Consider the following 120,402-nt stretch of genomic DNA (forward strand, 5'->3'; position numbering starts at 1 on the left):
TTGTTTGTTTTCCTTTTCTGTGTTTTGGTTTTGTTTTTGTTTTTTTTTTTTTTTTTGGTTGTTCTGTGGTTCGTCGCTCGTGTTTGGTGTTCGCACCGTTGGTTGATCTGATTTTGGTTACAGGTTTCTTATTTTGGCAGCCGCTCGTTGTCTTCTGGGTCTCGGGTTGGATTTGTATCTTTATCTCAAATTATGTATCTGTAACTATCAACAGCGCTATCTTATGACCACAGGTATTTACATACATAAACTGCTGCTTAGGTAGTCAGCCCAGGGGCTTTGACAAACGGTTTATTTTAGCCATAAGCTCGGCCAGATCTGTTTAGATTCATATCGCGGCAATATGAACTTATGAAATGCCTCTCGCCCAGCGATCACAAAAAAATATATTCAAAAATATTCATGTGGAATTAAGTCGGCCTGGGAAACTTTCAAGTTACCAGCTGTCTTTCTCGAACACTTTGTAAGCACTTCCCCGCTGGAAACCCACGAATCAGCATCCTTTTTGCCAGTTCACAGGTGCAGCCCCACTTTTAACCCTTTGCGCCAAAAACGATTTATTTTAATGCGAAATTCAATGCGGGGGCAGTAAACAGTATTAAGTCCTTAACTGAAATCTTTTTGACCACAAAAAGACGAAGCAGTTAAAGTCAGTATGTCAGTCAACATGGATCGATATTGATATTTATGATCTCATTAATAATATTTTAAAACATTGTATTCCTTATTTATTGATATTTTAAACCAAAAAGATATGCTAATTTTATATATTTATTTATGTAAGGTAAATATCCAAAGCTTGTAGGGAGAACCACATTAAAAAATCTAAAATGATTCAAGTTGCAAAAATTCGACACTTAAAAGTACGAGTTATGGAAGTTGAACTGTTGCAAAAACGGGCTCACGTATTTGAGACTTCCTTCTTGTTCGCTAGTTTGTGTGAGTTGTGTGCATTTGTGCGAGCTGTTTATGCGCAGCAGATGTACAATACAAGGGCGGCCCCAAAGGAGCCAACTTGCCGCGAAAATATATGAGCTCCATATTAATAATTTGCATCTAGATACGAGCAAACTATCTTTCGCAGTTCGCATAGTTCGTGTACTTCTCTTAATTTCCAGCTGCTAATTTATGCAAATTTGGCTCTAGTCCTAGTGCCATCCCACTCGCACACGCACAAGACGGCTGGCAGCAGGCGTATATAACTCAAAAATCGCCAGACAAATCTGCACACATGTTAAGGCCCATAAATAAAGCACATAATCGCAAACGGAACGATCGATGATTGTTGTCACTGCTTGACAGCGGGCGTGGGAAAGGGACGGGGATAGGGAGTACGAGTGGCAGCCAGAGTGAGAGGGGGATGGGTATGGGAGGGAGCTGAGAGCGCAGCGAACAGACAAGCAAAACGCTGGATTGTCTGGCTATGTGTGTGCGTCAAGTGCAGAGAGGCGTGCCGCTGAGAGATTATTGAACGATGCACTCGAGCGGAGCAAACAAAAACAGGAACAACAAAAATATCGGACTGCAGTCCGCCACAACAACAACAACCGGTTACCTGCCCTGCACACACAAAAAAACACGCCCCTCTCGCGTTCGGTGAGAGAAAGTGTGACAGGCATATTGCTAGGCCAAGCAACGCTGTATAGCTGCCTCCCTCTCACCCGCAGCGAGCACTGCTTGACAGCGCGACCATCTTGTATGTGCCAGCACACTAGCGCACGCAACTCACACACACACGCACACACGTAGGCTGGGCCTCACGCAAACGGGTTTCTGCGGTGCGCTGCGCATGTATTGGTAGTGCGAGAGCAAGCAGCGCCAGTCTTTCCTGTTTTACGCTCGTGTACGTTCAGTTCGATTTCAACTGTTGACGTGTTTGCAAGCGTGTTATCGGCGTGCGTCCGCTCGTTTCGTTCGTATTTTGCTATCGATTCTCGTCTCGCCGCGACAACAACAAAGAAAGCTCGAAAAACGCGTCGGCAAAAATACACAGAAAGCGATCAAAGTGTACCAAATATTAACAACAAATCAAATTATTGTAAAAAAAAAAACCCAGTAAAAACAAGCAGAGTGATTGAAACAGTGTGCTTAAAATGTAAGATCAAAAATTTGTGATATCAGTGATCATTCAAAAACAAATTGAGATCTATGATAATCAAAAGTTTTTAACGCTAGCCGCGCGCAAAATTCATTATCCTTATCGAGCGATCAGCCTTTGCAACCAATCGTATAAATATAATAAAAAATTGCTGACACACGCATACCAAAAATCTGGCACTTGCGCTTATCAATTTATTGCTATCAACTAAAGCGCGCGGTAGAGGAAAACAAAAATACAAGAAGACATTTAATGAAAAGTGTCTGCTTCTCATTTTTTTCATTTTTTTGTCGTATTTTTTCACTTCATTATCGCTGCTTCTGCTGCCGATAGATAGATAAATTGATTGAGTTTTCAGGTTATTTGCTTTTCTTCCACCTTCGGGAGGTAACAAATTATGTTGCCTTATCGCCGTTCTTTTCGTAGCGCAATTGTCAATTGAACGATAGGCATCTGGGCACCTTAAAGATACAGTCCACCGAAAAAACTCGGGTCCAACTTGGCTTGTATTATTAATAATTTCTCGAAGCCAAAAGCAAACAATGAAGGCAAATAGAAAACAAAAAATACAGAACTCCCGTTGATAATAATCGTTTGGAAAAGAAATCAACGAGTGCAATGCACACAGCTCGCTATACAAACATATATGCTATCTATTGCTGATAAGCCCAAAATTCCCCAAAAATTCGGCTACCTGTCTAAATCAATATAGAAGTGTTGTCGTTGTCTCTGCGATATGACTCTTTCGCCTGTCTGCAAGAAACCCCCGACAGATGCCAGTAAGCAATTGAAGCTCTTCGATAAACCTCTAAATCGCGTCTAATTGGGCCCACACACAGAAGTCTGGAAAAGATCTGGGAATACAAAGACACCTGCTTTTCGGGCGCCCTCTTTTGACAGCCCGCAGATCCGAAATCCCCAGGATCTATTGTTCTTCGGTGTGTAAACATTGTGACAATGCAATTGTTGGGACTACATGTTTATTAGGTCCCCTGGGCGGGATCTTGGTCATCAATCAATCCGATGAATGCGAAAATACTATACTATTCTATACGGTTGGCTTTTCGTAGTTTTAGCCACCTTATTTCCCACACTGCACTACACAGAACGTGGAATTCAAAAGTCCAATCGTAAATCAACTCGTGGTTATCCTGTATAACTGTACCGCAACCATAAAGCCATAAAAACAATTGAACAAAAAATGTAAAGCTCGCGATAAGGGAGAGTGAGTGATAACGCCGGCTACCGTTAAAATCTTATCAACAGCAGACACCCAACTTCAGTTGCTAAAGTTGTTCAACATTTTCTTGACTTTCACAGATAGAGAAAGAGAGTTGTTGAGTTGAGTGTTCTTTGTATATGAAAAATGCATAGCTATCACTAAACGAAGAGCTAAATAAAAAGCGAAGACCACCCGACCGCAGAGGGATACAGAACCGCCCGATTCCTGCCCCCCGGTAGAACAGAAAAACATTCAAGATTATACTCGAAATGGATATGACCTCAACAGCGGAGGCTGCCGCTCGCAGCTGGTACGATAGTCCGCGTTTAGGCGGCGGCGGCTCCTCGGGCGGCGGCAATGGGGGCGGCGTCTCGCCCCAAACGAACGGCCTTGGCAGCGCCGGTAGCAGCCTGGCCCACAGCCACCACAGCCTCTCCAGCGGCGCTAGCTCGGCGGGCAGCAGCGTGGGCGTGGGCGCTGCCCTCGGCGGCGGCGGCGGATCCGGACTGGACACCAGCGACATGAGCGCCTTCTACGCGCTGGAGAGCAACGGACACCACCGGCGCTACTATCCCAGCTATCATCAGCACAGTAAGTGTAAAACTTCAAAAACTTAGTTGACAGGCTTTGGGTTGGAAAATTCATTGGGGCAGCTGGACGGTTCAGTTGGGATCTGTTGACAAATGGAATTCCATTGAAACGACACTCTTAAAAGTAATGGTGATCTCATACGAAGGAAATGGAGCATTTCGAATATCGAAGCTGGAATGCCAATTTAAATGAGCTGATTACACAGTAAAATTTATACTACACATCCGCTACCACTCCAAACTACGAAAATGAGACGTTATTGGTGTCATGAATTAAGTTCAAGCTGTAAATACTCTCTATAAGAAAATGCAATATTCAGATATTGGCTATTATTTTCCTTTAACCAATCCGGTTCTTATAATACTTCGCAATTAATATCAATGTCATATGAAAAATCTATTTATTTCTTCCTGACTCACACATAAAAATGATTGTTTAAGCAGAAACCAACTGAACTGTTAAGAAATCAATGAAAGTTTTCCAAATATATATTTTAACAATAGTTGGGGGAAATGCCGCGGACCTTAACCACCATTTCGATTTATGCTGTGTTTAAGTAATTTCTTCCATTTTTTTTGGTTTCGTTACCCCTTGGACATTTGTTCTAATGTCATTTCTAATGCGTTTTTAATGAATGTATTTTGGCGGGGGTGTGTCCCTCTGATAGTTCCCGCTCTGGTTGGTATTTTACGGAGTGCGTGGGCGTGCATTACCACCCACCACGAGTGGCCCACCGCCCACAAATCGATTGCTTCGCGCCTTTTTTGTGTTGTCGAGTGAGCGTTTCCTGTGGGCCGCCATCGAAATGGCTCGATGGAAATCGCCGTTGTCCTGCAGCTAGATTGTATCCCTGGAACATGAAATTAGGCGTCCAGATAAGGACTCAAAAAATTGGTGGGAGGCAAAAAACAATGGAACTAGAAAAATGCCACATAGATCACAGACTGATATTAAAAAGTATTTACCATTTATGTACCTGCCCGCAATTCTTAAAATTTAACATAACAAAACGAAAGTTTTAAAAATTGGTCATCTTTTCCTCCGCATTCTTTATAACTCTATTAGGGTGTACCATTTAAAGTTTCTGCCCGGCAACTGAGAATATAAACTCTAACTTTTCTCCTAATTGCCTGAAATTTGTTCCTCGGCCCAAAAGAAGAAATGATCTGCGCTCATTAGGCCCCCGAAAAACTAAGAAGACGACATTATTATTATTATTTTTCTTTTTTTTACCAAAGCTCAGGTGTTTGTCTGTGTGTGTGTGAAGTTCACACGCCTCCAAAAAAAAATTCCAGTTCCGCTAAGTTAATTTTCAATTTGAGCCACCGTTGGCTCTGCTTTCTGTTTTCAGTGTTCGGCGCTCAGTTTTCAGTTTTCTGGGCTGCGGCGACGACTGTGACTGTGCTGTCACTTTTGACAGTTGATGCCCCAAACCATTTTCACTTGGCACTTAGCCTGGCCCAAGCCCATTGTTGTTGCAGCTTTCGGGCTTTGGTTTTATATATATTTTGGATTTTTTTGTGGTTTTTTTTTATTTCGGTTTTATTGCGCTTTGCATTTTGACAGTTCCACGTAAACGCAGCGAACACCCAAACGTGACATGCATCAATGCGGCATGGTCGCTGAATTTATTTCCTGCTCTTGGAGTGTGCAAAATTTTAATTTAAAATCCCGTGTGCAGTCGGTAGTAGTGCCCCTGGAATGTCTGGCTAAGTGAGGCTGTGCAACTGCAAAGTGATCAATCAGATCGGTTGAAGGAGCTGAACGATGATTCGATCCAAGCCGAACCGACCCGATCCGATCCGATGCGATGCGATGCGATCCTTTTGCATTTATGTTTAATTCATGTTATTCATATGCCGACTTTATTGATGCTTGATTTGATCCATCCAGCGATCCCCCAGTTGCCGCTGTAATTCATTCATGCACTCCGCGTCTGTGGGATTGTGGGATTCTGGGATTGCGGATTGCGGATTGGGGATTCAAATCGCTTGACAGACAGTTTGTCTGGGGAGTGGAGTGGCATGCTCGCCTCCATAACGAACGGGCACCTGTGGCGAGCGTTGATTTTAAAATTCATTAGTCTGCATATGTCACATCTCAGGGGCGGCTGAAGATGGGGGGCCAAGGGGCCGAAGCCGCACCAAAAGCCCCCTTGTCAGTCGGCCAATTTAGTTGTCAATTATGAGGGGCTGGAACTTTACTGGCTGTCATTAGTGGCAAATTAAGCAACTAGGGCGGCGCATTAGTTTTTTGGCTTAAACGCTGAGGCCAATGCAGTTTTAATGGCCCAAAACAACACACACACTTAAGAGCTCACATGCTCGTGAGTCGGAAATTTTTATGATAGCCCAGGCCATAAAAACCAACGACAACAAATGTGAAATTTAAATTTCAAAAGCAAACATGCCGAAAATTTTGGCAATAACTTTTGTCTTGTGACTCCAGTGTGTGTATGTGGTTTTGTGTTTATCTGAGCTTTTGTTTTATTTTTCTACATTTTTTCATCTTGACTCGCTTTTTTCACAAACATTTGCGATGATAAATATACACACACACACACAAACTCTTGTTTTGGTAGCTCTTTTTCGTTTTGGTATTTCACTATTTGTCTAAGCCATGATTATACACTGGGGATAAAGCGGTATTTGGATGATGCAAATAAAGAAGGAATTTGCTATATAATTTAAATATTAAATACTCTGAGCAGCCATTAAGATAATCAGCTTTCGATTAGAACTTAAACACCAGCTGTGAAATACATTGTTATTTTGGTAAATTATGAGCTATTTTCCTAATTCTAAACGTGAAGACTTTAATTTTGAAGACATTTCACCGAATTTATGAGGTTTCAATTAAGCCATTAAAATAACTAACCGAAATTAGAGCATCCACAGTTCGTTGCGTCATTTTTGCTATCTCTTATATGTTTCGTAAATCCGACGGCTGTTAAAGCTCGAGCATAAAATTTATTTTTAATTACCCCAGTCGAGCGTTTGAATATTTTTGCCTGCAATTCGAACTGCCCGAATATATAGCCATTGCACTCGCACCGAGTGAGTGAGGGATATAGGTATATAGATGCCCCGATAGAGATAGCGATATCTGCGGTCCAAGTTTTTGACAATATTTGTGTGTGTCGTGCATTTTCATTTGTTGTTGGCAACTTTTTTGGCTTATCGGCCGGGCAAAATCGGGCAAATGAAAAGTTTTTGCTGGCCGCCCGTTTGTCGGGGCTTCTGTTCATAATTTTTAGCTTTAGCTTTGGCTTCGGATTCAGATTCAGATTCAGTATTCAGGTCCAACGTCAGCTCGAAAGTTCCCACAGCCACTTAACGCAAATGTCACGCACAGTGGGCTGCCGTTACAAAGGATATCAAATGCGATGCGGGCCCATTGAGTCCGACTTTTGTTCCGTTCCTTTCCTTTCCTTGCCTGCAGTTCAGCTGAAAAGCCCCACTCGACGCAGCTCAGCTCGAAACTAGCCTGGCTAGGCTGGCTACCAGGTGTTGCACTTGAAGCGCTGTCCACTCATAAATTTTCATGTGGCCAGGCCCGAAAGCGCACACAACAGAGTTTTCCAAGAAATTGCCATGGCTTTGGCCTGGGCTTTTGGTGGGGCTGGGCCGTAATAGTTGTTGTAATTTACCGACTGCAAGCACACGGCTTATGGGTTATATAGCGAATATAGCTAGGCATATAGCGATATGGCGATATAGCGTGCCTGGACAGAATCTCGGCGGCAAATCTTAATCCCGGTGCGCAGGTTTTCAGCGAATTGTGTGCGAGTGGATGGCCTATAAAAGTGAGTTATGGTATTGCAATTGAACAGCTGGGCCACCGCTGCGTATGATTGATGTGCACTTTTTGGGTGGCTCACTGGGGCAGCCCTTCTTCTCGACATTTAATTCGCCTTGATTAAAGTGTCTTGCCAAATCATGCCACATTAATTATGACCCAAATTCCTGGAAGCATTCCTCCTTGTCCAGTGCAGCCAGTACAAGTGGTACATCGTACGATCCATTGAGCGGCAAAGTTGAATTGCTGTTTTGTGTTATACATATTGCTCGTTGCATTGACAGTGGCCGGTCATTCATTCCACCGCACATGTTGCTGCTGCTGCTGATGCTGATTCTGCTGCTACTACTGCTGCTGGCGCGATGTTTTAATTAGTCGTGGCACAGCGAACTGTCTTTGCTTAATTAAATGACATAATTATAAGAATGTGCCGGGGGGGAGAACGGCGGAGCCCAGCCTACGCCAAAATGCCACATGCAACACGTGATGTTGCTGTCGTTGACATTGCCTTGCGATGCTTCAATTAATTTGCACTGCAGCAACAGTTCTTGCTGTTGCTGTGGATGTTGCTCTTGGCTGCTTTGCATGCCGCAGAGCCAAAGGTGCCGCCACAATGTGCATTGTCCGCTGCAGCAGCAGCAGCATTCCCATTGGCAACACGTTTCGCATTCTAATTTGACGTTCGCCGGACTGCGGCTAGTTTGCCTAGTGTGAACAGCTGTCCTTCAATCACTATCAATGTCGCCTGATGTTGCAATGTTGCCGTTGCCGTGTTGCTGCTGCATCAATCTGGCCAAGATGGCGACTGCCAGTTGTGCTCCTTTAAAGCTCGCCGCCTGCTTCTGGCGAACTGGGCCGGAAGTCTTGGCTGCCGAGAATCCAGGGCCTGTCATTTGTCAGCCGCGATTTCCAGGAACGCGACACATATACATATATAGACACATATAAATATAACGATGAATGCGAATATGGTTTTGTATGCCTTCTGATGTGGCATCATCAATAAGACGGCTACCGGGCCTCGTTATTAATTTGTTAAATCAAAAAACAGCTCCACTGCGATTTATATCAGGAGGCGAGACAAAAGCTTACGCACGGCAGCAACATGTTGCTGTTGCTGCTGTTGTTGTGATTTGTCTAACACAGCGAGCGGTCAGTTGGCCATACAAAGAGTCCCGGACAGCGGCATTCATTAATTTTGCAGCACCAGCAGCAACAGGAGTCGCAGATGCAACAGCATCAGCAACGGCAGCAACATGTTGCCTGTTTGGGGCTTTTCGAGCACCCTCGGCACGATTTGTGAATGCAATTACAATATTGAATATTAGCGCATTGTTGCTGCCCCCGCTGTCAATGCAGCAGCAGCAGTAGGAGCAACTGCTGCAACGACGGCGGCAACATTTGTGTGCTGCTGCTGATAAATTGTGGCTAATACATTTGTGCAGCCGTGTTTGGCTTGTGGTCCCATTGCAGTGTCAAGTTTACAAATGACTTTGCGACATTTGCCTGTGCCGATCTTTAGCGCTGATCTCGCCGGGATAAGCAAATCAAACTCGAACTGGCATTCTGGTCGTATTAATCAGACAGAGTCATTGTACTCCCCGGCAAATTGCTTCCTAGAAAGGCAAGGTTTACCTATCGAAATAGAACAATCTTACCGAGAACTCCAATATCGGACCACCTGTAATGGGCTCTAACAAATGACGTCGCTCTAATTAACATTTGTCAATGTTTGCCCTGTTCGCAGAGCAGTCGAAATTTGTGCGGCAAACCAGTTTCAGAGAATCGAAAAATAAACCATAAGAGCAATAATGTGAAAAAAAAGAAAACAACTGATTCCCTTGGCCGGATCACAGAAATATGTGTCGCAAGAGACGCCGCCAAAAATTTGTTGGCAATGCGCGTGCAGCATTCAAGATCCGAAGGAGCAACATCACGATTCTCGATTCGTTTGCAGCCTTTTTTAGGGGGCCCAAAAACTGTTTAGCATAATTTTTAGCCGGGGCATCCTCTCATCGCCATCGCCATCATCTTTTGTTGGCGGCGCGTGTGTTTAATAAAATATTTTATTAATATGCGAATATGCCAGCAGTAGTGGACACAACAGCAGCAGCAGCAACTTGGATACAAGAGTCCCAGACTCGAGGTCGCATCAATTGAATTTCTCGAGCTTGCGAGACTTATGAATTTATGCAACGTTTTGCCCGCTTCAGTTGCGCTTTTTTCACTTTTCTGACCCATTGTCTTTGTGTGGCTCGCTGGCTTTGGCTCACTGGCCCTTTGTTGTGATAAATGTCAACGCGTTCTTATTTATGACATGTGAAGCAGCGCCCGCCGGTGGTCCAATCCCAGCAGCAGCAGCAGAAGCAGCAAAACTCACCGGAAAAAAAGTTGGAGCCAACGGCAAACAGCAAAAGCAACTTGTCAGCGAAGAACTGCAAAACACTTCGCGCAATCACTTCAAACGCTGCCTTTGAGTGACCAAATTTGGTTTTGTCATATAAAAACTTGTCAATTTTAATGATTTCGCTGACGCTTCGAACTGTCATAAGTGCGCCCGCAGGCATTTCTGGACAGGATTCGCGCATCCTTTTTGGCTGGCTATGTGTAAATGGGGTGTTCGCTCATTAGCCCAAAGTCGGCGAAAAAGCGAAACTGTCAAGCGGTTTGACTGACTGGCTGACAGGCTGCCGTTGCATTTGCATAAGTTGCAGTTGCAGTTGAAGTTGAAATTAAAGTTAAAGTTGGCATTGCGTGGCCAGGATTCCAGTTCAATGCACGCGCCTTTTTGTGCCGCTGCAGCCGCATTATTAGCATTTTTGTATATTTTTTTTATTATTTTTGTCGCTCACCCACCACCTGCAACTGCAAATGGCCACAAAAATGGCGCACTTCAGACCCAGCCCAAGTTGCAACTCCCATTGCCGCGCTTGTTGTTGTCAACGTGTTTTCCCATTTCCCTGCCTTTACTTTGTTGTACTTTTTTTGTGGCAACCACATTGTGGCACGTATGCAAAAGCTGGGCCAGGCCACGTAATTCACACGTTGGCCCAAACAAGCTGGTTAACTGGTTAGCTCTCATTGTTTTTCCTCTTTGGTACTCCTTTTTTTTTATTTTGGAGAGAAATTCCCGTCCCATCGCAGCAGCTCGGGCCTGGTAATACGTCAATTATAAAGCAATTAATAAGGCAGAGAATTCCTCAAAAACAAAAAAGATGTGTAATAAAAAAACATATATTTTCCAGGGCGGTGCGTTGTGCAACGGCATAACTTACAAGTCGCTGCTGCTGCTCCAGCTACTTGAGTTATTAAACGCATTATCATAAATACAATTGACAACTTATGACTAATGATAAGCTGGCATGCAACGCTGATCCGGGGGCTGCAAATAAAGTGTTAATAATATAGATGGCAGCGGCGGTGCAGTTTGCGCTTAATAATGCAGCCTGCCTCTGTCAGTCACTCACTCACTCACTGGGCCATTCCATCAGTCAGTCCGTCAGTCCGTCAGTCTATCAGGCAGTCAGCCAGTCCTGCGGGCAATCTCGCAGTCAGTCAGTCGGAGTCACGCAACTGCAGAAAGCAAAGAAATAATTAAAACAAACAAGCGCGCAAAATGCTAAGCAGTCGAGAGACCCAAGTTTCAGCTTCAATTTCGAGCTTCAACTTCGGCTACTGTTGGAGGTGCACTGGAAAAACAGAATGGTTACCTTACTGGCAAGAAAAGTTCAAACAGCTTTGTTGGTCCTAAACTCGCTCATAAAACGTATTTTCACACTTTAAATAATGAATACTTGGTGAGATCAATTTTCTTTAAGTAGCATGGTCCGCAGATACCATTTCTTTTTCCTGTGCACATCTATAACTATCAAGGTGTCTTCGAGCAGCCAAAACTGACCTACCTGCCGAGCTCCCGATCTCGCTGGCGGTGGTGGCTGAAACTGGAATCCGTTATAGTTTATGGCCCGTTGTTGGTTGTTGGTTGCTGCTTAGTTGTTGCTGCCACCGCTGCATGCTTAAACAATTTCCAATTTTGGAGCAGGTGTAACAGCGCCGCCGAGAGACACTTGACCGCATTTTGGAGCCACGCGCCTACAACAACATCAAATCGCCCGTTGAGCAGGTGAAAAGAAAAGTCCTTGTTTCTCGAGGGTAGCTCTGGCTATAAATTAAGCCACCGCCTGCAGACATTGTGCCATCGAGGGGTCACGCAGGAGGGCTCCTTCTGAGCGGCAGGATTGCCTCGTCCTGGCCGTTCGCATGATTGATTGTTCCTGGTCCTTGCTGGCAGGAAGCAGCTGAATCAGCTGAATCGTCAGAATCGTCAAAATCGTAAGAATAATCGAGTGAAATCCACTGACAAGTCACACAAGTTGCTCGGCAAACGGTTAAAGAGTCTCGTTTCACTCATTTGCGGATTTGATTTCCATCGATTGATAAGAACGCCCAGCATCTCTCACCCCTAATCCAATCCCATCCCAACCAATCCTTTTCTGCCGGCATTGGTGTGAATTTAATTTACCAAAGAGACAGAGAACGGAAAATCCTTTTTCGGCCTTATCTAGATGGGCCGCCAGCACCACCCTGCTCTGCTTTGTTGTCCTTTCACATTGAAATTTAAATGATGCGATGGCCGAAATGATAACTTGGCCGGCAGCTGATGCATTTTACTAATTGAAGCCATTTCATCTCTCTGGTTTTCTCTTCGGGTTTCTGGTCTTCAGGCTTCACCTGTTTGGCTGTCATCTTCAAATGTCCAACACGTCCGGCTAAGTGCACACGAACCAGCCTACGTATTATATATATATCCGTATATATGTATCTGTACACTCAGATACATTAATTATGTCATTCACGTCGTCGTCAAGCGTCAGCTTCGATTGCAATTAAAAGGCGCTTTAAGCCGGGGATTTCGGTTTCGGAATACGGTTTTCGGATCTGGCTTAGATGGACAGGCGCTGAGAGCGTTGAGCGCTGTCAAACGCTTTTAAAACGCCATAGAAATGTCCAAGAGAGAGGGAGTGCGAGAGGAGAACGGGCCAAAAGAGAGCGGCGGCTTTTAAGGCTTTGATCTGTCAGTTTGAAGAAATCAAGCGCAGGCCAAAAGCTTCAAAATGTTGTTTTTTAACCGCTTTTGTGGCTCTTGCTGTTTTTGTTGCTGTGTAGAACGTGTCAGCCTGTTTTTTGTTTTTTTTTTTTTGTTTTTTTTTTTTGCCTGGAGACGACCAAGGGCAGCGTTTTCCACCAGCACGAGCTTTGCATACCGCCAGGGCAACAACAACAATAACATTGGCAGCAAAAAAATGTCGTTCTTTTTGTTTCAAGTTTGCAACTTTAATTGCTGTGTACTCAGCTTGATTTATTAGCGAATTGTTTTATACGACCAACAGCAACAGTAAACACAAAAAAGAAGAGTAAGAAACGAGTAATCTGTGAGTCATATATACTCGCATATATAACTTGGGATTAACATTAACAGCCCGCTGATATCGCCAACACCATCGGCTGGCAAATTGAAAGTTTCGCCATGCCAATTAAAGTGCGCATCGGACATTGATTTGGCAACGGGCTGAAAGATGCAACCATCCTCCGACTATATAATTTGGCATGACCAATGGTATTATTTCCCTCGATCTTGGCAAATTACATACAAGCGATTCGAACCGAATCGATCCGATGACGACTTCATATATGGGGGATCTTTGTGTCGTTGGTGCAAAAGTGTGAACTGGGCACAGCAGATCGGGAAAAGCAATAACCACATTTGATTGAGGCATTGCACTGGGAAAAGTCTGGCCAAGATGCCAAACATGTTGCGGTCGTTCCGCTGGTGATGCGTCTGCTTCTGATGCTGCTGCTTCTGCTAATTTCTATAATCAGACACACGTACATATAATATCGCCACTAAAGCACTGTTATTAGGATAATCAAATGGATATTATCGCAGCCAGCGATCCGGCCAAAGCAGCGATCCATCGATCGGGTTTGGTTATGTTTGCCATCCACCGATCACTAAATACCCTGCCTTGAGGTGGCAGCTACCACTTTGCGGGATAATTCCAGACATAGAGTTGCATAATAACTGGGTCTAAGCAACTAATTATGCTGATCTTGATCTTTGATTGCAATACGGAAAATGCAATGATCAAATCACTTAGTTATGATTTTTTTGATGTTAGAGCATTGCCTATTCTTCCAACCCATCGTTATTTAGAGTTTCCCTCACGCTGTTCCTTTCGACTCTCGTCTTGATTTGGCCTAATCCATCTTGGCGTGCAATGAACTGACCTACTGTTGGCCAACCAGCCTGGACCGCTGATGTTGCTGCCGTAGATGTTGTTGCCGCTGCTGCGGCTGCTGCATAATCAAAAATAATTTCACATACAAACAAGCCCCGAGGGCCAGCGACTTGCGACTCTTTGGGGAGCTGCAGCCAATATTAATGATAATAATAAGAATAAGTGCGCCCCAAACAATTGCAACGTGCCTGCCCCCTTTGGGTAGTGCCCCATGCCTCCCCCCTTCACCACTGCAAACTACAAAAAACACCCGCTGCGAGGATATGGGGATCTGTCGGATCCGTCGATCCCAAGCGATCGGTTGGACGACTGGGATAGGATCGGATCGGATCGATGGAGTAACCGGCAGCATTGGCGCACATAAATCTCACTTGGTGTCTGCTAAATTATACACTGCCAGACATTTAGGCTACACTTTTAGCCCGGCCAAAAGCCGAGGTGAGCCGGCCCGAGCCGTTGATCGATCTTTTTAGCTCTGGGACAAAAGTTTAACGCGATTGTTTATGATACAAATTAAACAATTTATGACAATGCAGAAGTCCGAATCGCAGTTGCAGTCGCAGCCCCGCAGCACCCTTTGCCCCACCATTTTGGCCAGCTCTTTGGTCTTGGCCATATGCAAAGTTGGCCCGAAGGCCGCGAGCAATGAATGGTGCTTCCTTGGCTGAGTGTTGCAGTGGTGGTCAGAGGTTCTGAGGCGGCTCCTTGGCTCTCTTCGCTGGCTGGTGTTTCATAAATTATAACGCAGCTTTTCCGCAAATTTGCGCGGCAGCCACAGAGGATGAAAAAAGGAGAAAATAAAAAAGAAAAACACCTCAAAAACAACGTCATTTATTACGAATTTTGATCGCTTCTGGTCGCGGCTTAGTCGGTTAATCTTCGTTATAAATTTGGGCCATAATTGATTTAATGCAGCATTTAACTTGATGCGACTCACAGCAGAGTTTATTAAATTCTTAACCCCTTTTCCTTTCTTTTTTTCAGCATCCCGCATGCCCTCCACCCATGCCTCGCCCCAAGTGTGCCGGCCGCACTTCCACACCCCGCTGAGTCCCTGGCTGACCAGCGAGCACAAGTCCTTCGCCCCCGCCAGCGCCTGGAGCATGGGTCAGTTTGCCTGCCCGCAGGAGCCGCAGGTGGAGCACAAGCTTGGGCAGATGGGCCAGAGCCACCAGACGACGGCCGCCGGCCAGCACTCGTTCCCCTTCCCGCCGACGCCGCCAAAGGACTCCACGCCCGACTCCGTGCAAACCGGTCCATCCGAGTACCAGGTGAGTGGAACCGACGCTTTATCGATACGCCTAGCGGCACAATCGAGCGATCGGCGGTTATTTCGATTACAAAAGCTCCTTAATGGGAATACAGCAGATATGCACGAATTATATTGATGAACTTAACGTTTAAATATTGCAATATTAATATCTTTTATCGTCATCATTAAATTTGAATATATATTAACATTAAATTATTTTTGAACATCAACAGAGGCATGAAATATTTTGCTGTTGATAAGAGTGCATTAAGGATTTGAGCTTAACGAGCACTTAGGTTTAATGAAACCTCAACTTTGTATACTCAAAAGCAATTCCGATCTCTTGCAGGCCGTGATGAACGCGTTTATGCACCAGCAGGCCACGGGCTCTACCTCACTAACGGACGCCAGCTGTGCGTTGGATATCAAGCCGTCGATCCAGAACGGCAGTGCGAGCGGATCCTCCGGCAGCGGCACCACCCACACGTCGACGCCCAAGCAGCGCGAAGGTACAGCCAGCACCACTAATTCCAGCTCCAACTCTAGCAGCAGTCAGCAGCAGCAGCAGCAACAACAGCAGCAACAGCAGCAGCAGCAGCAACAGCAGCAGCAAAGTAGCAGCAACACCACCGCCAGCAGCAACACATCCGCCTCGTCCTCCGCCGCAGCAGCTTCCCTGTCCGCCGCCGTAGCCGCCTCCGCAGCCACATCCTCGAACGGACTGTTCGACGGAACGGCGCAGGCGTACAGCAGCGGGGGAAGTGGCAGCGGAGGCGGCGGTGGCAGCGGCAGCGGTGGCAGCGGCAGCGGTGGCTACGACACCAGCAGCTATGCCTCCTATCACCATGCGGCGGCGCATCATCAAGCGGCCGCGGTGGCGGCGGCGAATATGTTCCAAAGTTCCTCGGTGGCCGCGGCTGCAGTGCGTCACAGTATGGCCGCGGCGCAGGCGCACCACCACCATCATCACCACCACAGTGGACACCATCACAGTGGCAGCTCGTCCGGATTGCACGGACTGGGTGGCTCGGTGGGCGGTACCGCCGGCATGGGCAGCATGAGCGGCAACAGCGGCGGAGCGGGATCGCTGAGCGGGCACAGTGGCGCCGGGAGCAATGCGGGCAGCAATTGCCTGGACGTCAAGCCCGTGCGGACCAAGCCGCGGACCAGTGCTGGTAAGCAAGACAAAAGCTTATAGACATTATGCGATCTCGGTGTGGGTGAATAATCATTGTTACTCGCCATCGATTGTTTAACCATTCAATTATTATTACGTCAGTGTTGTGTGCACTGAGGCTGCCTACAAATATGCATCATATTTATTAAAATTACAATCTATTCAGTTTGTGAAACAAAATGCATTGATTAAGCATAAGATAAGCCCTTTGTATGCAGTCTCAAAGTGAACCACTTATTGTTTAGTTTTCACTTTAGTTTTAGTTATCATTTTGAATAACCCCTCCATTCCTGCCACCACCACCACCTCCGCTTACTTTGATTGCCATTGCTCTTTCGCACGCTCACGTGGGAAGCCCGAATGTGAATCCGCGTCCGAACTCTTCACCACTTAACTCCTGCTCTAAAAACAGAGGGGGAAGCCCCCAACCCATTCCCCGTACCCCCATTTGCCAACCCATTCCCCACTTGACATGTGCTCGGGAGCAGCATGCTGGCCACATTCCCGCCACTTGAGCATGTTTCCTGCCTTCGCTGGCCGCGTAAAAATATGCAGAAAGATCCCAGGGCAAGGGCCCTTCCTCCTCAGCCGTTGCGTATACGCGGTGTATTCGCTTGCCATGAAATCAGCACATTACAATGACAACAACGGCAACAACAATAGCTGCAACTGCGGCAGCAACTTCAATGCTATTGTCAACGCTTTGCTCGGCTCCACTGGCTCATGATGTTGCTGCTGCTGTTGTGGTTGTTAATTACTTCATGTTGCTGCTGCCTCTGCTGCCTCTGCTGCTGCTGCTGTTTGAAAAGACCCACCACACAAACAAGCACACACATTCATTCGCATTCGCTGCGGAAGTTGCAGGCTGCTGCACCTGCTTTAGCGTTGCGTTTTTGCATGGCCCGACAGCGGCAACAACAACGACATCTTTATAGCTGGCACTTGGGCCGTGCGTGAGGGTCGGTCCGCTGCTGCCACAGCCAACCCCCAAAAACAAGCAGCAAAACCAGCTGGCAAAGGCACACACAACAGCAACATTAGTCACAGCAGCGATATTAGCCATACTAGCAATATAAGCCGCAGCAACAACTCTGTTACCAACTTCTGTTTAGTAAGAAGTATGCGAGTAGCCACTTTTGGACTGGAAATTAACGTTGATATGGAGAAAGCATGTTAATTGGCTTGCAGCAGCAAATGACAATTATCTGATGATGCAGTAGGCAAAGAATTATGAAACCAGCTAAATAGCAAACGACAGCCTTTGCCACAAGTGCAACATAGCAATCGTGCAGCAGCAACACCAACTGTTGACGCCGTCTAACCTCTGTTAAGGGCAAATTGTTAGGCACTTGCCGCACACTTTTCGCACCACTATCGCAATTGTTCGTTTGTTACAACACAAAGAGCACACCTTGCTTTCCAGCTGCACCCACCAAATGCAAATAGATCCGTAGCCATATGAGCCATATAATCATGACTGTATAACAGCCGCAAATGAGGAAGCCGAAGGTATAAAAACAAAAAACAGAAATACCTGAACAGGCAGAAGACGCCTGACAAAACGCTTGCAGATTTTATTTTATTTCATTCTCTTGGCTCGGCGACAGTATGTTTTTTTTTTGTATTTTCCCTTTAGCCTGGCCTTAACTAACCAAGAGAGATGAAACGGGCTAAAAAAAAAAATGAGAAAAAACATTGTCTGCCTTCGTTAGTCCCGGCAGCATCTTGTTGCCTGTATTTATTTATCGTTTATCGCATCGCTGGCGATAAGTTTTTCGGGCGCAAGAACATGTGTTGTGGCTTTTGTGGCTCGTTGCCACTGCAACTTGGCCAGGGAATTGATTGGATGCCATTTGGGCTTTTGTCAGGTGAAAATAAAAAATGTTGTGAATGAGCTTTAAGTAATTGATATGGGTACGGACACTGGACACTCGCAGCTCGCTGCTCGCTGCTCACTGCTCGCAACCTGGGACCTTCATCTTTCGATTGTGGGTTATGGGATATGGAATCCCCCGATCCGCAGATCCCCAGATCCTCTTGCATACCTCACTTCACTCAATCAGGGGGCTTTAAGCCCCGAACAGCGAGCATTGTTCCTTTGTCCGCGCTTTGACAGCTGTGGCCTCAAAATGAGGCGCTTGCCATTTATTTGCGGCATGCACCCCCAATCCCCTGCAAACCCTATAAGCCCCTAACCCCCTAAACCCCCTAACCACTAAAGCAACGCAATTTATAACCCCTTTTCGATTCGGGCAGCGTGCCAATTATTCATACTAGGCGCATACTTTTCATTTTGCCCTGCCACTTTTGTTCAATTTAATTAATTTCATTAATTCGTTCTTCTTTTCGAGTATTTTATGCATTTTCATTTTGAAATTTTCAAAAATTTTCAAAATAAACAACAGCAGCAACAACAACTATTTACTCACACATCCATGTGTCTTTTGTCTTGCTCACCAGTAATTGTCTCTATCTTAACTATCCTAACCAGCCCATAAATCTGTATATTAATCCAAACAACTAATTAAAAGGGAGATTCTCAGGATCTCTCTCTATCTGTGCTCTGTTCTGCTGCCCACATGCATGAAAAGTCCAACAAATTAACGAGAAAAAGGTACAACACATAAATTCTAGACAATTATGGCCCACTGACGCCAAATGTCAAATCAAGCAGCAACAGTTAGTTGGACCTTTAGACCTCGGACGACGACGGCCCAGAGAAGAAGGCTGCCAAATCAGGCCCTAAAAACAGGTTCAGTTTCGGTTTCAGTTTCAGTTTGGGTTCGGATTCGGGACTGGGATTGGGTTCGAGTCACTTTTTTTCCTCTTATTTTTGGGACCCAGACAATGTCACACCGTAAAAAACAAACGCAGACGAAGAAATACCAAAGTGTGCACAAATTTCCAGGAAATTACAGCCAGATGACTGGGCCCATGGACCACAGAAGATGATGTAAGTGGTGGGGGTAGTTACGAGCATAGGTGGAAAACAGTTATAAGCAGGCTACTAAATCATAGGCCAACCTGCTACGTGTCTCACTGGAAAATGAAAATGAATAAAAAAAGTATATAAATAAAAAAAAAACAGAGGAGGGACAAGCCACAAGAGTGGAGGCAAATTGAAACCAAAACAAAGGCGAGGGAAAATCTAAAACAAATGCCCGTTGGCCATAAAACACAGTCACACACAGCACAGTTGAGGACCCAGAATCGCTATAAATAGGAATCGAATCAAAATGTAGTTAAAACGAAGAATTCCCAGTGCGCGTGCGCAGCAGCCAACTTCGTTTCGGGACATTATTCCCTTTCAATTTCGGCCAACTTGGCTACTTCTGCTGCTGCTGCCTTTTTGTGTTGTCAAAAGTGGGCACATAGGGTAAAAACATCATTAACACGTTTGATTTATTAACTGCCGAGTGGTTATTCCGATTGGCTGCGGAGCCCCGCAACTTTCCGGGAAGCTGGAAGCCCCATAGAAAACCTCCAACAATGGCTAGCCAGCCACACTTTATGGCTTAATATGCAACTTGCATGGGGGAGTTCTCCTTTTATGCTAAATGCGCTAACCTTCCGTTGTTCTGCTTTATGACAAACTAATAAATGCATAAAGTTTTCAATTTTCAACTGCTTCTGTTCGAGGCGCAAACCGAAGACAGATGTTGGCATAAATATGCATGACTGGGGCAGGTGAAAATTTATGGCTAGTGAATGATAAAAAAATGCATAGGAAACGCACAGAAATTCGCAATTTCTCGCTTCTCGAGAGACAAACGCCAGAACTTTTCTTCTCCCTGCCATAATTTATGCAATTTTAATTCAGTGGGTGTTGCTCCACTGATTGGCGGCACTTTTGTGCCGTTAAAGAAAAAAAAACGAAAAAGGAAAACACGCCCTGCGGCAATTAAAAAGTGCCATAAAAGCCAAACAAAAATCCACGAAAAATAAAGCAAGGCAGCACAAACTTGCGATTAAATGAAAACAAATGAACTGTTTATTTAACGCGCCGGGAGCAGTTCACGAAAAAAACACAGACCAAAGAGATTACTTTACCACATGCTGTCGTGGAGTTGGGGGAAAACACGCAGAGCGCTTTATTTAATTTCTTTGAAAGCTCGGAAACAAAATGCCTGGCATGCCAAAGAGACAGAACGCCACAGGACTCCGCAGGACACGTGTGACAATAGCTGCGTGAACTAAATCACGTGAGGCAAACCGCCCGAAAAATGAAATTAAAGCCCGGCTCTGTCATCAAAACGCAACTGGAATTCCCCTAATGGCATTTCAGCAGGCGACCGGTTGACAAACGCACTTAATGAGATCCTAACCTTTTGAGTTTTCTGGTTTTTTTTTTTTTGGTTTTGGGCGCGCCTTTGGCCAGTGGCTAATATTCAATAAAAAGTTATGCTCATGTGGCCATGTAAAAAGGTTGGCTTAATTAATTACGCCAGAGCTACCAAAAAGTAGCGTTAAATCTTTCAGTTTTCTTTTTGGCATTGCTAATGGGGGGTTTTCGGGGGAGTGACTTTATGACTAAATTTCAATTTCAAAACAAGCGCACAAACAACAAAGACACGAAGCATTAAACGCAAAAACAAACCGAAATAATGAAGCCCATTTAGTGGCGTCATTAAATGAGTGAATAGGAGAAAAGTTGGGGGTGTTCCAAAGAGAAAACTCTGGCCCCAAAGAAGACAACTGTAATATGGAACGTTAATAACGCGTTACATTTGCAACTTCATCTCGCTCCCTCGGGTCAAATCAACTCTGCTTACAAATTATGACTAAACTTATTCAAATGAGGCTGACTTACAGTTAGCCCTAGGGCGCAAACGAGAGGGCTAGCTCCGGTTAGAAAAAGAGGGAGTCGCACCGAACTGCAGTCACTAGAACGGAGCCGCTGTCGCTGCTTAATTAAAATGTGTAAAGTCAGCAGAGGCAATGCGGGAAAGAGACGGAAGCAGGCCCCGCGAAAGAGACGGGGCTACACAGCCGACCCCAGCGAATCCATCATTTCCGCTTCCATGCGTTTGCCCAGCAACCCAAAAAAAAAGAAGGAATGGGTAAAACCAAGAAAAAACTAAGGAAAAATACAGCACAACCAAGCAACATACACACAAAAAGCAAAAGACATCAAAATGACTGAGAAACAGCTGAAAAATGTTGCCCTCTACTACTACTACTAATACTGTTGTTGTTGTTGCTGCCGCTGCTGTGCATCATGTCGTTGTCGCGCGCTTTGGGTTAACATTAACCCATACAAATGTGTGGAGGACAGTCCCCCAAGAAAGTTCGCCAACACAATCGCCCAAGAATGCGACACGGAGAAAAATAATATCCCATTAAAGCCATTTTTTCAGGTCACATTGTACACACCATTAATGTACGCAACTAATATTTGCTGCAAAGTAATTTGTGTAATTCTCCAAATTCTTCTCTCCAGACTGTATTTATTGTAACAAATCATTAATAATATAAGAGCAAATTTAGTCTTGCGAACGCCATTAACTAATTGGATATTCTGTGTAATTTTTGCAGAGGGACGCGAGTGTGTGAATTGTGGCGCCACATCGACGCCACTGTGGCGACGCGATGGAACGGGACACTATCTGTGCAACGCCTGTGGCCTGTACTACAAAATGAACGGCCAGAACCGACCCCTGATCAAGCCAAAGCGAAGACTGGTAAGCTAAATAGTTAAATAGTAGATAAACGGATATATGCGACCCGCTGGGCCAAGCATCCACACATTCGATCAAATTAACTAATAAATTCAGCAACTGTATTGGGGAATGGGGCGCAGTTCCTGGGAAATCGCTGCACATGAGCATCAATCTCTGGCCACGTTTCTGTCGCCAAAGGCCATAAAAAGCAGCGTGAAAGTTCTCAAATGTCATAATACGATTCCGGGAACCAGAAACTCTTTACGTTTCCCTGATTGGAGCGGTTGCAGGGGCATGGGTATGGGAAAAATGCTTTCGATTTGGATGCTGGCTGATAACGATCGAGGTGCATCATCATTATCACTTAGCGCACTAAAAACATAATCAGACAGCAGCCGGAGTTTGTGTGTGGGTTAGGGGCTACGGTTTTTTATCGAGCTGGATCATCAAGAAACTATGAAAATATATGTAACCTTGTCGCGCGGTCAGGTTCGTTCTTCGTTTTCTTGTCGTTTTATTTCGTTGGCGCCAGTACGCAACGAAACGAAAGACTTAGGCAACGAACGCGAACAGGCTAACCACACGAAAAATTGGTCTATTAAAGATGCGTAAAAAGGCAGGCAACAACCATAACAACACGGCCACAAACAAACAAACTGTTAAACACTGCCTTCGCGTGGCTCGGCGTTGATTTTTTATTGGCATTTAAATCGTATGCGTTTTGATTGCATAACATTAACATAAATAAACCATTATTATCCCCGCTGATCCCCGCTGACGTAGGGAATTCCCAAGAAATTCACAGCTGGATCCCATCTGAATCGCAGCCATCCGACCAGCTCCACTCGCAGATCGACGAGTGTTTGGCCATTGGACTTTTTCGTTGACAAAATATGCAACAAATTAAAATTTATGTGGCACTCAGCTGACTTATGGACCGAATGTCGCTCCACTCACTCCTTTCACTCCGGTCGCACAGGATGCGGCCCATCAACTTCAAATGTCCTTAGCTGCTTGAAATGCAATTCAATTGTGTTTGCCGGCCTTCGCCGAGGGCTGACCATTGAAATCACAGTGAATTGGGCCCGAAACTCTTTGGGTGGCAATTGTATTGATCTTCGGACGAGAGGCGAGGGTCAAGTTGTGCTTGGATTTCGCTTGGCTTTTGCTTTTGCTGGCGATTTTTGCATACGATGCGCTGATGCGCTGCTGCACCTGCAGCTAAAAGGGGGCGGGGAACCGGTCCTCATTGTCTGCTTTGGGGCCGCCTTTAATTAAATTTCCGAATTGTATGAAAACAGTCAACAAGTCGTTACTCTTCGAGCGCAAAACACTGCAAAATTCTCTTTTTCTGTGCTGTGTTGAATTGTGTTTGGTTTTATATATGTAGCTCTTCGAACCCCGAGCGCTTGGAAACAGAACAATGCAAATTTTTAATTTATGTATTTTAGCCCGCAACTCAGTTTCAGTTTCGGTTTCAGTTTTCTGCTTTCAGTTGCCGGCCCCGTTCGCTTACATATGTTTTTCCAGTTGTTCCGCCGTTGTTCTGCTGCTCCTTTGTTGTTGCTGAACTCTGGCTAAGCAGCCCGCTGGCGTCGCAATAATTGCATTTAATTATAAGGCCCGAAAACTTTTATAAGCGTTAAAGTTTCGTTTTGTTTTCGCTTTTAGCCGCCAGGCTGCCCCTGCCCTTACTCTGCTGCCATTCAAAAGTAGCCAAGCCTCTACATTTGCAGCCTTGAGTGGCATTTGTCACATTTGTCAGATATTGCAGATTGAAATGGTAGAAAAAAAATATATTTTTTTACAAATATCAACAGATATCGGTCGAACATAAATATGATCACCTACCTTAGTTTCCTACCATCGTTTCCGATTACTACACCTCAAAAACACTCAGTGTCTATAGCTAATTGCCAATCCATGTTTAAAAGCCGCAAATCCGCAAAGAACACTAAACTTTAGCTGGGGTCAATCGCAGTCAACAGGCAGCTGCTCATCTCGCCGATCGTGACTTATATAATCAGGGGGGCTCCGAGGGGGGGCCGAAAAGGGGCGAGACTCGGCGCTTGCATTTTGCATAATATTTATGCCTCAGTTGCTGCCAGCTTAATTTATGCGAATTTTCACACAGTAAATTGAACAAAACGACGGCCACGTCATGGCAAAAAAAATGGAAACAAAAACAAAGTAACAACAAAGTTAAAAATTATTTATTCTTACGCTTATTACATTGGCTTATGTCACATTTGCATGTCGCTGCTTTGAGCGTTACCAAGAAAAGCGCTGTCGATTGCCATTTGGAAATAGTTAGCAACAATAAACCCATCAACACTTGACACAATCGTTTATGAATGCATTTGGAGAATAGAGCTTAATTAATTATTAATCCGCGGGCGTATATCAACGCTAACAGCTCAACAGCCAGCGGTTAAAGCCATAAACCAGGCTTAAACGATCGCAGCGGGCCAACGGATTTGGTGGCCAACCCACTGAGAAACTGAGAAAGAGAGAGCCACAGTGAAAACGAAAGAGACGTATAGAGAGAGGGGGAAAACTAATTAACACATTTTGGGGCCAGCTGTGGCATCTCGGGTTCCCCGTGGGAAAATCGAATCGATTGTAGGCTGTGACGCTCAAAAATTAAATGCACAAGGGCAGACGATCGATAATCGAACGACAGACAAATCAAAACTAAAGCAGATCGAAGGGAACAAAATAAAATCACGAAAAAGGAGGCAAGCTGGCTAAAAAAAGTTCAATGTACGTTACTCCTTTTGGCCTCTTCATCATGATGATCATCGAACGCAGCCAACGGGGCGTATACGCAATCGCGGGCATTAAGCTTGTTTTGCTCGGCGATTTTTCTTCTTTTTTTTTTTTTGGTTATTCTTATTTGGGGCGCTAGGAGATCTTGTTAAGTGGGGGACTAATGTTATTAAAATGCACTTGGGGCCACAAAAGCGAGCTGACGAACCTGATCGGCGAAAAAAAGGGAATGCAGCCGCGCAGATCAATTAAAAATTAACGATACGAAGCGCAACGCAACGCAAAAACGGGGCGTGCCAATAATAATAATGAAAGAGGCTCAAACCAGGGCTCAAATGTTGCTGCAGCCCAGCCAAAGGGTTGCCCTCCGATGATTAAGGCCAAGCCAGTCTTTTGTCTTTTCTTTTTACCTCTCATTTTGTATCAGCTCTTTTTATATATTATGCTTTTTTTTATATTTTAGTAAGCTTGTTAAGCGGGAATTCAGCAGCTTTTGAACTGCTTTCGCTTTTGCTCGCCCTCTCCATCGACAAAATTTATGGTGACTGTTTAATATGCAAATGCATAATTCTGCACAGGTTACAGCACAACCCAACAGCACCCCCAACCAGAAAAGGGTTGCTTGTGCATTTCCTAACCCTTTTCTCTTTTATTTACAGACAATGAACACGCAGTTAGGTGGGTTGAGCGGTAAGGGGGCAACAGGGCGAGAGGGTCGTGCGCGTGTCTAGCGCACATTCATTTTGGTCAGCCACTGACCACGAGGCTCCACCTTGCCTCTTGGCCGGCTCCATAATTTATTTTAGTTCGCGCTGCCCCCATTCAATGGCCAGTGACAAATATTAATGACGATTTTCATGCCTTCCAATGGGAGTTAAGGTTACTGAAGGCGAGATGGGGGGTTGTCTATTGCAACTTTAGTTCGCTATGAATGCAAGTCACTGCACTCAAGAAAATTCAGTATTGGTTACAAACAAAACAAGGACTTTTTTAAGTTTTTTCTAAGAATTTAAGTATCATATATTCTGTGTAACATATTTTAGTTACCAGTTAGTTTAAAGCCTCCTACTTTTTACTAGAAATACCCGCCAATTTCTCCGTGTTTAGGGTCAAACTCTGGTAGCCACTGTTGCTGCTTAAAATTCACAACAAAGGCCCGTTGACATTTTAGCATTTTCATTGGACAAAAACCGAATGTTCGTCCGTTTGTTTGTAAACCTCCCCAGTAAAAGCCTCAGTCTGGATCGTAAAATTCATTGAGCAGCATTAATGAGCGACATTAATGGCCTGTTCTGTTTGCTGGCCATATAACATTTTATTGATTTTTTATAACCAACTCCTCGCTGCAGGGGCAGGTGTGATTTTTAGCAACAGTTTCGTGCCAGGTCGCAGCTTGAGCATGGAAATGAGTTAAGCTGATGTTTTAATTAGTCAAATTAGCTGCAGGGAAAGCCACAAACCGAACTAAGTCACGCCCACTTGCCGCCCCTCACACAGGAACCATATAGTCGTAGTATAAATACGTAGAGACGTAGCTGAAAAGGAAAAAGGAGACCATAAAATTTGAATTTTTAAATTAAATTTCACAGTCAGAGATATGCGCTCACCGTTCTGAATGTAACTGCCATGTGCCAGACGCAAACTCAACAAACCCCATTTTGTCCTCCCCAGTTTTTTCTGCCGCCCCACCCGATGTACAGCATCAGATATAGAAATTTTCTGCCCCGCTATCTTTAGTTATCTTCCCTTGATATATACTATACATACGTATATATGTGTAAGTGTGAGTGGGTGGCTCCAAAACAACCCCCAGATTGAGGGGGCAGCCATGCGCTGTGAGCCAAGTTAAGGGTAGACTGAAAAGCGACTGGGAAAAATTTAATGAATGTTTTGTTAGATAACACAGATACAGATACATCCAAGTGGTGGGGCAGAAGATACTGAAAAGCGAGCTGCAGAGATGCCCCAAGTGAAAGATGTTACACTGAGATACGGATATAACATCCACTGGGCAGAAGCTCGTCCTTCCTCCGCCTTAACACCCCAAAGCCCCCACGTTTCCCCACTTTTTCACCAGCATCTTGACTGTGTCCCGTTTCGTATCTCAGATGGCAAAGGGCATTGCCACTGAACGGCGACTCAAAAAGAGAGCGCACAAAAGCTGCGCAATAAATAGCAGTGTAGAGGGGAAGAATCTATTTACTCGGTACATATTTACTTAGCCTTAGCCACCCGTTTCCCCCCTGAAATCCTCTGAAATCTTTAGCCCTGTGTTTCACTTACAATTAAATATTTAAATGCCTGTGCTTGTGTGGGTCTTTTTTTGTGTGAAACGAAAACGAAATTTGCATAACATCACAAAAGCAAAGAAAAATCTCAGCGATAAGAAGACGAGTCGACCATTTTGTGAGCTTTATTTTCAAAAAATATAAATCACACAAAGCGCAGCAAAAGGTGTCAAATGTGCGGACGCCAGAAGAGCGACAGGGAGCGATATTAAAGCTAAGAAAGAGACAGCGAATGCCGGGGAGTATAACAATGCAAACGCATTTTGTCATGCATTGATAAATCACAATTTATGGCCACAACACTGAAAACCACAATGCCAACGGAAAAACAACAGAGGTCACAATTGTAGCATTTTAAAGTTTTTTAATACAATTGTAATTTATTAAATTGAAAATGCGTTTTATACATTAAAACATGTTTTTATGAGCTCTTTTAATTATTCTGAAATAAGGATAATTTCAAGCTAGAAAACGCAGGGTATTCATATACTTTTTCGATATATCCATTTCTTGTTTATAAGGATCATTTTTCTGGTGTATTATTTCAATATTTTTTATGTTGCGGCACATGAAACATTCCTTGTGTGCCTCTTGCTTTTGTTTATTAATCGGAAGCGCCATCTTGTTTTGGGTGTTTGCTGTCGCTGTTGTTGCTGTTGTTGTTTTGGCGCTTGCGCTTTTTGCATTTCAATTAAACCCCAAACGCCTGTCAATGTCTGACAGTTTGTCAATTTTCCCATCAAAGCCCCCGCCCCCGAGAAGTCAATTATGCCCGTCTCGCTCGCACTTTGCATGCAGGCGAAGTGACATTGATTTATGCGATTTGCCGGTCGATTGTTGGGTCCGTGATTGTTGTACTTACTGTACCTTATGTTGTGTTACGTTGCATTGCATTACGTCAGGGCACAGAATCAAAGTGACACTGTTGGCCAACAGAAGTTGGTAAAGTTTAAACGCACACCCACCGAATGGGAATGGAATGCGAAGGTGTGATCCTGTTTTTGCTGCTCCTCGAACTGTTTTGTTGCATTGTCATGTTAACAACTTAATTTATATACGCTTAAGCATTTCGGCCGAGTTGTCGTCCCGGCTGCGAGAGAGACTGCCGCATAATTATCACAAAACTTCCAGATTATCTTTGCCCATCGCTCCCCTCGTAGGCGTTGAAATTAATTTTGAATCTCTCACTTTTCGCATTTTGGCCCGGCATTTCGGACCGCGTGCGCTGTCTGCAGAAATTGTTACAAGCTCGTTAACACAAGACAGTGCCACCAAAAAAAATGCAGACACCGCCAGTTCAGCACAGCACAGCCCAGCTCAAGTCGGCTCAGCTCGGCTCCCTTGCCATATGACCTCTGATTTATGTTAATCGCCAAATCGGGAACAGGTGAGACACACAGATCAGAGCGGAGCAGAGCAGAGCACAGCCAAACAAAACTGATCGAAATCGAGATCAAGCTGCAGATCGAAGTCGAATTCAAACTCTGCGGAGACGAAGGCGATTCCCTTGTGGCAGAGGCAACAATTAAAAATCAAAGTCAAACATGATCAACGCCAGTTTAAGGCCTCGTAGCCATGTGTTGTACCAGCAGCATGAACAAGCCAAACTGGAAGGCTGCACCGAGCGAAATAGCCAGGGTTCTTCATAAAATCTATAAAATATATGTAGAATTTCAATCAAATTTTTACCAAAACGATAAATATATTAAACTTTATTTTAAAAATAGTACATATAACTTTTTAAATAACTCTTTATACTTAAGAAACTTTCCAGTGCATTTATAGAGGGGGCCATGCCATAACGAAGACCAAAACGCAGACAAAGTCTGTACTACAGAAATGGGGGGAGGGATCAGGCACAGAGGCTGGGGTTTGGGGGCTCTCGATTCTTGGCTCTTGGTGCTCGATTCTCGATTCTTGATTCTCTGGGCTCGTTGCTCGATTCTCGGTTCTTGTAGCCAATTCGTGGAAATTTAAGCGTGGCACAGACATGATCCCAGCTTGTTGTTGCTGTTGTTGCTGCTGTTGTTTTTGGGCAGTTTTGTAAAAATTGTCATTTTAATGAATTGATGCTGCTGTTAACCCAAGTCGAACGCAAGGCAGCCACAATTCTGTGTCTCCGTCTCCGGAGTTTCAGACATCTTTGGGCTCAAGACTCTTTCCTTTTTTTTTTATTTATTTTTTGTTGTTGTTTTGTTTTTGGTATGCCATCTAAAAAATGTTGTTGGCCAGTGTGTTAAGCAACTTTGTTTTGGAAGGAGGCAGAATCGTGGGGAGGGGCCACAGATTCTTGTTCGTGTGGCTGACTTTTGTGCGTTAGTTTTGGCGCTGTTCAATTAGCCGTCGTTGCTGCTGCAGCATTAGCATAATACTTCTTAAGCATATGAAAAATACATAAAAATAACCACTATCTAACCCTTCCTTGTGTAATTCTTCCTCTATTTACAGACCCTGCAATCGCTGCAGAGTGCGGCCAAAAGGGCGGGCACATCCTGCGCCAACTGCAAGACCACAACCACAACCCTTTGGCGACGCAATGCCAGCGGCGAACCCGTGTGCAACGCCTGCGGATTGTACTATAAGCTTCACAATGTAAGTATGAAAAAAGATACATACATGTATATAACATACAAAGCATGGTTAGGGAAAAGAAATTAGAGATTTCCGTTAGTGTCCAGATAAAATCAAAGCAATAAATTCACTATTTTGTTTCTAACATAAAGATTTGATTTGATATATAGCAGATTTATCAGTGTATATCAGTTATATTAGCCTGCGAAAGCATCTCAACTCGCACCCCACTATATATTGATTTTCGATCTGTGCGATTTAACGCCACATTTAACATCGAAGTCGGACAATATCTCTCCGCGAGTGTTTGGTGGACAGGAAGCGCACGCACCCGGGGATTAAATGTGACTAAAATGAAGTGTCTGGAAAAAGGGCCGCCCCCTTTTCCGTTTTCCGGCCACCCCGGGGGGCTGACTGCCGTTTAGCTTCCACATTTGTTGCCGCAGCAGGTTGCTGTATTGTTACCCTCATGATGATGAATGCCCGCTGATTATTTAAAGATGCCAGTTAGCCACCACCCACACACCGCCCAGCAACTTGGTATCGCGCGATAAGCGTCTGGTGTTTGGCTGTGAAAATGCGATAAGCTTTCACCCGATTTCCCAGTTATGGGCAACGCGTGGCAGGATGCTAGAAGATCTCCCCTTAGCAGAGTTAATTTATGTAATCGACTACCCGGCTAACTGCATTCAATTGAATCATGTTTGGACCAGCCATCCCCCCTCAGAATCTCTTATTAAATATTCATTAGCCACGCTTTTCAGGGGATAAGCTCAAGTTTTTCCCCCACCTCAAGGTTTTCCTTCCTTTTTTCGGTTGGTGTCGTTTTTTGGGGTTTGTTTTTCATTTTCCTTTTTTTTTTGTTTCGTGGCCTGCAGTCAAGTTTTAATGAGTTTTGCGGTTGAACTTTTGGCACATTTACATGTCAGTGGCCCTTAAGTGATGGGCCACCTGTCTGGCCCACTGTATGTCGCACAGTGGCTGAGTGGCAAATTAATTAAGTTGCGGCCGCAACTTGTGGCCACTTGCAAGCAAAGCGGCTGCATTTCGATGGCAATCGGCAAAGGCGAAATATTTTTAATTGAGCCCGTCCATAAAAGGCAAATATCAAAGAGCGAGCATGGCACACACTCGCACATTTGCTCTATTTTCCGTAATCTGATTTACACAAAGTAAAAACTTTTCCGACATACGAGAAAATGCACTTTGGGTGGCTGAAAAAGCGAAATTTATTTTTGCAAAAATTTTCCTTCAATTGGACAGTGGCCCATCTCGATAAGATGCCAATCAGCTCGCATTTTTGCCATTGCCATTCTGCCATCTCTGTCTGCCCCAGCGTATAGCTCTCTCTCTCTTTCCCCACCTCATTCGCTGTCTCTTTCACTGGTTTTTTATGCTAGTGGCTTTGGTTGCTTTTCTGGCTTTCAGTTCATTTCAATTCAATTCGTTTGTCATTTCGAGCTGTGCCGCCTGTGTGGGCCTCTAACCAAAGTGATTGGCACATTTTATGGAAATGTTGCAGGCACTTGGCATAGCACTAGTACAGTGGGGCTTGACTAAGGGGATTAGAGAATAACCAGAGAAAATTTAACACTCTACTCATGTAATCATCCATTGGATTAAAAGTGCATTAACCTTTTATTTGATCTCCTAAGCAAGCACTAGTTTCCACTAGTTATAAATATAAATTATAGACGGTAAATGCTGCTCTTTAAAATCCACAACCACTGTAATCTAGAAAACACTCGTTTCTGTATCAGCATTTTCCTCATTTCTGGATATGCACTTGCCACACGGATCTTGATTTGTTATCTTCCATCTGCGCGTGTCTGCTTGGGATTTCCTTGAAATCGAAGTGGTATATCTTTGGGAATCAGCATGTTAATTAACGGCAAATGAGACAATTGTTGGGCAGGTCAAATAGTCCAAGTCCTTTGTGACCTGCTGGGCAATGTCCTGCGGCGAAGTGACAATGAAGAAAATATGTTTGAAATCATAAAGGTGACCTAACGGTGACTGGCGCCGCTCTGGTGTCGCCTGTCTCCGGATTTCTAGCTCTCTCTTGTTATCCTCCGGATCGGATCTCTGGTGTATCTCCCCCACATGGGTGTGGTCTGTGGGTGGGCTGATGCACTGGCTCCTTCCTCCCGGCGGCTGTCAAGTTGCCAGTCAGCTGCAGCGGCGCGTGTTCGTTCCACGCTCGATTTAGATTTTATGCATAAAAAAGTTAATCTGCTGAGCTGATGCTGATGATGCTGCTGCTGCGATGTGATGTGCTCCCCTTTGGGGGGCTTTCCTCTGAATTCCTTAATGAGCTAGGCCTGGGCATTAACAACTTTATGCTTTGTTGCTGCATATCAATTAAAGCTCAAGAGATTCGCAGCTGCCGTCGAGTTGCTAATTGCCGCAATTTGCGCTAAACGCTAGAGAGACTATCAATTACGTGGGCTGCCCTGAGATCCTCCCATCTCCTCTAAATACCACGGGGTTTCTTTAGTTTTGTATATATGGTACATATTGTACTGTAAGTGATATGTTTTTGTCGTCGAATCAACCCTCCGCCGAATCTCGGCTCTTCAAAGTGCTCGCTCGGCAATTTAACAATTTCAGTATTTGCTTTTTCGAGGGCACAATCAAAAAAGAGGCACCAACAATGTCGTAATTCACGCCCAGGTAGCCCTTGGTCCTTTGTAATGTTACTGTATTTTTTTTTCTTTTTATGGATGGTGGCTTCCCTTCGGCTTTTGTTGCTAATGTTGCTGCTGCCACTGCTGGGAATGGGTAACCCAATATTGTAATTGTAGCGCAATGAAGCGCATGCTGCCGCTTAGATGTTCGCAAGTGATAAGAAGTTGCATATGAAGAGAGCCCAACAATGGCCAAGGGAATCGCTGTGCTGCAGCAGCACAGCAGCAGCAACAAACGCTTCAAGTAAAAATATACTAAGCAGAGAAAAAAAAAAGGGAAAAAACATTACCCGGGTGCCGTTGGGAGCGCTATCAGCGCCAACTAATCGCATTCGCAAATGTCGCTTATCTGATCGTGTAGAAATGCTTGTAATACTTCATTTTCACTTCCCGGTTGCACTCACTCACACAAAAGCGTAGGGGAGACACACACACACACACATACAACCACCCCTGTCTCACACAGACAGCGTGTGCAGCTAGCGGCATTTCCGGTCCATGAATTTGCATAAATTTGACCCATTTTAGTGGTCAGCGGCTGACTATTTTCGCCCTCTTTTCGGCTCGCTTTTACTTTATTGATTTTCCACCAGCACGCAGAAAAATTAAAACGTTAAGAAAACTAAATCATAATGATTGTAATTTGAAAATCAAAACCATTAAAGTGCTGAGGAGTCTTTTTCTTTATATGCAGTACTTCTCCATTAGGGTGATATATTTTACCATTGCAACCCAATCTAAATTAAAAATGTTCCCTAATTTTTCCAGGTCAATCGTCCACTCACCATGAAAAAGGAGGGCATTCAGACGCGTAATCGCAAGCTGAGCTCCAAGTCCAAAAAGAAGAAGGGTCTCGGTGGTGGCTGCCTGCCAATCGGTGGCCACCTGGGCATGGGCGACTTCAAGCCGCTGGATCCCTCGAAGGGATTCGGCGGTGGCTTCTCGGCCTCCATGGGTAAGCATCTTTAAAGAGCCGCACTCAGTGCCCTTGGAGTTGGAGTAACTAACTTTGGTTTTTCCCCCATTTTCTTCGCTCATTTTAGCACAACATGGACACCTCTCGAGCGGACTGCATCCGGCACATGCGCACATGCACGGCAGCTGGTACACCGGCGGCATGGGCGCTTTGGGAGCCTCGAGCGGACTGCAGGGCGGCTTCTCCACCGCCGGCTCTCTCAGCGGAGCGGTGGTGCCCCACTCGCAGCCCTACCACTTGGGTCTCAGTTCGATGGTGAGTAGAAGAGAATTCTTATAAGAGTGGCAGCTTTGTGGGGAAAGCTTTTCGCACAGAGAAAAATGAAGGAACTAATAAAGGGCTAAGCAACAAGTAAACTATTCAAAATGCTTATATTAAGTATATTGTGACATTTAAATTCAAACTAGTTAATATTCAGATTCAAACTAGTTAATATTCTATCATGAATACTTAGACACTTGATGCCATTCAGACTAGCTTTTTCATAATTAAAAAGACTTTTTCTCTGTGCAAACTTTTGTGTGAATTCTAACTGCTGAGTTTTACTAACCTTCCACCTGGACCTTTTTCCTCCTTTCTCCCTCAGGGCACCTGGCGCACTGACTACACGTGATGGAGCGGGAACAACCTGAACAACAATCTGTTCAGTTAGAGCCGCAAACTTGCCCCACGCCTGAATCGACTTTTTCGAGTGGCAAATAGATCGGGACAAAACTAAGCAAGACAACAAGAAGTAAACTGACAAAACACAATGCCAAACTGAGGACTCCTTGGCCAGCAATTGACAGTGGCACCGAGCCCTTGACATCCCAGCGAAAATAAATAATAATCCGATGGAGTGTGGGTGGTGTGCCAACTGGACGAACGCTGGCTATTCCTAATTGTAAACATTGCGTGCAATTTTTAATTATTTAAGCTTTGTCGCTGTTGTAGCTGGCGAGGCAAGAGCCAAAAGGCGAGAGCCGGCAGCAATAACAAAAGCCCCATTAAAATTAATTAAAGGGCTGCACATTACTTTTATTTTATTTTTCCTTTATGGCTTTTCTGTGAGTGTTTGTATAGTGTTTCCTTATGTTTCATATTTCGCTTAATTAATTTAATTTCTCGCCGCAAATTCAGCGTATTTAATTGTGCTTTATGAACTGCCATAAAAACAGAATGAGGGAATATGAGGGGAATTTTCATAAATATTTATTGTGTACATATAACAGAAAACGAGAATCAAGCACACAGAGAACTAAAATTATTATATACAATAAACAAAAACAGTTACAATGCACGTCCAAAAGTAAACATTTTTGTATAAATTAAAAGAAAAAAGAAAAGATCGTAGAAGTAAGTGAAGTTGCTTGTCCTAATTCGCAAAATGCAATTGAAAATTGCACAAATACTTTAGAGCGTATGCCTACTGTAAACTAGTTAAATTCTTAGACTCTAAACAAAACAGACGTGATAAACAAAAAGTAAAATCTATATATAAACATTAACATAACAAATTTCACTAGAGCGCGCCATAAGCAATTGTAAAATAAATATAACAAAAAAAAACAGTTAAGGAGAAGAAAGATCTTTTTAATTGAAAGCAAAGGCCGCCGTCAACTTTTTAAACTAAAAACACACACTTAAATGTTCAATGTTAATGCCTAAGTCTTAAAACTATACACACATAAACATTTGAAAGCCGTACATAGACTTAAGCGTAATGTAATAAATTTAATTAAATTAAATGTTAAAGGCAATTTGTAAAATACAGTTGTTAGCAATTTTTGTATAATTATAGTAAAAAGCAGAGAAGAAAAAAAGCACAAAAAAAGAAGATACAACTAAATATAAACGTAATCCACTAAGTTGTGTGTATAAAGCCAGATTAGTCCTAACCTAATTTATGTATGTTTATAAACAGAATACGATATGTAAAACTATATATATAAATATGATGTATTATGTGCTAAGTGTAAACGATAAATGTATTGTAATTTGGCCATATTGATAGTTGAATATATATAAATCAAAGCAAAACTAATGTTTATTTAAAATCGAAACAAAAAATGGAAAATTGTATTAAATTTAATGGCAATCACCAGAAAAATCCACAAAAAAAATCACAAAAATAAATAAAAATAATTTATGAAGAAAAAATATATATAAAAATACAGAAAAAAAACACAAAAACGATTCTAATTGAGGAACGGTAACTGAAGGCTCCGCCGATGATTAATTGCTTTCAGATGAGTGGACAGAAAATCGAAATTGGTTTGGTAATAAATCCAATAAGCAGCCATCGAGACCCGGCCCGCAATGATGTCTCTATAATGGCCATTTATGCTTATGAATTGCTCTTTAAATTTCGATGCGTCTTTGCTACACAAGAAACGTGCCTTGGATTCCTCAATTTTTGATACTCTTGGCCTATGTTGGTCATTTGTTATGCAGCATTTGTTGCTGGCCATTGAACGCATGAATTATGAGTTGTTTGGAGGCGTGAAATGGCATGTTCGTAGCGCAGTTGTTGCTGTTTTGGTTATGAGCCATAAGAACCCAGTTCGTTGCCTAAGTCTTTTGTTTTACACCGATGACCAGGCCAGAATGATGGGCCAGGAAAACTCACAAGCCGACGCGTGTTAGCCAGCCATTAATCCGGCATCCAGGCGAGCAAAATGCAATGATGACCCCATTTGGGCCTTTGTCGCTCGGCATCCGCTTCCGCTGCACCTTGCCAAGGTTTTTGTTTCGACTTATTTCGTTATCAGTTTTCCCAATTGCAAACAATAAAATAAATGCGAACCTATCGACTGAGTATATCTCTGGGCATTACAATAATTGGGACAGCAATTAGGTGCACGGCACGGCCACGCAGTCAAGCAGGTCCAATCCGTTCAGTTATTGAAATATATATCCATGGCGGGACAGTCCGTGCACGGAGTGTAAGTAATGGTAGAGCGTGTTTAGCACGCCTTACATTTGTAAATAAAACATATATGGAGATTTCCATTTCAACTACCATGTCAGATAGTGTAATATCCGTTTTTTCGATTGTGTTTTAATCTAGCTGATCAATGAAGTAATCCAACAAAAATAAAATAATCCCATAACGCCTTGCTGCCTTACAAGACCGAAACGCAATGTACTTATATGGACCTGATTCGTCAGCATCACATGAGCTTAACGTGCTAGGCCCTGTCCTCTGTCATTATAACAAAGTTAACCGAAAACAAAGTAAAATAAAAAAGGTAAACCTAATTGCTATATAATTACAAAATAATTGAAACAAAATAAGTCATTCGAGCCGGTGCCTTGGAAATTACCCCAACCCAAATGGCCAACAGACACATGCAAAAGTGTCGCACATGTCACGGGTCAATTGTAATGGTAACCGAAACTGTTAGTCTAATTCCAATACCAATTTCGAGCGAGTCCATCAGACGAAAAAATACGGTGATCAATGCATAAGCAATGACCAGCCATATAAATCAGTTAATCAGCATCGCAGATAAGCGTGGCAGTGGGCATATGTTCAGCCAATGGGAAACCAATTCACACACCGATACACACTCGCCACGGGATGATAATGGGGCACGCCACCTGAAACCAGTTGTGGAACATGCAACAAACGACATAAATAAACCGCACTAAATATGAACGTAAATCAATGGGTCTGTCTATGGGATTGGGCTGCGGACTGATATAGGAATTGGGTTGTTGGGTTTGCTGTTGGGGCATTGAATGTGGATGGGGTAGGTCTATTAGGGTAAGCTCTTCACTCTGCTGGTCCCATTAAATATTTCTGGGGACCCCTGCATTAACTAATTAGTAAAAGTCAAACAACAGCAACATAAATTTATGATTAAATGCTGGGATAGCTTACTTCAGTTTTGAAGAGGAGAGTATGTTTAAAAAACTGGGAAGATGATCCATTCGTATTGTAAATTTCATTCATGCATAATCAAAAAGCTTATATATTTTAGCTTAACCTCTCTACTTGTTTAGTCTCCTCTGAACTATCAATTAGAGTGCATTAATTCCAGCAAATCAGTGATTAAACAGTTGAATGAAAATCGAATTTGCCTGAGTGCTGCTGGCTGCCAGCGGACTCCTCGCACTCAAGACAGCAGCAAATATTTGGTCATGCATTAACTAATTAGTGACAACGAGGCCGAGGAGCCAGGGAACAATGCTCCTCCGACCACGTCCTCGACCACTTCCTCATTGTCCTGGCAGTCGGTGGTCCTCCTCCTCCCTTCTGTGGATTTCGTAATTCCGTTTGTGTTTCAGTTTCAGTTCGTGCGTTTCGGCTGCGTGTTTATCTGATTGGAAATGTGCACCCAACAATGGCGACACACAAAACACAAACACACACAAAACACTTCTTTAGATGATTAGCTGCGATAGCCAGGTTATGGCTTCAACCATTCGATTCGATTTAAATGAATTTTAATACCGATCCAAGAGGAGCGAGCCTCGATTGCAATTCAATTTAGATGGTAACAAACATTATAATCTGTGAGGGCGACTTCCATTAGCCGTATTTATCATTGGACACCAGCGCATCAATGGGGATTCGGTTTTGGTTTGGGTTGGGCTTTGGGTTTTGGGAATTGGGTGCTCGGTCAAGTCGGCTGTTAAATGTAATTGGTTCTCGCGCTGGTTGGCTGCTCCTGGCATTCTGGTCTTCTGGCCTTCTGGCTTTCTGGCCATTCCAATAATTTTACAAAAGCTGCCACAGTTTCAATTAAATTTCCGTTATCACACGCTCACAAACAGTTGCATCCCATTGGCAGAGCTGGCGCTTAGTCAAACGATTGTTCGGCTGTGATAGCACCTACAACTCATTGCCCTAATTAGAATTATTCTAATGAAATTAAATTGCACAAATTGCATTTGCTCGAGCGCGGAGCGGTGCGGTGCGGGGTGGGAATTAATTATAGAAATTGCCATATGCCCGGCCATATGCAGCTCTGTCATAATTTGTTTTACATTCGCACAATCAACTGATTAACGTAATGAGTTTCTGCCTCTCGCTGGCCGAACGAACAATTTCATTCCACTGCATTTCTCAGCTAATTTGATTAAATTAGGCACGGATGCCACTGGAACAGAAACTGCAACTGCAACCGTAACTGCATCTCGTTTTGGCCCATGCAATGTCATCACATGTCCAGCACCCAACTCCAAACATGGCCAATGGTCCAATGGTGCTGTGGCTCTGAGCCTGGTCATATCAAATGCTTAATGGCAACGGCCCATGTCAATTCGTGGCATATTAAATAGGAAAATTGGCATTGGCAATTGCAACAGATATTAGTTACCTCGTTGCCTTCAATGGGAGGATCAGGGCAGGCAGGATATTGCTAGACTGTGTAGGTAGGCCTATGAGTGCCACGGAATCGCAATACAGGCAACAAACTTCGCGGTTGCCACAGTGGATGCAAGTCGAGATGGACATTTAATATTTACATTTTTATTTGTAAACCTGTAAGCCTTGTAAATCCTTATGAATTTAATTCTATAACAAAATGGAATATTATAAATATTAGAAAAGCAAGAAACAGGATCAAAGAATGGTAGAACGGAAAGTAGGTGCCGTTGATGATAAAGAGCTGAATTCACGGTTAAATTGGCTTAATCCGAACTCATTAGGAAGGAATAGGTTGTTCAGATCCTTTGGGTTAAGAACCTTTTGCACCACTGTCCAGAACCGGCGCTATCTGGGAGTGCGATCAATTTGTCGCTTGATTGTGTGCGTTTTGCATGGCACATGCAATGAGCCTTGCCTTTTTAGCCCGGCTAAAATCCAAAGTCTTGGCCAGTGCTTGCAGTTGGTCCGCCAGATGGAGTAGGAGATGACGATGGAGGCTGTGGAGAGGTTAACTGGCCTTTGGGTTAGTTGTTGACAACCAGCCAGTGGCCATATTTGTGTATTATTGTTAAGCAAACGCACAAAACACAAAAGCCCACGAAACGCACAAAAAGCCAAACGAGGCAATGCGATGCGATGCTAAGAAGAGCCTGGCAAATATGACAAAGGCACATAAATTCGGAAGCTCTGCGAGTGGCAGGGATTCTATAAATAAGATGAACACGAAAACCGAGGGAAAAACATGCAACATGTTGCCCGTCTGTCTGGCCAAGATGCGGTGAAAATTTGTGTCGTCATCCCGGCCAAAAGTGTCAAATTTCACGCAACATGATGCGCTAAATGTGGCCTGAAACTGGCTCCTCTGTTAGCAACTCCTTGGCAATCCCTTTGCCCCTTCTGGCTGCAGCTCCACACAGTTGCATGTTTATTGTAAATATTATGAAATGTTGATACCTGCGATTGCTGGTCTTCTGGTCTTCTGTTCTTCTGGCCAGGCTTCTGCCTCGGGAGAATTTATTGATGCTGCACGATAAATGCGCTTTGAGCATGGCCAAGAAGCTGTCCAGCGAACACGGAGGCATAAATTTCCATTTCCCGAGAATTATGCCACAACGAATTATTGTTCCCGACATAATATCTTGTGTAATTACTCCAGGCAAGGTGATAACCTGGCAACACTTCATAGCCAATTGCGGGTAAAGTTGGCTGACTTCGATTTTTTTGGCTTAACTTTCGTCATCATTAGGGGCCAAACAACATCATCGTGTGGCTCTGACAGGCGATAAGTGGTTCGATCTGGTCACGGTCTCCAATACCGATCGCAACTCCAACCCTGGAGGACCGGCCAAAACAATGCATAGTTCTCTCCTTGCTTCATTTTTTTTTTTTTTTTTTACTTTTTTTTGGTTTATTCGGACCGTGGACAACATTAACCTGTTAACCCAAACTGACGGCAAACGGCGACGGGCCAAGTCCCCAAGCGAAGTCCCGGGATCCTGAGCTCGGCCTGGTGTCGCCTACTTTTGGGACCAGGTCCCGGATCGCCGGCCGTTTGGACGATGGCCCGACTTAGCTGAATGCAGTGCATGAATAATGCGCGCCCACAGCTCAATAAATTTTCACTCTTTTCGCCACAGCCCCAACTTCAGTTTATTCGCAGTCCGAGTTCCAGTCTTAGTACCAAAACCGAAAGCCGAAAAAATTCACACATCTTGTGCAGGTCCACCTCCCCCGTTCCCCGTCTATCTGGATGCCCCTCTCTGCACTTAACAAAAATGTTTAACTTTAATAAACTTTAATTTGCAAAGTCTAGCATTAAAGTATAGAGTCAAAGCTTATAGCATTCTAGAAACTCAGAACATTTGAGACTCCTGAAATCATACGATTGTTCATATACACTCCATAAGTAATGAAAAATATATTGAAACAGGGGTTTTTATATTTCTCGCAGTTTATCAAAGGACTGTTCACAGTGCCCGGCACTCGACGCCACAGCAGGGAGGAGCTCCTCCATGCTCCAGCTGGGATGATTCATTTGCTGGCCACAGAAAAATTCTCAACAAAAAAGAAAAACGAAGAGAAATAATAAGAAGCCAGTGCAGGGAAACACAGATCCAAAGGAGGATGGCAGGGAAAAATTGTTACGAGAACCATTTAAAGGAATTCTCTCGAGTTAGAAGTACGAGACACGATCAGGGGCAGGGATCAGGAATCAAGAATCGGGAATCGGGGACCACGGTCATGTCCAAAAACAAAAAGATACAACCGAGCATTAACAGACCTTAGCAGACTGCTTGGGGTCTGCCACCACCTAACCCGACGCCTCCTCCTCCACCTTAGACGAGTATTCCTCCTCCTCCGATGCAGTTGCATTTCGCGATTCCATTTCCTTTTCGCATGATTTCTCGGTGTGCGCGCCCACAATTGTCGAGAGATTAGAGATGCTGTAATTCCATGGCCTGCGATGCCGATTGGCCTGGCTTACTCGTTTCTGGGATGGGGGCAACTGCAGCTCCAGCATCTACGATGGCAACAGCTCCAACAACGCCAACACCAGCCACCACGACGACGGCGAAGATGATGATGATGCGGCTGATTTGGGCTTATCACGTTCACGGGAGACTGGAAGACGCTCCACAGGTTTACACGAACCTGGAAGTTGGGATATCCACGAAAAACTGCAAAGTATAGATTGCAAAAAAATTAAGAGGGGATTTGAAAAATTTGACTTCTTGAGTAGCTTTTCTTTTTTCGTCAAATAAAATTATGTTTTTATTATGAGAAGATTTATTGGCAACAAAACAACCATTTAACACTGAAAAGTTATAATTTACTTTTTTGTAATCCGATATCAAACACTAAAACGATTTCATTCAATAACCAGATCATCTTATATCTCCGTCTCAAAACGGAAACACCTTATTAAAAAGTTTGACGTTCACCCGATGAATCCGCAAGCTCATTTCAATAATAGTTTTTTACGATTACCGAAATTCAATCTTTGAGCCGTCCATCAAGAAATTAAGTATGGTAATTTACATAATGAGATTCAGAGTGCCCAAAACAGACGATAGCAAGATCAATGAATATTTTGGATCTTTTTTTATAGAAACTAGTTTTCCGGCTACATGATGTATGAAAGCTTTTGTAATTTCATCGGTCCTGTGGCGCAATGGATAACGCGTCTGACTACGGATCAGAAGATTCCAGGTTCGACTCCTGGCAGGATCGGAATTGAATTTTTTACAATTTTGGATAATTGCGTTTTTCTAGAACCTAAGTAATTGAATTTAATTAAGTGATAGTAAATATAACTTAGGATTTATGTCGCTTTTTAATTTAACTTTTTGTTTTTATTTAAATAAATAAAAATATTGTGTTCAAAAAGATAACATCGGTCCTGTGGCGCAATGGATAACGCGTCTGACTACGGATCAGAAGATTCCAGGTTCGACTCCTGGCAGGATCGGGATAAGTTATCTTTTTGTGAATAAGATAGATATTAAGGAATTTAATTTTTATAAACTTTGGCTCGTAATATATTTCCTCCTATTTTAATCCATAGATAATCTTCTGTTAATTAATGCAAAAAAGTAATTTCCGTTAGATTTCAGCGGTCCTGTGGCGCAATGGATAACGCGTCTGACTACGGATCAGAAGATTCCAGGTTCGACTCCTGGCAGGATCGAGTTAATTTTTACTTTTTGTTTTATAATTTTGAATTTTTGAAATTCATATTTAGGAATTTATTGCTTATATGCCTTGATTTTTTATATATCGTTTCCTTTAGCTGCAGCTAATCGTTAGTTATCCATTTTATTTTTTCCAGATTTGATTTCGTTTTTCTTTCATATAGATCTTTTGTTATCTACTTTAATTAATAAAAAGTATTTTTTTCCGTTATAATTCAACGGTCCTGTGGCGCAATGGATAACGCGTCTGACTACGGATCAGAAGATTCCAGGTTCGACTCCTGGCAGGATCGAGTAATAGTTCTTTTTTGCGGTTTTAAGTCACACAACACGTTATCGTATAACTTATAACTCATAACTTATAACTTATCACTTGTATTTTATATAGATATTTGCATATATTTTAATAGCATTAGACTAATTTTATTTTTATGATACCCCGCATAATACCTAATTAAGAACAGGTGTTTGGCACGCAAGTTTCTATCGGTCCTGTGGCGCAATGGATAACGCGTCTGACTACGGATCAGAAGATTCCAGGTTCGACTCCTGGCAGGATCGGAGATAGATTTTTTTTTCTCTTAATAAAATCAACAGACTATTTAGAAAAATACAAAAACTGAATATTTATTTTGGAAAAATGAAATATAATAAATGATATATAATTAATGAAATGATATATAATTCCTCGCTTTTACATTATTGTACCCACTTTTCAAGCTAACAAAAACAATTGCACATTTACATTTATCTTTTTAGTTTGTCTTAAACAAACATAATACCAAATATGTTAAATACGTTAAAATTCCATAATCTCAACGACACTGCTCTTTATTGTTTATTTATAGCTTTCTTAAATATCGGAGTCTTTCACCGTTTCGCCGTAAGTTCAACTAACTATTTTGTCTCTTGTTGATCAATGCCTCCGTGGCGCAATTGGTTAGCGCGTTCGGCTGTTAACCGAAAGGTTGGTGGTTCGAGTCCACCCGGGGGCGACTTAAGTATTTATTTTGAATACTTAAGTATTTATTTTGAATACATAATTTTTTTCTTGTTTAATTCAATTCAGCATTTATGAAAGTGAAACACATATTTTTAAAACCGTATTTATTAATAACAACGATAAGTAATAAGCTTTTTTAACTGGTTTTTATTAGCATATTTTTATTAGCATATTGATTCCAAATCTTCAACTTCTTCGACGTGTAAACCCCCAAGTTGCTGATGCTCAAGATCTGCGGCTGTGGTGTCTGCGAGTCTGCGTCTGCATCTGCGTCTGCGTCTAACAATGGCCACACTGCAGCGCGCCTAAGCCAACTCCGAGTCTGGGGCTTAGTTACTTAGTTAGTGATCCAGGTGGGGGATCTCTGGCTAGCTATTCTGCCGCTCCCGCCACCTCCAGCCAGCTGTATCCCCTTGGTGCATTGCATAAGCGAAATATTTGTGCAATTTGATTTCGCAGAATTGCGAATTCACTGGAATGAATTCCCTTTGCCCCCCGCCCATTTGGGATGGCGGCTTATGCGCATTATGATTATGATGATACCTTTTGCCGCTCTTTGTTTGCTTGTGCCGTTTGTTGTTACTTGTGTTGTTTTCGCCTTGTTTGCTGGTTTGTTAGCCGCTCGCCGCGATTATGGTTGAAATTCTATGCACTTTTTTCGCAGTCCGCCGTCCGCAGGCCCCCGGAGTCATGATCTGAGGGCAACTGAGGGAAATTCTGTGGAAAAGCATTTTCTTTCTTTTCTTTGCCAAGGGAGCGAACCGCAGGCTGGCGAGATCAACATGGTCCGATTGTGTTTGCAATCATTACGAACGACCACGACCAAGAAAGCGGATCAGTTTTGATTGGTCGGTGCACAGTTCGAGCAATTTGTTAAGGGCACCCTACTTACTGTCCCTATTTATTTGCCCCACTCCAATCAAACTTTAATTAGCAGACTCTGCAAGACCAAGGGCACTGGCAAGCACTTGAAACTTAAATTTGGTTCGCACATAAACAGTTGGCGATTTTAAAGCTATAATTCCACCCAATCTAAAAGTTGGCCTGCACATGTCATTTAAATGCAAGCCTAGGACATTCAAGGTCTCTTAAACACCCACTAACCCCCGCTGCCACCCCTCCCCCTCATTTCCCATAGTCCACCACTTTAGGCGACAATTTTTGGTGTGTGTGTGTGTGTGGAAAAACACGCCCCTGTGCCACACGAAACTGAAAATGAAATGAAATGGAAAACGCGAAGAGGCCAAAAACGAGAACTGACCAGAGAACTGGACCCTGGGCAAGCTGCTAGGAAAATGAGACGCTTATCTAAATCTTCATAGTTGGCTAAGCGCGGCACAACCCCTACCCCTCACCTTTCCGCCCCCTCTTGGTGTTTTTTTTTTTTGTTTTTGGTTCCCTTTCGTTCGTTTTTAATTGCAGCTGAAACGTGAGCGAAATGTAACCAAAAATGCAATTGTGGTAGGAAACCGGGACTGCAACGTTTCCTTCTGCGTTCTTTATGTTTTTTAGTTTTTTGGTCATTCCTATGGCTAGTTAATCGCGCGCATTCGTGCAGCATTCCTTTGGTTCGGGACTTCCCCTCTTACCGAAAATCCATCCCTAATGAAGAAGGTTCCCTGTTTTTTCTTCTGATCCGACCACTGGCTGGAGGCCGGACATTTGTCATCGAAACATGTAATTATGCCACTTTGCGTCGAGTTACGAGGCAAACCATTTACAATATGCACATCTAACGCGGGGAAAATGGGTAAAACCTAATAGGGAGGTCCTTAAGCCGACCCAAAAGACCTTGACCACATTAGAAATTTGTTTAGCAGCTTGCTACTGCATTCCAATAGAATGCTTCGTGGAAAAAGTATTTAATTTTGAGCGGGAATAAATTTGTACATTGCATGATTGTTTAGGATAAGTAGATGGCATAATATTTATCTTAAGTATCTTATATTATAGAGTTAAATATAACTAATGTTACTTAGATCAGAAACAAGCCATTTTTTCTCTCATTCCAACCCCTTCAGGTATTAATAACAAGTATTAGCATGTTACTTAATCATAGCTACCATCTAAAAAATGTGTAATACCCGGAAGAGGCATCTCTCCCACATCCAAGGCACTTGGCAACATGTTGCAGGCAAATGGGACTGCATAATTGTCGCCTCACGTGCAACTCGGGCATTTCAGTTTTTTTTTTATAATAATATTAAAGCATTTCAGGGTTTCAGCACCCAAAAAGCTGTCATTCGCCAAACACACAAACTCCGCACATGTCAATTAAGTGGGCGAGTGAACCCGAAGGGGTTGCCAAAGGCGACATGCGAGTTGCAGCCAGATCTGCAAAGAGCCCACAATGACAATGGCCTCAATTAGGCCGGTAATAAGCCATAAAAGCACCCCGCTCCTCCTCCCTCTTCTGGCCACATAAAAACACCTCCTCCTCAGATCATCACGCGATGGCCGTCATTATACGTGGCCCGTACTTCTAGGTTTATAACTTTTCAAGTTTATAGTTTCCCGGCCGTATTCTGATCTCCTGGCCAAGTCAATTACACAGCTGAATGGGCTGAGAAAAAAATCCAATTGCCAAAAGTCCGGCAGCATAAATCCGAAAAAATACAACAAAATCCCTGAAATTGATGTGCGATATATATGCGTGTGTGTGTGTTGGTGGGTGGTGTGGGTGGTCAGGATGGAATCTCGAGGCGAGTGTCCAGCTTTCGGTTTCAGCGATAAACAAACATAAAAAGTAAACGTCATCCGCATCGCTTCTTCACAGTTCAATTCCTATTTGCACAACAACAACTAGAGGAGAAGCAATAGCAGAAGAAAAGATATATCCCGCTGAGGAAGATATACAGTGGAGCTTCCTTAATCTACACCCGCTCTCAAAATTGAGATTCAATTAGTTTGGAATTTTTATTTATATTCAAGAACACGTCGTTATATTAAATCTGTTTCAAGACTTCAACTTGAATTGAAAAATAATTATACTTAAATTTTTAATTTTAAAACCCCGCAGAGCATCTTAATCACTTAGTTCTAATCATTAGCGAAGCTTAGTAACTAAATTTGAAATAAGATAATTTGAAATTTGCCTTTACACATGTACGAACGAGTATTTCCCATCTAATAATCCGTGCCAGAGATGCTCTACTGTATTTGCTATGCATTCTGCGCCTGGACAAAATTGTATTTTATTGCCAGGGATTAGACGCAACCCTTTCGCTGCTGGCCTGGTCACTGATAAAGGCCAGCGGTCAGGTCAAGTGGAAGGGTTCGACTTGCAGCGAGAAGCCAATGGAAAGCAATTTATTTACACGTGCCCTGGCTGCGAGGATTCCTGCGGCTTAACCCCTTATATTTGAGCTGATTTGATTCGATTTTTTATGCCCGTCCATAAAGTTTGACAACGCCAAGAATCAATTTTGGCCGAGGCGAGCGTTGTTTATGACCAAACCGGATTTAAGCCACAATTAAGTGTGCATGTGGGTAATGTAAGTCAAGTGGTTATCGCATGGCAAACACTCATCTCTATTCCGAATCGCCCGTTCACTAATTAATGCCGGCAATTAAAACCACATTTAGATGACAATCGCCGTGAATAATTGTGCAATATTTGCAAAATTTATTGATGAGCACACATCTGTTTATTATTATTGGTTATATACTTTTTACTGCCATTCCCGTTCCAAACCAAAAAAAAAAAATGAAATAGAAACCACCCAGGGAAACGAAATCGAAAGCGGATCAATTGCCCAAAAGATCAATTGGCAATTGACAAAGCGATTGCTGAGTCGAGATCCGATTAGATCAATTCATCCCACTTCGGGTTGCATTCGAGTGTAGAGTGTGTGTACATGTCCACTGGGCCATTAAATCTCTGTACAAATTTCAAATGTGTTGCGGTTTTCGCCATTCAAGCGCATAACGAGAAATTCATTAATCCGCCTAGGATTGTGGAGTTTTCCGATACTATTTGTTTTTCTGAGTTTGCCGAGGGTTTTGCGTTTAGGGCTTGCCTTTCGGCTTAGTTGCATTGTAGTCCAATGCCTGGGTTTAATTCAATTATCCCGCGCCGATCGCTTTCCCATTCCCATGGCTATTGCCACATTTGAGCCTTGCACCTTGCACTTTCGGTTTCTGGGTTTAATGTTTCCTGGTTCTTCTGCTTTTTGGCGGTTTTTGTGTGTTTCTACTGAGTTGTTTTTTTTTTTGGAAATACTCGGCACGCGCTGCATTTTTACTGCTTCATCCTGGCCACAGGTTATCCTGGCAGGTGCAATTCCCTGCGAGTCGAATTTTGAGCACCTAAGAAATGTGTAATTCATGTTTCCGCTGAGGACAAAGGGGAGCACCAGGATGCATTCGATGAGGATTTTAATTGTGTGTTTATGTTGGGAATAAATTTAGAAAACAGCCCCAAAAGAGGTCTTGAATATAGTAATTCAACAAGGAATTCCCTTGTTTTATACCTCATACGATGGCAGGGTAAACAGTAAGGTAGTGCAAAGGTTCGAAATCTTGTTTTAACTTTTACATTGATCAGTTTTAAAGACATTTTTACGTATTTTAATCATTTGAAGTTTTCATTAGCTTAGTTCTGCACTCAACATTGAATCATTAAGCGAAGTTGTGAGTGTATTTATTATAATCATAATTATACATACCTTATTCATATTTTTAAAAAATAAATCTCCTTATTTTCAGGATCCCTGTGGCACAATTCCTCAGACACGTGTAGATGGCGGATGCTCCGCAGGCGAGCGGATGTTTTGAGCCAGCCCTAGACATGGCCAGAAACGCGCCCGCTGATTGGCCAAAAGGCGGAGCCAGTGCCGCGGCATCGAAAGCGAGTTGTGCGCATAAATTATGGCATTAAGCTAGCGCCTGGGATTGGTGCAAGGGGCAGGCGATTCCGGAATCCAGTTGCACCAGAGCCGCAGCCTTCGCAGCCTCCAGTCCAAGCAGGTTTTGTCGTTCCATCCTGTTTGGGAGGGAAAAACTGTTCCCAGCTAGCGTTCAAATTAGTTGGCCCACAGCCAAATGCTGAATCTGAATCTTTTGGCCGAGACGCGGGCAAAGATCGAATACTGCGGCTGACATGTTTATTACGAAACGACGGGGAGACATAAATCGGAGCCTTTCGTCAGTGCAAATTCAATTAAAGTTGACATTTTCCAATGAACCCAATGCAAATTGCCGGCCCATGACAAACGTCAGGCGTCAATCAGGCGGCGGCAGCAGGAGGATATTTATGGGCAAATGCATTATTTATCTAGCTGCTCCTCCGCTCACCAGCTAGCTGAAATTTATTATATATATTATAATGTAACAAATGGCTCGACCACCCGATCGGTCCTCGTACTCGTACGTGAGTCCCGTCCAAGGAGTATCCATCCAACTGCAATCGAATCGAATAGCCGGAGTGGAGTTCGAAAGCCCAAAGTGCATTCAACTTGCTCTGCATCGAAATCGGCGATAACGAAAGCAATTTGTTAACCGCCAGCCAGCAAAGGGAAAGGAAATCCCACCAAAGTATGTGAAAATATTAACAACGTTTTGAAACAAGTCGAAGATAGTGGACAGTCGACGAGAACTGGTTACTCTGTCTTTGGTGAAAGGAAAGTATATTTTTTATAGATTTTATTCTTTTATGCTCATGATATACATTTCACTCAACTTAATTTATTATCTCAAACAGTGTATGAAATATTTTTGAGGAACTTAAGATCTTGGTCAAAGCTATTATATTTCGTTTCGAATGTGATACATTTATTTTGTTACCATCAATTTCCCATTTAAGCCATACAATATATTGCCAATACCCCGAAAATTGTTAGAGTGCGGAGAATGTAAAATGCTGAAAACATTAAAGTAGCCTAAAGCAGCTTGATTAATTTTATGAGCGATCAGCCGTTAAGTTCAGCGCACATGAAATTCGCGATACTAATCTAGCATTAAGCATACGCCCCGTTAACGTTAACGTGCGCTTATAAGTTATAACCCAACCCCAAATAAGCCGTGGCCAAAGCCGCAGCCCATTCCCAAAAGGTAAATACTCATTAGTGAAATTTCTTATCAAAATGTTGTTTCGTTTTAGGTTTTTGTTTATGCTTTTCTTTTGGGCTTAATGCTGACGGCGTTTGCGAGTTGATCTTGATGCAATTAATAAACAGCGTTGGCCATGCATTTTATGGTCTTGGATATCCGGAAGCAGGCAATAAAGGGTTCGAAATCGGGATCGCGGCCAGATCGCGATTATGATTTCGGGCTGAACCCCGAGCGCAGCTAAAAACCCAACTAAACCGAAGCGAATTGGGACCACCAGCGCTCCGGGGGCAATTGCCAATTGCATTCATCAACATGACAGCTACTCGTCCGAATCCGCCACCGAGACGGAGTCCTCTTCCTTTCCAATAACCCTTCTGCAGAACGAAGGTATGCTCCTTGGTTGCTGGACCTTTGGTAAATTGACAGCCGGCGGTGCTCAATTTGAATGCAAACCACAAAATTGGATAATTTCCCAGTGACAATCGAACGGCTGCTCCTGGCTCCTGCAACCCATTCCTGATATATGCGCCGAGCGAAAAGTTTCCCAGGAGCACTTGCCGGTGACCCCACAGCGTGCTCGCTCCACCATCCGCATCGTTGTGGCCAAACAAAAGACAATGGCTCCTCTGTGGGGCGAAGGCTCGTATGCAAAATAAATTTCACTTCCGAAACTGAATCTCAATCCGAATGAGAATGCGAACGCGGAGTGTCCTGCTCCCAGCCGGTTGTTTCATGGCTTGTTTTACATATGTCCGCACCTAAGCCAGAGACACAAGACCACGACGGCGGATGGAGCTGCTCACCCACCACCATATCATTACACTGATAACAAAATGTTTCGATTATAGCCAAGTACTATTTACAAAAAAAACCACAAGTTGCTTTGTATCGTAATAAAAAGTGAGTTTACACTCGAAATTGATGCCCAACTGCAGTAGTTTTTCTCCCCGTGCAGGTTCATCTTGGAGCCCTCTGGGGGACACTCGACAATGGGCCAAATGGCTGGCTGGAAAAGGCAAAATGCAGGCGACTCGTAAATCCGCATCGATTGCTTCGCCAGAAATCCATACTGAATTGATTGCATTTGGAGCAAGATCCACGAGAGAGGAAAAAAAGGGGGCGCGGTGGCGGTGGTCCCTGCTCAAAATGTTGCAATTAATTTTTGCACAATGCTCTTTGTGCTATTTAGTTCTCGATTTTGCAGCATTATGGCAGCGACTCTTCGTTGTCTCCGCTTAATTGCCCCCGAAAAAAAAAGAAACAGATCGCTGACAAAAAGGCGAGGAAAGCAGGCAGAACTTCCACTCCAACGCAAAACAGTAGCTGAGCTCAGATCCAGAGAGAGAAAAAAATAAGGATGGATAAAGGCAGAGGACGATGAGGACTCCTTTTGGGTTCTTTTTGGGGCCTTTGATTTGCATATATTTTGGTTTTAATTAGTTAACAAGCTGCTTTCGTTTGTTGCGATTGCATGTTGAACCACGACGCGTATCGTAGATGCTGCAGGTCCCTTCTTTCTCCACCGAACGAAATCCCCCCCAAATTGCATGCATAAGGAGCGGGACAACAACAGCAACGTATAAAATCAAACACGATTTTTAGCAGTTTTCAATTCCCGGAAATCTTGTACGATATGTAGCACCATACAACTGCGGATTGTGCTGATTGTTGCTGCTCGCTGCCGTTGAGCTGGCCGTTTTAGCCAGTTTTCAGTTCCCTATCCTTGGCCAAAAAGCCTGGCTCGAGTTGGCGCGCGATACGATTTCGATTCCGATTCGCCAGTATCGTGCAAATGTTTCATTATTTAACTGATTTCAGTTGGCCAGCCAAGCAGCCAAGCGGTTAAAGAGCCAAGTCAGCGCTAACAGCTGGGCCCAAGAGCAAAAGGCAATCGACGAAGAACTGGCGGACTGGCGACAACTTCGGATTGGAATACCAACGAAAATTCCAAGATGTTGTCATCAATTAAGCTGCCTCGTATGCAAGTGGAGGCCTTTTCACACCTGAGAGAACTTTATTAGGCCGGGCCTAAAAAGAATGGCAAGAAAAACAGCAAACGCATACATTGGCAGGAGGATGCGTAAATTATGGTCTAGGCCGTCGAGGCGAAGGCAAATGGCGCTGGCCAATAAAATGCCAGATAAATCAAGCCAAAAGGTGGAAATCAGCAGTCCGGAGTTTAGTGAATTCAGCAGAAATGAGCCGGCTACGAGACTTATTTGCATTCGCCCGCTTGTCAGCCAAGTTGTCGTCGCGTTTTGGCCTTCTTACCCTGGCCACCTCCGCGGAAACTTACCATCTCCCGACTCGGCTACTGACAGTCTGCAAGAAAATAAAGCAAAATAAGAGCCAAACATGAAAACTGTTGCCCACGAGTCTGGCGAGTACGCGGTAGAGCCTCACCATCACCATCAGCATCAGCTCCCAATCCAATCCAATCCAGCCAGACAGCCTTTTGTTCCATCTTGTTAAGGCCTGAACTTTATGCCAGCTTCGGGTTATTGTTTCTGGGCAGGGGTCCAATGCCACAGTTCCAGGAACTTTTCAGGTGGCACAGCATGTTCGGGCCAGACACACTTTTGGTGGCCTCGTGCAGCAACCATTGTGGGGGTCTTCAATTAAAATATATTTAAGAACAATTTGGTTAGAAAATGGCGATCGATCGGAGGTTGACACTCAGTTAAACTATTTTGTGTATGAGGTAATACATATTGAGCTACCTTTTTCTAGTGAAAAGCTATCATCTCAGAAATCCATGAATCTCCACCGACTCGCAGGAACCCCATAGATTGTAGTTCATTTTTGTTAATGTGATTTGCTCATTCTTTTCTTCATTTTTTTTTTTTTTGATTTCATTTTCATCATTAATTTTTTGTTTTTTTTTTTTTTTTTGCATTTGTTGACTTGACGGCTTTTCATCAAAGGAGTCACGATGATGGCAACTGTGGCGCATACAAATGAATGGATCTGGCTCGATGGGGTCTGCGAAAATATAAAAAAACAGCTACAACAAATTTAAATGTTGTTTGGGCATGTTTTATTTGTCATTATATAATCAGCACAAGTCGCACAAATCGCTGAAAATTAAGCAGAAAGAACTAAGCACCGTCTGCCTTTGTGGCAGCAGCAAGAATATCATTTTTATTTTACACGTCGAATACAGTAAGGTTCATAAAGTTAGTCACAAGCCATTTATTCGAAAGATATCCACTTGTCTAACCAATTGATTCTGCAATAATTAATCAACATAAAAAAGTCCATTCAATTTGCTATCGCTGACAACTTTAGATCAGATAAAACCACTTGCAATTAAAGACCAGTCAACTAATCAGTTAATGAATACGTCGATTCAATGACAAACAACCAACAATCTTTTTCATCACTTCTATGTATAGTTTATCAATTAGTTGTTTTAAAGCTATGAACCGCAATGTCCACTTGTCTTTACGATTTTATACGACATCTAAGCACAGGGCATATGCGTAATGTTCGCAAATGTTTTCGGCTTGTTGATGCTCGTTTATAGTTTTGGTATGAAAATTTACGAGCACATCGTTAGCGGTATATTTTTTTTTATTCGTCGGAGATTCGCCTCGAGTTATGGCCGAATGTTTGGCTTGTGGCAAATGGCTGCGCAGCGAGATGCTTATCGCTGGCCCTGTTAATACCCCGCATTTAAAAGTGTAATTAACGCAATTTGAAATATGAGGCGAGCGACAAAACGAAAGACTTAGGAAACGAACGCGCAATGTGTGCGGCAGGAAGATTGCTGCGTATTATTCGGACTTCCAAAGGAAGCAGGAAGCTACAGAGACATGGGGCATGCAAGTATTTGAGCATGACTCACTCAATCGCACGGCTCGTGCTTGACGCGTATTCCTGGAAGTCGGAGCCCTTGTCCACCAGCTCCCCTCCTCCGTGCCGATCCTCCGGTAGCAGTGCCTTGATTCTGCACACAGAATTTCTAATTAGCCAAGGGCCATGGCACTCGCAGCTCCTCGTTTCCCGATATTTATGCGTTCATAGGGCTGTCTGCATCTATCAAGTGTTAGCCTGCAACGTCTGCATTTGGGTGGCCGACTAATGCTGGTCGTCTTGACTCTATAAATTACATTCGAACAAGTGTTTGGAATATTTGATGCTCGCAATCGCCGCAATCTCAGTTATTTGTAATTTATGAGACTCACTTGGGGTTTTGTAATGTTTTTATAATTTGTCTTTATTGGTTTTTCATTTATGTTTCGTTTTCTCGCTGTCGTTTGTATGCCTTGCTCGTTTTCAGTTTTCAAAATTTGGTTATTGTAGTTTATAATTTGCATTGCTGTTTCATATAAATTATCATAATTAACTAGGTGAATGTTAATGAGTATAGGAAAAGCGTGACAAGGCTTAAGGATCGCAATTCGGTTTTTGGGCTGCAGCTAGAAAATCTCAACAATTTTTTTTGCGTATTTTACAATCAATCATGGAATTTCTTTAACTATGGCTTTCACTTGCTTAATTGAATTTACATTCATATTGTTTTAATATATATTTATAGTTTAAAACGTCTTTAAATTTATGCTTTTCCGCTGCTTTCGCATTCCAGTTTTCGCTAAGCAAAAATTCCAGTTTAAAATAATCCGCATCGAAGCATATAAGCGAAATGTAAAATATATATTGAATACAAAAACAATAAAAATAATATGTATTATATAATCACACCAATAAACACTAAACATAAGCCTAACTAAACGTGGAGACGACCAACGAAATTTGTAGAGGCGACACACATATCTATATATATATATAGGGTCGATCAAGTTAGAATGGAATACTAACTGGTTGTATACTCTTGAGTGTGCTTCGGCATAGATTAACTAACAAAACTTACAAAGTACACAGAATTTGTTTAAGCATCTTCCCTTTGTGAGTCTACAAATTCGAGAATGTCGAGCACCCGAACCCTGCACTGCGAAATCACATACAACATACATGCAGACATTATTACCATACGTACAAACAGATTTTTCAAGGCATAGTTATTACTCGCTGTGTTTTAGTTTTGTTTATCAATCTTGTACCCCAAATAGTTGGCTTACTGCTGGCTTTGCTCATTGTTCATCACTCTGCAAATTATTATTAGTGTATATATGTATAGATAGTTGTTCTGTGTGAGATATAGTGCCTAAGTGTGTGAGTGTAGAGGGTAGGGAGTTGTGTGTATGTCGGTGTTCGTTATCTAACGACTTTGGCTTTTCGAATGTTGAATTAACCACTGCAGCGTTATGTCAATGTTGTCCTTCTCCTTGCAGGAAATACTATAACAGCAGATTTCACGGTCCTGTATGCTCGATAGATTCCTACAATTTATTGTAGATGGTTAGTTTAGAATTTTTAAAATAGTTTTAATAATTTTAAGGCACTCACATGCGTTCGATGAGTCCGGTTTCATCGAGGGCGCCTGGAAGATCTCGTTTGTTGCCCAGCACGAGCACTGGAATGCCGGCGAGCTGCGGTTTGTCCAACAGTGAGTGCAGCTCGTTCCTAGAGGCCTCCAATTTATCCAGATCGGCTGCGTCCACCATGTAGCTGTTGATTAATACATTACAGTGTTAACTGACTACCCATTGTTGCTTAAGTAGCATTATTGCTTACACAATCGCATTAACACCGCGACAATAGCGCTCCCACATGGATCGGAATCGAGGCTGGCCTCCGATGTCCCACACCTTGATGGTCACATTGCCTCTGGTGATCTTGCGCATGTTGAATCCAACTGTGGGTATCATGTCCTCAGCGAATTGGCCGGACTAAAAGAAACAAAAATAATTAGTAAGTAATCATATCTTAAATAAAATCAACTTTTACATGAGCAATTTAGTCTGCAAAAAAAAAAGCCTAAAAGTATGCAATTCAAAATAATGTAAAACTCGTGTAAAAAATATTATTCTTACACACGACAGCATCCAAATCTTTACAAATTTAGTATTCTTTATAAAAATGCGCTTAAATAAATAACTAGTGTAAAAACTTTTAATATTGATTAAACAATGTCTTTTAGTACTACAATTAATTCAACCTACAAGATTTAAATTGTTGAATGATTCTAACCATATACTTTCTACTTTACATATACTTTCAATAAGATAATCGAAAACTCCTTAAATGGCAACATGTTAATTCTATGCCTTAGTTTAAATTAAAAAGGTGTACTAAAGGCATATAAAAAGCTTATCTCGAAGAACGTTTTGTTAGTAAATGCTAGTAAAATGGGGAAAGTGACTAATTGCCGCCACCCACAAGTTTGTTTGCATTCCGAACCTGAACGTACAACTAATGCAGGAATATGAATTCTGGAATTGCAGTCTAATAGCAGTGATAAGCAGAGGAATATTTCCATTTCGGGAGCACTTGAACAAACAAATTTCCCGTAGATGCGGGCAGACATTTGAATCGAATTCACATGACTCATAATAAGTCAGGCGGTCACAAAGGCAGTAGTAACTCCACCTCCCGGAACGCCTGGCAAGTGCAACTATCTACGATTTCCAGTAACTGGTAACTTCAGATCGTCGCATTATCAGCGTGCAGAAATGTGTGACAAAAATCAGGGAGGCGGTACGGGAATGCGGGGTCAGGGGTCGAAGTGCTGATAATGGCGTCATTGTGCGGAGAAACATGCGTATATATGGGGTATATGTAGGTTTATTGATTACGGCGGCAGGAACGGTAAACTTTACCACTAAAAGAAAACGGTTAGCAAAGCGTTAATTACGGATGCAGTGAAAGAAACTGGGAGTACGAAAAGATACGAAATAAACAATGTTAGAGTGGGGGACTCGAGCTAATGCCAATTCCTTTGTGACTGGGGGTTTGTAATGCTCTTTAAGTAGTAGCTGATCCCCCGGCTTTCCCTGAACCCCCTCCCCACCCCACAACAGACGACTACACACAAAAAAAAAACCACCCTCTCACCCATACACCCACACGATTTCGCACACACCCACTGCGAAAATACTCACTGCAATAACATTGACGAACGTCGTCTTCCCGGAGAACTGCAGCCCCACCAGCGTGAGTTCCATCTCCTCTTTCCAGAAGATGCTCTTGAACCACTCGAGGATCCTGTTGATGAGGGCCAACATCCTGGGGCAGGTGTGTTTCTGGTCGGGATCTGCTTGAAATTCGCGAAAAAAGGTTTCCTTTTCCAAAGAGCGTAAATCTTGGCGTGAAAAAACAACTGGGCAGGTCAGTGTGGCCAAGTGCGCGGTTGTGAAGAATGGCCAACACTTTGACCAACACTGCGTACTTAGTAGTATTCGTAGTGAATGGTAATCGTTTATTCCAGCAAGTATCCAATTAAAAGAAAATAAAATATATATGGTATATAGAAAACATGGATTTAAGTACCAAAAAATAATATTATGTCTTCGGGCTTCAGCGTAAATATTAATAATATGTTTAATTAAAGATACATGTTACATCGCTACTGTACAATATTTACTGTACTTGCTATCGATAACGTGCAATCGAAATCGGTGAAGTTCGCTGTGACTGGCAGTCGAGGCAGAAGAAGATAGTAAACAAAATGGTAAGCGTAGCGATAATTTTATAAATTTTATTTAAATGAGTAATAAATGTATATTTTCAGGCGCGCAATGCAGAGAAGGCAATGTAAGTAATCCGGAAATACGTTTAACATATGATTTCCAACACTCACCCGCTTATTATTGGCAGGACAACTTTGGCACGTTGGCGGGCCGCAAAAGAAGTGGAATCTGGTGAAAAGGAACGCCGGCCCTATTTGGCCTCCGAGTGCCACGATTTGCCCAGATGCGAGAAGTTCCGCCTGGAGATTATACGCGACGTATCGAAGAAGGTGGCCCAGATACAGAATGGTACCTATTTCGGTTTATTTATTTCTCTCTTAAGATATCCACTAATACTGACCACTTATAGCTGGCTTGGGAGAATTCCGGATTCGCGATCTGAACGATGAAATCAACAAGTTGCTACGTGAGAAACGGCATTGGGAAAATCAGATATCCGCATTGGGTGGCCCCCACTATAGACGCTATGGTCCCAAGATGTTCGATGCGGAGGGTCGCGAAGTTCCCGGCAATCGAGGCTACAAATACTTTGGAGCCGCCAAGGATCTGCCGGGCGTTCGCGAGCTCTTTGAGCAGGATCCTCCGCCGCCACCCAGAAAATCCCGAGCTGAACTAATGAAGGACATAGATGCCGAATACTACGGCTATCGGGACGACGAAGATGGTGTCCTAATCCCTCTGGAGGAACGCATCGAACGAGCGGCCATTCAGAAGGCCGTGCAGGAATGGCGCGAGAAAATGGCCAGAGATGGTCGCATAATCGATGACGAAGAGGAGGACGAAATATATCCTCTTTCGGGACCAGCACGCGAAGCCATCGAGGATGCCAAGGCTCGAGCCGCCGTGGAGGATCCTCACGGCCTTTTGGCACCCAAGTTCACCGCCCACGTTCCCGTGCCGACGCAACAGGATGTACAGGAAGCTCTGCTCCGCCAGCGGAAAAAGGAACTGCTGGAAAAATACGCCGGTGGCGCTAACTAAGCTCAATAAACATTCTAAACTCTTAGTTAGATACATTCAAATCGCATGTTCTTTTAACACGGCATGTTTTTGGTTAAGATAATCTATAATTGAAATAGATAGTTAAACAATTTTTGGCAAGGCACTTCAATGCGCTTTGGTCTCTAATAACTAGAAAATGTAGAATGAATCAGTATTGAAATTGATCGAAATTTCGGCGTCCGCCGCCACGTCCACCGCCCCCACGCCCGCCACCAAAGCGACCACCTCTTCCTCCAAAACCGCCGCCTTCAGCAGCGCGCTTGTCCTTCATGGCTTTAAATCGTCTAGCCATGTTGTGCAGTTCGTCGGGCACTTCCTGCTCCGCCTCCTGCAGAATGTCAATTAGTTCCTTGGCCATACCCCAATCCTCGCGGGTAAAAAAGCTTATTGAGGTGCCCTGTCGGCCAGCACGTCCGGTGCGACCAACACGGTGCACATACTCCTCGATGTTGCGCGGAAAATCATAGTTGATGACATGCCTTTGTGGATGGAAAAATTATAACTAATGGGTACCTCGAGTCGAAAAATTTGCTTACGTGATATCCTCAATATCCAGGCCACGTGATGCCACATCGGTAGCAACCAGAATGCGCACGACGCCGGACTTAATATCGGCTATAGCCTGCTCACGATCCATCTGATCGCGGTTACCATGAATGCACTGGGTCATGAAACCATCCAGCGTAAGTTCACTGGATAGGTCATCAGCACGAACCTTGCGTCCACAAAATATGATGATCTTGTCCGTATCGCTCATATTCTTAACGAAAGATGTAATGGTGTTGAATTTGGCCATGTCATCCTCCATCAATTTAATCACTTGTTTCACCGAATGCGTGGCCGCCAGATCAAGCGATCCGACACACACCTGGATGGGATTCTTCATGTAGCTCTGCGCTAAACGACGTACTCCTGGTGGCCAAGTGGCCGACGTCATTATGGTCTGACGGTCCGGACGGATGTCTAGCATCACCTTCCGGATCTGCGGCTCGAAACCCATGTCCAGCATGCGATCTGCCTCGTCAAGCACCAGATAAGTGATGGTGCTCACATCAATGACATTGGCCATTATCAGATCGTTCAGGCGTCCCGGGGTGCAGATAATGATCTCCGCACCGCGCTCCAAGTCGGATATCTGCATGTTGCGATCGCCACCGCCGTACACACAAACTCTGCAAATTGTGTTGTTTTGGTGAAACGGAACTCACTTAAAGCTCGATTAGAATACTTACGCTTTCATGCCGCGGAAGGAGTACTTGTTGACCTCCATTTCGATTTGCAGAGCCAACTCCCGAGTGGGTGCCAGCACCAGAACGTTAGCTCCGCCCCTCGTGCCCCGGGGCGTACTCTGGTACTCAGTGTGAATCATTCCGGGCAGAAGAAAGGCTAGTGTTTTTCCAGTGCCTGTTTGGGCGATACCGATCATGTCATGGCCTTGGAGGAGAATGGGCCACGCCTGCGATTGGATGGGCGAGGGTTTGGGGAAGCCCATTTTGGTAATCTCCCCAAGCATATCTGGATATTCGGCAAAGCATTGCTCGAAGGTCCAAACTGGATTTGGGATAGGCGGCGCCGTTTCCCCCTCCTTTGGCTCGAAAACATAAGAAACTGTTATCTTGTTGTTCTCCTCGCGAATGCGTTCGATCTCTGATTTTGTCAGATTGGCCACTTCAGGAGCCTCCTTGTAAAAGTTCTTTGTTAGCGGTGGACACTTGGACCACCGTGCCGCAGTAGCTGCTATCTGTAAGGATCAATGGGTCACATCTTTTAGAATCTAAAAAATGTTATTTTTATACTCACCGAAGCTTTATTCAGGGCTGCCCAATCGATGGTGCCCGTAAGATCCCCATTGTCGTTCTTGGACTCAGAAGAAGGGGGATTGAACTCGTAGCTACTCCCCTTGGATCTGTCGTATCCGCCACCGCCACCGCCTCCATCATGTCTTTCATTGGACACGTGGTCCCTACTATCGCGATCTCGTCCCCTATCACCCGAATTAGTGACCTGCTTGCGAACGTGATCGATAGCATCGAGGACGTTGCTCTGGATGTTACCAGTTATCTTGACTATTAAGTCGTACTTGTCCACTTTGACGCGAACATTGAAGTCGTTCTGGATCCGGGATACGTTGGAGCCGCCTCTTCCAATAACTTTTCCGACCATCTCGGAAGCGATGCTCAAGGATTCGCTAAAGCCTTCTCCTCCTCCTCCACCACCGCTGTCGCGACTATCACGACAGCCTGCTCCGTAATTATCACGATAGTCGCGACGTCCACCGCCGTAATCATCGCGTTTACCGCGATAGCCTCGTCCTTCTCCGCCGTTGTCATTTCGCTCTCCTTTGTATCCACGTGAGTTACCATCTCGCCGGATACTCCTTTCGTACTTATCATTTAGCTTGGAGTACTCCTGAGGCACCGCCGGTTTCTCAACATAGTTTGGATCGTCCCAATCGAGCTCCGACATATTGGAACCCTTTATTTCGATGAGATTCGGTGGAAATAATTGCTGACTTTGCAATTCGCTTGTGCACTTTCAAACGGTAAACACCGCGTGCGCTTGTGTGTGTTCTATGAACTAACGCTTCTGCCCACGCTTTTAGAAGAGAGTTGTACCGCAACCAGGGAAGATTATCGATTAATTTTGAGCATTTAGTTAATCGTCCTAGAAATCATAAAAACAAACTTAAATTTAAACCTGTGCCAGCCACACTTGCTTCTTATCAAGGGTAGCTTATCATAAATAGAATATAAGTTTATTAGTTCCAATGTAGCCTTTAGCATTAGATGATATAAAATTCATGATAAGCAAATAAAAGCTGTGGATTTTCCAAAAAAATAAATTACTATTATCACATTTCGATATACCCAGTTACTTTGTTATCGATATTTCCAAGTTTCACCGGCAGGGCTGGCGCGCTTCAGGGCTACAAAGCAGTGCTTTTAGGTTCCATAACTTCGAAATGTATAACACTTTTCAACATTTTGGCGGTCCTGTTTAAAAAATGCAAAAGAAAACAGCAGTTGGTTTGGTTACTATTATAATTTCCTTTTACTTAGCACTCGCATTACACTGCTCAGGTGTAGCTTAGCTTAATAGACTTACGATCTAATACGAAATGAATCATAATCCTCTCACACACTCGCATCATATAAATAATTAAAACTAGAAAACACAAACTTTTTTCACTTTCAAGAAGTAACTAAACTATTAGAGTGGCTATAGCGGATTGATAAAACTTAAAACAGTTTTGATAAGATCTTTGCTGTGTATATGGCGGGGTTTATAATATTTTTGGGGGAATTGGGTTGGGTTCGATTTGTGTGGCAAGTCAGCAGAAATAGTTGCAGTGCATTTTGGATTTCATTGTTCTATGTGAAGTTTAATATAGTTTACGTGTGTATGTATATGTAGGTAGGTATAGTTAAGAATCGCTTACAGCTAAATTTAAACTAAATTAACATTTACGAGGTTTTATTTCTCTTAAACAATTTCTCCAGTTGCTTGTTTTGGATTATATTAGTGGTTTTCGCTTTGTGGTTGCTTCAGGGGCGAAGAGGAAATACATTACAAAAGCTCTTAAAAGGTATTGCAAGTACATAGTTTAAGCTGCAATTGGTATTTCTTTCCCTTGTGTTTTGTTTTAGGTACGTTTGTATGTACAGATATTGAACGTTTTTATTTACACGTTGCAGAGGTGGCTTGAGAAACCATTTAGCATCACCTTGTTTAATAGGAAGTAGCAGCCCTCTCGCCGTTTCTGACTTAATAAAATCTATATTTTTTTCAGCCAGGTAAAAAATTCCTTAGTTTCAGTAAATAAGTAGTTATAAAATACATCAAAACTTGATCATTTTCTACTTGTCCTCGAAAAACGTACAGCTTTATCAATTCTAGTTTTGATCATAAAGAATGCGGCAATGGGGTGCACATTTTCTTTCTTTTCACTGCTGCTCGTTGACGGCGGCTTTTCGCAGGCACCTTATCTCAGTCCCTCGTCAAGTTGCTGGCCAAATGGTTAATCCGGCTATCCGGTGCCTCCTCGCAGACGGGCGTCGATGGCACCGAAAGCCAGGGCATGGTGTTTGGGATGGGTGACGCAGGCGCATAGCTGGACTCTAGATCCAATCGCAGTTTGGCGGGCGAATTCCGCTTGAACAGAGCCAACTGCCGCGTGGGCGACAGCAGATTTGGCTTGCTGATTGCGCAGGGTGATACGGATGAGCTGGTGGACTGCAGCAGTGAGCAGATGCCACTGCTGCTGCTTGTGGAGCTGGGTGAATCTAGTTCCGAAACCGTCGACGCTGCCGCCGAAGTGCTGGGCGCATCGTCATCTGGGGTAATCGGCGGCGAGGTCAACCTGGATGAGCAGTTACTGCCCGCCAGGCTGCCGGCGCCGCTGTCCACATCATCGTAATCGAACCCATCCTCGTCCATAGCCTCGCTATCCGACTTGGATTTGCCCCGTTCTCGCTGTTCCCGCTGTTCCCGCTTCTCCTCTATCTCCTCCTCCTCCGGCTGCTCCACCAGTTGACTAGATTGGGTGCTTAATCCCACAGAAGATGCCGAAGGATTGCTAGGACTATTCAGGTGCGGGGTTGCGGGCGCCAGGACTCCGCTCTTGCGCAAATTCTGCTCCAGCTCCAGCAGCTGGCCCATGAAGTTCAGATTGGGCGAGATGATCGGCCGGGCCACTTTCACCAGCTTGTAGGCCTCCAGCAGGGAGAGCGACTTGTACCGCATGACGTAGGCGATGGCGATGGTGGCGCTCCGCGAAATCCCCGCGTGGCAGTGCAGCAGCACTCGGGAACCCGTTTTACGTGCATCTTCTGCAAAATATCAAGGAGAAAAGGTGCGTTTTAGTCGGCTGATAAGACGGTAAAAAGTTAATTGATCAAAAAATATGCTACAATACAATTGGGGGCTCTTAATGATTATGAGCTACTATCTTATCATAGAACACCCTTGACTGATGAATTTTGAATTTTTTCTATGGGTTTTAGATTTGAGCTAGATATTGTGATATATGAAATTTAATAATAAAAGACAAGTATTATAATTTCACTTTATCACGATTAAGCTAACTTGATGGTTAAGATCATTTCTTTAGCTTTAGAATTGACTTTTTTTAGCTTCTTCTTTTAGCTATTTTTAGCCCTTGAATTGCATCTCTGGCGACGGAGAAACTTTTCGAATTTTGAGTGTCGGACGTGGAAGCTTCGATGATGTTGCCGCTGTGTTGATATCGCCCTGTCGATACTTTCAGTGTATTTGTGTCTGTGTTGCGGGCTGTTCGCCTCTCGCTCTTCGAGTTCGCTCTCCCACTCTCCCGCTCGGCAACGCAACTGTGAGAATTTTGCTGATATGAGTCATCATCATCGCCAGAGGCAACAGCAATAGCAACAACAACAAAGCGGCGAGGCTTATTGACAGAACATTTTTATACCCTCACGCGCGCACACTCGCACACTTGCACACTCACACACACACGTGGGCACATTAACTCATAATTTACGTTGTTATTTTTGGCCAAAGATAAGCGGCAGAAGGAAGAGGAAGAGAGCCCAGAAGAATCCGCAGCATACGGCGCACTTTTTTCCAAGGCTCACCATACTTAACGTACAGTATCGACTCACTAAAGTGGATGTGTTGTAATACCACAGAATATAACTTGAATTCGCTTCTTATTATATAAATAAACTTAAATAAATGAAATAAACTATACAACTTATCAGCTTGGGTGGAAACATGGGTTTTTGATTATAGAAGTATGACTGTAACCATATAAAGTCACCATCGAAAAATAAGCTTTATATCTTATCGCACAGGAATTGGTTGTGGTGTGATTTTGGGTTTGGTGGTGGGCACAAAAAATGGGTGGCTTCCGAGAGGGGTTTTCAGGGGGGGAATGGGACAGCCTTTCCTAATCGATGCTTACTCATAATGCAAACAAGGCAACACACTTGTCTGATTTCCAAACAGCTGATAACCAGCCAGTCGGGCAGAAGCCTTGTTAGTCACCAGGCAGGCGCCTACCTCCCCCAACCGCACCCCCTTTTCGCGCAGTGCACTCTGCACACCCCCATTATAAAAGAAACCCCTCTTCTTGTCATGCAGCCAGGAGGTGATATCAGCGATAAATCTGAAAGGCGCGTGTAACTCACTAGAAATTGCAGCCATATTGTCAGCCCTCACCATTTAATATACAATAACCGCCTGAGACCCACCCCTTTTTCCCCATTCCAGCTGAAGTGGTGAGATAGCAGTGTGTTTTTGATTTATCAATGAACGGTGGGGGCACAAAGTGGACTCCGATAAGGAGACCTTCCCTACCGCACAACTTCGATTTCACAAATTTCGACTACAACTGTGAATTGCAGTTTACACACCAACCAACCAACCAGTCAAGTGACATTAAATCGAGTTAACCGTGTTATCGGGACGATTGTGATGATATAGCAACAATAACCGGGCCCGGGGAAAATCCATCATAAATAAATAATCAACTACCATTCAAAGATAACCCTGGAAAATGGAGGTTCTGGGTGCTCAAGTACCCAAAGTACGGACGTCAGTGTCCCCAAAATGGATTCTTGCCTCAGAAAACTACAGTAGATAGAGATGAAGCAACAAAAATGGACAATTTGTCATGGTTTCGACTTAGAAAGGGGGGTTTTTACAATAAATACTATCATGCTGAAATCCATTAAAGATTTTCTTAAGCTAGATAGTTTGTTAAACGTAGATATGATGATATTTGAATCATTGACCATCATTCTGTGAGTATACAGTGGCAGAATCAAAATTGGCAAATAAAGAGATGACCAATCTATAGGCTGGCCAAAAATAGACCCACCGTTCCGATCGAATCAAGGGGTGGAGGAGGAGGCCAAAAGACAGACGCATAGATAAAGAGAGATGGCCATTAAGCGTACAATGGCAGACAATTGGTCACCGTCCCCGTTCCGTTCCGTCCAGTTCCGTTCTGTTCCATGGTTCTCAGTTGAGTTCCATTCGCACGGCGCTCATAAATCCTCTTAGTTAATGACCCCGTCGCTCAGACAGTTAAAATCGCGCATAAAACGCGCCGTAAACGCGCCTGCCACATGACTCACATCATATGTGGGCTAGAACGGTCCAAGCTATTATAATGCAGAATGACAGGGGGAAAGGGGCTAATTCTAAGGAGTTTCGCAAAAACTAGCCACACGTAGCTGTTAATGATGAATGAATTTCGCAAAAGTCTAGTTTTAGTCACTATGAAGTTGTTCTGGCTAATTGGACTGGGGTTCAATTTAAGAACTGAGAACTAGCAGTGTTGAGAAATCAAATGAAGTTCATTTTGGGGAAAAACTAGTTTACAGTTTTGTAAAACGATTTCAATGCTGTATTATTTATAGCATCCTATAACTGTTTTCTTGAAACTATTCATCATGTTTCAAGAAAGACAACAATTATTTGTTTGTTTATCTTTTAAGTCATTTTGCATTTTTCCGTGTAAGTTTCGATCCCTGAGAACGGAACTCGAAGCGGACGCTTTGATCGATTATTGGGAAGCCGGGCTTTGGTAATTGTTTATTGTTCGTGACAAATATGCGACCATATATGCTGTGGGGAATTACTAATCGCCAATAGAGCCTTGCATGCGTATGACTAAACCGACTTAGTTCACCGGAGCACATATTCCGCCGATGAGTGTGAATGACTGATGGATCCCGGCGTGTCGTGCCTATAATGGGGCAGTACACGTTGCCACCATTCCAAAGGGCTGAGAGTCGTGACTCCATTTGGGGGGCGATGCGTAATGCCAACTTTGGGTAGTCGTCGTCACCGAATTCTTACACCAATGAATGTATGATTAAGTGCAACAGTAGCGATGTTTCTTCTCTTTTTTTTTAGTGTCCGGCCCCCGGGTGCGTCATCTGGTGATTTCGGCTCAGAAGTGGGCCAAGTGGCAGACGACTGTCTGACAGCTGGGATGCCTGGCCGATGGTATGGGATCAAATGGGGCTATATGGTGGATGGTATCGCCGTCTCGCCAGCCAACGACGATGACGACTTGTCGCGTCGTTTTCGGTTCTTGGTCTCAATGTCCGCTTGCCCAATGCATCATTTCACTTTTTCTTGTGATGATTAAGTCCCGGATCTCGGACCCAAGGGTCAACCAAATGTGTCCGAGGGCGCGAAACTCTCGCAACTCCCTCTGAGTCATGGCCAGAAACAGAAACAGAAACGGCAACAGAATCGGAATCAGAATCCAAAACAGAAACAACCTTTGAGCAGGGGGAACATGATATATGAATGAGTTGTTTTATGTTTTACAGCAATGTTCAGGGAAATAGCACAAGAGCAAAGGATGCATAGTTGGTAATTACACAAGGATTCCTTCAGAATCATAATAAATCAATTAAAATAATAGGGTTATTTTAAGGAATGAATTGCATTTAATACTTCTAATTATCGAATGAAGTAACCATTTTTCAAGCCTTCGTTATTTTTATAAACTTCTATAGGTCGATGTTATTTTTATGCTGCTGACTGTTTTAACAAGAGCACGTTGTCAAGCAACAAGTAGTTTTGTTTATGTTCAAAATATTTAATTACTTTCGTCGACCGTTTATCATTAAGAATACCCGCTTACTCATACGGGTTTCTGATTCAGCCAGAAAGAGACGGCCGTATGCCGACCGAAAGAGACAGACGTAGAGCGAGTCTGAGTGCGGCAGGTGCTAGTGCCAGGACACTTAAATGGCGATAAGACGCCGCTGAATCATCCAAAACAAAGAGAGTGGGGATCTCGACTTGACCTTCAACTTGGCGAATCTCGACTTTGACGTGTCGAGTCATACGGAAACAACAAAGCCCCCCTAACAAGACAGCCTGCACTTTGAAGTCGCCTTCAACTCAAGCGGCTCGGGTCGGGGTGAATAGTGGGTAGTGAGTGAGTGAGTGAGTGAGTGCGTGCGTGAGTGAGTAAGGGAGGCAGGTAGATGGATCAGGGCTCTCCTCGGGTGATTCACGAAGAGCATGCGCGACGGCAATAACAACAAACGGAATGTTTCATAAACAAATTGCGCGCAAATCAAACACTTGGGAAATACAGAGTGCGCGGGCGCAAAAGTCTCAAAAGGGAGGTATTGATGAATAAGTACACAATGAGTTGTTTTTGTTTTCCCTCCTTTTTCGTTGAAGTAACAACGATCCCATCTTACGATCTTAAAAGTGATATTCTAAACAATTCATGTGTATATTAATCATATTTTTTTCCGTGTAGAGAAAAACGAGGAAGTGTGGGCCTTGGGTTCCCTGTAAAATGATTAAGAGCCTTATAATTTCGATACAACAATAAAAAGAACGAAGCCGCAACGCAAATTTCAAATTCGAAATTCCTGTGCGAAGATTTTCAGTTTGTTTCGCTTCGTCGATTTTTGCATTTTAAAAATAGCCTGCTGACGAATATTGAAATTATGCGCACGGGGGCCAACAAAAATGTCACCTCGGGTTTTTGGTTGTTGTTTCGGTTAATTCTTTTTTGTTTGTTGTTGGCAGACGGATTCTCGATTACTCATTAGCCGAAGGATTTTGATTTTTTTTGGGTTCTCTCATTTTATACTCAGTACTTTGTAGCTGAGTTACTTGGGACAACAATATTGGGTTTTTATATTAGAACCATCTATTTTCTAAACTGTCGGTATATATTTGAACATATGAATTCATAGTTTTATCTAATCAGCTGTCCAGTTGTATGTATGTATTTATATATGTATATAGAATGTGGCTATCACCAAATGTTCTCGAGGGGCCTCCGTTTTCAGTTTACTTAGCTGCTTCTACGACCGTGTGTCCACAACAACCCGTAATTGTACCTCGAATGTCCCGTAAACGTAACCCGTAACCGTATATATAAAAATCTATATATGTATGTATGTATGTTTGCATGCTCCGTTGTAGATTAAGTTAGTTCGCCAAAGAGGCCTCTCCGTCGTTGGCAGATAAAAGTTGACGGCTTGATAACTTGATAGCTTGGCGCACAAATAATATGGGTACAGTCAGTACAGACATTGCGGCGATAACTTGACAAATTGGATGGTGATCGTAGGGAAGGATGTGGAATCGGCTAGAAAGCACCAAGATAATAGATAGATAGATCGAGCATTGCTGTGAAAGATCTCTATTTCGAATTTAAACCTTGCTATTCTGTTTATATACCTCAGCATCTGGTATTCTTGGCCTATTTAGGCGGAACGTTTGTTTATAATTATGGCCTTGTGTTTGAAAATGTCAGATACCTTGAAGGAAGTAAGATTTTACTAATTAATGTTTAAAGATCTTTTCTTCGGATATGAAACAAAACCTTGAATACATACATAAATAGATGCAAATGTCATATGTTTTAAGTTCCTAACTTTTTGGGACATCTGAAAAGTCCTTGTAATGTCCAAATCTCCATTACAAGTGCAATAGAGCGAATATTACCGATTGCAATACCGTTCAATTTCCTGACAATTGAGGCTTTGATTGCTTTCTAGGCCAAGTGGCTCGGTTTGGTTTATCGTTCATGTTAATGACACAGCATAATGACATTAGCATTATCCGACTACGACTACAACAACAATTGGGGCCTCGAACTCTGCCGTCGCCTAATGAGCCTCTGCCGCTGCCACTGCCTCAGCCGGCGTTGAGCTCATTTCAAGCTCTGCTTCAAAATAGCGGTGCTTCCTCTTTTCCTACATCCCGCAACACCCCACCCACCCCCGCGCACACAAAGTGCTGTTATAATGAATGGAAAACGAAAAGCAGCGCAACAATGAGAAATCATAAGTTGTACGGTAGAAGAGGAAGCACACGAAGAAGGGGATCAGCATATATTCAGGCGAAATAAAACAATAATAATAGGCATAAGGTGACGACGGCAAACCAAAAACGAATGCGCAAAAGGCCGGGGCAAACACACACAAACTCACAAACACAAACAGAGAAGCGAAATCATGACTCATGCACTCAGTACAAAATTGTACGTATACTTTTCCCTGCTTCTTCTTCTTACCGCCGCCGCTGCCACCTCCTTTTGCTTCCTCTTTCTCTTGTCCGTCTCCCCATCCACCGTTACTTCGTGCCTGAGTACTAATGTGTTGCTGCGCGGGTGTGAGTGAGCGAGAGAGGTAGAGCATTTATAAAAATAATACTTAAGCATGTATAAAAGCGGCGAAGTTAAGGAGAAACAATTAATAGGAGCACATTTTCATTTTTATATTTTAAAGCTTTAATCATATTTTAAGCATAAATCATTTAGTATTTAGATTTCTTTCTGTGTAGCGTTCAAAAGAAGTCTGAATCAAGGATTCTGATCCGATCCGACAGATGCAAATGAAATAAAGAGCGTAGGCGAGCAAGAGAGAGGAAGCGATATTAACCAGCTGTTGCTGCGCCCCGCACCTGAAATCCACAACAACAACAACGACCATAAAACACCAACAGTCGAGGCCGCACGCACAAGGATAACCCACTAAAAGAAGAAAAACCGAATCGATGACTCATGAACAGGAACCGAAATGTTTACAAAAATAGAACATATGCCAAAACGAAACAGCGCCGGAGGAAAAGAGAGGGGTGAGAAGTGCCGTTGGCGGCGCAATAAATAGCAACAATAAGAAGCCAACAGAAAAATCGATGCGGCTGTACCGTTCACCCAACCACCCACCCACCACCACCCACCACAACCTATCGCCCACCCACTCTCTCGCCATCTCGCTCTCTGTGTTCCACATTGCATTGTGAACGAACAACGAAACGTAATGGCGATGAGTCATCATCGTGCCAGGGCACAGTGGTGGCCAAAAATACATTAACACTCGGGCAGCGCAGGAAGCGCGTCGAGGACACAACCCTTATCAGAAAGGACGTTTGCGGTTGGCTGGTTGGGTTAGCTAGCCTTGTTGTTGCTGCTGCAATCTGCATAAAGTTTCCATTGCCCGTGCAAACTGGTCTGCACCGACAAAAAACGGCTATACTTGTGGCTCCTATTATCAAATTCTACCGAGTTTACTCTATGATAAACCTTTATCTACAAAGATCGACCTTCGCAAGGCCATAACTTTCAAGTAACTTCTATCTGGCATTTCGTTAAGGTTAGACTGAATATTAAACCATCTTCAGTTTAAAAAATATTGAAGCACCAAATCTCAGGTGTAGTTTTAAAACTCACTTTTGAACTAAAAGAGCAATTTTTTTTTAATCCTTTTTTCTATCAGTTATGTTTTTCAGTGTGGCCAAAGTCGCAACACAGTTACGGCAGCAACAACAATGCGACGACGACGCTGCTGCCGCCATGCTGTCTGCCAACGCCAACACGCAACAGCAACAACAATGCGACGGCCAAAGGAGGAGAAGGAGAACAGAGGACGGAAGGAGCGAAGGAGGCGACGAAGAGAGGCGAATGGATAAGCGTAGGAGCAGTCACAACAAAAACTTTTTGAGGTGGAAGGAGCATTGCTCCTTATCAACACACCCCAATTGTCTTCGTGGGAGCGAGGGAGTTGGATAGATACATGCATTCCACGTTGGAAATTACTTTGATTTGAGCTTTGCTTTGAAATCTTTTACGGTTTACTCTTAATTAGCTATAAATGGAAGATTATAGCAAATATTAAAATTGCACATTGAGCCTTTTAACTTTTTATATGTTAGAAGTAGAAAGTAGTAGAAGAGTAGTAATTACTGCTGGTAATTCCTATAATTCAATTTATAATATGAATAAGGTCTAGGATCGATTTCAAATGATTTCTTTTACGAATTTGGTCTGTTCATTCAAGGTACTGAAATATAATCCAACAAATACCCATATTTACTTAAAATAGGGTCAAAGGCATTTAAAATTAAGCATATGCTTTGAAAACCGAGTACGATACAATCCGTGTTGAACAATATTATCACTTTTTAGAGACACCTAGTTTGGAGGTCGTCGGTCGCTCGTACCCGCCCACACTTTTTTTCTCGCGCTTGTTTTAAATGAAATATTTGCACTACTTAAACCACAGACGCTACAAAAAACATTAATAATACCGAGAAACAAAAGCAGCAATAAGAACGACAAAGCTCGTGCACACGTGCCAAGACATTAGCTTGGATGAAAAAAAAAAATTATATATGTGTATAAAAAAAGCAAAACAAAAATACTTGATGAACAGCTTTGGACATAGAAAATGGAAATGGAAAAATGCGATTGACGTCAGCATTATATTCCACGGCTAAAGTTCTCTCCTCGTTCCCACCTCGTGCCCCCTTTTTTGCGTCTCAGTGGAGCAGGCTACATATTATTATTTTCATTTAAAATTAACAATTTGTATAGTGCGCTTGGTTGTGTGGGAAAAGCGCTGAGGGCAGCACGAAATGCCAAGAGCACACAATACAATAAGCCAAAAAAAAGGGGGCAAACAAAAAAGTCAATAACGAATTTTCCAAGCAGACCCAAAGAAGAAAGGCGACTGGAAGCCAGACGAAAACCGTTATGCAAAATCCACAAATGAGCCCGCTGACCGCGGAAAAAGCCCGCCAGGCATCCAATAACAAGTCACGTTTGGCAATTGCCAATCGCAAATCGCCAAGATGATGACTAAGCGTAACACGGATTCTCAGACGGAATTCGGGGAGCTCTAGCTTCCTCAGAATTTTACATTATTTTTCCAAGATTAGGCTGACAAGCCGCCTAATCTCTGTCAAATATTTGGAATCTTTCACGACCATGCAGGATTTTTTTTTTTTCTTTTAATGAGTTGAAAGTATTTGTCATCTTCCTAGAACTTTTCTATGGAAAATACTGTTTCTAGGCTTACAGCCTAAAGTTATTCTAAGTAAGTAAAGTAATTAGCTTTCAGCGTTCATATTACTAGTATCTTTTGAATACACATCTTAAATATACAAATAGTTCTTATGCTGGTGGTATGACATGGTAATGGAAACTCACCGATAAAGTCGTAGGCCTCCTGGAAGTACTGCTTGATGTTCTGATGCGGCGTATCGCTGGCAGGTATTTGCATGTACTTGAGGCCCTGCAGATGGCTCTCATTGGGACTTTGGCAGGTAACGTTCAGCACACAGTTGGCGCCCACGCTGCTGGGATCGTCGGCGTCGCGGCCATTGCCCAGCAATAGATGCGGGAAAACGGGCGAGGCGGGGTGTGTTTCTATATCTGCAAAGATACATGCGGATCGGATCGGATCATTAGTTTTTATGAGTAAATAATGGAAAAGTTCTTGCTGCCCATTGTCGGGGATCTCTCTCCCTCTCCCTCTCTCTCCCTATCTCTTTCGCTCTCTATAGAGCGATGGAAGTTTGCCAATTCGCGATGTCATGCAACAAAAGAGTCTGGGCAAATGATCATTGCGATGGGGATGGGGATGGGCATGCCCTGTTTTCTGTATCTATTGTTGTACACAACGTCTAAATTTTGCTACAACAAATTGTTTATTTTTTGTTCACCCCAACCCCTACTTCTACCCCTCCCCTCCTCCTTCGTTTTCGTTTCGATTGGATTCGTCTGCTGGGGCCTCTGTTGCTGTTGCATGAGTCATGCCACACACAGAGGCATAGTCTCAGTTCAGTTGGGTTCAGTTTTATTGGCAGTGGGCGAAGCCGAAGGTGGGGGAGGGCAGGGGCGGTCAGCGGGCCGAGGGGTGGCTTCACATTGCCTCATGGCCGTCCCCGAGTTCGTAGCACTCTCAATGAGCCGGGCAATTGTTTTTCCTTCCCTCTCTATGTGTATCTATAATTGTGCACCGTCTAACTACACTCCGAAAAACCAAAGTTCACCTTTGAAAGAAAAACTACCCTGGAACTTCTTTCGATGGCCTCAGGCTTTTTCGTACAACACCCCTATGCAAGAATGAAACTTCTTGTTTGAATGATATCTTTTTTAATGGAAATTACACTCTTTTTTTGGCAGTGTAATGTTTAGATAAAAGTGCTGTCCCAGGGACCAGCATATGCCCTGCGGTTTTGGCCACAGACACCCCTCCCCATCCACCCATCGACTCCCTTCCATCGATTATTTGTCATTGGCTTGCGTGTTAATTGATAGCACTGAGAGCCATGGCAACGCAACTTCGTGTTTTTCATTTATATTTATTTATTTGGGCTGGCTGCACTTTGTGGGTCACACGGAAATCACTTGCATTAGTCATCGGCAGCACGTTGGAACTTTACTTTACACGTAAAGATGATTGTCATTGCGGCATTTACGCCAGCAAGCCCCTTCTGATAGTACATATACATATGCACACAGTACACAGTAATGTATTAAGAATGCAATTAACAGATTTCATAAATAATTCCACAGTGACTCAGCTGTCGATACGATAAACAGGAATCGCTAGTGTTTTACTAACAAACATTGTAATGGAGGTGGTCTTTAGATCCCCAAAACAGCAATCGATCGGTAATTTCTAAGCCCAGGGTATTGCCAAGTTCATAAAAAATAAATATGATTACATTTTGGGAGTTTCCTTTGTTTTGGTGGTGAACTACGACTGATTATAACTGTGACCTATTGTGAGTCATTGCTTATTCATTTTTTTTTTTACAAATATGTGAAATAATTTGGAATAACTGCTTGTATAGCTCAGAGCTTTGCATTGGAAATATATTGACCGATAATGTATATTGAAATCAAATGATTTTTAACTTTAGTATAGGCCTGAGATTATGATTGAACTAAAAAGTATTTTTACTTTTTCATCTATAATAATGTATTACTAATCCTATAGTATATGGAAAATACTGAAGCCCAAGGAAGCATCACGATGTGATCACACCTCTGTCAGGTGGAAAAACGGTATATATGTACATATGTACATTCATATGCATGTATAAGTTGAGGGTTACCCCACTCAAAGCCGAGATTTAGTACGATGCCCAACGTGAGTAACTGAGTAATATGCAAAAGTTTGACATTGAAAATTTCTCTGTATGACAGCCGTTGTTGTTGCTACCTTTGTTATTATTGTTTTGCATGTGTTTTGCTGCTTTCGCATACTTTTCATACACATGTATGTACATATACGTACACCACATTTCGTAACGTGCAAAAATACGAGTTAAAGGTGCGAGCGAGAGGGCGCCACAGAGCGAGCGATTTATCTCACAGCACGTGCCAAAGCAAAAACAAAACAGTTTGTTTTTAATGTTAAAGCAGAGCTCACCAGTGTGGGAAAGAGAAGGGGCGAAATGACGGAAAGATTGTATGACAATCTGAGACAATTTATCGCCATGTTGTACTTATCAGAACGGTCAGTTTGGAGGGGGGAGTGAGGAACTTGGGCCGAGTAGGAAATGAAATGCAATGATAAGCACAAGCAGCACTATACAAACATGCAAATATGCAACAGCAGAACAATCGAGAGATTGCTCGATCGGGTTGCGATATGGTGCCCCTTGAGTTCCGTTCTTGATCGCAATGCTTTGTAACTTCCTTACTAGCACAGTTATTGCGATCAGCTGCTTTGGTGTGCAATCTATGCCATCTACTATGAGTGAATCATTGATTGTCTTATCATATCTCTGCTCGTTTTCAATATGCAATGCTCCAAGTTAGCATGTGGCAATATTAGGTTTGTAACTTATTGCATACCAAAATTCATGACGATTCACAGCCAAGATTTGCGAAAAATTTCTAACTGACTCACAGAGCGTGTGGCTTGAAACCCGTCTTCGGGTCGCATACCTTTGCGCTGGGTTCCCCATTTCGCCGACTTTCACTTACCGTAGACCGCCGGACTGGAGCAGCTGCGGGTTAGCGCCGGCGTCCGTCCGCCGCCGTTCATTGCCGTGGATGATGACGTCGTCGATGTCACTTCGTCACATGCCAGATTCTCCCTGGACCGCTTGTTGGGATAGTCCTTCTGATTGGCTGCAGGGGGAAGGAGACGAAGACCAGAAAATACGCATTAATGCGGTGATTTAAAAACTGATTTTAATTGGCGGTTAGCGATTTGCTTAATTTTATAACCCATGATGTCAGCACGGCCCGTGTATGGACCACAGTGCGAAAAACTTGTCGCGCCAGGTTCCCCGTTCAAATAAACCGCAAAAATATTTCGTTTCGATTGCCGCCTGCCAAAACTGACGTAAGACATTTATTTCGGCTCTAGAGTTTTTTTTTTTCTTTTTCGCCTGATTACGAGCGAATGCAAAGCCAAAGTTTTCCACATTCGCTCGCAGCTCACAAGTCGCTTATCACAGTGAGCAGGCATAATTAGAGAACGCTTTGTAAGCTTGTCCGATACCAATTTGATAGTATACTATAGTAAAACAGGGGCAAAATCATTCATTTATAAGTGTTGTGAACAAAAGCTGTCAACAACAAATGGTTTTAATACGGCAATCTTAGGTTTTTAGTGCTGGGATATTTATGTTCTGATCTCCTCGAATATTATTAAAATGAACCTTGCAGTAAATATTCGCTTTTAAAAACTTCAAGTACGATTTTTCTCCTACACTAAACTTTTATTTTAAGCCAGATTCTTTGATTGAAGGGTATCATTTCAGCCTTCCGTCAAAAGAAAAGAACTTGATAAGATAACCAATGCTACAGTTTGTATTATGTTTTCAAAGTGGTCTTAGGAGTTCGGACTGTGCTGACTTGATCAAGTCGACTTTATCAGCCTTGCCAGAAAGTATAGTCTCTTTTATGCTGAAAACTGAAAAGCAAAACAACTTCGAGCAAACTACTGGGGTACAAAATTGCTGTTATCAGCCAAGCGACCTCAAAAGCCAAAAAACAACACAGAAAAAAGCAACAGTCTCAAAAAAAAAAAAAAAAAAAAAAATACAACCAACTTTTCACCGCGGCAGGAAACGTTGGTTCTGTTTTTTTTTTCGTTGTTGTTGTTTGCGGCTAGTAAAACAAGTAAAATCGCATGCCAATAGTGCATTGCAAACCTCCAGGGGCGTCTGCGTCTGGAGTGTGTGGGTTTCAAAGGGGGCACACACCATAGGTGGGAAAGGGTGGAGTGGTGTGAAGTAGAGTAGAAAATAGGAAAGTGCTAATTAGTATACAGTGGCTTGTTTACTTTTGGAAATTAGCTATGCATCAGCTTTCTGTTAACTATTTTGATCAACTTTTGAGTTGCGGTGATTCGCCATTATGTTTACTGTTATTAGTAATTCGTTGTTTATTGTCTAGAAAACTTTGCAACAAGGCAGTAAATGTGTGCTTACTGTCACTTTAAGATGATATAATTTTAAGAGATTCATAAAGAGATTGTGACTATTTGGAACTTTAACTTAAGCCACTCAACGAGGGTACCCCTTTTTCGTTTCGCCCCTGGCCCCCTGCAACTACCCTTCCTGCTCTGCCGCTCTTTCTCACCGACTCCCAACTTCAGTTTCGAGTTGTTGCCGCGGCTGTTGCTTTTTCTCCTTCTGCTCCCCTTTTGGCCTCCTCCTTCGCACGCTTCTCCCTTCTTCTGTTGTTGTTGTGCCGATGAATTCGTACTCGAAAGGTCGTTTCAAAGCGGGTTTTTCAGCGTTGCCAGGCCGCTTGAGAAACCTGCTTTGCTTTACATTTTTTCTGTTGTTTTATTTTTTTTTTTTATTTGTACTCGTATTTTGTTGGGCTGACTGATTTTTTTTCATTTAACCAGCCAACAGAAACGAATCGAAACGCTTCTTTTGCTTTTATTTTTGAAAGACACGCGAATTGTGAGTCACGTATGGAGCGAAAAAAAGTAACTGACTCTGAGTCTCTGATCTCTCTCGAGTTCGTTTCTTTTTGCTTGTTTTTGCTTTTGTAGAAATGAAATGGAGACGCTTACGTGTGCTCCCCCTCTCTTTCGCGCCCCTGCAAAAGTAAACAGCATGCCAAGCGGTAAAAATCAAGAGAGCAAGAGAGAGGGATTAATACGTTCTCCCTGTCCCGCTCTTTTGATTGGTTTAAGTGTAATCTTAAATTGTACGATTTTTCTTATTGCTTATTTCTGTTGATTTGATTCTTTTTTTTCGCTGCTTTTTGTACTTACCACCAATGCGATTGTTGTTGTTGGTATTTTGGATTGGCATAAATAACAGAAGACACGGCGCTTCTCGCTTTATCCGCATTTTCATTTCACTTTGTATATGACTCACGCTGTCGCCGTCTCCGTCGCACTCACAGCGCCCGTTGTGGCTGTTGTTGTTGCGTGCTGTTGACGTTGCCGTTGTAGCGTTGTTGCTATTATTGTTGCTGCTGCTCTGCGTTTCTCGATTCACACACATATGCACGCGCTCACACTACACACATACATACACATGGGGGCCTTTGGTTGTTTTAAAATTGATATATGTATATTTTATTTGTTGCTTGCTGCCCGTATAATAATCTATATTATTTAAGTATGATTTTCGGTAGGAGGGCTTTATTAGATAATCCCCGAGCCACTTGTTGAGCCACTTCCCGTTATAAAGTGTGTTGCAACCAAAAGTCGGGGGCCCAGAAATCGAGTTTTATTTCCACTTGTAGCACGCACACTTATTTTTAATTCATTAATCGGAAAACGCGCGGGTTGCAGATCTCGTTTTTTCGTTTATGCTCTACTTTATTTTTGTATAAATTGTTTGTTTCCTCTTCTCACGATTTGTGTTGAAATTATTGTATCCAATGATAAATGTTTTTACCAGAAATATTATAGTTTTAATTTCCTTCTGTTTTCGCGCGGAGCTTAGTTTTTTTTCGAACTCGTTGTGCAAAGGTGTAGACACAACCGTTCGAAGCGGTATTCAAAAGGCGAATGAATGAACGAATGAATGAGCGCACGACGAATGAACGGGCGCAAAACAAATTTGATAACCGAATTTGATAAAGACGCGATTAGTGTGACCAAAGGGTACTACACTTAAAAACGGCTGACCTGCTGAAACTTGACTCTACGCTCAGCAAGTAATTTATCAACACTGAAGACTACGCGGTTGATTTTGAAATTGAGGTATATACAAAGCCATTATTGCTGACAAATTAATTTTAAATAAGCTATTAGATACCTCAAGCTATGATCATAATAAAATTTTTATTTATGACCCGCTATGGGTAGTTATTTTCGAAATATGTTGACATTTGACTGTGTCAAATTGCTTTTGACATGGTGTATATAAACAAATTCTCTTATATCTCGGGCTCAAACCTTTTGTTAGTTTTCTTCATTATTCTTTTTAATAATATGCCATGTTCCTTAAAAATTTCCTTAGGTACTTCGATGTCAAGACATTTTATTTGTCACTACAGCTAGTCATCCAGGTCGTGCGGCACTGGTGGCTTCCAGCCCCCGAAGGCTCTTTCCAACTCCACGGCCACTCGGAGGCACAACCGATCCTGATTTGGCGCACCAATCACAGAAAGCCCGATGGGAAGTCCCCGTTCATTTAGACCCATTGGCACATGGGTCACGGGCAGTCCAAGAACATTAAACATCAGGGTATAGTCCACGCCCCAGAGTGATAGGAGGGACCACTTGTGTCTCGGAGCAGGTAAATTCAAAGTGGGAAACAGAAGCACACCGTCATCGCCAAGTAAATTCTAAACAGAGAAACCAGAATTAAATTAAAAATTAAATGTTTATCAATAATAATAATATGATGACTTGATGGAGGGGATTTGTTAATAGTTAAGCTGTCTCAGCACTATAAACAATGTTTGTAAGCAATTAATTAGCACGTGTTAACAAGTGTGTTAACAAAGAAATGGGTTTATAATTTATAATTGACTATATACCACTTTGTAGTGACTGTTTACAAAGGTCAATGTGAATATGCAAATGATTATGAAGATTATTATCGATGTAATTAAAGCTATTATTGCAGTTAAGAGCGAAACCCCGAATTTGGCAATGAAAAACACTTGATTTATATAAGAACAGCTAAGTTTGCGTGTTAAGTAGTAGACCACTTACCTCGAACTCTCCGATCAATTCGCGTGTTTCGTTCATATATTGATTAATCTTCGATTGCGACATAAAGGCCCCTGTGCGTCGCATTAGTTCAAAGATCAGGGCGTTGGTTGTGTATTCCGAGTGACCTCGTACACTTTTAACAATCTCCCAGACAGTCTCACGCACTTTGCCTGAACCCTCTGGATTTTCATCCGCCAATAGATAATCCATTAAATCCTGTCCGGCGATCCCAGATAAAGCCATTTCCATTGAATTCTCCAGATTGGGCAGTCTCGCTTTCTTTACGTCCAAGCCGAGGGTCTTCAAATGAGTTGTGGCTTTGCAAATAGCACCTCTGATATCCTTATCCACCGCCGAATGCATCCATCCATTGATACCTTCGAAACCAAGAGCATATTGCACTTTAATCTGATTCAGTTGGACGGGTTCTTTCAATCGCAGTTTGGATGCATTTTCCTTTCCCGCCATTACTTGAAGTAACTCGGACAGATCCTCAGCGAATCGGGTTATAGGTCCCTCCACAAGATAGTGTCCGATATTCGGATCTAATGAGTTGGGAAAGTGTCCTTTGACAGAGACCACGCCTCCACTTGGTTTGTGCCCAAAGATGCCGCAATACAGGCTGGGAATGCGAATAGAACCTCCAATATCTGAGCCAATGCCGAATAGGGAGGCGCCTGCTCCATTCAAAGAACCCTGGAAATATTTCAAATTACTTATTCATATTTAGAAACCTTAAAAACAGCCATCTAACCTCTCCACCAGAACTTCCGCCGGGGGTCCGTTCAGAATCGTAGGGATTCAGGCATCTTCCATTCAATAAGGTTTCCGTCTCGATGCTGAAGCAATATTCCGGAGTGGCCGAAACCAGGAGAGGAATAGCTCCAGCTGATTTCAAGCGCTTCACTGCTTCGCCATCGGCTTGGGCTTTGATATTCTTTCTGGACAGACTGCCCACAGCAAAGGTCATGCCCTCGAGGGCACATGACTCTTTAATGGTCACGGGAAGTCCCAGCAAAGGTCGTTCTTCGAAGAGCTTCTCCACATCTGCTGCAGTTTGACAACTGGCTATGAGGTCATCAGTTTCAGTGGCCTCCTCCAGAGCAGCCGTAAACCGAGATTCGACCAGAGCATTCAAATGCTTATTAACTGCTTCGATACGTTCGATATATGTGCGCACCAACTCCACCGATGTCAGCTGAAATCAGAAAGCATAAAATGTCAATAGTTTCCCATATATAACCGAATATTAGCTGGAGATATTATTTGTTATGGTATTTAGACGCCGGACTTGACTTATCGCCACGAACTTTGCTTTTTCCTGATAACGCCGATTGAATAAATTAAAATTTTCAGTATACAATTAACCTTTAAGCATTAAATGGTTTATTGCTTCTTAATACGTGACCCTTAAAAATCTTGCGTACTTTTTTGCAGTCTGCAGGAGTTTATAATATTATGGTAATATCTTTTTAAATGCGTAATTCATATTTATTTCTTATATGAAATGTGTAAACCTGTGAAATTAGATAGTATTCTGGAGAACTGGCAGAATAATATCAGTTTGATACGCTGGACTTTGGAAGTTCCCACGAACTTCACCAGAAACTTTACAACTTTATTGTGATTACTTTATTTTTACCTGGCGGGATTGAAGGCGTCTGCGTAGTTCCTGAACGCTGAGGGTGAGCAGGCGACTTCTAATTGGTGGTATGAGCGTCCTCCTGGATTGGGGAGGATAAACAAATGCCTCCAGAAGCGGAGATACGATCAAAGCGACCACTTTTACAAAGATCACGATGAGCCTCAGAAATATTTCCATTGCGCACAAGAACCGAATGAGCGGGCGTCCGTGGCGAGAATGAAATAAACTGAGAACGAACTGAACTGATCAAGTCTGTAAATTGGAGAGCAGAGAGTTAAATTTGCCTATGTATGTATGTATGTATACACGGTAGAGAAGGTGGTGTTGATAAGGTGCAAGGCAAAGGTGGAGAGTTTTTACGAAACGTAAACAATTTCGCAGTGAGAGAGGAATGAATGATTGACTAAGAGGGGGTATAACTAATTCTCCACACTCGCGGCAGCCAAACACTAGTGATTCGAGATTTCACTCTTCACGAATAATGGCGGGTGGAATCCTCCGGTGGCCCTTAGATCTTTCGGCGATGGGGCTTAAAATTGAAGAAAATAAATGTATAATTGTACGAATATATATATTTATATTTGTATTTTGATTTCATATTCCATATTTTAAGCTTTACTCGGCTTCTTCAACGTTCTCCCTTTAAAATACAGAGTTGAAGTCCTCGAAACCCTCATCTGGGTCCAAATCCTCATATACTGGTTGCACCGATGAATAATGGCCACCAAAACCAGGTCTAGTTGACCTCTCATTTCGAATTGGGGCTGGGTTTCTCCAAGCATCATGGTTTATCTCATGACGCACAAAAATGTTCCCATTTTCATCGGGTATTGTCCTTCTTAAGCTGTAGTTTTCTAACTCGTACTTGAGGGCAACCATACATTAAAGCAAGGACAAATCAACATTTTAAGCACTTACGTAAATTTCATCATGGTTCTCCATAGGATTGTCAGTCTACGATGAAAATGCAATTGACGAAGCGCAGCACTAATGTATTCTTTTTGTACTCACGCGATCTTGTCTTCGAAGCCCAAAAATATTACCCATTTCTATGGATTAATTGCAAAGAAGGTTGGAAAAATGCGAAGATTTCAGACGCTTTCAGCTAAAATGCCGATAGACATAGGAGATTCTATCGATTCGCAGAGTGCCCACTTGCCTTAGATATCGATTTTGAGTCAAGATAACGTCAATAAATCGTTGTTGCAGGTCAATTTTTGTGGGACTGTACACAAAAATAAAAAGTTATGTAGATCTATCGAGAAATGTTATGTAAATAAAAAAAACACTCCAATATAAACAAATATTGGTGGTCACATATTAAACGTAGTTCACTTTAATCTTCACAACTATATTAGCACTTTAAACAAATTGTAACCTTGAACCTTAAATGGAAAACTGAGCAGGTATCCCCGATCCTCGCTTGGTGTTTCATGTGTCATGTGGCACCGGTGGCACCCAGCCGTGAAAAACGGCCTCCAGTTCGGCGGCGACCTTCAGGCAGAGTTTGTCCTGGTATTGACCGGCCACCACCTGCAACCCTATGGGCATCCCCCGCTGATTTGTGCCCAAGGGCACATGGGTGGCGGGCAGACCAAGGATGTTGAAGAGCAACAGATTGTCGATCCCCGTCACGTTCAACAGCGAGGTGTGGAAACATAGGGCGCTCGTGTGGAAGGTGGGCAGAATGAGGACTCCTTGGGTGCCAAGCAGTTGCTGGAATGCATTTCAAATGGTCAGTATAGCTTCAAGAATAATTTAATTCGCTTACATTCAGATGGCTCTTGATTTTCTGGGCCTCAACTCGGTATTCCTCCATGTTTCCAGTGGCCATAAGGCCGTTGAATCGCTTCATCACCTCCAGAACCATGGCCTCTTTGGTGAAAATTGAGTGACCTATGATGCTGTTGAAGAGTTCCACCATCAGCAAACGCATCGAAGGATCCCGATCCGCCCGCTGTGTTACGATACTGGGCAGACCCTTCAAGTCCACCAGGGAAACCAGGGCAATCTCGAGAGAGTTGCTCAGGAATTTAAGATCCAGCTGATTGGCAAAGTAACATTAGGCCGAGTAACTTTACAAAGGTGTACCTACCTTCTTGGACTGCACACCTCCTCTTTCCAAGCACGTGACAGCTTTGGTGATGGCTAGCTTTATGTCAAAGTCCACCACGGGATGGGTGAGGCAATTAAAGCCGGAGTATCCAAAGGCATAGTATACCTAAGCGAAAGTAAGATTTGACTATTATAATTTTCTTAGTTCGAGAAATCCCACCTTCATGTCCTTCAGAGCAACTGGTTCAGACATTTTCAGCTTGTGTTTTTTATCGCCCGCCATTATTTCCAACAGCAAAGGCAAATCCCTAGCGAATCTTGTGATGGGACCGATCTGCAGCATCTCGGGGAACTTCTTGTCCGTCAGCGAGTAGGGGAAGTGACCCTTGACCGACGTGAGTCCGCCAGTGGGCTTGTGGCCAAAAACGCCGCAGAACAGGGCCGGCAGGCGAATGGAACCGCTGATATCGGAGCCCACACCAAAAGTGGTGGCTCCACAGCCATTCAACGCTGCCTCGCCGCCCGAAGATCCGGCGGAAGTCCGTTGCAGATCGTATGGATTCAAGCAACGTCCTTGGATATTATTGCTGGTTTCGAAACTCATGCAAAACTCTGGATTGGCAGACACCAAAAGGGGTATGCCACCAGCAGCACGGACCAGTTCAACCACATCGCCATCTTGGGGGGCTTTCATATTTCTGCGAGCAAGACTGCCCACGGCAAAGGATAATCCTGTTAACCAGTGGAAAATATAAGTTTCTGCTATATTTTCAGTGATTTTGAGTGTATGAAAGCTACCTTTAAGACCACACGACTCCTTGACAGTAAAGGGTACACCCAGTATGGGATACTTGGTGTACAGCGCCACACGATCGAACTCAGAGCTCGCCTTCTCGATGAACTGATCTGCCAATTTTGCATCCTGGAGGGCAGCCTCGAATCGATCCTCGACAACGGCATTCAGAGAAGGATTCACTTCCTGCACACGTGCTATATAGGCGCTAACCAACTCCACCGAGGTGATCTGGAATCGAACCCCAACATATATGACTTGCAAATGTCCCACACGAATGACGCGATTGGACTTGGAGACTCACCTCGCCGCGTCGCAATTGGGTGACCAGTTCAACGACGGACTTCTTGAGCAGGGGATTACGAATGCCCGAAAACTTGGGTTTCTGACGGGGCAGTACAATATCTAGAATCTTGTTCACCAGCATGCCAAAGGCATTCAGAATGAAGGCCAGCAGTCGTAGAATGATCTCCATATCGAGCAGGCGTTCGGGTCACAAAAGGTTGGGGTATTTAAATCACTGGACTTTGATCGGACCTCAGCGTAAGTGGGTTAACTATAGCTGACGTAGGCTTGCCTCGGAGGTGGTATGGGGATCGGGAACTGCTGCTGCACCTGGAACACCACCGAACACTTCGACTGCGGATCGTGGACTACGCGTGGCGATTGACACTCGCACTTATCGTCCCTTGTTTTCCATTTCAATTTGAATTTAATTTCAAAGTTAGCTCGGGTTGGCATTAACCAACACTATATAAAACTTTGGATGTTCTCGTTTTCGAAAATTATTTTTAAAAAGTCTTTTTAAAGTAAAAAAGCTCTGGCTTTTAACGCAAATTAATTCAAAGAATTTAATGGGCAATAATTTAAACCTAATAAATAAAACCCAAACTTACCTAAATATAGCTTCATCCTCCGTATCATAAAAAATGCAATTATTCATTCATTTATTTATTTAGTAATAATTTTAGTTATTGTTACACTTATCACTTACGTGCTAAAAGGAAACGTTCAACAAAGGCAAAAACTTGTTTAGCACATTACTCACTGGAAAACGAATCGAATCGGTTAACGAATCGGCTAACGAAACGGTTAACAAATAACAAAGTACTTCAACCGAGGACAGAGATTATCAGAATGAGAGTGAACTCAGTTAGGCAACTTGGCAAAGGCGCTAAGGAGACGTCTATATATCCGTATAAGTATAGTTGCTGGCTTGCGCAAAAATTGACATCTATGTAGCTATATGTATGTATCTTCGTATGCTCTACACTCATGAATATTCAAACAAAACTCTTGAACTTGTCTGGCATATATCGTGTGTGCTGGGTTTTGTGTTTTTAAAATCGTATATCTGCTGCAGGATTGACATCGAACTGTTTAACCCCACGACGGCAACCATTCGTCGAAAAAGTTTGAACACAGTTTATATTTTTGCAATATTCTAAGTTCTATAACCTACCAAAATAACTGTAAAAGAAAGTTTCTATGAACGTTCGAAAACGAAATTATGTCTGTTTTTGTTTAGTTTTCGACAAAGAGTCACCGTCAAAAGGGCTTCGACTGGCATATCCCTCAAAGGGTCAACATGCTTTTCTTTGGTTTTCTTATGGCCTACCCCATTCATATGTCTGATTTTTATTGATACATTTTGCGGAACAACAAAAGAAGTATTATTCTATATTGGGATATGCTTTAGAGTTTTGGTTTGTATGCTTTTCTAGTCTTGGTAAATGTGTATATCTTATGCTTAATTTATTTTATTAGCTATCATATCATATACTTTGCATGGTTATCATAGATCGGTTATTAACATTAAAATATTTATTGTCTAAAACATTTCGCCCCGCTTAGTGCCACTCTAGACCTATGTGTATCCCAAATCGGATAGCTTGTTTTCCCCCCCAACGATTCTAACTATAGCACACACCTTTGGCTACTTACAGATAACTCTTCCCTGTCCACCGATTAAATTTTGAATTTAATAAGTGTTTGATTCTAATACTTTGCTGATGGTCAAAGTCCCGCAGATATTCCATTAAGCGGAGCACTTTTGTAGGTTAAGTATAGAAAACTTATGGGCCTAAGGAGGTTTAAAGGGTTTGGGAATGGAAAAGTTTGCAAGGCGCCAGACTCTCGGGGCTCAGAAGTGTCTGGTCCTTTGCGCAAGTGCAGTGCCAAATGGAAATCTGTCAGGGATTCAGCTCAACCACCAGCAACTGAACCACTTCAGATTCCCAAACCAACTTAGGTCATGTGCAAATCCCCCTTGAGGATCCGCGTAAAGGTCTTCTTGAACTGCTGATTGGCCAGAGCGTAGCAAAAAGGATTCATCGGGCTGTTGGCGTAGCAGAGGAAGTACGAGAACATGTAGAGGTGCTCATTGATGCAGGGCGGATGCCGGCAGAATCCCTCGACCAGGGCCAACACATGATAGGGCGTCCAGCAGGCCACAAAGCAGCCCAAAATGAACGAGATCGTGCGAAACGCTTTGCGAGCACGATTCTCTGACTTGGACTTCTGTCGACCACCCACTCCAAGGATCAGGGGTATAGCCTTCTTGCTCTTGAAGTGCTTTCCTATCGAATGGATGAATGCCCTTTTGCTGGAGTTTCGGCTGGCCGCCAAACCCTTCTCCTCCCTGTTGGCATCGTCATCCTCCGCGTTCTTTTTGGTGGCACCGCCACCATCTTGTTCCCCGCCTCCGCCTACACCGCCCGTACTGCTGGTGGTGCCCGAGGTGGAGGGCATCTTGTTGGTATTACTGTCCGAGGTTTCTCGCTCCTCAATCCGTTCCAGTGGCACCGGCGGTGGTGCTCCCGCCGCCGACTGGGGCGTTCCCGTTTGTGGCGTTGAAGTCTTGACCTTTGGTGAGAGTGGCATTGGTGGCATCGGGGAATAGAGTATGGCATCCTTGCTGCTGGTCTCCATAGGACTGGAGGCCCGGCGATGGGGACAGTCCGCAGTTAGCTTTCCGGGCACATCCAACAGGCAGATGGCCTCGATGCAGCTCTCCCGCCTCACCTTGGCAAAGTCCTCGATTCCTGTGTACGAGACGAGAAGACGTTTTTCAATGGCCACCGCCTCCTCGATACTCTGACTCTGGCTTTGACTCTGACTCTGGTTGTGATTCGGATTCAGGTTGAGGCTCAGGCTTTGGCTGGGACTTTGGTTTTGGCTGGGAGTTTGACTGAGGCTCTGGTTCAGGTTCGATTTTGGTGGATTTCGGCGTGCGGGCGGTGGTGGAGGCAGGACTGGAGGTTTTCCCTGGACGCTGTCATTCGGGGAGGTCGTGGAGTTGGCCGTCACACTGGCCAGCATGGCGGAGCTCTCGTCCATGTAACGCAGCTCCGAGTTCGTCATTAGGTCATAGGTCAGGGCCAGCTCGCTGTTACCCGAACTATTACCAAAGGGGCGATCCGAATAGTCATCGGAGAGCGGGGTGGGGCACTGAAAGGCGTCGGGAGGTGGCAATATGGTCTGCACCAGACCCTGATGCACTTGATCACTAGGCACCTCGATGGGTGCCAAGTCCACGGGGGACAGGGGATCGCTGGTGTTGAGTAGTGTTGGAGGAGCGGACAGGTCGACCAAACGATCATGCTCGGCTATCTGGGACAGGGTGGAGCAGGATGTGCGCTTGGGCCTGTCCAGCGGTGGGTTCGGCTGGTTTTGGTGGTGCTGGTGGTGCGGTTGCTGCTGGTTCTGGTGGTGGTGCAGGGAGCGCACCTCTTCCTTGCTCTGCGCCCGCTGCAACGGACTCTGGTTGTGGTGGTGCTGTTGGTGATGGTGGTACTGGTGCATGGCCTCGATGGACTTGGAGTTGGTGGTGCTCTTCTGCAAGTTACCTTTCCCACGAGTGGCCAGTAGGGCGGCCTGTGCCCCAAAGACCAGACCAATCGATGACCGCTTCCTCATGTTGTTCAATTTCTGCTGGGTGATCAACTGCTGGGCCTGGTTGACGGAGGATTCCTCATCGGAATCGAAGGCAGGACTGCTGGATCTCTCGCTCTTCTCCGCATCCACGGCTGCCTCACGTTTTTTCGCCTCCTCCTGGATTTTGGCTGCCGACGCTCTCCTCTGTTCCGGTGTCATCTTCTCCACTTCCTCCGTGGCTACGGCCAGTGGATTTGCCTGACCCGAACCACTTAATCTCTTGATCACTGTGGTGCAGGCACTATCCAAATCGGTCTGATCTCCCGCCAGTTCCACTTTGGTCTTCAGGATTTTCTCCTCAATCACACCAATGCCAGCTGCATGCCCTGCCATTCCGGACATCGCTCCAGCACTCAGGGCCACCATGGATTGCATTTTGCGTTGCTTCGCCTCACTGCGCTTTTGCATATCATAAGCTGTTTTGTAGATTCCGGCATATAAGACAAAAAGCACAATCAGAGTGGTCCAATAGTAGCCAATGATCAGGGCCGTATTAAAGATCGGATCCTTAAGAAACTGAACGGCGCACTGGCCAGGAAGTAGATCCCGCTTGCCGGTGAAGTGCTCCCATCCAAAAATCGAGATGAAGAAGAGCAGAGCGGGAATGATCCAAGTGATTGTGACCATATATATCACTCTGGTTCTTGTCCTCCAACTCCGGTACTTGGCGGCAATCTTCACGGAGCAGTAGCGATCTATCGTGATCAATAGCACCGTGTATTGGGACACCAGACAGACCGTATAGTCCACGGAAAGCCACAGATCGCAGAGCATCGGACCCAGGTCCCAGTAGCCCTTGAGCACGTATATCGTGTAGAAGGGCATCGAAACGGTTCCTGAAATAAGCGGTGTTATTATGAATACAAATTACAAACTTAAAGTTAGATAATTCCTACCTATCAGCATATCCGTGGCTGCTAGTGAGGCAATAAAGTAGTTGCTGGGCTGCCGAATATTCCTGTCGACGATGAAGGCCAGTAGCACCAGGATATTACCGCCCACCGTCAGAATGATACAGATCGCCAGGCATATGGCTATCAGGATCGTCTGCCACAGGGCAAATGGTGGCAGAACAGGACCAAGAATCTCCGAGTCGGAACTGGATCCCGACATGGTGGAACCGCCATCAGAGGATTGATTTCTAACAGCCAACAGAAGGTTCGTATTGTTCACATCGAAGTTCCTGTACCATTGCAGCTGTTCATTAACCGGCCAGGAATTGAAGTCACTGCTCTCGCCGTAGATCTTGGCCGCCTCCAAGAGGCGTTTGCACTCCGTGTGGGTCAGGACTCGCTTGAAAATGAAGCTGCACAGCTTATCCCGCTCCCTTCTAAGGCTCCTGGAAGTGCAAAAGTTAGTAAATGCTTAATTAGGGTTGACATAAAACTATCTCTATCCTTTCAAACTCCTTTAAAACAAATTATTATATTTTACTAGCAATTCTAACAATGTATCTTTTTAAGATCTCGATTTTCTAAAAGCTTTGCCACTGAAATTACTATTCTAAAAGGCGCCTTTATTCTATTAAGACAACTCACCAGTCGGTGATCCACTTGTTCTTGATGGTATAGATGGAGTCGCTGGAGTTGCCATTCAGGCCAGTCAGCTCCTCCTCGCCCGCCGACTTGTTAAGCGACCGCATGCTTAACCGCTCCGCCCTCTTCCCGCTCTGGCCACGTCCCGCTCCCTGCTCCCCGCACTCCGCCTCTGCGCTCCACAACCTCTGCGGTTTTTATGGTAATTTCAAGTTGTTCCTCCTTAATGTGCTGTCGACGGCGTTTGTCCCGGAGTGCTTACATTGCCTCCACGGAATGCCAGGACTTGTCTCCGGTCAGGTGCAGCATCTGCAAGAGGCAACAAAAGCAGCCACAGTCTTGGTTAGCACTTGCAAAAATATAGAGGTTATTAAAGTATGCTAAGCTACTTTCAATGATAACTAAACTTATTAAGAACTTTTTTTTTTAATATGATAAAAAGACTCCTAAATGTTAGAATTCCGACAAATGTCGTTTTCCGATTTTCCATCCAATAATTAATTGTTTTTTAACCGTATCATTGGTAATAATAATCAGAATATGGAATGTCATATCTCGCTGAGCTCGTAATTAAATTTCAAATCGATGTGTGTTTGATTTGGAAGAATTTATTTTTTTGCGATTTTTCGCAAAATTTGACGATGTTACCCCTTTCCGAAAATTCGAAAATTTACAAAAAAATTATTTTTCCTTTACCCACAAAAAAGTGATAGGATTCGTTAGCATTGCTAATTAGCTATTCAAAACAGTTATTGCTTTAGTTGCGCGATCATTTTTAGCCAAGTAATAGTTAAATATCTACTTGAAAAATACATTGCCTTCATTAGCTTGTAAAACCCATAGTTTAATGGAAATTATAATTATGTTCAAAATTAGTAATGATAATAAAGTATTTACAAAATAAAGAAACTTTCTTTCCGTGTAGTCTTCGTGGACGTCTTCGCTTCCGCCAAGTTTAAACTAATTTTGCAACCGTTAACTGGCAACCGGCGACTGGCGATGCAATTTGCTTGTGGCAGTTGCTTCCTGCCCGATGCTCCTGCCGGTGCCCGATGTCCTTCCTTTGTCCTGTTCCACTCTGTTATGTTGCCTCATTATGTTACGGCATGATTTGCTTATGGCTCTGCCACTTGAGCTTCGAGCGGCCTTCGCTCGCCGTCGCCTTTTCTATATTTCCATCTCTTGGCTTTTTGTACTCCCTATTCAGTGATTTTCTTGACCTTTTTCTACCTCGACTGCGGGTATTTTAATTTGACTGACATTTGGTAAGCTGAAACTTGATACATTATTGATGAGCGAAATCATTTTGGAGATAGTCTTTTGGGTAGGAATGCGGAACCCATTGTAATATTATTAATAACAGGCATACACATAACTTATCTTGGCCTAGATATTGAATTTATTTATTTTTAAATTAGCACACAATTTCCCAGAGTATGCAATCGTCTTGCACCCGATGCTCAAAGTTAACTTGATGTTATTTAAACTAAATGCTCACATTCACTGGCAGGGCAAAGTTTCTTTCACTGAGGTCACTCGGAGGCCAGGGGCTTCTCAACTTCTTGGCTGTTGCATTTGGCCCAAGGAATCCGCCAAAGTTGTCCTCGTTGTTTGTTATTTTTCGAGTGCGAGACTGCTTACAGGAACACGGTGGTAGCATAAAGCGGCAGGGCGAAATTGAGTTTTCAACTTTTCAAATATAATTTCAAACAAATCGATAGGACAAACTTGTGGAGCGGCCTCTTTGGCAGGCAAATTCCACAAGGGACAATTGAGTTATCCGCTGTTGCATCCTTGCAAGTGTTGCATCCTTGCAGCTCGGCACGTCCGCCGGCACTTTGATTGAGTGGAAATTGAATTAGTTGGCACAATTTGTTTTCACTTAATTCCCAAAACATTGCCACAGCTAAGATATCCGCCTAACCAAATTAGCTGGAAGACAGGCTGCTTCCTTAATCCGTCAACACATGCGACAATCCCGGTCGACAGCTGTCACCCCGCTTTTTGCCATCGAAAACCGGTAAAGGACCTTGGCCAAACCCAAATCAAGGAGCAGTCCCAATTTCTATGCTAATTGAGGGCTATTTTGAAGAAGAGTGTGCGGGTTAAGCGCTTTGATTGCGTGAAATTCTCACGAGAAGTGCTTAAATCTTGAAATGGGTTGGGTTCCCCCACAAAGGTTACGAAAAGGTATTACAATTAGCAGGTTGATAATGGTGGGGATTTAAGTGGATTAAAATATTACTAGTAGTTATTATTAGCTGTCGTGAGTGGTTTATTGCGTCTTATAGTGATTGTCACTAGAAATTGTCGTATAGCTCGTATTAACCTGATTTTCCTTGTTTTTATCCAGAGCCCTTTTTCCTTGACTATATTGGCATTCCATTACCAAGAAGTGCTTTATTGACGTTTATTCGATAAGTGTTCTGTTATGTCCCCTAGTCCCTGTTGGCAAACAAAGCTCCAAGTGCACTTCCCGACCTCCGTGGTTTTTCCTAACTATGTCGTAATAACCTTTTACTAACTCCCAGCAGCACAGAAGCATTCTCGCCACACAACACGTGAAGTAATAATCCCGCTTAAGGACCTTAAGCCTTTGTCTAGTTGACCACTGAGTTGAACGGCGCTTTTCCTGCTCCGGCTGCTGCTCCTGCTCCTTTTCCTGGAAGCCCCGGGGCTCCAAGTTGACCGCACAACAAACACAGAAGGCAGCAGAAGCTGTAAGATCAAAGCGTTGATCTGGAGGGGGTGTCGCGGTCACAGTTTCCGGCTTCCATGGAAACTTAAAGCTAAATGCACTTGGAAGAAAAACGATGTGCATTCCTTACGAGCTACGATACGAACTGTAAATCCAATTTGTTATTTTAAGTTATTATATTATTATTATGATAAAATAAAATGAAAATACAAACATGTATATTTTTTGCTGAAATTACGGATCTATATACAATATTTTGCCAGTGCATTGGAGCGAGGCAGTCGTGGGGATTCTGTTGCATTCTGGCCTTTCATATCTCGCATCTCCCTGCAACGGACGCACCTTGGGCTTAAAACAGAATCGAGGTTACCGCACGAATGACACACGGTCTGGAAACGGGGTGGTAGTTCGTGGAAAGTAGTGGGTTTTCAGCGGGGCTTTCAGCGGTGACTATGGCCAAGCCGTTGGCTTTGTTTGCACAACTCAAAGTTGTTGGCATTCTTGGCGTGCGCTCAGAAAATGAAATATGTAAGCAATGTGTTTGCCTGAATGCCTGACAGGACCCAAAAGGATGCGGGGGGAGGCGGAGTGAAATCAGGGAAAAGCAACCGGTAAGGCAGCACCTTAAATCAGCAATTATGTCGCGCAACTTTGGCCAGGCGGCAGGTGCAAAAGGGAGAGCAATAAAAAAGGGATTGAGATCTGAGTCGCAGGATACTCCTTGTTAGATAAGATTTTGCTCACTCTTGTTGCCATAATAACCCGCTTTTGCCTTTTGCCGTTCTGTGCTTGATATTTTTATATATTTTTTTTTGCCTTTTAATAAACTTATTAAATGTGTAAGCCAGCCGTTGTCCCTGCCATTGCCGTTCCTCATCCCTTTTCGGCTCTTATTTGGCAAATAACGAAAAGTAATTTAATCAAGGCAACAAAAGGGCTACGAAATTCATCAGGAAAGATAATGGAAGTCCCAAATTTGATTGGCACTTGAACCGGCTTTTGGTTTCGCATCCCCCTCCCCCCCTCGGATTTTACCAGGCATGTGGGCCTCCAATCGGGACTCATTGTGGGCTTGTGTTAATTGCCTGCACAAAGCCCCTGCAATGTCGGTTAGCGGCTTCCAATCATGCGCTAATATCCGCATCACCAAGAGCTTTGAAGGCTGCATCCATAATCCCGGCCAGCCAAAGGTATGATGATGCTGGTTTGGCATTCTGGAGCGTCAAAAACTGTCAACGGCCGTGCCGTTCTTTTGTGCCCCCAAAAACCCTGGCCGCAGATTATGATTTTGACAGCATTCTCTTGCCGGAATGGAAAAAAGTGGGTGGTAATGGGAAACGTGGGAGTGGGGATAACGCTCTTTGTGCCGCATAATCAACTTGTGCAAGTGCGCCCGGCAAGTTTTAATTACAAAACGTTCTGGGTCTTTACTCAACTTACTTCCACTGCCACTTTCATTTCAAGCACTTTTCCCGCTGCTGTTTAATTCATCTAGCTTCTAAATTAACATTCTTCACTTTTTTTTATATCCTTCTGCCCGCCTTTTGTTGACTCCCTGGGAACTACTTGGCACGCGCATTTTAATCAAAGTAAAATTTTAAATAAATATTAGAGACGCACAACGTGATGAATAATTTCGCGCTGCCGCCCTGTCAATTGTCTGCCTCGCATGGGCAATTTCAATTTCAGCTACGTTAGCCGGAGAATTGCGGTGTGCACGGTGAGAAAAACTTGTCAATATGCCAACATATTTTTGTTTTTATTTCAATCTAAATTACTTGCTCTTATTCATCGAATCTTAAGTATATCATTAGGAATTTTACCATTCAAAATCCAACTGACTATGAAAGTTGTAATCCGTAAATAGTTACTAAAGATTGACATAACTGGAAATCGATTGAAACTGAAATGTGCGGTACTTTTTGTTTATATTTTTCCACCTGTGCTGTTAAAAAATTCACAGGGTGATGGTTGAGCGAGTGGGTTGGTGTTTGTGTGTCGAGTCGGTGGCTGCATCCGACTTGTCCTTGACACGTTTGCTGCATGCCAAATGAAGGTTGGCTCGCTTCCTTGCCGCAAGTGGCAAAAAAGAACGCTTTCGAAGACAGCCAAAGACCGCAAATCGTTTTTGGAGACTGTTGCGCGTTTACTTTGCTCGCTCGCACACACACTTGCACAGAGGGACACTCTTACACGTCCTCATCCACATGCCACACTCACACACAGACACACCATCGCATACACGTAAAGGCATGCACATGCAAATTTAACGAGCGCCAATGGCTAAAATTGCGCCCCAGGCCACTTAGCGTTGTCTTTTGTGGCATGGAACATACACACACATGCGCTGGCATATATTCATACATGTCGACATCCTCGTTTACTGCTATGCAATCTGTTGTTGCTTTTATATCCGGCAGCCAGATAGCGAAGGCATAAAAAAAACCCCCCGGGCACCATAACAAAATGGTAAGCGACACTTGCTACAAGCACGCTGAAGTGCTGAAATGATGCTGCAGGCAGCCAGGAGATGTCGCAGCGTAAAATCTGCGGCTTAGAACGGTTGGATTTTCAAGATGCAGGCCGTTGATCGATTAAGCAGGGTAAACAAATCGGATTGTTCGCTTATGTGCTTGAAGTGAGAAGCGCAGAGAAGAGCTCACAGCAGAGGTGACGACGTTTGCATTCGCTCTTAAGACTCTTGTAATGATTTACACTAATATTTCTTCACTTATAAAATCCAATTACCTTGATAAGCAATAGATAAGCTCTTAAGGAATGAAACTAACACTGAGGTTTCCATACGAGCCTGAAATCCCTACACAATACCCCTCTCAATTTGCGCTTCCTTCCGACTAAACGTCCTCATGCTTCTGTCATTGCAATATGTTTTTATGATTATGACAATGATAATACCGTAATTGCTGTTGCCGCCTTCTGGCTTAATGCAGCAACTGCAAAATGCGTTTGGGCGACACTTGCAGCAAATTGCCCCACGCACACACAAGAACTATGAGCACAAGCGATTCAAGCTGAAAATTGCTTGGCACAGTTTGTCGCATTTTTCGTCCTTGTGCCTGCTGCCGCTGCTGTTTTTACTCCTGCCAGTCCGTCCTGCCTGCTATTGCCGCCTGCCCGCCTTGTCATTTAGAGCTCATTTCAGGCGAAAAACGAAACGGAATGTAAACAAAAGGCAGTGGCAACTGTGGCAGCAGGGCGGCAAAAGGACGCAGCCACTTCCGTGTCGCAGCAACCATAAAATGACAGAGCAACTGCCTCCTTCTACACTCTGGAAAATTTAGAAATTCGATATTTGTTATACGCTGGACCTAATAAGAAAATTCCCCATTACAATACTTCATATTACAAAGATAGCGATTTCAGGAACTGATTTGATATTCTGTTAAGATTTTGAATATTTTTTTCAGTGCATACCCTCTTACGTGCTTCCTCCCATCGCCCTTTTTCATTCCCCTAATGAGCTTGATGCGTTTTTGATGATGCTGTTGGATCCTGCTGCTGCTGCTGCTGGTGGCTGCCTGTCGCACTAATTGAATGTTTTACCTCTTGGCCAACGCTGAGTATGCGCAATGTGCAGCCTAGCCAGTTGAAATTTGACTTTTATGAGTCGTTTTCGGAATACACAATTACGGTGTCGAATTTATTAATGCCATTTATCATGCTGCCCAGAATGTAGAGCGTAGAGGTAACCTCTTTGTCCCGAACACAGTCTTTCATGGCATGTCGGCGGCTTTAATTATGCTGAGGCTGCCGATGTCCTGCTGGGACAGCATCCTGGCCGAGACGTGCTCATATTTTATGCCTTTATAAGCAGTATTTGTGTCGGTGCCCCAGCCACTTGGACCTGAAGGGTGTATTGTGCGGAAGGACAATTAAAAGCTAGAGCGTTCAAATGAAGTTGGGCAACCTTTTTCATCTCATATAAGGAAAGGGTGTAGGTTCCAGCAAGCATCCTTTTAATCACGGCGACACATAATTTGTCTATCTTATGTTGCAATCATCATCAACAGAGTAAGCTTGAATATACAAACTTAGAGTAGGTATTCTTTATCAACTTGTTTATTGTAAAATCTCATAAATGGAAACTAACACTCTATTTAATTTTCTTTGTCACCGGTAACAAATGTTTGTACGTAAATGAACATAGAAATATCCCCAACAAAATGACTACAATTTCACTCACATTTAATTACACACTTTAAGTGTGGGCTTAATATAGCCCTTAGCTGTGGGTCTATATTTCTTTTGTGGCTTTTACGAATTAACACTGGGTCTTTGTTAATCGATAAGCACTCAATTAACAGGTCTTAAAGGCTTACTCGGAAAACCAAATTTTGCGTGTAGCTGGCAGTCCGCTTCTACGCCCCCTCGAATTTTCCGACCAGCCACCACGCCCCCTGTTTTCCCAGCCACAAAAGCACACTCTTCAGTGGCAATCAGCTGGGGCGTAAATTGATTCAGTGAGCTTAATTGTGCTGACATCTTCATGTGGCAGCGATCGATCAATCGATGTGAATGTGTTTGCATGGCACGCAACTGCAGCTTTAGTTGGCCTAAGCTACACCCCCACCATTTTCCATCCAGTAAGCCTAATTTATGCCGTTGCATGGGCCGGGAATTGAATATGACAACTTTATAGAGTTTAGTTTATTATAATCGCATAAAATATTGTGACGTGCCGGGGCGCTGGAAACGAGCATGGGGATTTTCCCGAGCCTTCAACACCCCGACCCTCCTGACTGGCTGCTCCATTGTTGTGCGGCTCATGCATCTTTCATGGGGTCATGTTAATGTGCTGGTCCAGACCCAGCTCCAGGGCTGCCTGGCTATGATTTTACCTCCCAACGTGGCCTGTGCGCCAAAGTTTATGCAACAGATTTATGAATGCCCAGCTACGTGGCTGAATTAGGCAGCTGAGGGCTTTCCCAGACCATGGAACACTGGTTCCTTGGCTGGCGGGAATTCGCGAGATAATAAGATACACTCAAGAATGTTATAAAGTTGGGAAGCCAAGGGATTAAAATTGCATAGAAAATTTTGTTGTATTCTTCGCTAGCTAGTTACCCTGTATATTGTATATATTATTATTTAAAAAAAACTATTGTATTGATAAGTAAGCCAGTGAGCTTTAAAAGTATGTAGAATTGTATTCTTACTTGTAAAAACAATTATATATATTAACATATTTATGTCTGAATTTTTGGAGTGTAAAAGAATAATCGTTTCTTGGCTCATGAATATAAAAATCTCCAGCACTTGCAAACTCGGTTTCTGGATGACGGAAAGTTTCCTTCTAATTGTCAACTTCATTAGCCAACTAACTGTTGTCTGTCCACCTCCATTGCCAGAGTCCTGGTGTCCTGGATTCCTTGGGTCATCTTGGGTTGGAAAGTTGTGCCTTTGTTAATTAAGTGCAGCCCAATCTGCTGCCTCTGTGGCAGACATAACTCATTCATTCGGCTGAATCTTAATTGTTTGCAGCAGCTGCTGCCTCCTCCTAAGTGGCACAGTCATGACAAATGTGTTGCCACCGCCTCCTGTGCAGTTTTCCACGTTTTTCCAATCCCGGCAGATCCTAGAAAACTTCGCCGTTGTGTTAATAATTCCTCCATTGTTTGCTTTGACACGGCCCATATTTGTTTATTGGCTGATAATTGGCAATGCAATTGGTTTAATTACAATTGTAATGCTTTCAACTGAATTATTTACAATTAACAGCTGTCGAGTGGCTGTAATTGCCCTCGGATTAATGCAAATCTGCTAAAAGATTTCCCATGGCAAATAGCAAATGCTAAATCCGCTTTTAAATATTTAATGCGCAATTTATAGCTGGAGGATATTTGGACCGCTTCCTTGCGCTTTCGCAATTTTCCTGGGTAAGTTGTTTTTCATGTTTCTGCTGTTCGCTACATTGCTGCAATTTTTATTCGGTTTTTCAACTCCACGGATTGTTTTTTGTTTGACTTTTCAGTTTCAGCCAGGCCAAGCTATCTGCGATTTTCATGGGATATGTTTCCAGCTCCTAGCGGAAAACATATGGTTGCCTTTCGCCATGGGATACACCTTTTTTCTGAGGAATGTGCATCGATAGTGGATTTTTCTGGCATTGATATGATTAAGGAATTTATATTGCTTTAATTGAATTTGCAATGTATTTCAAAAATTTCTCTATAAGTATTTTTTCTATGAAAACTAGCTTTTATTTGTTTATGGTAAAAGCGTTAAAATATGCAATCATGTCCGCGCATTCTTATGATTTTGCATCTCAATGCATACTGTTTTTGTGGCACACAAATGCATAACTTAAGCAAAGAAAGGAAGCAAAAAATATTCGGAAACACTGAGAATGGTTTTTAATTAAAAAAAACTTTTAGCCACCAACAGCTGTCAAAACAGGCCAAAAAATTGGCTCAATACGAACAATGAATGCCCTCGCAAACAATTGCCCATTAAATTGCCCAGCGAATTTCTTAAAGAGCATTGGCCATAAATTGTTTTTCCAGCATCCAAGCACTTGTTTGTGCTTTGCCAAAACGCTGTCAACGCATTACGTAATTATGGATGTATCAAATTATGAAAAATGTGCTCGGTATTCGCCAAGTTACGTGTTGTGGCAACATTTTATGGCTGTCGCGGTGCTGGCGTCCTTCGCCGCAGCGAATTATGTGACAAAAACGCTTCAGTAAACAGCAGACGTACAAATAGATGGGGAAAATGCCACAGAGAGACAACAGAAACGCGGACCCCGCCGTGACAACCAACAGAAACTTGGATGAGACGGGGGCGGAATAGATACACTGAGGAAAAAGGATTACATTTTCAAGGAAACTAGTTAACTTACTATTAACTATGGTCATCATTGAATTTTAAGGCATGCTAAATCATTTATTTTCATCTTAGTACAGAATTATTATATTTTTGGTTACCCACTTCTTTGCCCAGTGTACTTGGTAAACTGGGTAACTGTAACTCGAGAATCTTTCCCAGAGCTGACACGTGAGTCCCTTTCCCTTGACTTTAGTCCCAGTGCATCGTTAAAGATTTATTTAGAATTTCCAGCGGGCACAGTAAACCGTAGCGTGTAATTGTCCATATATGTAGTGGCTGCTTCTCTCTTTCCATCTCCGTATCACCGTCTCTTTCCCTTTGCACGGTCAGCATAGCATACTTTTATGGTAATAATTTCAGTTGTGGCATTAAATCAGCGGAAACGGAAATGTAAAAACGTGTTGCCAGGAAGTCATATTTCAGCTTAGACAAACGAGATACACGAATGGCCAAGCAGAGTGAAAGGGAGGGGGCGATAGAGAGATAGGGAGGGGTGATGAAGCGTGAGATAGAGCCACATGCAACACTGTTGTCAGTTGTTGTTTGTGCTGCGTTGCTGTGGAAGAGACTACATCGCATTAATTCGGTTTTACAACATGGCCACACATAAAAATGAGAAATGGCCGACACACATGACGCCTAAGAGCTACCAGGAGCGAGCGAGAGGGCCCAATGAATGGGTGAAAGAGAGGCGAACAACAATTGCCATCAACAATATAGTCGAAATTAGCGCAAAATGAATTATAAATGCTGCCCTAATAAAAAGCACAAAGCGCGCCCAACAAACATTAGCTCCATAACGAGTGAAGAAGACAGCGGCTAAGTGGCGAAAGCTCCAACGGAGCGAAAGAGAGGTCCGAGGAAGTAGCAGAGTGAAGAAGCAGCCGCAACTCTCCACAGATGTAAACAGTAAAAATGTTGAATGTTCTTCCGCCGCTTTATGTGCAGCATCAAAAACAGATGCTGAACAAGCCGAGTGCAAAGCAGAAAAGAAAAGCGGATGGGATCTGGAACAAGGGGTAGCGGAAGTGCTGGAAAGCCTTGTCCACTGAAATTGCATTAAATAAAGAAGCAAAAGTTAACAGTACCCAGTGATTCATCGGGAGATTGGATGTGACTTCGTCAAGGATACATTACAAATGTGGATGTAACAATAATGCTATTTGATTTTTTTCAAAATATTTGATTCTTTTTAAAGTACTATATTCATGCTAAAAGTGATTTGTGATACGGGGTATTCTTAGACCTACCCTTTTCAATTTTTCTCGTCGTATAACATTTTTCCTTCAGAGTTTGCTAGCTGTGTACACAATAGTGTAAATTACACAGCGTTATATAATTCAGTACCTGCTATGAACAGTGATGGTTTTAGTTTATAGCACACCCAGCAACTTTTATTAACCTATCCCTATCTGAACTTCTGTTACAAATACCCCAATAAACATTTTCAATTTAAGCTGTATCTAGACAAGGGCTTTTCGCAGTTTAGTCGCTGCTTTATGAGCAGCTCAATGGCTAATCCCGAACAAAGTCGTCAGCTGGCGGCGCAAAACTTAAATCCCGATGAAATCTTAAAGGCAGATGCCGGTTCCCCCATGGATTCTTCTTTAGAAGAGGCTGGTGGTATCGGGTGTTTGGATACTGCTGTTGCTACTGGCAATTATCACATCGTGTCGCAGTGGCGGCCATAATAACACCCAGTCCGAAGATGAAGTCAAATGCTGCAAATACAACCAATCAGACGAACAGCAGCGGGATGCGCCCCTCAACGCCCATTTTAATGTGCACACGACTTGTCCTGGGGGGGAAACGCATATATATATAAAGGAATATATATCGGGGTACCGGGGGGTATGGAAGTGATATTGGGTCTGGTCTGGTCTGGTAACTCCATGAATTTTCTTGCGTTTTCAGTGGGGAAACAGCAGTAAATTGACATAAAAACCAAATTGTCCATAAAAATGTATTTCCCTTTAGCCCAGCCAAGGATCTCCCCCAGCAGTTGGTATTTCCTCGATTTTCCCGCTTTTCCTTCGGCTTCTCCCTGCACCCCGATGCTTATCGAGAAAGTTCAATGGCAGCTTCAGGGGCAACTTGCTCAGTTGGCCGGCGGAATTAGTTTCCTGCGGGGAATCCCTGGGAACGATTCCGTCAACAATTTAATCAGTTCATCGCCTCCTGGCCGCAGCAAATCCCGCTCACCAAAAGGATTTCTGTCTTGTGTTTATTTCAACACCCTTTGGGGCTTCAAGTTTATTTATTTTTTCCTTTCTTTCCTTCGGTTTTTCCTCTGCGGGCTTACATGCTGCCGCCTATTGACACAAAATGAGTTGGCTTTAGTTTTTGGTTTTATTAGCCGCATTCTGCCGGCAGGAAATTAAAAGCCATCTGGCAATGTTTTCATTTCCTCTCACCACAGTCACTTCATCATCGGGCCCGGAATCGATATTATGCTAATGCCTGTCTAATTATTGCCCATTATCGAAATGAACAGAACACATTTCCCAATCACCATCAAAATTTCTATATAATCGTAGATTGCCGACTGGCTTATTTGATGAGCTGCAAACAAAACGAATGATGTTCTACTTTTGGGTATGGCTTTATTATTTGCAAATTGGCTTGGCTAAGATATCAGCAGGATATCGAGTTTTGTATCATTAACAAATTTGATTAATTGGAATGGATTGGCTAGAATAGTACAAAAATTTCGGGATTCATAATTTTCATTCATTTAAGTAAGTTGATGAATGGTTGTTGGTTATTAAAACCTGCCTTTTTGTCATTTGCCCTATGGTTCTCAAAATGAGAAACCCTGAATAGATGGAAAATGATTGATATTTTTCGTAGACCCCTAATTATTAGCTGCACTGGGATGGGAAGAGCGGTAGCAAAACCAAATGGCAAATCATTTCACTCGGGTCCCAGAAGATTTTTCTTCCTTTTTTTTTGTTTTTTTTTTTTCTTTTGACATTTTCCACACTGACGTGTAGGGACTTTGAATGGATTTTTAATAACATTGTCAGGGTGACACAGAAATGGCGTCAACATGTGCGCAGCTACCGACCCTGGCTGTGATTATCACTCGACCTCCACTGCCCCGCAGCTGGCGTAACCCCCACTTATCCTGCCTCTGACCATCAGGGGTCAGGCTAACACATACGCTCCCAAAAGTGTTGGACGTTTTTTGTTTGTTCGGGTTGTGTTTTTGTTGCAGGTTCCAGTTGCCAGTTGCCAATAGCACCGGCGATGTTGGCTTAACGCCTGCTGTTGCTGCTCTTTTCGGCCGGCCAACATGCTCATATTGGCTATGTTTTGTTGGCCAGGCCACTCCAACGCCTCATCATTGGGTCGATCCTTTTTTTTTTTTTTTGGGTTGATGAGCCGTACAACACAAGCCAACTAATTTCAGCCTGACATTTGCCAGCTATGATAATGATGGCGATGATGATTACAATGATGATGGTAATGGTGATGGCTTATGCCGAATGCCGCACATAAGTTTCGATGGCGGTTAATTTACATGGCCAGTTGCAGGATTTATTGCCTCTCGAACTAGGCCAGCTGTGCGAAGGCAGATATTTATTACGGCCTTTGCCAGTGCGCATGAAATGAGTTAATATCGCTTGACTTCTGGCTGGCCATTTTGGCTCTTGAGGCACCGGACAAAGGATACCACTGAATGAATTCACAGCCAGGCAGTCGAATGAAGTGCCACAACCTGACTGCAGATACACAAAAAAAAGATACATGACGGCATACAGCTGCTGTCGAAATAATAGTACTTCTTATATAAACAGTAGACCGTAGATCGTCTGAAAAAGGCTTGAATTTCCAATAGATTTTAGAACTTCAAAATTGGGCAAATATGTATGTTCTACCGTTTTAAAGTTAACTTTTTCCAGATATCTATGAATTTTACAGCTCGAATAACCCATATTACTTTTTCCCCATCTGTGTGCACGGCAGTGTGTGAAATGAAAGCAGTCGAAAGAGATGTTACATGAGACAAACAAAAGCTGCCGAAAACAAATAATCCGTTCTGTGTGCTCCGTGCTCGGTTTTGCTGTTTTGCCGTTTGGATGTTTGAATGCTTGTGTGTATGCTTGTGTTTTCCTTGCGAGCCACACGGCTCTTATCCTGGCTAAAATCCTTTGTCTGTTTGCCCGACTGTTTGCCTGCGATGCTGATGAGCCTGCAACATGTCGAGTCGAGTTGTTGCCAAAGTAATAATAACAAAAGGGCTAAGACCGAGACAACGAGATGCGAGATGCGGGCTTAAAAACTCATTGACACGTTCTGCTTTAGCCAAGGCAACACTCTCGGTGTTAGCCGTAGTTTTGCATCCAGCCTGAAGGCTTTAAGCCATTTACTTAGCCACACTCGGACAGATGTCAATGGGAATCTGGCTGGGCAAATGGATGCTCGACTGTTCGGCTGCTCGACTGGCTGAATGAAATCATGCACGACTGAGCTGACTTAATGCCTTTGGCAGCCAGGCGGCAGGCACTTGGATTCATTTCCATTTAAATGTTACATCAAGCTGGGCTTCCTCTGCGGGGCAACAGTGCGTATGACCGCATCCGAATGTGCATTTAATTGCATTTCAATTTCTCGATTTACAGCTGTTTGAGCGTAGCCTGCCAAATGCAGAGCCTGCACATCGAGTGCCCAAATGGAGAATTGAATTAATAAATTATTGGTAAGCTGTTGACGTTGTGGTTGAAGGACACTGTCGGTTGCTCTACCACTTAATTAGTAGAATGAAAGACCGAAAGCCAGGCCGCAGCTTTGGCCACAGTTTTACACTCAGTTCATTTGCCTTTGACTTTTCCTTTTTTTTTTTTCTCACACTCGCACTTTTTCCTCAATTTTCCTATTAGTTTTTTTTCTTTTCGCTGCAAAGGAAAATGAATCACACATAAAACTTAATTAAAATTATCAATCGGAAACAACATCAGCCGGCTAGAAAGAGGAGTGGCGTTGATTGGCATAAAGGGCTTTAATAAGCATAAATTATGGAGAGTATATAATCAATTCCAGGCGCTATTGTTTGTCTGGCCAACATGAAAATTGTTTGCAGCACGCAAGCAAGGGAATAGAATAACAAAATATAGAAAAAACGCAGTGTCGAATACCCTGATGTATTCCATATCTGATATGTTTTTTTAAGTCTCCTCGTGAAAGTTTAACCATGTTGAAACTGTGGGAGTTTATGTGATTCAAGTTTAAAGCTAGCAACAATTTGAGTATTTATTTGGCCATTTCACTAGTATTTGGTAATAGAATCGAAGCGAGATCTGATTCATCCGAGGAAAAAACCAAACTATAACTTCGTTCTGAATACAAAAATGTATCTCATGCGTTTTAAGAAGACTTTCTTTGTCCTGTAACCCAAGCAAATATAATGAATCATCTAATTTTGCTTGATGTGACCCAAACTTAAGCTACCTAATGGCACCTTCTTTGTCCCGAAATCTAAATATACCCTTCGAAAGGGCAGTTAATATTTGGCTGAGGTCATTGCGAGCAGGTGCAGCCCGTGAGATAGTGAGAGGCAGATAACAAAAGCCCTTAACCGGGCTTCCACAGTTTCGAGTGGCTGGCTGGCCAGTTGCAGTTGAAAACACCTGAGCAAATGCTGTGTAATTACACAGGCCGTCACTCACTGACTGCTTGAGTGGGGCCTGCAATTAGCTGGCCATATAACTCATCCGCCACGTGGCACCGCTCTGGAAATAAAATGCAATTTGCGAAGTGAAATTGCCTGTACTTGTTAAATTAATCTCGCCCTCATCTTAACTCAGCCAGCCGCAGGCAATTTCAAGCTCGACTTGACAACTCATCAGGCGGCGCCACCAGCATCGCTCAGTTGTCAGCCGCAATCGCTGGCATTCTAATTAAGTCGCGGCTAATCATTAATTAAACACATCGAATGCGGCCTAAGGTTGCTTTTTTATAGGTGCGTGAATACACAATGCGACCCATTTAAGTTTGGTAATCGCAACAGCTTTCTAATGCCGCAAAAGCCAAAAACAAATGTTGCTTTTAATTATGGGCTTTCTTAGGATTTGACGGAAGTGCACTGAGAGAAAGAGTTCTGCATTTGCCATTTTAGAGTCTGTTTTTACAGGAATGTTCGGTATTTCAGTTTCCAATCTTCTTCTTAAAAACTCTGTTCTGTGAGATTTAGATACATTTTTTGTACAATTTTGTGCTCAGTGTGTTGGGCTTACATTTAGCACCTCAAGGCACGCCACTGGGCACACCCAAGGATATCCGTGGTTGGAGCTGGGCTGTGGGCTGGAAAAGCGGAGCGCGGTTGGGGCAGTGCAGGTCCAACTGCTGGGTGTGCTCAAGGTTATGGCCAAATGGCTAGCCAACTGCTGACCAAGCCGAGTAGAGCCGAACCGCGTTGAGCTAGATGACATGCTCTGATCGACAGGATGTCTGCCGGTGTGTCGTGGTGGTGCGATGGGTTATGGTTATGGGAAATGTGGGTGGGAGGTAGGGTTCGAGGGCTGCGGTCGGGAGCTTATTTATAAAACGACCTTGGCGCAAATCAAATGCAAAACTTTTATGCGGCCAGCGACACGCGTCCGCATTCGCCTGCCTGCTCATTAAAGGTCAAAGCCGATTTGCTTTTGTTGTTGTCCTGTCTCCCCAAGGTGTGTTCGTTCCTGGGTCCTTTGTAAGGGGAATTGCGAGGAAGCCAACACAAACAAAAATATATTCAAAACAAACACACAAATATCTACGCAGGCAAAAAAGTAGCACCAAAATCGGGCATTTATTGCCAAAAAATAAGAGCTAAAAGAATTTTTACAATTGTAGTACAGCCAATATACTATAATTAATTACCATCGTTTTCAATATAATTAATATTCATTTTCGGCATTGCTCTGCTATTTTTCCCTGTGTAAATATTTATATAATTTTTCGGTGTTTTTTGAGGCCTCTTTAGAATTATTTGCCTTCGCGCGTTGCTCAATAAACATAATTAGCATTTTGCCACTTTACGTGGCACAGTCACTAATGAATGACTAGGCCAAAAGGGAAACGGCCGACAAGAAAATAACAAGGCAAAGTGAGAGGAAAACAAGGCAGTTGGGGAAGCAGCCCAGATTGGACCTATTTCATATGCAAAAAGTGGCAAAGAAGTTGATTAAAAATTCGGGTAGAGCTCAACTATTTGACAGGCATGGCGCCATCTGTGGGGCAAATAAATAACAGAGTAAACTGAGCAAAGGCCACAAACAACCACACACACACACTTACAGTCCACTATATACACATGTAAAAGGTATGGCATAGACACATCAACACTTGCAGAGATGTATACAAGTGTCACTCGTGTGTAGCGCACTCAACGTCAGCACTTGGCAATTGCCATGTTTCCACACACGCACACCCACAGCAGGCGGCCAAAAGGGCTACACACACGCTCACACACACGCACACTTGCTCACTCATTTAGTGTCACACATGGCGTATACGTGCTGGCTGTGTGTGGCCGTGCCGCAGAGTGTAATTAAATATTTTACAGGCAATCTACATTCTTGAGATAAACTCGGCTTCAAATATATATATACGTGTATTTGTGTGTGTGTGTGTGTGTCAGCCATCCAAGGCGGGAGCAACAACAGGAGCAGCAGCCACAATGGGAAAATGTTTTTAAAAACGGGAAACACGCAAAATGCTAAACAAGGCGTAGGTCCTGGAGAGATCAAAACGATTTGGAAATGCTCTTAGCATTTTATCTGAGGTGAAAGGTGACTCTTTATATACCTTACAATACAAAAAATTAAAAATTTTAAAAATTACTCATACGTCACGTGTTCAAGAGATCTCAACAAGTAAAATAAAGTAGCAACGAATTTTCTAAATGTCTGTTAAGGCATGTTTGTTGTTATTTTTCTACGTTTCAAGTCCTAAGTATCCGTGAATATTTGTAGAATTTTTAAAACGTAATCATCTCTTTGTATCCGCAAAAGCGATCAATTCTTTTCGCAACAAATGCAAATTGATTTGAATCGTTTTATGCAAATTTCATCCAATTGACTACCAAAGTCGACGAACTCCGTTGAATGCCGGGCCCAAAAGGACAACATCATAAGATACCAGATTAATGTTTGCAGCTCCCAAATACACACGCACACACACACGGATATTTGCGCTTAGGCTGCAATATTTTAGAGGGCTCGTCCTGGACGTATATAGATATACATACGTACATGACTCGTCGAAACATTTTTCGGGGCATAAGTCGTTGGTTTCGTTGTTGTGGAATTTAGATTAGTGTCATTTAACTTTTTAGATTTACAAATGTTGCATGAAAAGATAATCGGCTTGCGCTTGTCCGCCGGCCAGCCACAGGATGCGGCACGGGCTAAGGGATATGGGATCCAGGACCTTGGACATAGTCATGGGCAGTTTTGTGGTTGCTGCCCCCTTTGCAACCTCAGTACCAGCAACAGCCTCGTCTTCATCCATGTCGGCATCCTGCGCCTTGGATCCTCCGCCTGCGCCTGAGTTGCGGCATCGTAGCAGGTTTTGAGGCGTGCTTTGGGTTTCTGCGGCTGGGAGCTGGGGATATGAGGACCTGGAGCTGGGGCCAGACCTCAAATTGGATTTCGTTGTTGTCTCCCAGTTGGGTTTCCTCCGCATTTGTAGATATATATATATGTGCGTGCATATATACATATACATTTATGGATGTTTGGACGCGTGTTGGTAATTGCTCTTTGAGGTTGTAATTTGTGAATTGAAACTGTCAGCAGTAAAATGTGGTGCGTGTGTCGGTGGATTTAATAAGCAAATTAAAAGGCTGCATTGCCCAGACTCGTAACTCTTGGACTCCAGCACTTTATTGGATTTTCATTAACAATTAGCTGGGAATTTAATATGTCCGTCTAATCATTTTGTTCAAAAATTTAATTATGCCTGCATTTGCATTGGAATTCCTTCAATGTTCTTAATTAATAAGTTATGCTTTTTCCCCCACTCACTGCTAAGCAACAGCGAATATGAAGGGGCAAAAATAAGGGAAAACTGTTTTTTAATTGCCTGCGAAAGGGGTTTTCAAGAGGTGGGGGCATATACTCATAGTAGGCCGCAGCTGTTGCTCCGGCTTAAGAGGATTGTGGAGAAAAGGACGAGCACGAGCACGGGCCCAGAGTCCACATGAACTGACCACTTGAGTTGGCCTAATTGGCTGGCCAAGTGTTGGTTATTTTGGAGCTCGAACTCCAAGCTTTCTGAATGCGGTTTCCACTTACTGGGCAACAAGTTCTAGAGTTCATTTTATTTAGTAGTTTCTTTATGCCTAGGGAATGGGTATCAGAGTATGTAGAGGGTAAAACAAATTAAATTAAATATAAAATAATGTATTCAAGGAAATTAAAATTGCTTAGGTAATTCATTTCATGTTTTTCTGCCGTCTTTAAGCATTTGAGATTCATGCTTCTTAAGAAGCGTGCTTTGTGATTAGCTTCGCCTTCAAGCAGACTCCATTAGTGTGAAGGGGGCGTGGCACAACAGCCTTATCTGCAACACCAAACCAACTAAAATCCGAAAGCAACACTATGCGTGCTCGAAAAACCCATCCATCCATCCATCCATCAGTCTGAGCTGAAATGTGGGCGTTTCAAAAGGGTTACGCCCAGTTTTAGTCAAGGACCAACGCCAAAACATTCATGTGAATCAAGACAGCTCCACCGGAAACGGAAACGCAGGAGCGTGTTTGAGCTGAAGCCCATAATTTTGCATTAGCTGCTACCGAAAAAGCAAAGGGACAAGGAATGGTAACAGAAACATCAACTGAAACAGCCGACGGAGCTACAAACATTGACAGATAACAGAATGGAGCTCAGTCACATGTGAGTGCACGTGATAAGAATTCACAGGTGAAAACACGCGCATAGAGGTATTAAATATGTTCAACAACGTTCGCAACTCACTCATCCAATAAGACTTGGAAATTGAGAGAAATGGTAAATTAGGGAATTAGTTGCAACATTTTTGGTAATGTCGAATACCATCATCAAATATTCATTTGCAATTGTAAGGATACACTTAATAATATATTCATGGAAATGGTTAGTAGTCATGGGGTGTTTTACACTTTAACAGAATGACACAATTACAGTCGCCTAAGGATACATTTATTTGTATATTTAAACACAGTCTGAAATAAATACAACAAATAAGGTGCTTCCGCGTGTCTTCTAAAAATATGAAAACATCTTCAAGATTGTATTCAAGTGAGCTAAAAATGACTGACCTTGGCAAGTAAGCCATCTTTCACCGTCGTCCTGCGTCCTAAGTATAATTAGTTTTGCACTAACCGGGGCGTAAAACGAAACTCAGACACATAACAGAACGGAACGCCCCCAGATCGAATCGAACTGAACCGGAGCGAAGTGAAGCCTTTGCCAGCCCAAGAGAAAATCATTAAAAATATTTGCCTGCACGCGCTGAGCCGCCTCGTCATCCAATCAACCATCGACATGGCAGCACCACCACCACCACCGCCGAGAGCACCAGGACCAAAATCGGCACCACGACCGCTAGCCATCCAGCTCCTGGGCATCGGGAAAGCAAAAGCGGGCCAAAGGAACCCAATTTGGGGCATAAAAATTGTTGCTTACTTGGCAAAGATGTTTATCACACCGTCGGGTGGCTGGATACAAAAATGTGGGTAAGTCCAGTAAGGACTTTAGCCCAAACTCTGCACATTGGGCTAATGGGTTAAATGGCAGTTTCGGAAATAAAACAGGATACTCTGCACTTTAAATATTGTGTAATAGAGTAGAGTATTGGTAGTTCCTTTATAATAGTAATGTAGTCATCATAAATTATCATTACGTTTTTCTTGTTAACATCTCACAAAGAGTTCTGCATTGCTTACACATTTTTGAGTATGTCCTGACGCACTGTGCTGTGGCAAGTGCGGTTGGCAATGTAAATATTTTGCCATTTGGGCTTTCTCTTGGATTAGTTTCATTTATTTCATCATTTGCGCGTCTCACCAAACGCATGCAGCGCCTTATCCTGCCGCTTCTCGTCCTGCGTTCGGTGTCCTGTCTGGGCAGGAGTATTTCCCAAGCTCAGTGGTCGGTCGGCGGTCCGGTGGGGGGATGGGAATTTAATCAGGCCGCTGGGGACTGTAAAGCGCCGCCGCCCGCTGCTTGCACAGAAATGTAGGCGCTGCCCAGAAACAGCTCACAAAAAATAACGAAAAAAATTAACAGGAACGGAAAACACAGAGAACAGGAATTTCCTTCAGCGGAATACTGAGGAAGAAGAAAAAAACCAAGAGCTTGTAAACATTTTCAAAAACTATAACAAATATATTTACTTGTGAAACTAAGTAAATACGAAGTGCCCTTTGTCGCAAGTGATACACGAGCTATATGAAGTGATATCTATTCTAGCCACACTTATTATATTTTCTTTGCCAATATCTATGAAATTTTTTGCTGTGTGCAAATGTTGCTCCTGAAATGATGACGATGGCGATGACGAGGTCCGCCCGCCAAAAGGAAAATGTTAGGGGGACTTGGCCTCGTCGCTATTTGATTTTTCCTTTTGCACTCTCCCTTTTTTTCTGCGCTTTTATTATTCGTTACAAGTGTGTGAAGTTGTAATTTAAGTGTGTGTGTGGGGGTGGGGCCACTGACACGCCCACCGCCCATTAAAGGCCGCCTTCAAATGCCGCCGGAGGGTACATTGATTTTCCTCTCTCTCCATTTGGCCGCTCGACATGCCTTTAAAGCAAATTCCAGCTATGCACAGCAATCAGTTTCAGTTGCGTCTTGATTTTCGCTTTTGATTTCATCGGGATTAGTTGGCAAAAAGGGGGTGTTCGTTATATGGCCAAAGCCGCCTCCGCCTCCGCCACCTACTCCTCCTCCTCCTCCGTTGAATGCCATCCCATATCCCGGCTGACATTGACGAGTGTCAGGCACATGTCCGCCACACAGCCGGTCCGTCCTGATTTGGCTTAAGCGTGGACGCAGCTGGACATCGAGTGGCCAAATCGGAAGTGGAAGTCCGGGGGGAGCGGAGATCATTGGCTGCTGCAGGATGGTTCACAGGTGGGAGAGGGTCCTCCGGCTTCCTGGCCACTCCGATAGTTGGTGAAAAGTTTTCAGTTCAGCTTTGGACCAACATTTTCCGCACCACATATTGCATACATTTATTGGTTTTTTTCGTCAGCTGCATGTGTGTCTTAGGTTTGGTTTCCTTCAAGTGATTTAATAATTTATGAAACCATTTTGCCAAAAGTATTTTGTTGTAGAGGTTGGAAAAATAAAACTAGAGCCATTCTTGTCCACTTACTTAAAACGAACTATAAATATTTGATATTTTTAATACGGAATTGAAAAAAAAGAAACTCTGGCTTAGAAAATTTGTTAAGTCTACCAGAAAGAAAGAAAGAAAGTCCGTTCGGAGTTTTAAAATATTAAAAAATTCAGAACATCAGTATTACCTTAAATTCTTTGCCTCAATATGAAGTTTTAGAAGGATACATAAGAACGTAAGAAAATCGAACATTTTGCGGATGAACGTATTACCACAAAAGAAAATGCTGCCACCTCATAACGTTGCAATCAAATTTAGAAATTTTCAAATAATTTCTTGATTGCATAATGGAGACTTAGAAACTTTTCTCCATTCTGTTCTTTTTCCACGCAGGCATAGTGATTGCCGTTTGAATAATTGAACCGGAAGCCTTTTCCTTCCTTGAAAAAGGTGAAGGAACTCCCGCAAATAGGCCAGTAATTCCTGGAATTGCACCGCATATATGGGGAATTAAATAATGATTGGCTAGTCAGGTAACCAAAATTCATTGGAAGTTTCTTTCTCAAATGTCCTTGATCTGTTAGGGGATTTAGTTTCCGCCAGGTAAGGATGATTTTCCAGCTCGCTTACAGGCCCTAATCCCCGGGACCTTAAGCTCGATTGGAAGGGGTTCATCGCTGTTCATTGTGGTTCTCTGCCAGTCAGTCAGCTGGTCGGTGGTTGGCAATTATTTTTAGCCCATTGTGTGTATTTGCCTCCACGCGGACCAACTGTCTGGGTAGGCAGGTGAGTGTTTATTTTCGCCAATCAATATTCCACATACTCCCAATCGATACACGGCACTTCACATGGCTGCAGGGCGCACGAGGCGTATGATTGATCTAATTGATAGCCAAGATTGATGGCGCAATCTCGGCAGGTGTGCGCCGGAGTGTCTGCTGTCACCTGAGTTTTTCTGAGTGCGTGTGTGTGTGGTGTGCTTGCTCAATGGACAATAAATCTCAATTGCAATCGACTTACATGCACTGAGTTTCCCCAACTTTCAGCTAGCTGCAACAGCAACAGTTGACCCTGAGCACCTGCATTAAGCTTGAACTTTAACTTGGTAATTTCCCGAAAATACTTTCTGCAATTAGTTTGATTTTTATTTATTGTTTTTTTGTGGTACTGCACTCGAAAGCGCGTTTTGTCACCGATTTGCTAGCGGCCAGCGAGCGATTGAGAACGCGACTTGGCAGCCCAAAGGACGAGCATGGACTGTGACACTGCGGCGGCTGACGGTGTCTATTATGGAGGCCAAAAGCAGGAGCAACTGTTGGTCGTGCGAATCCCGCATACGATATTCGCACTTCGGCTTGCCAGCTTCGGGTTTTTAGCCATCGCACTTCGTACTTCGTCCTTCGTCCTTATTTTTCTTCCTGTGTCGTCGGCAGCTGTTTAACTATTTTTCGGTTAGTTTTTCGCTGCGCTTGCATTTCAATGACAAATTGTTGCATCTCAGAAGTACCACTACCCAACCCCCCATTTCATTCTCACCTGTGCTTCTGGCATTTGAATCAATATTCCATTTCTCAGGCCCTTTGTCAAGCGAAAAAAATATTGTTTCGAGTGCTTAGACCTTATGTTTCTTGCATTTTTTTTTAGCGAATTGCTTACTTTTCACCGGCTTGGTGAGCGGAAATATGCAGCAGGAACTTTCGCAATTTCTTGGGGCAGACATTTATATTTTTGTTTAAATTTATTGCACAACATTCAGCATTACCAGCGTGGCAACAAAAATAGCATCAGCGGCAACTGATAGCGGAAAGTTTAATGGGAAATGTAAATGTTACGCCATTGTATGACATACGACAATAAAATGGAATGAAACAGAAACAATAAACCGATGGATGCCAGGCCCAGGATTCCTACACAGGTTGTTGGTCCCATTTCCCCTCGCGTTCGACCGCCTTCTTCATCTCTATTATACACTGAGAAAATAATTAGATGGGATTAGAAACACTCTGAAGCTACCACTATAATGAAGATTTTGAATGATAAAGCTTGCAAGGAAAGTTTTAAATTTTTAAATTGAAGCCAACCAAAATGAATTTATTATTGAATTTTCTAAAAGGTTTTCAATCTTATGTTACGACTTACATATTTTTTCAAGCGAATAAAGACGATTACAATAACCCGCAATTATTCAAAAAGGTACCATTTGTTTTATATTTAACCATAAAGTAGTTTATAGAGAAGCTCTACTCTTGATATTTTTCTCGGTTTAGGCACATCCCTTCGTATTTCCCTAGTCTCCGCTTCTTTTTTATTTGCTGTTATTTTTCTGCGGCTGCGGCCATAATTTACAATAACAACAAACCCAGATAGGGGCGAAGGTGGCTCGAGGGGGCGTGGCAGCACCGGTGGGCGGTGTGGTAGGTTGGGTAGGCAGATAGAGAAATGTGAAGCTGAAAATGAAAGAGTCGAACAATGTGGCTGGTCCCGGCTTGTGAGGCTGCCGTTTTGCATTCGATGGATGAATATATAGGGGGATGATGAGGGGTGGTGAGCTTGATTCCACGCGGGGAGGGAGGGGCTGGTAGCTCGAGAGAACCGATAGCAATGCCACCGTTAGCAGTCTAAAACGACGAAGCCATCGAAATCGCGCCATGCAGTTCTTCTGACTTCAGAGTCAGATATTGTATTTCATGGCGTCTCGCTCGATATGTCGCCTCTATACGTACATGCTGTGCTGTGTGTGTTCCATAATTCAATTTCAGAGTAAGCCCATCCACCATAACCACCTATGACCACCCACAACCACCCATACCCACCCCTAACACCCACAACCTCCCTGGCTATGCACATAAGGCATTGATCTGCCCTAGCAAAGCGCTTTATGTTTTATGCGTGTGGCTGAAAAGTTTAACGAGGCATAAACAAACATAGGGCTATTGCCGTTGGCCCACTGCTGAACACTGAATGAATGAAAGTTGGCCAGATGATATATGGTCTGTCCAGGAATAGACATTTTTCCTTGAATCTCCCGGAAGCTGGATTAAAATCTTACAATATATGTCAAGGAATTAGATTATATTTTTCTTTCACAGATTTATGAATTCGATTTAAATTAAATGTCCAATCAATTATTTTGGGTTGCATACCCCAAGGCAAGCATTTGGAAGCTTGAACGACCATTGTTTATAAAATGCCAAAGGTTCTCTGCTCAGAATCAATATTGGATAAATAATATTTGTTCGAATGTAGCCGGCTGCTTCTGAGAATTTCATGAAATTGAGATGCATTTATAATTATACGTTAGGATCGTAATTAATTCAATAAATGTTTCTCTGATTCGCATGCCCAGACATTTGATATTAGCTACTAATTGGGTTATTGCAAATGTGCGTTTATTTGATTTAAAAATTAAATTATAATTGCAGATATCGAAATAATTAAACGTCAAATATTTTGCACCAAGTTTGTTTCAATATTTTCGTTATTAAGTATTTGTTCTAAAACTACTTTATTTATGCAATTTTCGAAAATGTCCTAGAAATAGCTATGGCTCTGCTGAAAATTCTAAATTCGTATGATGTACTTTTGGATTCGATGCTGTGGCAGGGTCGAGCCCATGCTCAAATTGGCTTATCCATAATCCAATTAGCCAGGCAGATAGCGTCGTGTCACGGCCACATCCTTCTTACATAAACCATATGTTTCGTCACATGCAATTTCCAAAGCAATTAACCGGCACACTCGCACCTGCCTGATGCAACATCCTATGCCCCCGTGAAAGCCGAATGGAAGGACCTCCCAAATGCCTGCAGCCTGTTGCTAGATCCTGCCAATGGCAGTGTGTGTGTGTGTTAGTGCCAACGAATTGAATTTGTCGCGCATCGAACAAACTTGGCAATTCAATCAACGTGCCAGCTGCTTCTGCCCAACACACCTCATCTCATCTCACCTGATTTCTTTGACCATGAACCTGACCATTGAGCATCGAGAATCGGACATTGGAGCATCGACCATAGGGACATGTCTTGCCTGTCTGCCTGCTCGAATTTTGGCCATCGTTTGTAGTTCACTCTGCTAATTGAATTGCCCTGTTTGCCGCCTCTTCCAGCGGCAGTGTCAAAAATTACGCATACGCCCGGTTGGTGCGCATTAAGCCGTTACGGCTAATGAAGCTCACGAGATTGACGGGCCAATTATGGCGATGATGGCATCGCCATTGTTTCCCTCTGCAATTGAATTACATTGAAAACTTCGTTAGGCTCGTTAGCCGAACGCGATTTCCGCGATAAACACGACCGGCAACTTAAAATGCAATCAATGCCAGCTTGGCTCCCTCGTGCAGACTTAATCTCGATTAAATTGATTTTTATTGATATGTTCCCAGAATTGGTACTCACTTAGCACTACGGTATAATACACCGCGGAGTAAAAGATCAATAACAAAATGGTGAAATGATTAAGGAGAATCTTTGCATAGGTAGCTTGGGCCAGGATCACTAGCCACTTTAATCACTTTTATCTTTTTCAGGATACGAACGGGGTATGTACTCTTCTGAGTAAGGAGTAGTTCTCTACACAATACTTCACCGTGCAAACATAAATTCCTGCAAATTGGATCATTTTAAGGCAGTTAGGAGCTACAGGAACGTTTTCCCTTCGAGAGGAAAGCGATTGCCTGAAGTAAATCCCGGTAGATTGTAAGCTCTCGGTACGCTTTTTATTTTCACAACCAATTCTTTTTCTTACTTTTTTTAATTGATGTTCAGTGGTGATTGCTTTTTCAGCTGCCTTTCGAGGTGTCGGGATTAAGCGGAGTGCTTTCAATTTGCTGAAATAAAAATAACAATGGGCACTCGCCCATGAGCATAGGTGGTCGCCACTGACAGTCCAAATTGAATGGCAATTTGATTTTATTGAAGTGCAGCAACTGGTTGGGCCTGTCAATGCAGGATCCGAGTATAATATTTCAGCTGACCAGGCAGCCGAAGAAAAGCCAAGCCAAATCAGAGCAAATATGTACATGTATTGGATTTCCAGTTTTCGCCTCTGGGCTGCCCAGTTTTTTATTCCTTCTCATTGGCGCCTGCGGCACGTACTCGTAATTTGCTGTTGGCCAACTTGTCTGCCTAAGGCAGGCACATCCTACTCGTCGTCGTCCTTGTCCTTGTCATGCTGAAAATATAATTAAAGTTTTTGACAGTTATCTCTGGCCAACAATGAATGAACGTCTGTTCCCAGCGTGATTAATGATGTCGCTTTGGAAAGCGGAAAAATGAAATAGAATTAAATTTTCAATGATGCTGGTACTGACCCAATACCAATACACACATGAATTGAATTACTTGATCATTTATGGTTGATTATGATAATCACTTCGAAAATGGCCAACCGCAGAGCAGCAACGGGCCTAAAATCATTTCCCCTCAAATGTTTCGCATCATTTCGAATTCCGCACGTGAGTGCAAGCAATTTGCATTTTCATAGCGTTCAGTGCGGTTGTGGTTGCATTCAAATGAAAGTGCGATGTTTAGTGAACTCTAGTTGGGGCTCAAAAAATATCCGTCAGAAATATGGTCAAAATGGTATATTAGAAATTGTTGGCTATATTTTAATTGGTTGCTATCTTAACAGTTGCATACATATACTAGTATTCGTATGATTGTTTAAAAAGAGCTCCGTAATTCAGAGTAATGGAAAGTGTGACCCCTTAAAGGACTTTCAACATCCAGTTCTTAACCATGTCGAAATCCCTGCCTGACTGGGATTAGGTTTAGGCAAATGTCGCTCTCAATTTGCGGGTGAAATCGAGCTGTGTCCTCGCTCCGTGTGTTTGCGCACCTTTGGCAGCGGTTGCAGCTTAGTTAATTAAAAAATCACTTGGAAATCAGACAACTCGGAAGGGTAATTAGAACTGGCAGCCAGCCAAAAGCACACACGCGGTCAGAACCTCGGCTGAGTTGCTTTTCTGTCCGGGATTTGTAGTTAATTGGCTGCCGTTGCGTGGCAACCCGGAGTTGCAACTGCATCAGCGATAAGTGCTGGCAGCGGATTGCGAACAAATCGCCGACATAGCCGCACGGCTAAATCGCATAGATAGGATGTAAGAGCTTTTCGGGAAACGGATAACTTTTTTAGCTAACTTTGTCTACGGAAACTGAAGCCGCAAAAGTGGTACCCAAAATTGAGTTGCTGCTGGGAAAAATTGAATTAATAAGTAAAAACAGAATGGGTTTTCTGGGCCAATGTGTAACAGATAATTTCATTAAAACAGTCAGCAGCCCGCACTCCGAATGCCCACATTGCGTATGCGCAATGGTTCTCTAACGGACTTAACTTGGCTTTTGTGGCACTTTGTGAATGCGAATGTGTGTGCATGTTTAATATGCAATGGCTAGGCTTATGTTCTGTACAAGAAAATCCTTTTACACCATATTGAGTTCCGCTGTTGCCGCCGCTTGTGGCATCTCCTCGAACAACATAGAAAAATGATTTAGGCGCTCTGCGTATGTAATTAGGTTTAAATATTTATATTTTCTGTGTCAATACAGTCAGTGTCAAGAGTTAGAATCTTTTTGGAGCTAAGTTTTCGAGCTAATTGTTGAAACTGTGCTTAACTGCACCTTAAAAAAACTTTTGGTTGAGTACTTGTAGTTCTTACTAGTTTGGGATATCAATTCTTCCATAAAACTTTTTTTTGCCACTTTCAGTTGTCATTCTCCGGACAATTAGCAACCGAAAGTGGGCCAAACAAACTGTCAAGCCGGCAGACATCGAATCAGACCATCGAAGTGAAATGGAAATGAGAGAATGAAACTACTACTACTACTAAAAAGGAAACTTGTGTTTGGCATTTTTTGTTTTGCTTGTGGGGTCACGCCTTACCGACTCCCAGAAGGCAAAAACACAAACCTAAAATAAAAACAAAAAAAAAAAAAAAAGAACGTTGACAACGAAGAGCAAACTTCTCGATGATAATGAAACTGCTGACGATAACAATTTGAATGGACAGAAAGTGGGCATGTCAAACAGCATCAAGTGTGAAAGTGCACCGAAAACTAATTGTACTTTCAAAATGTGTTTAATTAGTTTGTGTTGTAGTGCAATAAATTAGGCTATGTAAAAGCAATCGATTTACAAATAGAACACAACTTGATGTCCTTTATTTTCAACATCTTTGCAGGAGTTTTATTTGTTTCTGAAATAAATATGCATTAATGTCCATTTCCGGCGATATTTTTCTCTATGTGCCCGTTGAGTGGCTGCTTTGTTTCGATGTGCGGTCACTGCCACGGGGCATGTTTTGTGTGGCACACGGAGCGTATGCGTAACGAGTGCCCAAGTGGACAACGCCAGCTGCCCGTGGGCATACAAAAGGAATCGTTTTGCTTGTCATTTCGCCGATTCAATTAACGGGGCAACAACTCGCAGCAATGATGGGCCGGATACTGAAACAAAAATCCGATACTCGAAAAACAGCAAAGTGGACAAATCAGGGAGTCAAGCAGACTGGTCGCTCTTTTAATGGGCAATTACGTTTTAATGAGACTTTACCGCCGCTCACCTCCTGTCGATAAATGCAAATTTTCCCGGTGGAGGGGTGCGGGTGCTCGCACTCCGCCTCCAAAGTCGTCCAAAGGTCGCCTTAAAGCCGGGGGGGTCAGGTCCACGATACTCCGATTACATTGTCAGTGGACCGCCTTTGAATGCAAATTTCGCATCCTGTGTTATTAATTTCGTGCCGAGTTTACGGGTTTCGCTCTCCGCCTTCATATCGAACGCTTGACACATCAAAGCGTTCGCCTGACAGTGGCACACTCTGCTCATACAGTTCTTTTTGCATTATATAAGTATGCGTGTTTGCGATTAAAAGAGTAGCAGCAACTGAAACTGAAACAAACATTAAAGGGCCGGCGCTTTCAATTGGAAAAAATAAAAATATGAAATACAAAATGAACGAGCAAAGGAGAACGGCATGCAGAAATATAATGAGTTTTGCCCGCTGCTCACAAACAGGCTCCGTTTGGTCATGGCCGTCCTGACAAGCGTTGACACTTCTCCGCTCTTCCGCTTTTCCATTTTCCCGCCTAGTCTGCGGATTCTGGCGAGAGTCTCATAATGTTGATGGACACTCGCTTTGATTTGCTGCTGCTGCTGCTGCTACTGCGGCTTCTGCTGCTCATGTGGCTTTTCCTTTTGCCAGTTAAGTCGGCACTAACGACTTGTCATACGTGCGGTTTCGTCCGAGGACAACGACATCGGTGGCTGAACGGCGCGGGTATCATCATCATCATCGCTGCCGACTGTTTGCCCTGTCCTTTGACACACTGTATACCGTGCCCATCCTGTCTCTCGCTCTTCAGTCAGCTCCGCATTTAAAATCAATTTCATGGCCCCGGCCAGACTCGCAAAACACACACCATCGCGTTGGAAATCCCTGTTTTTTGTGCCTCAGCCACAAATGCAAATATAAACATATGTGATGCCTACAAAAAAGAAATCCTTTTCAAGCTGTAAATACTTCCCTAATGGGGAGAAGTCAAGCCACTGGATGCTGTCGTTTGGAAATGAGACGTTGACACCATAAGTTCATTTTTTATTAATTACTATTTTGTGTACTTTCTAATAATAAGAAAATGTTCACTGTGCTAATTTTATAAAGCATCTATTTATTTTAACAGGACGTGGTCTACTATATTTCTGTTAAGGGTATTTAGTCACGTACTTGAAATCCAAACTTTTTGAATATTTTATATTTCGTTTTGATAAACCTTCCACTCCTAGTGAGTAGGTATTTATGTTTGAAAGGCCGCAGAAAGGTCATTACTGATAAGTCGGTCTGCCTGCTTAGTCAGTCAGTTGGCCACTGTCCGCATCACGTATACGCCACGTATCCGTCTTCATGGCAAATCAGTGCAATGCACTCCACGCAAGAAACTTCCGGTAAGACGGATTTGGGCATCATTTAGTTTGCTGTGAACTCCAATTAAGCAGCTGGCAGAATGCGAATTGCTTTAAGTTATTTGGCAATCCTGCGGCACCTGCTCTGTGTTTTTCTTAGCACTCAGTGCCTGCCAGTCGCTCGTGTGCCAAGAGCAATAAAACTTTGCCGACTGATGGTGGCAGGCGGAATTATTCATTCGACATTTAAGTGTCTGCCGACACGTGCAATGTAAAAGTTTAACACAGCTGCATACATTACACAATCCAATGGAATAAGCAGTTAAAGGAAAGTTGGCCTTAAAGGCGCTCGACTCTGGAAATGAAAAGTGTGTGATGAATTGGCTGCTTTTCTTGGGAGCTGCATACTTTTAGGCCAATGAATCTGCATATGGAATTCGCTGATGGCCAAAAGCAATCGATTTTCATCTTACATCGGTTCTTTTTGCGGGACCGAAAGTGATTTCCTGCCAGGAATTGCCGCCAAAAACTTCATCAAGCTGGCATCTCTTATCGCTGGAGAAGGGGTGCTGGGGGAATCGACCCCACTTTGGGGGGCTGCATGCCCCGAATATCTTCCGGTTCCGCAGTTCTTGATGTCTTCCTTTTTGGATGGGTAAGAAAAACAGCAAACGGCAGCGCCAGTAAGTGC

General features: G+C 43.3%; 8 protein-coding genes, 1 long non-coding RNA gene and 6 other non-coding genes across 17 annotated transcripts; 8 read left to right on the forward strand and 7 right to left on the reverse strand.

Moving 5' to 3' along the window:
* The first annotated feature begins 1,788 nt into the window (after positions 1-1,788).
* Positions 1,789-35,492, forward strand: LOC6728976 (GATA-binding factor C). Of its 2 annotated transcripts, none has more exons than XM_039294870.2 (9): positions 1,789-2,095; positions 3,419-3,911; positions 14,993-15,279; positions 15,610-16,435; positions 21,973-22,118; positions 29,603-29,746; positions 33,181-33,367; positions 33,456-33,643; positions 33,975-35,492. In XM_039294870.2, exons 2-9 carry the CDS (start codon positions 3,590-3,592, stop codon positions 33,999-34,001), a joined length of 2,127 nt encoding a protein of 708 aa, XP_039150804.1. In that variant the 5' UTR covers positions 1,789-2,095; positions 3,419-3,589; the 3' UTR covers positions 34,002-35,492. The 2 variants fall into 2 exon arrangements, with proteins under 2 accessions (XP_039150804.1, XP_039150805.1); XM_039294871.2 differs by having other exon boundaries at positions 1,793-2,095; positions 15,610-15,769; positions 33,975-35,488.
* A 6,410-nt stretch (positions 35,493-41,902) lies between these two features.
* On the forward strand, positions 41,903-41,975 carry Trnar-acg. Its single transcript has one exon. It is a non-coding gene; the product is annotated as a tRNA-Arg (tRNA).
* A 165-nt stretch (positions 41,976-42,140) lies between these two features.
* On the forward strand, positions 42,141-42,213 carry Trnar-acg. The gene has a single exon. It is a non-coding gene; the product is annotated as a tRNA-Arg (tRNA).
* A 146-nt stretch (positions 42,214-42,359) lies between these two features.
* Trnar-acg lies at positions 42,360-42,432 on the forward strand. The gene has a single exon. It is a non-coding gene; the product is annotated as a tRNA-Arg (tRNA).
* A 224-nt stretch (positions 42,433-42,656) lies between these two features.
* Positions 42,657-42,729, forward strand: Trnar-acg. Its single transcript has one exon. It is a non-coding gene; the product is annotated as a tRNA-Arg (tRNA).
* A 195-nt stretch (positions 42,730-42,924) lies between these two features.
* On the forward strand, positions 42,925-42,997 carry Trnar-acg. The gene has a single exon. It is a non-coding gene; the product is annotated as a tRNA-Arg (tRNA).
* Positions 42,998-43,357: 360 nt separating this feature from the next.
* Trnan-guu lies at positions 43,358-43,431 on the forward strand. Its single transcript has one exon. It is a non-coding gene; the product is annotated as a tRNA-Asn (tRNA).
* Positions 43,432-48,124: 4,693 nt separating this feature from the next.
* LOC123327311 lies at positions 48,125-52,200 on the reverse strand. The gene is made up of 2 exons (XR_006541963.1): positions 51,894-52,200; positions 48,125-51,812 (listed from the first exon to the last, which is right to left on the reverse strand). It is a non-coding gene; the product is annotated as an uncharacterized LOC123327311 (long non-coding RNA).
* Positions 52,201-54,125: 1,925 nt separating this feature from the next.
* LOC6728985 (ADP-ribosylation factor-like protein 8) lies at positions 54,126-56,760 on the reverse strand. The gene is made up of 4 exons (XM_002104271.4): positions 56,495-56,760; positions 55,128-55,282; positions 54,900-55,061; positions 54,126-54,832 (listed from the first exon to the last, which is right to left on the reverse strand). Exons 1-4 carry the CDS (start codon positions 56,615-56,617, stop codon positions 54,712-54,714), a joined length of 561 nt encoding a protein of 186 aa, XP_002104307.1. The 5' UTR covers positions 56,618-56,760; the 3' UTR covers positions 54,126-54,711.
* A 169-nt stretch (positions 56,761-56,929) lies between these two features.
* On the forward strand, positions 56,930-58,104 carry LOC6728986 (pre-mRNA-splicing factor ISY1 homolog). Its single transcript, XM_002104272.4, has 4 exons — positions 56,930-57,063; positions 57,124-57,146; positions 57,210-57,370; positions 57,432-58,104. The coding sequence occupies exons 1-4, from the start codon at positions 57,061-57,063 to the stop codon at positions 58,061-58,063; spliced, it is 819 nt and encodes a 272-aa protein (XP_002104308.1). The 5' UTR covers positions 56,930-57,060; the 3' UTR covers positions 58,064-58,104.
* Positions 58,095-60,854, reverse strand: LOC6728987 (probable ATP-dependent RNA helicase DDX43). Its single transcript, XM_002104273.4, has 4 exons — positions 59,885-60,854; positions 59,317-59,825; positions 58,621-59,256; positions 58,095-58,563 (listed from the first exon to the last, which is right to left on the reverse strand). Exons 1-4 carry the CDS (start codon positions 60,548-60,550, stop codon positions 58,233-58,235), a joined length of 2,142 nt encoding a protein of 713 aa, XP_002104309.1. The 5' UTR covers positions 60,551-60,854; the 3' UTR covers positions 58,095-58,232.
* Positions 60,855-61,111: 257 nt separating this feature from the next.
* On the reverse strand, positions 61,112-77,955 carry LOC6728988 (tyrosine-protein phosphatase vhp-1). The gene is made up of 4 exons (XM_002104274.4): positions 77,098-77,955; positions 74,841-74,987; positions 72,048-72,272; positions 61,112-62,913 (listed from the first exon to the last, which is right to left on the reverse strand). The coding sequence occupies exons 1-4, from the start codon at positions 77,330-77,332 to the stop codon at positions 62,072-62,074; spliced, it is 1,449 nt and encodes a 482-aa protein (XP_002104310.1). The 5' UTR covers positions 77,333-77,955; the 3' UTR covers positions 61,112-62,071.
* A 375-nt stretch (positions 77,956-78,330) lies between these two features.
* LOC6728989 (fatty-acid amide hydrolase 2-A) lies at positions 78,331-80,965 on the reverse strand. Its single transcript, XM_002104275.4, has 4 exons — positions 80,642-80,965; positions 79,754-80,197; positions 79,000-79,695; positions 78,331-78,626 (listed from the first exon to the last, which is right to left on the reverse strand). The coding sequence occupies exons 1-4, from the start codon at positions 80,819-80,821 to the stop codon at positions 78,336-78,338; spliced, it is 1,611 nt and encodes a 536-aa protein (XP_002104311.1). The 5' UTR covers positions 80,822-80,965; the 3' UTR covers positions 78,331-78,335.
* Positions 80,966-81,950: 985 nt separating this feature from the next.
* LOC6728990 (fatty-acid amide hydrolase 2) lies at positions 81,951-84,216 on the reverse strand. Its single transcript, XM_002104276.4, has 6 exons — positions 83,797-84,216; positions 83,498-83,723; positions 82,920-83,431; positions 82,740-82,865; positions 82,416-82,688; positions 81,951-82,360 (listed from the first exon to the last, which is right to left on the reverse strand). Exons 1-6 carry the CDS (start codon positions 83,965-83,967, stop codon positions 82,076-82,078), a joined length of 1,593 nt encoding a protein of 530 aa, XP_002104312.2. The 5' UTR covers positions 83,968-84,216; the 3' UTR covers positions 81,951-82,075.
* A 211-nt stretch (positions 84,217-84,427) lies between these two features.
* On the reverse strand, positions 84,428-112,103 carry LOC6728991. 2 transcript variants are annotated; one of them, XM_039295710.2, is made up of 5 exons: positions 111,837-112,103; positions 88,967-89,272; positions 88,325-88,767; positions 87,341-88,264; positions 84,428-86,536 (listed from the first exon to the last, which is right to left on the reverse strand). In XM_039295710.2, the coding sequence occupies exons 2-5, from the start codon at positions 89,068-89,070 to the stop codon at positions 85,740-85,742; spliced, it is 2,268 nt and encodes a 755-aa protein (XP_039151644.1). In that variant the 5' UTR covers positions 89,071-89,272; positions 111,837-112,103; the 3' UTR covers positions 84,428-85,739. The 2 variants fall into 2 exon arrangements, with proteins under 2 accessions (XP_039151644.1, XP_039151643.1); XM_039295709.2 differs by having other exon boundaries at positions 84,428-88,264.
* Positions 112,104-120,402: the final 8,299 nt, after the last annotated feature.

This window comes from Drosophila simulans, chromosome 3R, assembly GCF_016746395.2.
Source record: "Drosophila simulans strain w501 chromosome 3R, Prin_Dsim_3.1, whole genome shotgun sequence".
In the NCBI taxonomy this organism is placed as follows: domain Eukaryota; kingdom Metazoa; phylum Arthropoda; class Insecta; order Diptera; family Drosophilidae; genus Drosophila; species Drosophila simulans.

Bases quoted from the DNA above. Each gene is read 5' to 3' on its own strand.
- LOC6728976 (XM_039294870.2), top strand. From the start codon at position 3,590: ATGGATATGACCTCAACAGCGGAGGCTGCCGCTCGCAGCTGGTACGAT. The intron at 3,912-14,992 runs GTAAGTGTAAAA...TCTTTTTTTCAG, and splicing joins TCCCAGCTATCATCAGCACA to CATCCCGCATGCCCTCCACC. The intron at 22,119-29,602 runs GTAAGCTAAATA...CTCTATTTACAG, and splicing joins TCAAGCCAAAGCGAAGACTG to ACCCTGCAATCGCTGCAGAG.
- LOC6728985 (XM_002104271.4), bottom strand. From the start codon at position 56,617: ATGTTGGCCCTCATCAACAGGATCCTCGAGTGGTTCAAGAGCATCTTC. The intron at 55,283-56,494 runs GTGAGTATTTTC...TGTTTCTTTTAG, and splicing joins CGTTCGTCAATGTTATTGCA to TCCGGCCAATTCGCTGAGGA. The intron at 55,062-55,127 runs GTAAGCAATAAT...ATTAATCAACAG, and splicing joins CGCGGTGTTAATGCGATTGT to CTACATGGTGGACGCAGCCG.
- LOC6728986 (XM_002104272.4), top strand. The intron at 57,147-57,209 runs GTAAGTAATCCG...TATTATTGGCAG, and splicing joins CGCAATGCAGAGAAGGCAAT to GACAACTTTGGCACGTTGGC. The intron at 57,371-57,431 runs GTACCTATTTCG...GACCACTTATAG, and splicing joins GGTGGCCCAGATACAGAATG to CTGGCTTGGGAGAATTCCGG.
- LOC6728987 (XM_002104273.4), bottom strand. From the start codon at position 60,550: ATGTCGGAGCTCGATTGGGACGATCCAAACTATGTTGAGAAACCGGCG. The intron at 59,257-59,316 runs GTAAGTATTCTA...CACAATTTGCAG, and splicing joins TCCTTCCGCGGCATGAAAGC to AGTTTGTGTGTACGGCGGTG. The intron at 58,564-58,620 runs GTAAGCAAATTT...CCATCCACAAAG, and splicing joins CTGGATATTGAGGATATCAC to GCATGTCATCAACTATGATT.
- LOC6728988 (XM_002104274.4), bottom strand. From the start codon at position 77,332: ATGTGTGTGAATCGAGAAACGCAGAGCAGCAGCAACAATAATAGCAAC. The intron at 74,988-77,097 runs GTAAGTACAAAA...TTCCCCCTGCAG, and splicing joins CAACAACAATCGCATTGGTG to CCAATCAGAAGGACTATCCC. The intron at 62,914-72,047 runs GTGAGTTTCCAT...GATATTTTGCAG, and splicing joins GGAGGCCTACGACTTTATCG to AAGATGCACGTAAAACGGGT.
- LOC6728989 (XM_002104275.4), bottom strand. From the start codon at position 80,821: ATGGAAATATTTCTGAGGCTCATCGTGATCTTTGTAAAAGTGGTCGCT. The intron at 80,198-80,641 runs GTAAAAATAAAG...TTCTGATTTCAG, and splicing joins GACGCCTTCAATCCCGCCAG to CTGACATCGGTGGAGTTGGT. The intron at 78,627-78,999 runs GTAAGTGGTCTA...TTCTCTGTTTAG, and splicing joins AATTGATCGGAGAGTTCGAG to AATTTACTTGGCGATGACGG.
- LOC6728990 (XM_002104276.4), bottom strand. From the start codon at position 83,967: ATGGAGATCATTCTACGACTGCTGGCCTTCATTCTGAATGCCTTTGGC. The intron at 83,432-83,497 runs GTAGCTTTCATA...ACTGGTTAACAG, and splicing joins GGAGTCGTGTGGTCTTAAAG to GATTATCCTTTGCCGTGGGC. The intron at 82,361-82,415 runs GTAAGCGAATTA...AATGCATTCCAG, and splicing joins AAATCAAGAGCCATCTGAAT to CAACTGCTTGGCACCCAAGG.
- LOC6728991 (XM_039295709.2), bottom strand. From the start codon at position 89,070: ATGCGGTCGCTTAACAAGTCGGCGGGCGAGGAGGAGCTGACTGGCCTG. The intron at 88,768-88,966 runs GTGAGTTGTCTT...TTGCACTTCCAG, and splicing joins AACAAGTGGATCACCGACTG to GAGCCTTAGAAGGGAGCGGG. The intron at 88,265-88,324 runs GTAGGAATTATC...CGCTTATTTCAG, and splicing joins AGCCACGGATATGCTGATAG to GAACCGTTTCGATGCCCTTC.